General features: G+C 34.0%; 2 protein-coding genes and 1 long non-coding RNA gene across 5 annotated transcripts; 1 reads left to right on the top strand and 2 right to left on the bottom strand.

Moving 5' to 3' along the window:
- Positions 1 to 15,045: 15,045 nt before the first annotated feature.
- On the bottom strand, positions 15,046 to 71,416 carry LOC126744590 (meiosis-specific with OB domain-containing protein). Of its 2 annotated transcripts, none has more exons than XM_050452090.1 (7): positions 71,030 to 71,416; positions 52,267 to 52,491; positions 52,051 to 52,207; positions 51,770 to 51,990; positions 15,594 to 15,756; positions 15,351 to 15,537; positions 15,046 to 15,301 (listed from the first exon to the last, which is right to left on the bottom strand). In XM_050452090.1, the coding sequence occupies exons 1-7, from the start codon at positions 71,316 to 71,318 to the stop codon at positions 15,119 to 15,121; spliced, it is 1,425 nt and encodes a 474-aa protein (XP_050308047.1). In that variant the 5' UTR covers positions 71,319 to 71,416; the 3' UTR covers positions 15,046 to 15,118. The 2 variants fall into 2 exon arrangements, with proteins under 2 accessions (XP_050308047.1, XP_050308048.1); XM_050452091.1 differs by lacking the exon at positions 71,030 to 71,416 and adding an exon at positions 60,661 to 60,762.
- LOC126744593 (uncharacterized) lies at positions 36,816 to 39,492 on the bottom strand. The gene is made up of 3 exons (XM_050452096.1): positions 39,265 to 39,492; positions 37,724 to 38,944; positions 36,816 to 37,668 (listed from the first exon to the last, which is right to left on the bottom strand). The coding sequence occupies exons 2-3, from the start codon at positions 38,255 to 38,257 to the stop codon at positions 37,210 to 37,212; spliced, it is 993 nt and encodes a 330-aa protein (XP_050308053.1). The 5' UTR covers positions 38,258 to 38,944; positions 39,265 to 39,492; the 3' UTR covers positions 36,816 to 37,209.
- On the top strand, positions 47,131 to 50,840 carry LOC126744599 (uncharacterized). Of its 2 annotated transcripts, none has more exons than XR_007663244.1 (3): positions 47,131 to 47,242; positions 50,413 to 50,568; positions 50,663 to 50,840. It is a non-coding gene; the product is annotated as an uncharacterized LOC126744599 (long non-coding RNA). The 2 variants fall into 2 exon arrangements; XR_007663245.1 differs by having other exon boundaries at positions 47,149 to 47,242; positions 50,398 to 50,568.
- Positions 71,417 to 122,611: the final 51,195 nt, after the last annotated feature.

Raw genomic sequence — 122,611 nt, 5'->3', positions numbered from 1 at the left:
TTTGCTTTTGTTCTTGTCTGTAAATTGAATCCAGCATCTGTCGACATACTTTCCAAAGTAGATTTAATGGCAACAACATTTCCTGAAAAAATACGTATTGACTTATATTTTGAGGTCCAACGAGTTTCCGACAAAAGAGGAATATTTGTTACCCTACTTCTTCTTTTTGGACTCTCGCGAAAAAAATTAATTATTTCTTTAATAGTGCCAATTGTATTTTGTATCTGTTGAACGCTGTCAAGATCATTAACCACAAGGTTAAGTTTATGGGCACTACAATGGTAATATGTCGCCCTAGGGTATTCATCCTTTATAAGTTTTTGTACCCCGTTGTCCTTACCGGCCATCGTGGAGCATCCGTCAAACCCAAGACCTACAAGCTTATTTAAATTAACACCATATTTTTTTAGAAAATTTATTATACTACTAGCTATGGTTTTGGCATCCATAGCGGTCAATTTTTCAAAACCGAGAAATTCCTCCCGAATATTGTTTTCGACATCGACCAATCTTACTCCTAGTGATAGCTGTTCATGCCCGGAAATATCTGCAGTTTCATCAGCTAATATAGAAATTGCTTCGGAGTTATTTACCTCTGAAATAATTCTTTGCCGAATAATATCTCCAGATATTTCAATTAAATTTTTGGCATTTTGTTGATATTAGTATACGAGGAAAGACATTTTATATTTTTCACACTTGTCCCTTCATCCTCTAAGATTGAGACAGTTACTTATTTTAAATGGAATAATGTGCTTATTTTTGTGTTTGCAAAAACACAAAATTGATCGCTCTATTAGCTACGGAATTATGACTATGAAGTATGTAGAGGAGAAGGTGCCTAAAAAGAACTTACACAATTAAAATGCTAAGCAAACGTTTAATTATCAAAGACATTTTTACAAAAATAAACTTCGACAAAAAAAATACAAAATGTGTTCCTAAGAAAAGGTGGTGCAATTATGGATTACCTTAAATACCTAACACAAAAACTACCTTTTGTAGGTAGGGGGGAGAATAATTACTCTTAAATCGCACTATGCCATTTATTATCTCCAATTAAAGGTCTTTTTAAGTAGGAATTCATCCGAAAATACGATCTGAGGATACGATAAAAAAATAAAATTAAAAACTAATTTTCGCAAAATGCATTAAAATAAAAACAACAAATACAATCTATTTTGAACATTATTTCTTACGTGTTGAAATACTGTTCTTGGAATAGATGCAAATTTTTTTTTATAATTCGTTGTCGAAGATTGTATTTTATTTCGGGTTGTATTTTAAACAGCAGTTTTCAAGTCAGCCCAGAGAAAAAAAATCGAGGGGTGTTAGATCTGGTGATCTTGGCGTCCATTCTATTGAACCTCGTCCACTGATCTGGAAATGTCTTGTTTAAATATTGTCTCACCGGAAAATAATAGTGAGATGTATTAGATCTTCGTTTGGGTTCCTATTTCCATTGATGTTAATTAGTTTATATTATTTGTTTAAGTCTGCCCTTTATTTCCAAATTAAATATCGAGATTAGTAAAGCATTTTTTAGGAAGAGACGCATTTATTTTTTTTTAAATCTTTTTCTTAGTATTTTTTTTTTGTCTGAATTGCAGCACCTCATACCAATTTTCAATGACATAATAACGATTGCCGTTAACAGATAAATGCGTTACTGCAATAGACTCCTTGTTGGTTCATGCAGGGTGAGTTTTTAAAGTGTTGCGAGATGTCAAAAACGGCTGCAATTGTTTTTTTTTGGCATTTTGTTGATATTAGTATACGAGGAAAGACATTTTATATTTTTCACACTTGTCCCTTCATCCTCTAAGATTGAGACAGTTACTTTCTTAATTTAAATGGAGTAATGTGCCTATTTTTGTGTTTGCAAAAACACCAAATTAATCGCTCTATTAGCTACGGAATTATGACTATGAAGTATGTAGAGGACAAGGTGCCTAAAGAGAACTTACACAATTAAAATGCAAAGCAAATGTTTCATTATCAAAAAAATAATAAAAATGTAAAAATAAAAATGAACTGGACCGTTTCTAAAAAAAATGCCCGAACCCGTCGATTTTAATATTTGCTTTAGGGTTTTCTACATGGAAATTAAATATACAGGGTGACTCAAAAAAAGATATGACATCATCAATGTTTTTAAAATGGAAACCAGCATTTTTTTACAAAGAATATAGTACAAATGAATAGTGGTTACATAAGCAATTTTGAACGAAAAATGATGATAAAATGTTTAATTAAAGAAAAACCGATCTAAATTAAATGTTCGAACTGAGCACCGTTAACAACCTGACAATAACCAAGGCGATTTATAAAGCCTTTTTGAACATTGTCAATGACATCTCCAGTAATATTTTTAATTTCCTGCTGTATTTGTTTTTTAAATCTTCGAAACTCGCTGGTTTAGTGACATACACTTTACTTTTTAAGTATCCCCGTAAAAAGTAATCGAGGGGAGTTCAATCTGACGATCTGGGTGGCCATTCAGTGAACCCTCGTCTACCTATCCAACGATTTGGAAAAACTTCGTCTAGATATTTGCGAACGGGTAAAGCATAGCGTGGCGGAGCTCCATCTTGCTGAAAAAAAGATCACGTTGGTGCATGTCGGGTTGTTCCAAATCCGGATACAGTTATCAAAGCGGGGATAAGATCATTTTGAAGAAAGTCCAAATACCTCTTACCAGTGAGAGTGTCATCAAAAGAGTAAGGCTTCAAAACTCTTCCTTCCACTATATCGCATCACATATTGACTTTTTGAGGATGTTGTGTGAACCAATGAGGGTTTTTGTTTGCCCAAAATCGACAATTCTGTCTGTTGACGTGGTCGTTTAGAGTAAACGTTGCTTCGTCAGAAAATATTCGTCTTACAAAATTATTGTTTCTGGTGAATAGCACTATTATCATTTTATGCGGATTAATGGATAATTTCTCCCTCTCGCTCTATTTTAGGATGATGTTCAGCACTTATTGTAGTGCTGTGGAGATTGATTTCTCATTTTTTCCTTTTAACAGGATCGTTCGCTCTGTAAGGTGGTCGTTATTCTTCTGTCACTTTGATCTAGTTGCTCTTCTTGCTGCTGTCGATTCATAGAGTGAACATGGCAGTGAAGTGAATTAAGTTAAAAAAATGTTTAAAATTATCTATTTGTTTGATCAATACACAATCTTGCTTGGATTCGCCAATCCAAGACTCATGACTCAAAATACATGTGCGCTATAGGAAATTGTAACTGGTATAGTAGCAAGCATTTTCAATAATAAGGAAGATACTTTCTTCTTTAAATTCAAAGTGGTGCACGATTTAAAAAATTAGTACAATGATCAAATTCGCAATTAAAGGACTAGAACTACAAATACATTTTAAAAAACTTCCGAATACTTGGTTTCACTGATTCCAAATTATTAAAAACATAAATATTAAAATTGCGCTGAAGGTAATGTGATTAAATCTACTGATTACCTCTAATAATTCAAATTAAAACTCTAGCTATACATATTAAGGTAAAAAGGATTGTATTTAGGGGAGAGAATGAAATCAAAGATGAATTAAAGGATTTTATTTTAAAAGAAGAGTTTTCAATTTAAATACAGTAAAACCTCTTTATTCGCGGAACGAATCAGTACGTCGGTACATATATATTGATAAAAAGGATTAAAATAGGTATTTATAACGGAATATCCTTTGTAAACGCATCGTCAAATGGGCTAATAAAAAAGTAAAATTGACCTTATTACAACTATACCCAGCGTTTCTGAGAATACAAATACAATGTAAACATATTTTTTAGGGCGGTCTCGCTATAAGATTCGCTTCGCTTGTTTTAATGATTCATTTTTCCATTATAGTTATTCCATTTATTACAAAAATTGTGCCCGAGTAACAGGTGTCTTCCTAATTTATAATGTCGACGAAATAAATTGAAAAACGAGTTTTAACGCGAAAAAATCTGTGCTACCGCTTAAAGTGAAAATAGAAATGCTTTATCGTTTACGCCTTGGAGAGTCGTTTGCATCGATATCATGCTCATTCAATGTCAACGAATCAACTGTACGATCGATAAGAAAATCCGAAGATAAAATAAGGTCGTCGGTAGCTTCAACTTTACTGTCAGCGAAAGTTGTTCGTGATCCAGCAATAAAAAAAATAGAAGTGGCGTTATCATTATGGATTGAAGACCGCAACCAAAAAAGGATGCCTCTGAGTGGTCCAATAATCCGGGAGAAGGCAAAGCATCTTTACGCCCATTTTAAAGAACCTGATGGTAGAAGTGGTGGTGAATGTATAGATGGAGGATTTCAAGGATCGAAAGGTTGGTTTAATAAATTTAAGGTGAGACAATCATTACATAGCATTAAAATCGTTGGAGAAGCTGCATCTTCAGACACTGCTGCAGCAGAAGGATATCCAGAAGAATTTGCAAAGCTAGTAGCTGATAAAGGATACAAACCTGAACAAGTATTTAATGCAGACGAAACTGCACTATTTTGGAAGAGAATGCCAAACAAAACATTTATTTTTAAAAGCGAAAAGTGCTGCTATGTTCTAAAGCATCTGGTGATTGTCTCATTAAACCACTAATGCTGTACAGATCGTTAAATCCTCGTGCTTTAAAAAATCAAAACAAGAACGACCTGTCACTATTTTGGCGTGCTAATAAGAAAGCATGGGTTACAAGCGCTATTTTTTGTGATTGGTTTCGAAATTGTTTTGTTTCTGAAGTTGAAACTTATTTAAAAAAAAAAATTAGACTTTAAAGCAGTTCTAGTTTTGGACAATGCACCAGGTCATCCTCGCTAACTTGAAACTATGAATCCGTATATATAAGTGACATTTTTACCTCCCAATACGACGGCTTTGCTTTAACTTTGATCAAGGAATAATCCAGGCCTTTAAGCTCCATTACATTAGACAAACCTTCAAAATCATATTGGATAATATGGAATATGATAGGAAGGCATTATGATAGGAATGAATATGAAGGCATTGTAAACATAAAGGAATCATTGGAAGAACTGAAGCCATACAAATTGAAATCATGCTGGAAAAAATTGTGGCCTGCTCTGACTGCAGAAAATGACGAAGACTCTGTGCAAATTCAAACTTTGACTACAAACATCTAAAATTGCGAATGAAATAGGACGAGATGGGTTCGAACAGATAGAATCAAGTGACATTCAGACGTTGCTTAAATCGCAAGATGACGATTTGACTGAAACGGATTTGGAGAAAATGTTAAATTCACAGCCTTTTGAAGAAGATTCAACAAGCACTGGAAACGTGACATTAAATTTTAAAAATCTTAATGAAATGAACTTGATTTGGTGATTTTTTTATGAAAATTGATCCATTTATGGAATAAAGTCTTATTTTTAAGAGGCAAATTGCTAATGCCACTGCTGAATATCAGTATGAATTGAAGGAGCTTTTAAAAAATGCTAAGCAAGAAAAAATTACAAAATTCTTTAAGCCATTGCCTAAGCCTGAAGGTAATAATTCATCAATATGGTCAAAAACTTCAATTAAATTCATTTTTTATATATGTCTGTATGGTTTGTTATTTTGTCACCTAGGAACGTATACCGTATAATCTCATATAAATTACCATTCCATATTCACGGTTTCCTTATTCGCGGCATATTTACTATACCCCGCGAATAAAGAGCTTTTACTGTATAAAAACAGGGTTTCACTAGCTCAAAGGTTTAAAAAACAACTTACTTTCGAACTAGTTTGTTCGTTGATACAAATATAATCAGGTGATTAGATTTTACTTTCACAACTTCCAAAAGATCCAAGCCCCTTCTGACAAATATGCAGCATCTGTCCGCTTCAGGTTCAAACTTATGTCCAGCTTCAATAATATGATTAGCAAACAAAGAAGAAATATTGGTAATAAGCTTATTTAAGTTGTTTTCTATTAACTTAGTATGTTCTTTTACACGCGTTTCTATTCTATTTCAGGATGAGAATATTTTAGCCCTGTAGGCTGTAAGTGACAGGAATCTTGTCTTTGCTATTGATAAAGAGTTTAAGGTTCCAAAACATTTAATTTTTGGTTAATAGGATGGTCGGAGCAAAAGTGAATTACACTATCAGTTGTAACTTCGATTTTAAGTAAATTGGTATTTAACCTTTTTATCAACGAACCCAGAAAGGGTATTGAACCTTTTTTTTTTTTATATGTAAACGTAATAGAGCTGTGAAGTAGCTTTAGTAATTTAAAAAAAAGGCACTTTGAGATCTTCTTGTCAAGAAAGACAAATAAAGCTTCTGTAAGGAACGGAGACAGACTCGAACACAGACCTCTGAGCATAAAACTTTTCGTTAATTTCGAAGGACTTTTGTCTTAAAACAATATCTATTAAGGAGCAAATTTCTAAAATAATATGGGTAAACAAATTAATATTTTAAAAGAGTAATTCACGGATATGGGACAAACAATCTTCAGGATATCTCTATCCGAAACAAGCCATTCTTTATGTGAAGTTAGAGCTCTGACAGGACAATTCCCCTTATGTGTTTTGGGAAAGCAATAGAGTAATGCAGTTGCTAAGTTTATAGGAATGAACTTATACGACTGTACAGAAAACTGTTCAAATGTTAACTCACAAGTTTTAAAAATATGTTTAGAATGATAGACCTATCTATAAGTTGAGTTGTTGAATTGAGAAGTTCGTTAAACTTAGTCTTAAATTTAAAACTTCTTCATCATTTTTCAGGTTCGAGAATTAAAATTCATGTAGAACATAATAGATTAGTAGAAAACAACTTAAATAGGTTTATTACTAATACTTATAAATTTCTCCTTTCGCTGATCACGTAAGCTGATATAAGTTTGAGCCTGAAGGGGTTGGGGTTGGATCCTTTGGAAGTTCTGGAAATTAATAAGGAAATAAAATCACCTGATTATGTTTGAATCATGGAAAAACTATTTTTGAAGGTGGTAGACAATGGTACAGTGAAAACATCTTGTCGGACTTGCATTGTCTTATTTATTTATTGTAACACGACGTTTCGGTTGGTAAGTATCTCCAACCGTTATCAAGTGTAAACTGACAGCAAACTACTATTCTATAGGCTTATATACTAGATGTGTGCAGCGATGTGGAAGGGGAGGGAAGGGAGGGAAAGTCATCCGTGAAAAAGAGTTGGAGGGGGGGAAGGACACGCGTCTCTCTAGATCCTACACTGTCCTGAGAGTAGAGGCTTCCAGATGTTGGGTATATCGACGCTTGGCTGGCTGAAGATCCTCTGATTCTGTGAAATGAAAGCTGCCTCTACGAACTTCCTCTTCCGCCAGTGCTGTTCCTTGTGCAGAATCTTGGCTTCTGACCAATGGATATTGTGTCCATTATGCCACGCGTGCTCTGCTATCCCGGATTTGGAAACCTCTCCTCTTTGGGTCCAGCTGCGATGTTCCTTCGCCCTGATTTCTAGGGGGCGCTTCGTTTCACCTATGTATGAGTCACCGCACTCACATGGGATCCGGTAGACGCAATTTTTGGTATCCACCATGCCATCTGGTTTGGTCTTTGAAACCACGCTTCTGATAGTGGTGCTAGATCTAAAGGCAGTTCTAATATTGTACTTGCTGGCAATGCGTCGGATTTGTTCCGATGTACCCCTAATGTAAGGTATGGGTAGAAGTCTGGTTGTCGTGGTGGCCTCGTCTCTGATTTGATTTGGACGCGTCCTTTGGATGGTCCTACTTATTAGCTTCTTTGGATATCCATTCTGTTGTAGGTCTTTGTAGATGGTATCCACTTCAGTCTTGAGATCCTCGTCGTTTCTACAGATGGTTCGAGCTCTATTGTAGAGGGATCTTATGATGCCTACTTTGGTGGTTGCAGGATGGTTGGATTCATAGTGCAGATACTGGCCCGTGTGTGTTGGTTTTCTATAAACAGAAGTTCGTAGATTTCCGCCGACCTTTTTAACGAGAACATCTAGAAAAGGTAGAGCTGAGTCCTTTTCTGTCTCCATCGTGAACTTGATTGTTGGTCTGAAACTGTTGAGGTGAAGCAGAAACTCCTGAAGTGCTTTTTCCTATTTGTCCCAGATGATGAAGGTGTCGTCCACATATCGAAGCCAGAGCTTCGGTTTGCACCGGGAGGCATCTATTGCATGTTCCTCAAACCATTCCATGAAGATGTTTGCTATTACTGGGGAAAGAGATGAACCCATCGGAAGTCCTTCGTCTTGGGCGTAGAATCTATCTTTGACCTGAAAGTAAGAATTACGAAGACAGATCTCCAAAAGTTCCATCACCCCGTCCAGAGGCAGTGTGGTCCGAGTTGAGAAAGCTGCATCCTTACTTAGTTTGTCTCGGATGATGTTAAGAGACTCTCCTATGGGTACATTGGTGTAGAGACTTTCACATCAAAACTCACCAATCTGTCATTGGTCTCGACTTCGATCCCTCCAAGAAGGTCTACAAAGTGGGCAGAGTTTCGCACGAAAGACGCTGCATTTCCCTGGATCGGTCTAATGATCTCCAAAAGGAATTTCGAGAGTTCTGATGTCGGCGAATTTCTAGAGCTCGTGATGGGCCGCAGAGGCATTTGCTCCTTATGAATCTTGAGTAGTCCGTATAGGTGTGGAGGTTTGCTATAATGTGGTGTCAGCCTAAAGCGTACCGCATCCGACAATGTTGAGGCGTACTTTTTAAGTGCTCTGTAAATTCGACCTTCTATGGTTGTCGTCGGATCCTTAGATAGTAGCCTGTATTCGCCTTTGTTCAAAACTTCCTCAACCTTGTTTTCGTAGGTTTCCAGGTCCATAATCACAGTTGCATTGCCCTTATCTGCAGGAAGAATTTTGATGTTCTTTTCACTTCTGAGGTTCCTGAGAGCTGTCTCCTCTTCTTTGCTGATGTTCTGTAAAGGTTTCTGTTTTTTAAGTGAGTCTAGAGCAACCCTTACCTCGTGTCGAAATTCATCGGCCTCAGGACGTGGTAGGTGGATTGATTCTACTGAGGACACTATGTCTATAAAGGATGGTTTTGAGGATATAGCGAAGTTTAGTCCTCTGTTTAACACCTTCTGTTCAGCATCGGTAAGGGTTCTTTTTGACACATTAATGATGGTGGCGAGGAGGTTAGAGGTTGGTGCTGGTTGAGTCCTGTTGGTTCGTCTGGATTTAAGGTTTTGGAGTTTTGAAAGGTGGCTTGCTCTTAGCTTTTCTCTTAGTTTTTGGCAAGTGAAGTCTATTTTGTCAAAGATTGGTTGATAGTCTTCCTCCAATGTAACTTCTTTGATTTCTTCGAATCGCTGAATGCATTCGATTTCTATTTTTGCTTTCTTCCAACGGTGGTAGCTAAGTTGAGATCGCAGCAGCTCCATACTAGCACGTTCAAGAATACGTTCTGATCTTCTACCTGGTATAGCGGTTTTGAGACGTAGACCAGTAGGAATGACATTGGCGTCTCTTGTCTCTCGCAGGAAGCTGATGTGTTCCTCCTCCTTGGTCATCTTTATCTTGGTTTTCTCAAAGCCTCTAAATAGGTTGCTGGTTCCGGGTCCGTACCGGTTATCCAATCTGTTTTTGAAGGTGGTAGACAATGGTACAGTGAAAACATCTTGTCGGACTTGCATTGTCTTATTTATTTATTGTAACACGACGTTTCGGTTGGTAAGTATCTCCAACCGTTATCAAGTGTAAACTGACAGCAAACTACTATTCTATAGGCTTATATACTAGATGTGTGCAGCGATGTGGAAGGGGAGGGAAGAGAGGGAAAGTCATCCGTGAAAAAGAGTTGGAAGGAGGGAAGGACTCTGCGGCCCATCACGAGCTCTAGAAATTCGCCGACATCAGAACTCTCGAAATTCCTTTTGGAGATCATTAGACCGATCCAGGGAAATGCAGCGTCTTTCGTGCGAAACTCTGCCCACTTTGTAGACCTTCTTGGAGGGATCGAAGTCGAGACCAATGACAGATTGGTGAGTTTTGATGTCGAAAGTCTCTACACCAATGTACCTATAGGAGAGTCTCTTAACATCATCCGAGACAAACTAAGCAAGGATGCAGCTTTCTCAACTCGGACCACACTGCCTCTGGACGGGGTGATGGAACTTTTGGAGATCTGTCTTCGTAATTCTTACTTTCAGGTCAAGGATAGATTCTACGCCCAAGACGAAGGACTTCCGATGGGTTCATCTCTTTCCCCAGTAATAGCAAACATCTTCATGGAATGGTTTGAGGAACATGCAATAGATGCCTCCCGGTGCAAACCGAAGCTCTGGCTTCGATATGTGGACGACACCTTCATCATCTGGGACAAAGAGGAAAAAGCACTTCAGGAGTTTCTGCTTCACCTCAACAGTTTCAGACCAACAATCAAGTTCACGATGGAGACAGAAAAGGACTTAGCTCTACCTTTTCTAGATGTTCTCGTTAAAAAGGTCGGCGGAAATCTACGAACTTCTGTTTATAGAAAACCAACACACACGGGCCAGTATCTGCACTATGAATCCAACCATCCTGCAACCACCAAAGTAGGCATCATAAGATCCCTCTACAATAGAGCTCGAACCATCTGTAGAAACGACGAGGATCTCAAGACTGAAGTGGATACCATCTACAAAGACCTACAACAGAATGGATATCCAAAGAAGCTAATAAGTAGGACCATCCAAAGGACGCGTCCAAATCAAATCAGAGACGAGGCCACCACGACAACCAGACTTCTACCCATACCTTACATTAGGGGTACATCGGAACAAATCCGACGCATTGCCAGCAAGTACAATATTAGAACTGCCTTTAGATCTAGCACCACTATCAGAAGCGTGGTTTCAAAGACCAAACCAGATGGCATGGTGGATACCAAAAATTGCGTCTACCGGATCCCATGTGAGTGCGGTGACTCATACATAGGTGAAACGAAGCGCCCCCTAGAAATCAGGGCGAAGGAACATCGCAGCTGGACCCAAAGAGGAGAGGTTTCCAAATCCGGGATAGCAGAGCACGCGTGGCATAATGGACACAATATCCATTGGTCAGAAGCCAAGATTCTGCACAAGGAACAGCACTGGCGGAAGAGGAAGTTCGTAGAGGCAGCTTTCATTTCACAGAATCAGAGGATCTTCAGCCAGCCAAGCGTCGATATACCCAACATCTGGAAGCCTCTACTCTCAGGACAGTGTAGGATCTAGAGAGACGCGTGTCCTTCCCCCCTCCAACTCTTTTTCACGGATGACTTTCCCTCCCTTCCCTCCCCTTCCACATCGCTGCACACATCTAGTATATAAGCCTATAGAATAGTAGTTTGCTGTCAGTTTACACTTGATAACGGTTGGAGATACTTACCAACCGAAACGTCGTGTTACAATAAATAAATAAGACAATGCAAGTCCGACAAGATGTTTTCATGGAAAAACTAGTTTTCCTTTAAAATATAATATTTTAATTTATGTATCATTTAATCTAATCAGTTGACACTCGTTCTAGTTTCGCTGCTTGACCAATCTCTCTGCAAGAACCTTTTACCTTAATATGTATAAGATTTGCTAGTTTTAATATGAATTATTAGAGGTCATCATCTGCGCGATTTTAATATTTATGTTTCTGATTCACAGTCAGTGAAACTGTTCTTTAACTTTGAATTTGACTAACTTTCTGTACTGACTTTTGTGTCCTATTTTGAATGTAATTAGAAATTAACACATAGTGAACATGCTCCTTCCAAGTAAAATTTTCATCAATACGCCAAATGAATTCATGAATATGCCCAAATATGTTAAACATATTCTTTTTTCTATTTGTGTTGTAAATCAATTAATATACCAGTACAGTGCCTTGCGTAACACCATAGCCTAGCCTTAAATTTTCATTTATTTCTCCCAAAATTCTATTGCTTTGAGTTCTTTTTAGATAAGATAGTGTAGAATTAGGTATTCCTCTAAATCCCGCAATCGACAGTCTCCTTAACAGTGTTTAGTGGTCCATATAATCATAAGCCTCTTTAAGGTCCAGAAAGATACCAGTAGCTTTTTTTCTTAATCCAGATCCCTCAGGATTGTCTCCGTGATTCTACAAAGTGCCTCTTCAGTGTTAAAGTTCGCCCTGAAAGCATATTGATTTTTAATATTATAGGGAATTGTAATTTTAGAGAGAAAGCGGAAAAAGGTGTATAAATATATCTTTCCGAGAGTTTAGGTTCTTATTGAAAATGAATAACAACTTACATTTACAATAAATTTATTCCCAATAGGCTGCATTTCTATAATTTGTATATATATATATATATACAGGGTGATTTGTAAGAATGGGCAATCTCTGAACTGGAGATACTACACACCAAAATATGGCGATTGAGCATAACAAGTCTTATACAAATATTGCAGGTTTACGAGATACAGGGTGTTTAAAATTGGAATTTTAATTTGAAATTTCTCAATATTTTTGTGATTTTAAGCAGTATCATCTTGAAAATTGGCGACTTTATGTGTTTTGATATGAAAATTACGAATTTTGTGTTGAATTTAGCATTATTTATAGAGGGCGGTAGTTACACCCTATTACTTAGGTAATTTTTGCCTACTCAGTTATGGCTAAAACGACTAGAAAATCTAAAAGGCAGTTCAATTTTGAATAAAAAAGGTACTCTTGTTTATTTTATGTAACTCTATCAGATTTTAAGTTATTTGCGTTTTAAACATTCAGCGTAAAAAATCCTAAACCACCGTTATTACAATGGCTTAACAGGCATTTATTCTTTTAAATTTCTATTCTTTTAAATTACTATGCTGGATAACAATAGTAAAGACAACAAATAATAATCAGTAACAATATTAAAAGAAAATTTTAAAGTAAATGCTCAAAATGCCCGCCTTCCACTTCAATACATTTTGTAAGGCGTTTCCTTAAAAATCTTTAAATATTAATTAATATTTGTCGATTATTTTTGATAATATTAGCAACTACTTGAATTTTCTGTCGTAATTCTTCGATGGAATGAACTGTATCTTTGTAAATAATGAGAAGTCTAGAGGATCTGGAAGAAGTCTGGACTTTTAGGAGGCCAAACAAATTCACTGCCACGCCCAATCCACCGGTGAGGAAAATGTTCATTTAAGCATCGCCGTACTGGCAGAGAAAAATTTGGCGGTGCCCCGTCTTGCATAAACCACATGTTCCGCCTTATTGTTAGTGGTACATCTTCTAGTAGTGGGTTTAACTCCTATTCAAGGAAGTTTAAATAGAGGGGCTCGTTCAGATTAGGAGGGAGTTCAAAAGGACCAATAAAAAAACCAGATATCACACCACACCAAATATTTACCTTGAATTCATGCTGAAAATGTCGTTCCTTTAGAGTATGTGGATTTTCGGAGTCCCACAAATGATTGTCTTTCCAATTAAAAACACCTCGTCTAGCAAACGTCGCCTCATCGCTGAAAAGGACGTCATTAAGAAATTCTTGATGTTCGGATTGTTTATCTAGCATAAAATGAGCAAACTGTAGGCGAACTGGTAAATCTTGAGGTAGCAAATTTTGGAGAGGAGTATAGTAACATGGACGGAGATTCTCTTTCTTTAAAATTCGTCGAAAGACGATTGGCTTATTCCTGTTGCCGTACGAGTACTGAGATCTGGATTTTCCAAAATACGAGCTAAAACCTCTTCTTCATCACCGACGTTGATATCACGCATTTCACTGTTGGAGTATTCATTATGACGTGACATTTTCTTATTTTTTATTACAAAATGTAAATATAAAGGGTGTCGTGTGCAATAACAATTTCTGCACTTGGTTGGTTTGCTTGCAGATCGTCGATTTTGTCAGCAAGGTAAGTGAAAGGCCTTCTGTAGTGTGTATCGCTGGCTGGTCTAAATAGGTAGAGGAAGCAGAAATATTTTGTGTATCTTTCGGTTGCTATTGTGAACCACATAAGATCAAACCCTGGGGATTCCAAAGCTTCTTCCTGCTGGCAAGATATACAGCTTCTAATGAAGACAGCAAGTCCGAAGATGTACCTAAATCGCATGTGGAGGTCGCAGGATACAACATTTCGAGACTTTCGCTTCTGCTAGAGCTAAAATGTAAGATCTATTTCTGTGCAAATGTTGGTGCACGGAGTTTATGTTGGTGTTCAGACCTCGTATATTACGTAGATCCACTCTTAAGTTTTACGCCTGATGGATCCCCCAGATCAGTCGTCACCCGGAGATCTAAATGGAAGGCTATTTTAACTCCGGACCATACCTACCACAACTAAACTTTTACAATTCCTGGCGATGTTGATGACAATATAGTATGAGATATCATCAATCGGCCTACATTATGCATTAAAAAAGGTCTTAATAATTTGCGAATTATCACTAAACGATTCTTAAGGTGATTCGCAACCTAATGATTGATTCCGAAAGGTCGTTGCGGCAGCTTGATTTAAAAAATAAACAATAAACCCAGCAATTATTGAGCTCAACATTTTAATGTTAAAACGATATTGTACCAAACTGTTTAATATTGGTGATTAGGTAACTGTTGAAGACACTCAACTGGCGGAGGAAAGTTAAAGTCAAGTTAAAAACGTGCGAAATATTCTTCCAAACCAAAGATATGTATTTATACGTACAAGCAAGGGTAAAGGACGTTGTACAACACTAGCCACTCACGAAGAGCTGATTCGATGACTTTCCATAGCAGAATAAACAAAATTAAATGTTAATTCTTTTGATTGTAAATTTATTTAGCAACCAGGAGGCTCCAAGAACAAGAAAAAATTATAATTTTTCTTTCAAATTTAAGACATGAGCGAGACGGACGCTTATGGCAGGAAAGTACCATACTAGCTTAGTCTTCGCAAGGTGCATGATCGGCAGTATATACATTTGTTACACTGGATAATAACAAATTACTTATGATATGAGAATGAATGGTTTTATTTAGGCTTAAATTTCTTCTTACGTTTACATGTACAATGACTCCTGAATCACCCTAAAAAATTTATTAAAAACACTTTTTTTTTTGGTTTTACAAAACCTATCTTTATTTTTTTAAATACATTTATTAATAAGGAAAAATCAACCACTACTACACTTTATTTAACAACAATAAGCAAATGTACTACAATATTCAATAAACTTATTAAATATATTAATATACTGGAACTTTAGTGGCCATTTCATGGGGATCTGCATGTTCGATTTCTAAAATTGAAAATACCGGATTTTCACCGACAACGAAAACAATCGCTAGGCGTATCTTGCATTGTTCCAGTAAATATTTCCATTTTAAGTGTCCTTTTTCGTCATCAGTCAATGCCGAGAAGTCTTTTGCCTGGTTAAAAGTATGTTTTCACAAATTTCATAACAGAAAAAATACTTACCGAACATTCTAACGCTTGTTCCGCAACGTTTCCTCTAAGGCGACAATTGGCCAAAGTGCCGGAATGATCAGTAATTGAAACTTTAATATCAAACGTTATTTCAGGTTCCACAGACACATTGTCAAATACAACCGGACACTCGGCATTTTCGCATTTGAAGCCCTTTAGGCGCATTTTGCAGTGACCACTAAAAAAATTACGTTTATCACATGTAAAATAAAAGTTGCATGATCTAAATCTCACCATTTGACAGAAAGTGTATCAGAAAGACCATCCAAATCTAACTCGGTCACAGTTCCAAAAATGACAGCAATAAATGAGGTGTTTGCACTTTGTATGTTTTCGCAACAAGTATTGACGCGCTCATAAAGCTGCCTTATGTTAAGTATTTCATCTACTGCAGTTGCTGCAAAAGTAAATAATTTAGATAGTCTAATATCACTATTTTAAATCGATTTTTCCTCCCGAAAATTTGAAATAAAACCGATTTTAAGTAAATACTTATATCGGTGCTAAGCTATTTCTGTTGGAATCGTTTTTTTTACTAGTCGAGTAAAATTTGATGACTAAAATTAAGAATAACGTTTAACTGGGTAAGTTTTTTCTGGTAATAATTCGCTGTTAGTTGGTCACACACTTATAAATCTGGGAACTTATATTTAGTGCATGTAAGTTTTTTTTCATTATTGGATCTAATTTTTAATACTTTAGAAATGCCTATTCTTTTTAAGGGAGGCAAATAAACATTATTGACCAAGTAATTTATAAAATCTCCAGGACTTCAGAAAGTTCAGAAACAATCAAAGAGGTGCCAAGTGAACTATTTACTATATTATGTTATTTGATTAATCTGTGCTTTCATATTGGATAATTGTCCGATATTTTAGTTGATATATTAAGTCGGCTGGGGTAAACCATCAATATTTAAGGCCAATTATTAACATTAATATCAAATATATGAAAAACTTTCGAAAAAATAAACAAATGCATGGTGAAATTTTTTAACTTGGGTAAAAGAATTTTTACCTAAGTTAGAAATGGAGAATCTACTATCAATCACCTTTTTCACATATGTTGAGTCTTTATTGACCTAGCAAAGGCATTTGACACGGACTGTCATAAATCGGAAATTGAATTTCGATTTAATAAGTTAACCTTAAATTAGTCTAAGCTAAGTTTGTCTCTTTTTCATCTTATTTAAATGGTCTACTTGAACATCCAATTCTGACAACTGAAAATGTTTCAATTTTTAGATCGGAAAATGTTAAGTATCTTGGAATTATTATTGATCAGCATTTACATCAGGATAAGCAAATAGCTTATATTATGTTAAAGCCCATATACCTAATGGGTCAATTTTTATTTCTGAATAATTTTTAACCTTTGAAAAACCTACTGTGCCCCAGTTCAATTTCAACTTGACTACAAATTAGCTGGTTACGGTACCCTTAGGAAATGCTGCCTCCTCTTAGATAAGTACCATACAAAAATGGATCCTAAAAATTATTTTTAACAAGCATAAGACTTTTTCGATAGATTTGCTTTATAAGGAAACTAAAATTGTCGACATAAGGACCTTTGTCGGATTTTTTAAGGGGAGCAATGCTAATAAGTATAGAGAAACTACATCATGTTGGTCATGAACAAAATACTAGATATGAGAGGGATTGCATGGTTGTCGCTTTAACTAGACGGAAAATAGGACACAAATCCCTAAAGTAATTGGTTCGTGGCGCTTCTTATTCAGGTTTTTTTTTCGGTGAGTGACGGGTCACAATGCAGCAAACGAGCACTCCTGGAGCAGCCACTGAGAAATGTATTCGCTGTCCTTTTGCATTTGCACGCAAGGGATTTGAGGTATTTTTATTTTAGAAAGTTCATCTTTCAGGTTTTTAGGTAGGGGAACACGGGGCACGTTGAAACACGGGGCACCTTGAAACATTGTTCTCATTTTAAATTTTCGCGGCTAAAAGAGAATCTGTTACTGTCAGTGGCGCTTCGATCGCTACCAGCTCTCGTCATCTTTATTTCCTTAAAACCGCAGTAGTAGTTCGGACGCTGTCGAGAGAAGTGTATTTCTTGGTGCTAAAACAAAATTTTAACGTAGGAGCATATTTTTTGATTTTAACGTAAGTAATTGCAATTTTTTACTTAGTTGGGTAGCTTAATTCGAAACGTTTATATTTTTTATTTACTTTTATGTATTTTCCTTTTTCTAATCCTTTTGTATTTTTTTATTTTGGCATAAAATAAACAATATGGACGTTTGGGGTTCAATGAAACATTACTCGACGGGGCTCTTTGAAACGTTTCAAGGTGCCCCATAACATTTAAATTATTTTTCTTTTTCTACGAATATTTTTCTATTTTATTCCAGTATGGTTCGAAATCGTCAAAGAAAAACCAATAAAGATTCGTTTCTTGAGAATGACATGAAAGCTGCAGTCGAGCTAGTTTGTCAAGGTCACTCCATCAGACGGGCAGCAGAACTAAAAAAACGTTAACTTCGTAACATTATCCAGGTATGTGAAAAAGAAAAAAAACAATGAGAGTGATACAAATTTAAAGTTTGTTCCGAACTACAATGTTAGACAAGTGTTTAATGTGGAACAAGAAAATAAACTAAAGGAATATTTGCTAATGTGTTCCAAAATGTTTTATGGTCTCCCAGTAACTGAATGCAAGAAGGTGGCTTATGAAATGGCCGTGATAAATAAAATAAAACATCCAAAATCATGGGACGTTAACAAATCAGCAGGACAAGATTGGTTTTATGGGCTTTTAAAAAGAAATCCATCGCTTAGTCAACGAACGCCTGAGGGATGTAGCTTGTCCCGGGCTACATCTTTCACAAAAGTAAATGTAGATGCATTTTTTGATAATTTGCTAAAGGTTTACGCAAATCCTCACTTTGCAGATGGAACACGAGTATTTAATCTGGATGAAACAGGTACATGCACAGTTCAAAAACCCCAAAAAATAATTGCCGAAAAAGGATCCAAGCAAGTTAGTAAGTGCACTATTTTACATTTTTTACACCATACAAAAAGTAGCATGCAATCGCCCACTTTAATTTTATGCGACAATCACGAGAGTCATTTGTTAGAGGCACTTAATTTGTGCAAACAAAATGGAGTGACTATGTTAACTTTTCCCCCACATTCCACCAATAAATTGCAACCGTTAGACGTGGGTGTGTTTAAGCCATTTAAAACATATTACAATGCTGCAATAGATACTTGGATGATGCAGCATCCTGGCCAAACAGCAACTATCTACAATGTTGCTGGCTTTGTAAAAATTGCTCACGAGAGAGGAATGACTGCATCAAACATCACCGCGGCCTTTAAGAAAACAGGAATTTACCCATACGATAGACATGTTTTTACCGATGCCGATTATTTATGTAATTATGTTACCGACCGACCAATGGTCGAATTACCAACTACTTCTAGTCAAGAAAAAGAGCATTATTCTTCGCCAAGTAATACTCCTGCTAAAAAAACAAACAACTCAGCAATGGAAATCGAAGCATCTGCCAATAATACCTCAAGCTTCAATAACTACTTTAAAAACCCCAGTACTTCTACTTGCAACAGTAATAACGGAGATATTTTATGTGGACCTGAAGATTTTAGGGGATTTCCCAAGGCAGGCAATAGAAAAAACAACAGAAAGGCCCGAGCAAAAGGAAAAAGTATGATTGCAACCAGTACCCCGGAAATGACCGCACTTGGCAATAAAATTGCGGTATCAGCATCCAAGAAAGAAACTGCCAAAAGAAAAATAACGAATTTTGACAAAGATGCTAGAAAGAAATTTAAAAAAATCGAAGAGGAGCACTCATCATCTGAAGAAGAAGATGTAGTCTACACTGAGACTGATGACGACTTAGACGACGATGAAGGCCTTTTCATCGTGACTGAAGATCATTTCGTAAATGTGGATAGGTCACCTCTGCCAAATGATTATGTACTGGTGGAATTTAAATTAAACCGACACAATAATAAGTTCTACGTTGGAATTGTTACAAAAGGAAAAGATACAAATGGAGATTACGAGATAATTTTTTTTAGAAAAAAAGGATATGACAAATTTGTAGAGTCATCAGTTCCAGACGTATCACTAGTCGCTGAAAATAGCATTAAGATGGTTTTAGGGAACCCAGTTTTTGCAGGATGAACCCAACGCCAAAAACAATATATTTCTTTCGGAATCGACTTTACCAATATAAATATTGGCTAATGATTATATTCAACGTTTTAATTATTTCGCTCTTTGGCTGCACTTATATTCCATTTTTTTTACTGAAATAAAATTCTAAAAATATTTAGGTCTTTTATTGGGAATACTTCTAAAGCGATTTCATTGTTATATAGTACTCTAGGTATGTTGCATTGTGCCCCTATATTTGTTCCATTGTGCCCCAGTGGTGGGGCACAATGAAACATTTTTTTCCTAAATTTCAATAGTTTGTTGGACAAAATAGGTAGTTATAAGGCTCTTGATACTTCTATACATGTACTCCTAGTACCGAAGGACATTTTTTAAAACACATTTAAACCTAATAGACTTATATCGAAAAAGAGAAACAATTAAAATTAAATTTGTGTTTCATGGTACCCCGTGTTCCCCTACAACGCCAACGCTTGAGATATTCAGTGGAACAGTGTCAACCCTGTCCTATATTTAACGATTGTGTTGCATCGTTCTATTTGTTAGTATCTCCTTGTCGCAGTATATTTTAAAGTTAGGATTTTCTTCTACAGGGTTCGGTTTCAACTGATAGTACGGCGTATCTCCGTTTCGCATTTGGCACGCTGTTAGGGAGTTCTAGGTATCCAGTTTTTGCTATTTGGTCATGTCTTTTAATGTATTTTGTTTCTTTAGTCTACTGCACCTAATGTTGTTATATAATCTAAGGTTTCGGGTTTTTCACCACATTTTCTATATTTGTCATTTTGTACGTTTTCTTTTAATATGTACTTACTATGCCGACCTCGGTAGCACCGTGGGCAAGGTGTTCACGGTGCGATCGTGTGGTCTCAGGTTCGAATCCTGGCATGGGCATGGTTGTTTGTGTTTGTCTTATAAAAACAAAAAGCACTTGTGGTTCGGAACCCACATTAAACTGTAAGTCCACAATAAAACAACAAAATTGGGCGGCCGTCGAAATACGACGCGAGTCCATTGTAATTGAGAAAAAAAAATGTACTTACTATAGTTTTTCGCTTTGACAACTTGGTCTTGTATGGCAATTAGGGCTCATTCAGTGTCCGAATTTAAATACCCCCGGGCTGCCGTACAAAGCATAAAAATGGATACCAATGATGTAAAAAACTCAATTTGGACAAAAATGTTAGTTAACAACATTTTATGCTTTGGACGGCAATGTGTCAGCCATCTGAGTGAAGCTTGTCTATAGACGCATCATCCAGACTCTATAAAACCTACAGTGCAGTTCTTTAGATCTTCAGTTATTCAGAGATTCCTGTATATTTGAAGCGTAGAATTCCTCAGTTCTATTTTTTAATTAAGTGGTATTAGTTTATGGGCTGTACGTATGATTGTCCCATGGAGAGTTAGGTTTCAAGCTTTTAAAGTTAGTTTAGGTCTGCGTGGTCTATTTTGTGCTTTTGAAATATACAAAGGTATTTATTTGTATGGTTTTTCATGTATACATTGCAACTACATTTGAGGTGTGATTTCCAAGAGTACGATATCTTGTAGTGTTCCCGTAGGTACCACCTCTGTTTTGATATGCTCTTCTAGCTTGGGTCCACTAACCAAATATTAAAAGAATGTTTAGTCTTCAAAGAAAGGCTTTAAGAACGATTACAAAAATTCGTTATAGAGCAAACTGCAGACAATCTTTTATTAACCTAAATGTCTTAACGATCCCCTGCCTTTACATATTTCACTGCCTATATGCTATGTAAAAAATAACTTCTAAAGTTAAGTCAGAGATTTCCATGAGCATTTTACTAGAAAAAGAAAAAAATACTTATACACCGAATTTCACAGAATTGATAAAATTAAAACCGCCATAAGTTTCTATGCTCCAAAATATTTTAACTTGCTGCCGCCTTCCATAAAATTGCTAAATATAAATGAATTTAAATCTGTTATTAAGGAGTATCTGATTAAAAAATGTTTTTATTCACCAGATGAGTTCTTCAGCAACAATTTCTCAGACATGGTGTAATTTTATTTCTTTTGCAAACTTAAATTGTGTATCTACTTATTTCTTTATCTATCTATGTGTATATTTATTGATTTTTCCTGTGTGTACCATTTCATTGACGTGTGTAAACATTTTTTGTATGTATATGTCGGAATAAACTCACTTTCACATATTATGATTTATTTCTATTAAATAAATTCACAAGAAAGAACAAATTAAATTTAATAAACAAATCCGTAATGAGCAGAACGAATTCACAAGCCCATTCTCCGAACGCCTCGACCGTACCAACTAAACTAAACTCGTCGTGTTCTTCTCTTAGGTCAAAAATACCGGGCTTGTGACTACGTTTGCATAAAAAGGGATTTATGCATTACTCATTCAAAATTCTTAAACTTTTTATAACTAGATGCGTTAAATTAACAAAACAAAGCAAATAATATAATTCTACCGACATATATAATACTAATAAAATCTATTTTAAATTTTAATATAAACCTATTCTATTCTATTCTATACATAGTTAGTGTAGTGAAATGGTATTATGAAAGTTTCAGACTGTCTGATATTTCGAGAAGGAATTCTAAGTTTAAAAAGTGTCAATAACTGAGAACAATCTATAGCAGCATTTATTACTCTATGTACCAAACATAAATCTAGTAGAATTCTTCTTGCCTCTAGTGTGAGCAAATTTAGACTATCCATCACCCATTGATAGTTATATTTGCCCCTGTGATATCCACTATACTAAATACAGCAATTCCCAAAAATGTATTTGGAACTTTTTTTAGCTGCTCAATATAATAATTGTAAGACAGAAATCAAACAACCAGTAATTTTGGTAATTCTGTCATTGGTTACATACAGTACGATAGGTGATCATATCACTTCTATTCCCAGATTTAAAAATAGGTTTTAAAAAGAATTTTTTTCCTGGGGCGCGAAAACCTTAGTTCAAGTGGTTTTAGATGAAATAATAATAATAAATAATAACCATATTGGTCTTGTAATAATTGTACACATGCATTGTATAAAAAATTTGCTAGGATTCAGAACATATTATCTTATTCTTAAAGGAAGCAATACCATCATAATATTTCATATTCATCCGCTATCGACAAAGATACAGTACTCAAAATAATTGAATTAAAAAAAAAGGCATAATATAAATTAATACTAATTACTATTCAGGATTCATTCAGTTCATAAAACTATCATTACTAGGTCTCTAACTGTAAAGATCATGGCAGTTGTTTTGATCTCATTTAAGTGAAGCCCATTCACTGAATCAAAGCTTGACCCTCTCCTGCAACCTCTAAGACTCTCGGGTTTGATATTTAATAAATTATTCACATCAGGCCCTTGTAGGACACCAATGTCAGTCGTACTCTTTGCAGATGTAGCACCACCTGGGTTCTGCCAGTCAATAAGTAAGTATTTATATCTTTAAAATATATACTCACTGAGGAAACGCTAGAGAAGTGTCTTCCCTACTGTAGTAGGTTTACAAAAAGGGATTTTCTGTTCACATTTCTCAAGTCGCAAAATTCAGTTATGGGAAAACGCCTAAACTCAGAAGTCATAAAGGAACATCTCAATAGTATGCAGCACACTTAATGTTATCATAACTGGACCAACTCCTTACGCCGAACTCCATGTTAATAACTGTGCTCATTTTGTGGACTAGTTTTAGTGTTGTGCCTATTAAAATCTGTCAAAATATCCTAGCCAGTCTTGATTTTGGTCTGTCCTGTTAATTGTGTTCGATATTAGATTCGATATTGCCGCCTTGGAAGATTCCCCTTCTAATCGGAATTGCCTTGGCTTATTTAGATTCTTCTTCATTGCTCAAGGTACGTAGACCACTGTTGCATTATAATTCCAATAATTTGATCAGAAGTTGGTTTACCTGCTGCATTTTCAGGGGCCGTATTTTTGAAACCATTCGACGTTGATTCGCATACGAAATTAGAGGATTTCGCACGAAAAATCGATATTCGTATTTTCGACCGCTTCGTATGCGAACTTTTTCGCATGCGGTGTCTCGAATGGGTATATACCATTCGAATTTCAAAGTTCGTGTGCGATTCTGCCACTTGTCTTGTTTTGATTTTAAACTAGCTTTGTATTTGTTTTAAATTTGTGAGTTGGTTAAGTATTTTCGTAGTGTTTTTTTGTTATTTATTGAAAAAAAAATTATAATCAAATGGCAAGATTAAACAATCTTGTGCAAAGAAACGTCGTCGAAAGGAATAGGATGTACTCTTCATTTCTTGACCCAGTATTGAAATGTATTCAGATGCTCAATTTAATAAATTATATAGATTAAGCAAGACTATTACGATAGAATTGATGTGCTCCAGAGACTGTAATCTGTCCGCTACTTTTATCCACAAGGCTTGTGCAGTTTTACCCGAAAAATTTTGGGTGAATTTGCCCGACTTTAATTCCGGGTGCTCTTCCATAAATGAAATTAGTTCTTTCTTTTGCTCACTCGACACAAAACCGCAATATTTTTTATTATTTGAATTCATTTAAAAAAAAAAAGTCAATTTGCAAAAACCCAAGAAACGCATGAAAAAACCTCAAAATTCCCTAATGTTTTTAGAGTTAAATTTTAGGTTAGGTTAAAAATCCATCCCGGTTGACACGGCCTCCAATAGCACTCGACTTTGCTACGTTGCCACTACATTTCATGTTCGCATGCGAATGAAATTTCGAATGCTGTTCAAAAATGCACTTTTTAATTCGTGTGCGAATTTTGCCGCTCGACTTTATTCGCATTCGAAGATTTTCGCATGGTTTCAAAAATACGGCCACAGGACATGTATAAGTCACGAATGAGGTACGGAGTCAAAAGTGTTTTATAGTAAATATACGTCATGTGGACGTCTCTCTGTGATTTTCTATTTTTCTTACAGGATCTCAATCGATATGTGTATACGTCTAATTGTTGCTTTGCTGTATCGAGGTGATCTAAGATTAAGTGTTCATGTTTGCTGGCTGCTGTTACTTTTAGCACTTCAGTCAATTATTTATAAGGTATATTTTCTTCTTCGCAATTTCCTTGTTTTGCTTTCTATGTGTAAGTGTTGCATGACTGTAACTCTCTTGCGCGTCTTTTCTATTTTTCTCCAAGCTGTAGGCTTCGGGTAGCTTCGTAGTCTTTGGGTGACCCTGAAATTCCGGTTTACCTCTTGCTGCACAATATATATTTAGTTGGATATCGGCGTTAGGAGCAAGTCGCTTTAATTAGATTGTTTATTCCTTCACCTAGTATGTTAATATTGGAGCTGTACTGTACTTTCGGTAGAGACGGCCGTGCACATAGGTCTGTTCCACGGTATTCTATAGCAGTCTTTTAAATCGCTCCTCTAGACCTCCATCAGCGTCCGTCAGATCCTGCTCATCATTTGTAAGTATCTGATGTCCGTTACCTACGTTATGTTCGTGATTCACCTTCCTCTTGTAATGGCATGTCCAATCGTTTAATCTCATGTCTTACTTCCTCTTTTAGTTCATTCAATACTGGGATGAACAGAAAATTCCTTCTGATTATCGCTCTTTCTTAGTCCGATATGGCTAGACACCATTGCCTATTTATCTACTTCTTGTCCCTCTATAATAAGAAATCAGATGTTTCCACTCATAGGAAGGAGGTTATGGTAAAAGCGCTTTCGATTGTTGTTTGGCTTTCACTGCAGCAGGCCAAAAGTGAATTTGGTCTGGTTAACTAGTTCACCATTTTTTTTTCACCGGTTTTCGTTAGGATTAAGGTCTTGTTTATTACCTGCATTGTTGGTGGGTAAAATGGCGTAAGGTCCGTTCAAATCCCCGATTTCGCTACTGTCGGTGTTGATTTCCAAATCGGCCTCAGACAGAGGCGTCGAGCTGTTGTTTTCCTCTTGTCCTCCGATAGAAACGGCAACAGAGCTCAGGCTCATTTGCTGAACGTTTTGCGTTGCCGTCATTGTCGTCGCCTCGTTGTGTTCCATGATTTTTGTTGTTTACCCCGTTTTCTTCGCCCTCAGGGGTCACCACCGGGTCGGTGTCTCATAGGGAAAAAGCGCCCAAGAGCCTCCAGGAGCTCCGCCCTACAATCGCCCGCCAACTTTTCCTGGTTTTTCTCTACTTTCGCTAAGGAAAATCGCGACGTTTTCGAAAATGTTAGTCTCTAGGCCACTACTTCTTTCGCTTCTCCCTCGCCGCTTTTCCTTATTCGACACCACATCGTTCTTTCCTCAAGAATATTTTCATTTGCTGACGACACCTCCGTCTTATGACATTAGCTGTCACACACGTTGACAATATGTCGTTACCATGGTTGAGCTGCTGGAAGTCCTGCTTCAACCCTTTCCACAATCGCCATATTGAAAGTGAAAACTGCCACGCCCCTTTTTGGTGACAAGTTGTCAATGCTAGATGCGTAATTTTTGGGAACCTCTCTCCCTTTAACACTTCTCCTGTCAATTTCTGATTGAAGATGACGCACATCAACCATTTTCAAATCTGTCATTAATACAATTCTCAATTTTTCTTGTTCAGGCAGATGATTCAGGTGGAGATATGATGATAAAAATTCTTCTAGCATTTGTCTTTGATAAACTGTGCAGTCCGTCTGCAAATTTGTAGTAATATATTACATTCGGCCTGTTTGTCAATTTCGCCTGGGCCAGTCAATAGTTGTGCAGAAGGTCGAAACGCAGAAGCTCGTTGATTTTCTTGGTTATTATTGTCTCTTATATTTCTTTTAATATCTCTTAAGTTCGGCTGTAGAGGTTCTTCCCGAGACCTTCGCCGTTTTGTTACGGTTGGGTTGCTCCCTGCCACGCCCTCCACCAACATTGGACGTGCCCTGGAGATCACCAGGAATCATTTGCTTCGTAAGTTCAAACTACGTCTCATTTTATAACGAAAATGGTTGCAAAAAATTGGTAAAAATGATTTTCACAAAATTTGAAAAAAGAAGTAAATAGAAATTAAATAGAAATTAGCTCGTCTACTATCACGCAAGAATACAAGTACAATTCAAAACCCTATATGACATTTTATAGAATTTCAGACGAATCAGCTGCCAGACATTTTTTATTCTATAGCGTAAGTTTTCTAGTATTTAAAGTTCTTACTCTGGTACCAGGATAACACTCACAAACGGTCATATCAATTTTAACTTATAAAAAAAAATATTTACAGGTGATCATGGCCAAGAGTTTAATATTTAGAGGGCTCAGAAGTCAATTAGTGCAAGACAGAGTTTGTTATTACAGATCTGTCTTAAAAATCAAAGTTTCTAGTAAATCAAACGCCTTATCATCTACGCTCATGCTTCATAATAAAGCTAGTAGATGGAATCAAAATGTCTGATTTCTTTTTTCTTTCCTTCCAATTTTTTAATGTTAAGGTCTCTAGTATTTACTAAATAGTACATGGGGTACCTGCTCATAAAGACATTTGAAAACATTTGCTCCCTACTTATGTATTAATACAGGATGTTCCCTTTCAAATGGTCAAAAATGCTATATACAGAGTATATACAGGAGCGATAAAGAAGAAGTTTAAGATAGGACACCGATGGTCGGAAGAGCGTCAAAATACAGGGTGTTGACATTTTTTTCAAAAGTCGATTTTGGCATTTTTTTCAAAAGTTGAAGGAAACTTTTAGGTTTTAAATGATAGGTAGTGAGGCAATTTTTTGAGGAATTGCAAGTAATTTGGCTTGTTCAGGGACGGACTTGCAGCACATGCACGTTAAATTTTTTATAAAAGGTACTCCACGGTTAAAAAAAAAATCCAATATTTTGTTTATTTCTAACAAAACACAGCCCTTGCATTTTTGCATTTTTTTTAAAATTTACAAAACACCCTGTATTTTGGAAACTGGGTACTTCCGACCATTGATGTTCAATCTCAAACTACTTTTTTATGGCTCTTACATATACTGTAGCAATTTCGACCATTTGAAAGGAGACACCCTATATATTAATTAATATATATTTAGTGTATATGTGTATATCGAGTGGAGAAAGCAGTTGAAAGCAAGATTTATCAAGTAAACAATATTTTTATTTACGTAATGGCTTAAACTTTATTCTGTATTCTTGTGTGAAAATATCTGAACGGCTGCAATTCTATAGGGTACATTGTTCAACCAAGAAAATGCTATGCTAAGTTATACAAATATTGTACTTAATTTGTTAGGTGAAACTATAAATAAGTAAAACTTGATTTGGCCTTTGAATGCAATTAAAAAATATTCTAGTCAGAAAGTTTAAGTCATCTGGACGCGTTAACTTATCATTGCAGTTTTAATAATCACCTTAGAATAATAATTTTGCTTTGCTATAACTGCAATCAATCAATCAATCAATCAATGCTTTATTATCATAAAATTTAAAATTTTGTCGACAAAGCTATTATTTAAATAAATCATACAAACAAAATATATACAAAGACAAAACAAAAAATACAAATACATAAAAATAAAAAATACAACAAAACATACAAAAAACTTAACAATTTTATAAATTGTTTGAGGTCACATTTCCTTAAAATCTATAAAATATATATACATACATTCACTTGTATACAAAGTCGGCAAAAAAAGCAGTTTTTTACAAAAACATTATTAGCAAACTACTAATTTGTTTACATAATATACGAATATTATTTATGTACATTATCATAACAACATAAACAAATTTACCAGTGTTTAGGAAGCGCGTGCTTAAAATTACATAACATTAATTATTAAAAAAAGTCGTTTACTGTGTATAAGGCTCTCTCCAGCAAGTATGATTTCAGAGCTTTCCGAAATTTGGAAAAAGTTGTTATTGATTTGATTTCAAAGGGAGATGATTGTGCATTTTTTTTGCATTGTAAAGTGTGGATCTGAACTAGTTCTGATCGTGGGGTTGGTAGATAAAGATCGTACTCTGCGTTTCTAAGAGAATAATTGTGAGATGGCCTTTCTGACATATCTGATAAGTGCTTGCGGATTAGGCAGACGGCTTCAAATATAAATAAGGAAGGAAGAGTTAGTATTTAAATTTTTTTTAAATATTCCTGGCAGTGAGTTCTGTAATTTAGTCTTAATGAATAGCGTATAGCTCTCTTTTGTAGCTTAAATATGCGTTCAAATTGAGTCGCACCACACGTACCCCAAAACGGAAGGGCATATCGGAGGTGCGACTCAAACAGGGAATAATAAACTGTTATAGCCGTTGCCAAACTTAGCTCCCTGGATACTGATCTCAGAGCAAAACATGCAGAACTTAATTTTTTGGATAAGGAATCTATGTGGATATCCCATTTTAAAGAGTTGTCTACCATCAGTCCCAAGAACTTTACGGAATCAACGACCTCCATTCTGTTGTTATTAATTACAAAAGGTTGCAACGCACCGCTAAATGATAATACTCTAGTTTTTGAGACGTTAAGGCACAAGAGATTTGAATCGCACCACGATTTAATGGTGACTAGGTCACGAGATATGGTTCTACGAAGAGCCACCATATTTAAGTTGCTCCAAGAAAAACTAGTATCGTCCGCAAAGAGACAAATTTTACCATTTATGTCCAGATTAGCATTATCATTTATAAATAGAAGAAACAAAATAGGGCCTAGAACTGAGCCCTGAGGTACCCCGCATTCTATTGGCTTGCACGAAGACGTCATCGAATCAACCCTAACAAACTGATTCCTGTTATTCAGGTATGACATGAACCACTCGAGAGGTGTTCCTCTAATTCCATAGTGCTGCAATTTATTAATTACGATATTATGGTTTACACAATCGAAAGCTTTAGAGAAATCACAGAAAATTGTTGCTGTAGAGAGATGGCTGTATAGGCTGGAGTATATATTATTAAAGAGGAACAACATAGCGTCATTGGTGCACTTGTTACTCAAGAATCCGAACTGATGCGGAGTTATAATTTTATATTTAAGCAAAAAGGATAAAAGTCGTTTATTTACCAGTCTTTCAATAATCTTCGATAATGTTGGGAGAAGTGCAATTGGGCGGTAGTTCGAACATTGATCCTTCTCCCCTTTATGTAAAGGAATAATAATTACCGTCTTAAGGCAGCTTGGAAAGATTCCAAGACATAAGAGACATATTAATCAAGTTGGTAAGATGGTTTAAAGTGATATCCGGGAGATTTGAAAACATTTTGAGCGTTAGACCATCAGCCCCAGATGAAGATTTGTTTTTAATGTCTTTTATTGTGCTGCGTAGTTCTTCTAATGCTATGGGTGTAAGAAAGAAATTATGTAAATTCTCATTAGCGAGATATGAGAGAGGATCGTGGGAAGGAGTTACGGTATTCATGAGATTTTTGGCTACATTTATAAAGTAGTTGCTTAAGTTATCCGGTGAAGTGGGGATTGTGATAGATGGAGAAGCCTTATCCCTTAATTCATTAACAATAGACCAAGTCTCCTTACCAACATTTGCAGAAATCCTTTTATTGTAATAAAGGTCCTTGGCTGCGTTTATTGTTTTATGGTAAATTTTTTTGTACAACCTTTCGTAATCGTGGAAGAACACACTGTCTGAGAATTTTTTTAAGTGTGATAAGGAGCGTATATTTTTAGAAGACAAGCGTAAGCCTTTAGTAGACCATGGTTTTTTTTGTTTAATTTTCATGGGTCTAAGAGGAAATGAGTTGGATGCCAAATCAGACAGTGACTTTATAAATCGAGAAAACTCAGTGTTAACATCATTAGATAGGAAGTCCCAGTCCGTTCTTAGACATAGATTTTTGAAATTTAGGAAATTTTTTTCCCAAAGATACGGCACATTTTGCGCGGGACTCTTTTATTTTTGTGATTTAGAGAAAATTTAGTTAACACTGCTTCATGATCGGAGAAACCTGAGTTAAAGACAGTTGAATCAACGAGTTCCGGATCAAAGGTTGATACGACGTAGTCAATGATACTAGAGCTAGTTTTGGTTATTCTGGTTGGGGAGTTAATATGCATAACCATCCCAAATGAATCAAATATGGACTGAAGGGATTCCTTAGCAGCACACACACTGGAGAAGTCAATATTAAGATCGCCACACAAAATTAATTTGCTTATTAAGGGGAGGGATTCTAGCAAGCTTAATAATTTTTGGCAGAAAATTTGCACGTCCGCGTCAGGTGTTTTGTAAATATAAACTATATAAAGGTCAAAGGTATTATGATAGACGACTGCTAAAGCACGTTTCAGATCCAGAAATGACTGCTCCTTCTTTCGGAGTCATTGAATCAAAATTGGATAAAAAAGAATCAATTTAAAGTAATGAAACATATAACCGGAAAAATGTATCTCGACAAACATGAAGGCAGCCTTAAAATAGGAAAATCAATCCAGAAGGTCAAAAATTAGTTGCACATGAAATAACTTCAGAATTCCGGGAATAAACCGAAATCTATTTTTAATAAAGAAACTCTACAAGATGATTTTCCTTTTAATGAGTTTTATATTGCAAAACTTCGTGAAAGGCAAGACGACCTAATTTATGCAATATTGTTCAGGAACCCCTCTACCCAAATTGCAGACTCATTTTACAAGTTAAACTTCAAAAGTTGTTCAATATGATACCGGCGAGTAACGATTCTGATCATAGACTGATTTTTAATTGTGAAAAGTTTTTTTTAAATAAAGGAAAAGGGAAAAATCATTTCACTCTTTATTAAACCGTTTTATTTTAAAGTTTATCAGTATTTTATGTTTCAATAAAAATAGTTATTATTATCTTTCCCGAAATTTTTATTTTATTACAAGTTTTAAAAAAACTCGATTTTCTCATTTTCTGTATTTAGTCACTTATACTTATTAGCTCCTGAACCCTCCATTTATTAAAATGCCAGGTTTTATCTTCAGGTCCCTAAAAGAGTTCATCCATAGACATTGCGCTGTTGTGAAATCTACTTTAGAGTAATCCTCCTAGTTTTGAATCTTACACAACATAAAACTCATATGAATACGGCTAAGTGCATTGAAAAGAAAGATAAAGCCTAATATTATTTATTAACTCTCTCTTCATTATAATATTGCATCTTTGAATACTGAGTATGGTTAGCGATACGCCCCAAGAATATTGTTGTTAAGTTTTTGTCTAAGATCCATAGAGATAAGTTTTATTATGAATTTTCTCGTAAGTAAATTTGATAGATTAACGACCATCCAATCGGGAACATTAGTTCTCTACATCATCTAACTCGGCAGGCGACAAGGATAAAGAACTGTAAGTTTGTATGGGTTCAAAATGGTAATACATTTTTACGAAAAACTAAAAATTCTAAAATAATACATGTAGTATCTCCAATGCTCATGGCCTTGGAAAACTCAAGGGGTACTTTCCTATCTCAAATAATAATTTGGCAATTTTTTCCTGCCTTTATTTGTTTAAATGGCTCGTAATGTGATCTATCAAAATACACATTAAACTACAACAGCATAATACATATAGGAATAAATTAAATGCCTTAATAAAAAAAATAAATACTACGAAATACGAAACGGAAATATGAAATTAGCAATAAAACAAATGCATTTAGAGATGAGATTTTGGACTAAGCTATTAGTAGGCTAACTAGAAATTCAAAAATTGCAAATGTGGGAAATAATTTAATGAGTAAAACAACAATAAATAATGCTGGTAATTTTAGGTCAACGGCAATTTCTAAATCCAGGTTTTTGACATCGGTTTTAAGTAGTGGAGTACAAACAACAACATGTATTAAAAAAATTAAAGAACAATAAATCTCCAGGACACGATAATATAAAAAGTGAGTTAATCAAAAAAATGGCACCGATGTAGTAATTACCGATGACACGATGGCGGCACCAACATCCAAACTATATGTAAATCTTGATAATAAGCTGAAAACGTTAGACGTATTTATAGATCTTGCTAAAACGTTCGATATAGCTGACCATAATATTTTAATGGAGAAACTACAAAATATTGGCATATGAGGAATTGCATTTACTACTTAAGAACTACCTGTCAAAAAGAGCATAATACGTTAAGATAAATGATGCTATTAGTGAAGTGAAAGAACTGATTTACGATGTACCGCAAGATACAGTTCCCTGCTTTTCTGTATTTATATTACTGATTTGACAAAAATAGCGTGAGAGGAAGCAATTTTAGCTTTTGCTGATGACACAGCTATTTAATATGAATCTGATTGAAGGAACATGTCAAAAATTAAAATATTCAAAGAGATTGAAAAAGAATGTTTGCCTAGTTTGACAATAATCTATTAACAGTTAATTGTGATAAGACTAAGTACCTATCGTTTTTTTTTAAATTTAATATACATCTTCCTAACTACAAACTCATAAATATATAGTTAAATAGCTTAAATATAAATATATTTGTTACAGATCGTTTTAATTTCTTTAGAAATGATTGTAGATTCTAATTTAAAATGGGATGTTCAAATGGAACATCTAGTTCAAAAATTAAGAGGTCTAATATTCAAATTTTAAATTCTAGGTCTAATATTAACTTTTTCATAGGGACAGTATTGATATCTCCTATACTATAAAAGATACGAGAGCGGTTAAATTAGAAAAAAGTTGCGGCATTTTATTCTGATTAAAAAAGTGTATTTAGATTTTTTATGCGACGTTTCGTTTTTTAGATATTATCATCAACTTTTTTTTTTAAATACGGACCTGGATTTTTTATTTTATATTTAAAAACAATTTTTATTTTCCTTTTCAACAATGTATAACTTAAATGTCAGTTTTTAAGCTTTTTTCTTTAATACGGACCTGATTAGTATTTACAAAATTAAAATACCTTTTGAATGCATATTTGCCTATTTATCTTCAATATCAAACATAAAATTTTAAAACTACAGTGCCCTTTTTTTTGTGGGTAAGAAAAAGAAATTCGAAAATTTGGTATGGTTCTTTTAATTTACGAGTACTTGCTTTAGATTTAGAAGGGGAACAATAAATGTGTAAATAAAATAGAATTTTACACTTTTAATAAGAAATATTTTATTTACTTTACAAACAAATGACAAACGTGTATTAACCAAAAAAATAACAAAACAATACGATTTAACTGAAGAAACAACATTCTCTTTACATACATTAGGCAAGAAAAGCTGCTGTTTTTCTTGCTTATAAAGCAGTTTTTTAGTTCTGAGAACAAATTAAGCAGTTTTTTACAAATAACATTTACACTATTTACAAAAAAATTTTGAAGTGACCCCCATTATGTTCAATGCATTTTACGGTCCTTAATTCTAAATTCTCTATTGAGCGGGTTAAGTATTCGGGCTTTAAATCTCTAAATGCAGCAGTGACCCGATGTGTTAACACCTCCATATTATTTATTTCACTGTTATTGACTTTATTTTTTAAAAATCCCCATAAGAAGTAATGCAGAGGATTAAGGCATGGGGAACGAGGAGGCCACCTTACAGGACCGTAGTATTACCCAGCAATTAGGGAAATTTGTGTCGAGAAAATCTTGGGCAACAGCGGAATTGTGAGCGGCACAGCCATCCTGCATAAACCACCGAATACTTCTTAATGTTTCTAATGGAATTTCATCCATAACTTCTCGTTTTCCATCAATAATTTTGGGACCTATTAGCCTATTATCAATGATTCCGCACCACATATTAAGACTAAATCGATTTTTAGGCTTAGTTTCTTCTACTAAATGTGGGTTGTTTTGCGCATAGAAATGCTTATTTTTTCGGTTAAACATGTCACTATTAGTGAATGTAGTTTCGTCGGTCCATAAAATGGTCGTAGAGAACATCGGGTCTGCATTTAACATCTCTTGATACCAACGGCAGAAAACAAGCCTGCGTTCTGAATCACCTGGATGCAGTTTCTGAACGGGTTGGAACTTGTAGTCATGATACCTATTTCTTTAAATTCCTATTTTTTTCTGTTTCTTTAAAATTTTTCCGACCACTGAAGGATGTATCCCACAACAGAACCTATAATTCTTAATGAAGACTCCGGATAAAGATGAATTTGAGCTAAAACATTAACATCGTTGTGTGTACTCTTGGCACGGTATTTTCCGCGTTTTTTTGATACACATCCAAATTCGGTGAAGTTTCTTGAAACCAAATAAAAAGTTTTTCGCGCTGGAGCAGTTCTGTTTGGATATAATCTACCATATTCCCTTACTGCATTATCAACCTTTCGATAACATCTTATAAAAACATCGTACATGTCCTTTTTTTAACTATCACTATACCGTACCATTTTACAACTTGTATTTATTTTGTTAATATTGAACTAGGAAATTGCTAAGGAAACAACCAAAGCTTTTAAACTAATTTAAGAAACTAACTTACGGCAAAACGTTAAAATATCAAAGTAATATTTTAATAATTTTGTTGTAATTAATAATAATAATTGTTGTCGTAGCTACGACATATTTTTGTTTTCATGGCCTACCTAAATAAGTCACAGCCGTAATAAATCTGACATTGTTATAAAGTTTGAACCATTCGGCAAGCACGGTTCCATTTTCATTAAAGGTGGCTCTCCATGCAGCTTTGAAAATAGATTTTCGTTATCGAATATTAATATCGAACAAATCACATATCGTAATTTTTTTCCTAACCACATAAAAAAATATCAGCCGCAATTGATGTTAGTGAATAATATTAGCAGCTAACCCAACTCAACCCAAATCTGCCGTATTTTAATTTTGTAAATACAAATCAGGTCCGTATTAAAGAAAAAAGCTTGAAAACTGCTATTTTTATACCGAAACGTCGAGACAGACATTTAAGTTATACATTGTTGAAAAGGAAAATAAAAATTCTTTTTAAATATAAAATAAAAAATCCAGGTCTGTATTTAAAAAAAAAAGTTGATGATGATATCTAAAAAATGAAACGTCGCATAAAAAATCTAAATACACTTTTTTAATCAGAATAAAATGCCGCAACTTTTTTCTAATTTAACCGCCCTCGAATCTTTTATAGTATAGGAGATAGCAATACTGTCCCTATGAAAAAGGAGACACCCTGTATGCAAGGAAAATACTCACTCTGTTGTCATCAAAAATAAAAATATGACAGACTATGATCTCGTGAATCACAGAGATAACACACGAAATAACCGAAGTAACTTATTAATTAAAACAAATCGGGCATATAAAGCTATATATCAAAAATATTTTAACCATAGAGGACCTAGACTTTAACACCATTCCGGAAGAACTAAAAGAATGGAATAAGTATTTAGAAAAGAAGTTCATAAATGGGTCTTGAAAAGTAGAGAAATTTGCAATTGGATTAGATTTATGAATATATCGTCCTGAATGATCTGTATTTTGCTGTGAGTGTGCGAATCAAATCTGTATTATACTTATTATGCGGTTTTCTTTACATTAATACATAAGAAATATATTTACTGTTGTCTCGGAGGATTATAAATATGTATTTTGGAAAATAATAATTTTTACCATAAAAGCTGAAATGTATGCAATTTTAATGAAATTTTCATCATCTTCTAAATGGGTATCCGTTATATACTTGCTCCAGGTGACAGCCTGAGCCATATACTTGCCAATGCCATTTTAAAGAATATTGATCAAAAGATATTGTACGCAAAATTAGTTTGCACTTAGAGTTAAGCTCAAAATCGGTAATAATTATTGTAATATTGCATATTGTCTGTCTATCTATGTGTAAAGTGGTAAACATTGGTAAAGTACTAAAATCTAATTTTCGAACTTCCAATGTCTTTGTTTTAAATTTAGCACTGCTGCTTCTTGCGCAAAATCTTTGCTTATGCCCAATGTATGTTGTGACCATTGGACCAAGCGTGTTCTACTATTCCTGACCTGAAAACCTCTCCTGGTCGGGTCCCCTTGCGACGTCCATTTATATTTTGACTTCCAGTGGTCACTTTGTCTCACCTATGTTAACATCTCCACATTCATGGAGGATTTAGTATACTGCCCTCCATAAGCTAATGGGCGTATCTGCAAAAAGTGTTTTGAGATAATGAAGGTTTTGTATTTTTTAACGTGCCACCTATTAAGATAAACTTCACTAAAATGAAAGATATGGAGTTTATAGTAATTTTTTTTTTTAAATCAGTGGCATTAATAAAAATTGCAACTTGTTTTTAGATGTTGAGTTATGGCAGTTACGCCTATCCTTAGTATCGTTTTACCATTTGCTGATTAAATTAAAAGATGTCTGAACTATGAAATTTAATACATATAAAATAATGCTTGAATATTTTTATCAACTTATAAAAAGTGATTAAGTAATAAAAATACATTCGTTAAAATACAGTTTTATTGCCTCAAATTCAAAAAAATCTTACAAGATTCCAAATGATTCAACAAAAAAACTCATATGTCTTCGTCTTCTTCTACCAGTTCAGGTCCAAGTTTAGTCAAAATAGAACTTTTTTTTTCAGCTGGTATGCCCCTGTTTGTATTTCTAGGCAAAATCTCTGGAAATCCTTTTTTTTGCACTTTGGCGTTTAGAAAATTTAACTCGACAAAATCGTCACAAAAGCTATATTTGTAAGTCAAAGTAAACTCCCCTCGTGAAAACTGGATGTGCACCATTTTATTTAGGTATGGTCGACTTGGTTTAATATTTTTAATTTTATATTGAGAGCTGTGGTCTAAGCAATTGTAGAAATTATTATGTTGCATATTTATTACTAAAACTTTACCACGGTTTGCATTTTGTACACAGTCTTCAAAATCAGGAAAATCATAAACTTTTCATGGGACATCTCAACCTGGTGGTGGAATGAATCCGCCGACATGAAAGTGTGACCGGGCTCAAAATATTTAATTTCCAGTTTTTTAAGGCTAATTTCATCTGAATTTACTATGCTGACAAAAAATGATAAAAGTGCCCAATTTTTATTTTGTGCTGAGCAATTATCAAGCCACAGAATTATATGTTTGTCATCCCTATGTCGTAAAAAAAATGAATAAAATGTGCTAATGATATCACTTTTTGAGCGTCCGGCTACACCTTCATGCCAAATAACTGCTATGGGCTTCCTGTTCTTTTGTTTAGTCCCCACTGGTACAAAAGATTCATTGAATGCTATGATTCTCCCCATAAATATTACTTCCTTCAAGGATTCATATCTTGGAAGCATGATTACCTAAAATACAAAAGTTAACTTAATTAACAAATTTTTTAGATATCAAACTTTATACCTTTTGCAAATCAGCAGAATATATGGCTGTTCCACTAGTACCATTCTTATCATTTTCGTAACATTTTCGTGACTCTGTAGCGTTTTTCTTATGAATCGTATATTCTTTGCAAACAGAACAATTAGGTTCAGGTTCATCCCTCTTATGTTGTGAGTCTTTTTCATGCAAGAAATACTTCTCACAAATAAAACATTCTTCGTGTCCCAACTTCAGAAAAGATATATTCATTGATTGTAGTGTTTTTCTATATAACTCGTAGGAACATACAATATTTAGTTCTTTTATTTTAAAATTATTGTACATCATCCGAATATTGAGATCTGTAGGTAAATATTTTCGGTTGGGAGCATGCACCCTGCGATAGTGTGATATGGAAGGCTCAAAGGAATTAATATGATTTATTATGGACGTTCTGTCTATTTTGTTTGTAGCTGAATGACTGCCACGACGATCCGAAGTTGCTTGCAAAGAACCATTAGGAGTAATTTTAAGCACAGTACGTAAACATTTATCCACTTTGTTGTTGAAACCCATAGTGGCTAAAAAGAAAGTTTTGCAAACTTCTTGGTTAATACCCCCATCATCTGGACAAACATAAGTCACAGTAAAGTTTCTGCGTGAATTTAAACCAGCAGTACGTCTTTTTACAGGTACTTTTTTTTGTTTTAGAGTACATATAGTTTTTTCGTTCTTGTGGTGTCATTGCCCAAAACTCTTGGTTAATTTGTACTCGCCTTTCATCTGAAATTTTACTAATACATTTTTTTTTGCATATTGCAGAACAAGGTTGTTTGACGCGATGCTTATTTTTTTAATTTTCCAATTTAAGAAGATTCCTTTCTCTAAGTGGGATCTTATATTTTCTTCCCTTTCCTTTTGTCCCGCGTGTCGTAAAATGTTCATCGACGTGAGTTAGTAGCTTTTCCATGATAAATTTTACTGATTCCTCAATCGTCTCATTACCATCATCTTTCTCTGCAAAAATTTTATTTGTTGGGCTTTCCAACATATTTTCGTCCGATTCACTTGATTCCATATCTGAACTAGAAACATGATAATCCGGATCATTTGCCTCAGTCTCACTACGATTTGTTTTTGAGCAACTTGCTAAAGATCGATAAACTTCCCTTTGCTCTTTAAGCTGTTTGTTTAATTCGGTTGTTAAAGCCAAAATTTTTTTTGTTCTGGAACTTGGTTCGTTCATCTTAATAAATAATATACCTACAACCAAAAATGTATTTTAAGAAACAAGGCAGATGCATCTCCAAGCATTATAATTTAATTCCATTCGATTAAATGTTATTATTATTATTATTATTATTATTATTATAATAATTATTATTATACTAATAATAATAATTCTGCCATTATAAAAAAAAATATTACAATCGATTTAAAATAAAAAAAAAACTACCGACGGCACTGGGCACAACTTTAAAATCATAAAATTACATTTATATTTTTGTACTACAATAAATACTAAAATCCCTCTTAGAAAAAGAAACTGAATTATTTCCAGCAATAAAGAATATTCCACTTACCAGTATATTATTTGTATCGAGTAATAACATATTATAATCCAATAATACTTTGCATCAGCCAAGAACCAACTCAATTAACGCCACCAAAATGATTTGACTGTGACAGACGTAAACAACAGCCTTACTGACAGCCGTTAATAGTAACACATTTAATACTTTATAGTATCAGAGGCGGAGCATTTATGCCACATTTAAAGTATTTGCATTTTCGTAACTACAAAAGGGTTGCTAAATGCTACGCTAAAAGGGCGAATGTGACAAAATGCATGTAGATATGCCCTTTTAGCGTAAAAATTGTTGGACCATTTGGCATAGTAGTATGTGTGTGTATTGCAGATAGCTAATATTTTATTAGGATTTTTAAGTTAGATGGACAGCAGATACGCCTTTTAGCATTACAAATAAGGTGATATATATTATGGGCTATCCAACAAGCCTTTAACCCAATTTTCGATAAAATGTCAGATACGCCCTTTACGTTAAGCAGGGCAGTATACGCAGTTCTTGGTATCTAATAGACATTCTGGTTTGGTGTTTATTACCAAACCTCGTATAGTTGTCTTCGAAGTTAAGGCAGTTTTGATGATGAATTATCTGGCAATTCTCCTGATTTTCTCCGAAGTTCCTTTGGTGTACGGAATCGTTAAAAATCCTATAGTTTCCAGTTGCTTTGGTAAAGTTTTTTATTTCCCTGCTGAGGTCAACATAGTTGTTGCATATTCTAGCTTCCCTACTGTAAAGGGTTTTAACGATTCCCATCTTAGTTGATCCAGGATGATCGGAGTTGTTGAAGGTAATGTCCTGTCTATGTTGATTTGCGATAGACTGATGTGTTTTTACAAGAACACTAAGAAGAGCAGTGCTGACTCAGTTTTCAACTCAATCATGAACTTAATACTTGGCCTAATGTTATTAATGTGCTGCAGAAACTTTGCTAGCTCTGTTTTTGTCCCAAATAATTAATGTATCATCGACATACCGAAACCACACGTTGGGTTTGGATTAAGCTGTCCGTATAGCGTGCTTTTCGGACCACTCGATATATTGTCTATCACTAGGAGATACTTCGTTCTGGGCATAAAACTTAAACTGAAAATAGGTACGATGACAAACTTCCAAAAGGTCCATCACTCCCTCCAGAGGAAGTTCAGTGCATTCTGCAAGTGTTGCATGTTTACTTTATTATTTGGAGATACTTTGGAGAAACCGAAGCAAAACGTGGTGCTAAATTTAAAATGAAGACAATGGAAGTTCGAAAATAAGACTTTACTACTTGACCAGTGTCTACCACATTCAAAAACAGATATTTAGCTTATTTCATAGCCCCTTTTTTTATAGATCACATTACAATAAACAAAAAAGACAGGAAAAAAATTGCCATATCTCGAGAACCGTTCGTCGTATGACTTAATGGTAAAAAAAAATTATTATGTAAATCGGTTATGAAGAATCGCTGGAAAATACTTTGAAGTTCTACAAATGACCACCAGGGGGCGTAACTGCCATCTTAAATTTTAACATTGCATTTTCATTGCAAAATGTAATAACTATAAATTTTTTTCCACATTTTTAAAGAGAACCAAAAATCAGTTATTTCAGAAAAAAAATGGTGGTGGCCGGTCAATTTTTTTTGCAATAATTTCCTAACGGTTTGACCGATTTTAACGAATTCGGTAGCGTTGAAAAAAGCATTCCTTGAGCAATAATAATCGATCAAAATATAGTTAATTTATTTGAACCCTTCTCCGCCAGGGGGCTAGTTTTGACATTATGAAGCAGTGTTTTGTTGCTGCTCCGCTGCTGGATCACCAAATTGTGTTGTGTCTTTGCTGCTGGGAACAGCAAGGGTTATTTGTGGACTGTATTTTTTATAGCTGAATTAAACAAATAAGTCCATCGTGAACCACTTCTTTATTTAATAAATGCACTTAATGTGTAAAGAAACTGGAGGGCTTATTTCACGGCGTTAGTTAGTAGTTGACAACAACGTGACTTTTTCGCTGTCAAAACGATTCAGGTGTTTTAATTAAAGTAAACCTTAACATGCCCCTCACCTTGAAAGAATGAAAATACTTTCAATGAAAACTAGAGGAATACAAATCACTAAACATAAAAAACATGACTTATCCTAAGTAAAAAATGAAAATACGCAGGTTAGTTGAAATAGATTAAGTAAAAATTAAAATGAACTTAATAATTATTAATAACAGACTTACTAAATTAGAACTATTCTAAACAATGTCAACTTTGCTAAATGTCAATTGTCACTAATTGGAAGCGGACACAGTTTGGTAACAGTGCATCTAATGTTACCCGATATAGTTTTCACGGATACAATGTGCACAACATCATCATTCCCTGGATTGAGGGTATTAACGCGACCTAATTTCCACTTAAACGGTGGCAAGTGATTGTCTTTGATAAGAACCATAGACCCTAATTGAATGTTCGGTTGATTCTTCTTCCATTTAAGTCTAGTTTGCAAATTACAAATATACTCTTTGGTCCAGCGCGACCAGAATTGTTGTCTTAGAAGTTCTAATTGCTCAAAATTAGATAATCTATTGATAGTAGTATTCTGTAAATCAGGGTGAATAACAGATTGAAGTGATCGCCCAATTAAAAATGTGCTGGGGTGAGCACTTGCAAATCATTTGGATCTGTCGAGAGTGGCGTTAAAGGTCGTGAATATAGAATAGCTTCTATCTGGGTAATTACTGTGTAAAGACCTTCGAAAGTCAATATTGTGTTAAATAAAATCCTTTATTATATATAATAATTGCATGCGCCTACAAAATTAGTACCATTGTCAGAATAAACATTCAATGGTTTACCACGTCTTGCAATAAATCTCTGAAAAGCTTCAAAAAAGGGCCACGTGCTTAACTCAGTGACCAGCTCCAAATGGATCGCTTTTGTTGTTAAACAAATGAAAAGTGCTAAATAACATTTGCTCATCTTGCAACCACGTCCATTTCGATCCTTTATTTGAAATGGTCCAGCATAGTCAATGCCAACATCAGAGAACGGAATTCGAGGACTGACTCGGGAACTTGGAAGATTACCCATGATAGGGTTAGGTGAAGTGGGATTGAAACGAAAACAAATGAGGCACTCTTTGATAATTCGCTTTGCTAAATTCTTACCAGATATAGGCCAGTAATTATCTCTGATGTGTGCAAGCAATAATTGAGAGCCGCAATGTATAAGCACTTTGTGTTCATGCTGAAGAATCAACTTGGTTAGGTGATGCTTGGGACATAACACTCCTGGATGTTTCTTATGAAATGAGTACGATGAGTTCTTTAGTCTTCCACCAACTCGGATAAATTCCTTCTTTAATAAAAGGAGTGAGACTGAGTAGCCTACTTTTATTTGATACTACCCCAAATTTTAACAGTTGTCGATAGTCATCAAAAAATGACTCACGCTGTGATAGTTTGACTAACAGGTCTTTAGCATTGCGAAGTTCAGATATTGTCAAATGGCTAAAATGCCTATCGAATTTTTTAATTCGGCAATTCAAAATGAACCTAAGGCAGAATGCCATAATTCGAGTAATACGAGTGAAAGTTGAAAATTTGTGAAAAGGAAATAAATTTCGATTTTCGATTTCCACAAATATTTGGGTTGTTTTGCGAAGATCTGGCAATTCTGTAACAGCTATTGGTTTGTGCATGTGAATATCTAAGGGGCAATTGATAGGTGGCTCACGAAGCCACAATGGACCATGAAACGACATGTCTGAATTAATAATATCGTTGGGTAGCATTCCTCTTGATAGAATGTCTGCAGGGTTCTGATCCGTAGAGACATATCTTCATGAGTCAATTGGAGTAATTTGTTGTATAGTGGAAACGCGATTTCCCACAAAAACCTGTAGAGTGTTGGGTGAACATCTTAACCACGCAAGGGCTACAGTCGAGTCACACCAAAAATAGACTTCACTGAATTGTAAAGTTAAAGAAGATTTGATCTTGATATACAATTGTGCCAAAAGTAAAGTGCCACATAATTCCAATCTTGGAATGCTTAAAGATTTGAGTGGCGCTAAGAAGTTCGACATGAACTTTATTATATTCGTCCACAGTTCGAACATAGATACATGCTCCATATGCACTATTTGATGCATCCGAAAATCCATGGAGTTGAACAGTGACTGGATTTTTTACTGAAATACATCTTGAAATTTATAATTTATTTAAATTAAACAGTTGCGATCTGAAATGTAACCACTTCTTGGCTATGTCAACTGGAACTGGTTCGTCCCATGAAAGTTTTAGTGTCCATAAAATCTGTAGAAGTATTTTCGCTTTAATGACAACTGGACTTAAGAGACCAAGGGGATCAAAAATCTTTGCCACTTCGGACAAAATAAGTCGTTTTGAGAATTGCCCTCTTTGAACTTTTGAGGGGATATCGATATGAAATGAAAGGTTATCTGTTTCACAAGACCAAAACATGCCCAAGGTTTTGTTTGTTTCTGAAGACCCGAAGAAATGATCAGGAGTACAACTTCCATGTGCAATGTTTGATAAAAGATCTTTGCTGTTGGACTTCCATTTTCGTAAGTCAAAATATGCTGACTTTAAAATTGAGGAAATTTCGAGACATAACTGAGTTGCATCTTCCACTGAGTCAGCTCCTGCGAGCAAATCATCAACGTAGAAATTCTTACTTATGATTTTTGACTCCTGAGGGTGTGATGAGATGTGATCTAATGCTAACTGCTTAAGACACCGTGTGGCTAAGAAATGGGCGCTAGCCGTACCATATGTGACAGTGTTTAAAGCGAAAACCTTTAGATCATCCTTTGAATCGCTTCGCCATAAAATTAATTGTAAAGGGCGAAATTCTCGCTTTACCTGTAATGGCCTATACATCTTGCAAACATCTGCTGAAAAAACGATTTGATGCTGTCGAGATCTTAAGATTATAGAAACTAAATCGTCCTGAACTACTGGCCCAACCATTTGAATTGAATTGTATGATAAACCAGTAGTGCTTGGAAACGAACTATTGAAGACGACTCTGCTTGGTAGTTTGACTTTTCTCACGTAGCACGCCGTGATGGGGAGAAAAATAACAAATTTGATCATTAGAAGGTATAAATGGTGACATATGATTTAAACTTTGATACTCGGACATAAATTCCTGATACATTTGCTTCAACTTCGGATTTTTATGTAATTTTCTTTCTAAGGATAAAAATTGTTGTGTTGCTTGAACCTTTGTATCTCCCAAGACTTCTAAAGACTTCTTTAGCGGAATCCCTACAATGAATCTGCCATCTGAATCTCTCTCAACATTTTCGATGAAATGTTTCTCTGCTAAGAGTTCTTCTTCTGAAAGGATTGGCGATGAGATTGATACCTCTTCAATTTCCCAAAACTTTTGCAACTGATTTTGAATATCTAAGGTTTTTGAAAAATGACAAAGGGTATTCTTTGATGAGTTAGGAATGCCTATGGGACCTGACACCAACCAACCCAATTTGCTATTCTGCAGAATAGGCTTATTGGGGCCTAAAGTAATGCGTTCCGCAGAAATAATATCCCAAAATAATTGAGCTCCAATAAGTAAGTCAACGTGATTGGGCTCAAAAAATGCTGGATCAGCTAAATGATAGTTAGTTGGAATATCTAGACATTCTGGATTGAAATATGTGTTAGGTAAATCACCTGTGATTTCTGGAATGACTAAACAATCTAATGAAACATTGAAGTTGTTATAACAAGACTTGAATTTGACTCGACATGATTTGTTAATATTAGACACTGAATGCTTAATTCCTAGGATTGAGGAATTAATTTTGTATTGTGTTATGCCTAATTTATTCACAAAATCTTGGGATACAAAATTAGACATTGAAGCATTGTGTAGGAGGGCTCTGCATGAATGCCCTTTACCATGAATATCGAAAACTTGCACCACTGCTGTGGCTAGTAAGATTTGACTCTTAGTTGAATTATATAAGGCAACTTGACCTTGAGTAGTTTCTTTACTTGAAACAAGGTGGCCATCTTCAACTGGAATTAAAGGTTGCCGTTTATGAAGCAATGAATTATGCCGTTGTTTACAATGTCTACAATGACCATACCGACATTTATCTAGTTTGTGGCCACTGCGCGAACAATGAACACATAATTTTTGTGATTTAATTGTAGACCATCTCTGATCTACTGAAAGAGCAGTAAATTTAGGACAATGATAGATTGCATGCTGTTGTTTACAATAAAAACAACATAAGTTAGAACTCTGATAAATTGACGGTTGATTGACAATGAAGGTTTTGCGTGGTTTACCCTTATGCATTGCTACCTTATCTAAGAAATCTGCAGGAAATCATAATTCTGCCAAAGAGGGCAGTTCTTCAGCGAAGCCTGATTGTTCCCATTCCCGGATTGACTCAACATCTAGCTTACTGGTTACTAAATATATGATTAATGGATCCCAAGAGTTCGTTATAACACCTAAATTGTTAGCATTGTGAGCGCATATTTTTTGAAATAATGTCTAGTACATTGCGAAATAAATTGGCAGAATCCGGTCTTATATCATAAATATTGAATAAGGATTTAATGTGATTATGCACTATTAATCTTTTGTTTTCAAATCTTTGACAAAGAATGTCCCATGCTAAATCATAGTTTTCATTTGTGATGTTAATAGCCTGAATTGATTGTGCTGCCGCACCCTCTAGTGTAGCCTTTAAATATTGAAATTTCTCGATTGGCTCAAGGCAATTATTTTTGTGAACTAGAGAAGTGTACAAATCCCTGAATTCTAGCCACTTATCATATTGGCCAGAAAACTAAGGCAATTCAATGACAGGCAATTTTGTGTTTTGGCTTTTAACAGAGACCTGACGTTGTAAGGATGTAATATAGGGTGGTAAAGAATGAATGGATTCATCGTGTATAACTTGTTGATCACTTGAAGCTGTTTTAATTAAAAGAAATCGTTTAATATCAGCAATTGTTTTAAAATATAAAGTTTCAAAATCATTTAGGTCCTGTTCAGTGAAATTATCAGGATCTAAACCTTCGAGTTCAAAATGAATCTCTGAAAACTCTGTGAGCAATTTTGTTTCTATTTCTTTCAACCTCAATTCAATTTGAAGAATTGTTGATGGATTAGCACTTTCCTTTGAAGAATTAAAATAGTTTAATAAACGTGATAATTTTGAATTAATCATAACCCTCTTTCTTACTAGATTTTGAATTCGGGGTAGTGTTTCATCTTCATCTAACTCGTTTTTACCCTTTGCTCCTTTTCTTGGTGCCATTATGAAAAACTCGACAAGGTTTGTTTTAGTTTAAAAATGTGTTCAATTTCCCAAAGAAATATAAGAGGTGTGAAAAATGAGCAGCCCTTGAGGATCCAAATGAATTACAAAAGTATGTATTTTTGTACTCTGACACAAATTTGCTAATTTGACAGAATTGCACTATTAGAACTTCTTTACAAATTCTAATTGTATATGCTAAGATTTAGCCTATATGCGATAAGATAAATATAATGTAAATATGAGTGTAGCTGATTGAAACTATGTACACTAAATTCTAAAATAACACTTCAGCTCCGTGTCTTTGCTGCTGGGAACAGCAAGGGTTATTTGTGGACTGTATTTTTTATAGCTGAATTAAACAAACAAGTCCATCGTGAACCACTTCTTTATTTAAGAAATGCACTTAATGTGTAAAGAAAGTGGAGGGCTTATTTGACGGCGTTAGTTAGTAGTTGACAACAACGTGACTTTTTCGCTGTCAAAACGATTCGGGTGTTTTAATTAAAGTAAACCTTAACAAGCAGAATTCTAAAAATATTAAATGGAATGATATGACTTTTTCTTTATGAAAAAGTAGTCTAACTATTTTCTAATTTCTAGTTCTAACTATTAACATCCAAAAAAGCCAGTGAAAACCGTTTTTCAAAATCTCTGATCAAAGTGGTAATTACAATTAATGATTAAAGGGTAAGAAAATACACGTTATTCTTTGCCAGTTTAATTTGTAATTATTAATAAATAATTTATTTCTTACACATTTTATGGTGGACAAAAAAATAAGAATATTTTTGAAAAATTGCCATAAAAAATTATAATTACAATGTACCGCAAAACAAACGACAGCATTAGATAAGCGAGTCAGTACTTGGCAGAATAACCTTTATTCTTATGGACGGCTGCGCATTTTCGTAGCATCGAATCGATCAACTTTTGGCATGTTTCAACTGGGATGGAATGTCAAGCTTCCTGAACTTCCTTCCATAAATTTTGCTTATTTGTTGTTTTTTTACAAGCTACTCGGTTTTTCAGCTTCTTCCAAAGGTTTTCAATAGGGTTAAGGTCAGGCGATTGGGATGGCCATTCCAGAACCGAAACCCTATTTTGTGTAAACCATTGTTTAACAATCTCTGCCGTATGTTTAGGGTCGTTATCTTGTTGATACACCCATCCACAAGATATCCAAATAAATTTCTTTTGTTATGGTCTCTTTAATCCAAAATATGGGTCCTACCCCATTGTAGGAAAAACAGCCCCACAGTTTGATATTTCTACCTCTGTGTTTAACTGTGCCTATTGTGTTCCTAGGATTATATTCTTCATTCTTCCTCCTTCTAACGAATAATCTTCCATCTGAGCCGAATAAGTTGATCTTCGTCTCATCACTAAAAAGAATGTTGCACCAATTTCTTCAAAAATTTTCATTAAAATTATTCTTAATAAATGCCAGTCTTTGTTTTATATTCTTTTTGCTTAGAAATGGGACTTTTCTGGCCACTAGACCATATAATTTTTGGTCTTGCAAACGTCTTCTTGTCGTCCTGGTGCTAATAGTTAGGCTTAAGTTTCGTTTTATAGAGGTAGATATGGAAAAAGGTTGATTACTGACTTCGCGTACAATAAGCTTATTAGTCTTCCATGTGGTTTTTCTTGGACGGCCTCGATTTGTGTTTTTAAAACTCTGGAGATTTCACAAGGTGATCTTTTAAGCACATTTGCAATAAATGCCTAGGATTTATTTTGACTCTTCAATTGCAAAATTAGACGCCTTTCTTCGGGGCTACAATGCTTGCGCGACCCATATTTACCAATGCGATGCAATAATCTTGTTGAAACTGAGTTGTATTTATTAAAACTATCACAAGTGTAAAACATATTTTATTTTTATCATTTTATTATATTATATATTTTTTATTTTATATTTTAATATATGTATTCTCATTTAAAACAAAACTCTTTTAATGATCTATAATATTTCTATCTCAATTTAATTAATTCCATAATCAATTAATAACTTGATATATTTAAAATAACGTATATTGCTAGAGATCTCTAATATTCATTGAGTTAAGGGGACACCCAAAAATATTAATTGGCGGGTCAGTCAGAAAGCAATGTTTGAGAGAAATGTGTCTAAGTTGGTGTGTTGGAAAAAGAGTTGTGTTTACTGGTTAAACCAGGCTGCTAAATTTAATAGTGGTGAATATGTGAGAAATAGTTGATCTTGAGTAGATATGTGGCCATTATGAGAAGTTTGTACAGATCTGTTTTTATTTTGCGCATCTTGAAGATGCCCGCACAAGTAGGTGTGAAAGCCTCTGTTCAATTAGGAACGAATGCGCAATTCCTCGAGTGCTGTCTGGTAAGACTGGGGGCCTTACCTGGGGCTCGATTGACACGAATAAACAGAAGGATATAGTAGAAATATATCCTTTGTCTAATTCGTTGAGATGCTTACTGTTTAGCGGCAGTGGAGCGTCTGGGGAAGTCCTTACTATTCTAGGTGACACTAGCTAGTCGTCAAATAAAGGAAGATAACATCTTTGACATATGTATATATTGAAATGTGACATTGTGTAAATTGATGTTGACTAAGATGATGCAAGGGAACGGAAGTTCCCCGGTGAGTATGTTTTATTATTGCCAAAAGTTGACAGAACAGTAAATATTATTTTTTTAATTATTTTTATGCGATGTTCGAGTTTATGTCTAACAATATGAGAAGGATGACTGTTGAGTGAATTTGCATTGTAGAGACCCATTGGCTAAGAACAACTCTGACAGGTAATAAACCACATTTTAAAGCGTATTTTACACAAGCAAATCTTTTATCTGAATAAACGAAAACCAACTAGTTAAAACAAAGAAATACTCTTAATTTTTTGTCCACAAGATTTTTAAACAATAATGAAAAAAACTTGCTTTTAAAAGATAAGGCATTCTTAGTTTATTTATAAATTTTGTCAAGTAAACAGATTAAATTCCGGAAGAAAATGCGTAGTAAATTCCAACATATAGCGAAGCTAAGTCAGTTTGATTTGAAATTTGATATGCACTTTTATTTTTTTGGCCACAACTGTATATGATCAGAACATTCATGTTGCTCCAAAGGTATTAAACGCATCCTGAACTTATCATAGGTATAATCGAGGGTATATTATAGTTAGTTTACTGAATTCGTTTTATGATATGGACTGTGGCTCTAAGAAGAACCGTTTTTTAATAGCTTATAAAAGGAAAAAGAAAGTGAACTAATGGCGATCCAAGTGTTCAAAATGGTAATAAAGTAAATTAATAAGTTGAAAGACAGCAGTCTCAATTTCAGTTCTTGGGATGTTCCAGATGGCATTCCTAATTCTTACAATCATTTCGTTGCGGAAAGTTGACCTTGATTTTAGTTAATATGTTTTTGTTAAGATTATTGATATAAGTGAGCTATTTTTACGCCAAGTTTTAATGGGTTTTTTAAGATCAGATCGATCAAAGAATAGAGATGATTTTCTGAGGTTATGTTTTACTAACTTTTTTGTCATTGGTGTGATTTTATTGAAAATTTGTGTTTAGGGTTTATTTAAGATACAATTAATGAATTTTGACATAACCATATTTTTTGAGGTTATGTGTCTAGTAAATGTTGTCAATTGTTATCCTTGCTATTGAGCTGATTTTGATTATAACTCGTCTTTAAGGTAAATTTAAGATACAATTTAGGCATTTTTATCTAATTTTGATTTTAAAGTTGTATTTTGATTGAATTTGGATAAAGTATACCTATTTGGACTTTTAGACTTCTAATAGTAGTTTTTAGTAGGAAAGACCTTCTTCTTATTACATTACATTTACAGTTTTAAAAATTCTAGTCAGCAGGAAAAAGATCCTTTAAAATTAAACCAGTCCAGGAGCTGCTAGAGGATGATCCTGATCGTAGATTACAATTTTTGGGGAACCATGATAAAGTTGGTTGATAATGGTCAAATACTTTTAGACTTTTAAATACTTTTACTATTAATGCAGAGGTACGTAAGTAGATGCTAATCCGATTTTAAAGCTTAAGCCAAAATCATATCATGTGCTCTTTGCAAATATCTATCGCATAGCTTTTCTTTTTAGGTAAGCCGGCAAAATTATCGTTACTATGTCGATACAAAATCGAAACAAATCCAAAATACGTGGTAGGGCATCATACACAACATCAAGCAAAAACTATGTGTAAGCTGGAATCATTGCAGAGCGAATTATTGGCCCGATATTTTTTGATAACAACTTAACTGGTGATAAATATATTGAATTTAACAAAATACATTAGTACCAGAATTCACACGACTATTTTTTTCTACCAAAAATGCAAATTTTGATGAAAGAATCTACTTTTAACAAGACGGTGCACCTCTTCATTATGCTGCTACTATACGATAATTTCTTAATAATTTTTTCTGCAATAGATGGATTGGACGTAGAGAAACCGAATATCCAGCAAGGTCACCTGACCTTTCTCCATTAGATTTTTTTGGGATTACCTTAAAAATAAAGTCTATGCTACCAGACAGAAATATTGAAGAACTAAAACAGAGGATCAGAAACGAAATTAAATTGATAACTTTCTCAAGATAAATAAAATATAAGATTATACGCATTTAACGTCATAATATTTCGTTTTTAATTAACTTAAGTCTAAGTTTTTTTTTAATTTAAAGTCAGCAAAAAACAGTTTTACAACAGCTTTCCATTAAGTGGCATCATCCCATTAAAAAAAATTGTAGAGACTGTTTAAGATTTTATATCTTATGCCAACAAGTGGCAAACAAATAAATAAATAAATCTATAAAAAAATATATCAATACCTGTATATTGAATAAGACGTAATTTAATATTTTGTATAAGATAGAAGTCCATCTGCAAAATTTCAACAGAATTCTTATCTAAAATTAATTTTCATGTGCCAACTAAACAGACTGAATCAAACCAGCTATTTTTAGTAAAATTTCATAGAACAAATTATGCATATAATAGTCCTTTATCAATATTTGGTAGAGAAGCTATTAAGTTACCACTTTATATTGATCGTTTGCTTTAGATTTTAATACTTTTGCGATAGAAATATTATACATATGCTTCTATCTAATTTATGACTTTTGATCTTTTTATCAGACCATAGTTTCACGAGTATATTTATAGTTTTTTTGTAACGAATAACTGTTATCAATAAATTAAACTTACAGCTAGGCATGGCAGCGACCAACTGCTCAACAATGTCATAAGTTTCAACTGTAGTAGACTGTGCAAACTCGTAGAGCTCTTTTCCTTCCCTCGTAGCTGGATCTACGGTTACCACAGTTCTACCTGACGTGTTTCCAACAAAGGCATTGTCAAATTGTGACCAAGAAATTTTTAGATCGGTCATGAAAAGAACTGTAGATTTTGGAGTCCAAAAATTCGATCTTTAAATTGAAATAATAACTGTTAAAAAGGGAATTCTTTTAGGATTTCTATTACTTTACCTGTTAATAATATCAGGTTCCCACAAGGTAACTTTTAGATTTAAAGACGTGTGATCGAAAACTTCAATTTGACGGACCTGCATCATAACGTCGCTATTTTTGCATTTTATACTTCTAATTTCTTTAAGGCCTTTTAAAGCACCTAATACATCAGCATCTAAAATGGCGAACGAAAAAAAGCTTTTATACAATTTAAATATAGAAATATTTTCTCACATTCAATGGAGGCGCCTCTGGTGTGAATATCGTGTAGTGGCACATACATGGCCGTTGGTTTCGTGGGGACATGCAGCAAAGATTGATAAGGATCCGGATTTGGATGTAGGGTAATGGCAGATTTTTCACTTAGAGTTAATTTATACGGCGAAGTAACCATTGGTTGAAAGAGCTCTGATCGATCGTTGGACTGTCTGAGTTCTATATGTGGATTTATAACCTCAACTAGAAAAGCAACAAAAAAATTAGTTAATAGGAACAAAGTTAATAGTTAAACAAGCAAGTTAAATCTATAATAGTCAGTGGGTACTGAGTTAATTTATGTCTCCTGAAAAACTATTGAAAATATAAGAAACAGCTACGCATCCCTCTAATTTGGAAATGAAGGATAATTTTCTTTTTAAAATGTAATGCAAAACTTAAAATTTACTTTTTTTAACACTCAGTTTGAAGTGTAATCGTAAATTTTGGTAAACAGAACTAATTCTTCCAGCCATGCGTGTAAGAAAGAAGCTGAATTGAAAATTTTGAATTATTTTTAAATAAAACTTTTTTTTCTTTAACAATATCTATCCAGCGTCAATAACAACGATTGTAGGATTAGTTAATAGTACCAAATGTAAAATACGTTGACTGAGGATTAGTGCCAACAAAATAAAATTAGATCCACATTATGCAGCCATATATCTACATACATCTAATTAAATACCCTTACAATTTATTTGATTGGTTTTACTTTCGTTAAATGAATATGAATACATTTTCTTTGTATTTCACTAATTTTTACTGCAGGATTAATTGAAGTTATAGGTGGTTATATTGTAGCAGTTACCGTTCGTTTAGGTGTAAATTAAAATATTTAATGCACAAAAATAGTCAACTTATTTATTACATACGTTCACACTACTAGAAACGTTTATTCACACCATATTTTTTTCGATTTAAAATCGCCAATTTTCGGACTTGAAATGGCCTGCTGGCAGACGCTCCTTTTATATTACACTGGTAAATAGCCATTTTGGTGCAAGTGTCTGGGTATGTTTTCTTTAAAAATTGGGGTATGGTGAATCCGAAAATCATGTCCATTTTTGCATATCAGATCAAGTTTTCAATATATTGCGAAAAAATAAAAAAAATTGTAGGTAATATTTTTGTAAATTTCGCAATTAAAGATACATCGAATCGAGTCTCTATATAACCAGTAAATAATAAAGAAATTTTTAGGGTGTTTTCTACATGCAATGAGATAATGTTAAGCGTTATTAAGAACATTGTTTTTTTTTTATAAAATATAAAATTTCCATAAAAATGCGTTTTATTAGATAAGTACCTTTACTCTAATGAAGTTCGTTAAAAAAATGCATGAAGAGTTCATAAACGGAAACATTGTTTATAATTTAAAGCATAATCTATTAATAATAAATATTTATCATGTAAATATTTTTTGACGTAAATTATTGTGGATCTAAACTGCATAACTTATTAACAAGTAATGTTAGAAGTTGTACCAAAAAAAAATTGAGATTGCCATGCAAAAATGTATCCTTTGGATTTAGAAAGCGCACTCACCATTTTGAAGGGTTTTTTGTTTGATCATTTGTTCATATAATTTTATGGTTGGTTGTATTGTTTTTCGTCTGGTTTAGTATTACCTACTGAGGTGATATAATGTAATATACACAGTGCGGCTGTTAATTGTCCTCCCCTCTTTTATCTTTTGAATGCGTTTATATAAAAATTGTAAATTTGGCACACATCATTAGCAACCTAAATACTACTTTTTGGTCCCTCAGTTTGTCCATTTTGCAAAACTTCAAAATGGGGCGGGACGCCATTTTGAAAAATAAAATTAAATAGAAAGGGGAGTCATCCGATACATCGTTTGAAAACTCCCACTGAATGCTTTATGGTCCTAGAATATTAAACTAACTAAGTTCTTTTACCCATAGCAAAATGACAGCCTTTCAAAATCTTATTTTTCGATTTTTTTATTTCCATTTAAAAAAATTACACTCGACACAACGATCAACCCTTAATAACTTACTTAAAAAAAAAAAAAAAAAAAAAAAAAAAAAAAAAGTCAAAGTAGATATACAGGGAGACGATTAATTATGCATTTACTGAAGTTCTGTCAATCACCTCCCCACCTCCAGCTAACCTCACTTTAATATGTCAAATGGGAACCCCCATCGTGTGATACATCATAGTAAGCAGCGTAAAATTCTCTATTCAACGGTACCAAAAAAAATGAAATCGGTAAATGTGTAAGCAAATAGTTAGCGAAAATGTCTAGAAATAATGAATATTTTATTTACGCCAAACTTTGGTATGTCAAATGGCTACCCCATGGTGTAATATATTATTTTAAAGGGCATTCATTATGCTATCAATGGTTGCAAAAAAAAAATAAAATTGATTTACCAAGAAGCAATTAAAGTGTAAATCGGTAGGGTAGAAAAACAAATTTAATTAGTTTAACAAATTTATTTTATTAAATGTTCAAAATGCGCGCCGCTATTAGCAAGACAATAAGAAAGCCTATTTTTAAACTCCTTACGAACATTGGCAAGGGTCTGCCCGCTAATTTCTCTGCATTCTTGAAATATTCTATTTTTTAAATTCTCAATACTCTCAGGTGGGGTTTTATAAACTTTGCTTTTTAAGTAGCCCCAAAGAAAACAGTCTAGTGGGGTTAGGTCCGGTTTTTTTTTTTTTTTTTTTTTTAAGAAAGTTATTAAGTGTGGATCGTTTTGAAATGAAAGCACTGTATATTAGATGTATATATGTATACGTTTTTAATTACTTAGGTATATTTTTCTCACTGTTACTCTTTCTTATATTTGTAATTGATAATATTTTTAGTATACCAGCTGACACAGGAAAAAGCGAACACTTAATAACTTTTTTACTTTTCAAGATAAAGAAATGAAATTATGTATATGGATAGAATAGTCATAAGAGCATCTTTTGATATATTCTGTTATTTTTTATATATGAACTTTTTTATTTTAAATGGGAGAATTGCTATAGTGTTAGGTATTTTGATAGAAAATATTAGGCTGAGAATAATACCGCATTTGCTACTTTTTGTTTTATACTCAGAAAAAATATTTTTTTTTTTTAATTTTGAAATAAGGTGCCATAAATGCATTGAAAATTTTAATTTTTAATCAAGTAGTTACGAAAAAAATAATATTCATTAAGTTTTATTACTTAAATCAGTTTTTCAGAAATACCGTAAGTAAATATTTCATCTATTAGTAAACATAAGAATTTCTTCAAATGACTGCAGCAAATTTATTCGAATGACAAATAATAATTGAACTTGACAAGATGTCATGCATTATATTAATTGAGAAATAATTCAAGAAAGCGTTAAACCTCCCAGTCAAGAAATCAAAGCCTTCTATGTTATTTTTATTGATTTAATGCGTATATTTATATGACTTAATTTTTTCTTCTTATGGGCTTATTTATTCACCGATTAAAAAAAAAATTAAACAAAATTATTGGGAAAAAACGTTATTTGAAAAGTGGTTGTTCCCAACAAGAGAGGTCGCCGGCCATATCTGAGTAACTAACTAATCATCGCACAGCGTAGGTATCATATATGATACCTGAGGATTTAATTTTTTTTTCGGCGCGCTGAAGCAATTAGCCGCCAGTTCCCGATGGTATCATAAATGATACATAGCCAAATATGCGCACACATTTTTATTTCGCCGACGCACGCTGTAGTGGTGAGGTTAGGTTAGTGTACATTTGCAAGTGCACGTTGCATCATTATGCTTTTTGACCAACATAAGAGTAAGTAATATTGTTCTTGCTTTTTTATTGTTATATATTGACGGCAGGTAGCACATAGAACATGTGTAATAAAAAAATTCTCTCTTAGTAATCTAATCGTGCCGCAAATGGTAGACTTAGTAAAGGTATCACCAGTGATATCTTGGGTCTCTAAGACTACAAAAATAAATTAATTGCTAGGAATTTGTGTGTTAAATATAAAATCATATTTTGGGTTTTTTTAATTATTTGCCTTGTTGACCATCATTATTTCGTCACTCGTCTATGAAATAATTTTTAGGGGCCTTAACCAGCTTCGAGCTAGAAGAATTAGTTCTTAATCTGGACCTAGACCAATCAGATATCGGCGATTTATCGTCGGAGAGTGGGGATGAAGTAGATGTGGACTTTTATCTCTATGAAGGAAAAGGATCATCTGACGAATCATCGCTATTTAAAACACCAGAAAAACTAGACGTAGGTGGCAGAATGGTGCTGAAGCTGACCGAAACTTTGGCGATAGGAGTATCAGTGTATACCGTTATTTTACTTCAATATCTTTGATTGATGTTCTTTTGTCAGGACAAATAACTTTGGCTGGTACAATAATGGGTTCTAGAATTCCCAAAAACGCAATTCCGCAAACTGATAATCAATTTAAAAAATTGGGTCGTGGATCACTCAAGAGAGAAGATGGAAAAATTATTCTGACTAAATGGTTTGATTCGAAACCAGTGCATTTTGCTTCCTCCTGCTCTGGTATTGAACCCCTGGGTAGTAGTAAAGGGTGGTCAAAGACCGAAAATAAATACATTAGAATTAATCAACCCGCAATAGTTGCCGATTACAATGAGAATATGGGAGGCGTCGATTTATTAGATAGGGTCATTGGAAAGTATGCAATGCGTCGACGTACCAAAAAGTGGACAGTACGTACAATTTCTCATTTTTTGGATTTTGCCGAAGCTGCGTCTTGGCTGGAATACCGACAAAATGCTATTGCAGAAGGCTTGCGGAGAAAAGAAATCTTAGATTACCTTGACTTCAAATTATCAATTGCCAAAACTCTCGTTTACACATTACACATATTCCTCAAGCAGATTGCGAGCAAAGTGATTCTGATGAAGAGCAGATAACGCCCCGAAAACAAAGGAAAATTCAGCCTAGATATTCCAGATAGAAGAGAGAGGAAGCAGGAAAACACTCATCTACCAGTATTTACCAAACACGACCAGAAATCCAGATCAAATGTCGATATCCAAAATGTGACGTATATCTTTGCTGCTCCATTGAGCGAAACTGTTTTGCTCTTTTCACCAATAAAGTTTTTTTTTTACTTTTTTTGTATTTATTTAAACCCAAGGTATCAAATATGATACCTTACTTTTTACAGTAAAAAACAAAAAAAAATATTTTTTTTATATTTTGTTGTTTTTTGGGCCCAACACTTTACAAAAAAGTACGTGTTTTAAAAAGATATGTTTTCATTTCACCTTGGGTCTGAGGAGGTTAAGGAAAAACAATTGTGATAAAAGCGGCAAAGAGAAATTGCTGGAAATTATATCGTACGATGACCGCTAGGGTGCATAATACAACATTGAAGTAGAAAAAATTGGTTTTATTGGAATATTCAATTTAAGTAAATCCTAGAGAAGAATGATGCCATTTTAAAATCTGTCAAATAATAGGTGAGGGAAGGGTTGAATATTTATATCTAAAATTCTTCATAACTTGGGATTGGTCCTAACGAATTTTAACAAGCTTACTTTTGTTTTAAAGGATAATTATTGGGCTTTTATGTGGTATATTTACTTAGCCGTTTTAGTTGTTTTGTTGACAGCTAGAGGGCGCACAGTGCTTCGAGTATATAGGACCTTGGGACAAAAATCAGTTACTTCTATTGGGCTAAGCGCAACGCTCCGAAACTTATGCAACTTTGTACCAATAAAAGGCCCTTTCATTAAAAGAATTTAGAGAATTTAATATCTAATGTTACAGAGAAATATGCGACCAATACATTAAGAGCTGGACAAATAAAAATGTTGCTTTTTAGTCTTTTTATAAAAAAATTACAGTAACTTGCCGATTTACCCCTATGAAAATTAAATTATTTACTTAACTTTTAATAACAACAATACAATTACATAACAAATTTAAAGTACACGATATCTATAACTTCCATAAGTGTAAAAGTTGATTTCTTTTCGTAATCTTTAGTATGCTGGTATTTCTTACGAGAGAAATTTAGTCAAAAAAAAGACACTATACATATAATGTAACAAATTTTTCTTTAAAGGAAATACGGCAAAAAATATTATAGATACAAACAATAAACGTAAAAAGGTGGAAAAAATAACTCCTAAATTTAGCAAAAAATAAACAGTACTAATACTAAGTATGAAAATGCTTATAAGTATGACAAGTTTTATGTGAAAATTAATCTAATCAAAACTAAAATTTTGTATTTTAACTAAAACTGAAAACTATAACAAAAAAATCTTAACTTAAAAAAGATATGGAAAATATGTACACATATTATGTATAGGTTTAAGGAAAATTATTCTGAATCAGAATTATCCTTAAAATCACTGCTGACAGAATCTTCTAAATTTATGTCTAAATCATCAATTAATGACCTTTCCTTTTAAAAGTAGCCTTTTTAATAAATCCATATTACATTTTGTTCTAGAATACTTGCGCGTGTGAAATAATCGATATTTTCTTGCCTCTTTATGTCTCGCTTCTAAAGCATCCTCGGAAAGTTGTCCTATAGGTAAAGAAAATGAATCAAGTATTTCAGATCCGTGTACCAGAACCTTATTCAAGCTACTTGGCATGTAATACCAATTATATAAATCTAAATATAATTGTTTAGTCTCATCTAAAAGTTTCTCAACCTCTAGTACCTGAATGTGACAGCCACTAGAAAGAGTTCCAAGAATAGTCGAAAAATTTATTATAAGACGCTTGTCTATTTCTGTTATTTCAGAGCTTAAGTCTGGAATGTAAAAAAAGCGTCTAGCTGTATTGCCATCGTTGCTTGACCCGTATCCTTGCTTTGGTTTGTCCACAATCAGGCCCATTTTTGATTTAAAATCTGACTGTATTTTCTTTTTGTTGTTTTCCACTATTTTCTGCTCCTTTAACTTGCCAAGATCTTATTTGCAATCGATAACTAATGTGAAGTAAGCCCTCTAAAAATCTTATCCAGCAGTGTAATGTGGACAAACCAAAGCTGTAGTTTTCTACTTTTGAAGGACGATTGGTATTTGGCAAATTCATTTCTTTCGGATCCACAGATGATGCATCTGGATATTGCGTTTGTGTCAGAGAGAATATTTGCTACACTACCATCTATCATAGTGAACAACATTTTAAATGATACTATACAAGTAGTTCCGTTTTGAAATTTTTTTGAGGTCATTAATTTTATTTTTAATTTCTTGTTCTTCATTGCGCACTAGCTCTTTTTTCTCTTTTTGAAATATCAATTTAAAAGGTCGACAGAAAAGTGTAGATGATGAACGAGAATTAACCCATATATCTTTTTTACTTTGTACATCACGTAGTCGTAAGGGAACGAAAGCCTCTAAAAACCTATATTCATCTGTCAAAGATTTATCGGAAAACCATATTTGCATATCAGCTCCACTTTTCTATTGTCCTATATATTTGCTATTTTAATAATGCTTTGAGCTGTTGAATATAATATATCTTGTAAATTAACTTCTGCTGAAATTTCGGTGGCGCAAATTTTAAAGGGTAACAAAGCATTTTGACATTGTCTCAAGGTATATAAACTTGGAAAAATATGTACTCCCGTTTTATTAACTACCGCGCGCAATAAATTGTATTTTCTTTCTGATAAGTCAAGATCTAAATAGAGAGCTAGTGCCTGATAGGAAGTAAGAGATGTATGTTCTGCCAGCAGTGATTTTTTTAGCGCTCCGAAGTTTCGTCCGCTTTGAAGACTCTGTAAATGGTTTTAGCGGCCTACCACGAATACGGGATGGACCAGCGACTTCTAAGTTTAAATTGACTTTTCTTCCGCCTATTAAATATTCTGGTAATGGTAACTCAGTTTGTAACCAAATTTTTTTTTCCATAAATCTGACACGATTTCGCGATTCTATACTCCATTTTTTATTAAAATGTAGGCAAATAATTCTGCTTTGCTTAGTGAAGTGAGTTTCAACTTGAGGCGAGGGATTGCTCAAATTTAAAAGGGAATGGATTTTTTCATAAATAAATAGTTTTGGATTTTGATTCTGATGTTCTAGCCATGTCTCAAAAAGATCCGCTTTCTGATAAATCAATCTGTTAAATCAAAAGATCCGCTTATTGATTTAACATCCTCTGAAAAAAAAATATTTCAAGCTTCGTCGCAGACTGACGCAGATAAACTATATACGAAATGATAATATATAAATGTATTAACAATAAAATGTAAAAACTACAAATGGTTTTAAGAGGCTTTTTTTATATGCCTTTTTAAAGTTTCAAATTTAAAGAGAAATATAAAATAATTGCGCAAACTAATTTACATTTATTATGGTTAAATGATAAACGACTTTTAAATTTTTTAATACATGATAATAAAGTACATACCTTGTTGTACACTGTCCATGTTTAAAAAAGATTTCAATTTTTAACTGCTTGTCTTGAAACACCAACAAAGTATACTCAAGTTTTAATAACAAAAAGGTACTGGTCAACACACGAGATTTTATTATTTTTGGCGCAAATATTTATAAACAAAAAATGCTATTTGCGATAATATTTTTGTGGAATAGTGGCTATTTGTTTGTGGTCTTAAAGATAAGGTATTTAAATACTTCTGAAAAACAAGTCACTTTTTCGATTTTTGTCCATTGGTCGAAGCACTGTGGGGCGGTTTGTTTTAATTTGTATTTTTTTAGCGATTTTCTGGCAAATATCAAATACAATGAGCATGAAAAAACATCGAAACTTGCGCACACTGCAACTTGATATCTTATTTTATTCCGAAATTATAAATTAAAATATTTTTGAACATCATCTTGTACAAATCTGTCGCCGCGCTGGCATTATTGCGTCACATAGTCAATAGTAAGCTTTGGAAATAAATGGATTTGATAAATATTTTCGAGACCATAATAAAACGTTTATGATCGATGTCAAATGTAACGTCAAAGACAGTTTTTAAAATCATTTAAGTTTTTAAAAATTCAAAACGACATAGCTTTTGATATGCTAGCAGTGTATTTTGAGTTAATGCAAAATGCAGGCATTGCAGCCCGTATTTATGCCCAAAGATATCCTGACAGAAGACACTTAGCGGAGTAAAATAACGGGTTAAAATGTTTTAATTTTTTTTTCCGGCTTAGAACCAGATGAAACCTTTACCAAATCATTAGTTTGGTTATTGCACATACGAAATGGATAATTACGACTTTTTTTAATGGTACCGAGTTTTTTAAAATCAGAATTAAAAAAAAATGGTTTAATTCAAAAATGTTACCATTATAGATTAAACTGCCAATACCTCCGAAACTAATTCATATAGCCAAATTTTCTTTTTTTTGCTTAAAGGGCATATATAAGCGCTAACAACTGCAATAAAATAATTGCAGAAAACTTCTATTCTTGTTAATAAAAAACATGAAAATTATAAAATTTATATTGTTGGTATTGAATTTTTCGGCAAGCGATAAACTTTTTTATTATGATGAATTTTGCCATACATGCTACGAATGAAATGTAGAAAAAAACATAAGAAAGTTTTTAAAAAAAGCTACAGGTTTCTATCCGAAATAGTTTTTGAAATATGAATTTTTAAAGTAACGCGTAGGTGGAAATTGCCGCGCTCTATACCGTTGCCACAGCATAAAGAAACCAGCAGTCTCACTCCGCTCGAAAATGTAAGCGAACTAATAGCATCCTTAGCCATGCCGCAGCCATGTTCTCCGGATGCCGAGCTCACTGTTTATCGAACTGTGTTCATAGGTGTATCGCCTAGTTCAGCGCCGTACTTAGTGACTATTTTAATAACATTTTTACAAAGCGTAGCGTTTTTTATAAAAACTTTTGTATTAAAAGAGGGGTATGTCAAAAATTATTAATGGAGCAAAATAATTGACTTTGCCAAAGTTTTTAATAGCTGCAAATTTGGCTGTATGGCTTAAATAACATAATTAAGCATCAATTAAAGTTGCAGCAATGTAATTTTTTTTTTTTTGGATTTTTAAGGACATTATTTATATTTCTGCCATTTTAACAGTGTTGCCATATTTAAAAGAGTTGCGAAAATTGTATACTTTTACTTTAGTTGGTACTTAATAATATAACAAAAATTCGCAGATGTTAGAATTGTTTTGAATTGTTGCCAACTATTTGTCTTTATTTATTGGCCTAAGAGTTTCTATTTGTTTTGATATATTACTTTATTTGTATAATTAGTTATCCTTAAACTACTATGTAGTCAGGTGTTAATCTAAAAGCGTTACTATACAGGGTGTTAATTAAGTATGTACCATAAATTATTTAACAGGCGATTGTTTGAGTAATTTTAAGACAAAAAGTTCATATGAACATAGTTCCGCAAGTTCTCTGGCGGTGTTATTTATAACATTAAGGAGCTAATTTACCCCTAACATGATTAAATTTATTAGGTCCAGTGTAATCTCGAACAAGACCTGAAGAAATATTTGTGGCAAAAAAATTGGGGCACCTCAATTTTGAGCCATTTTTAATATGTTATTTGATTTACTCAAATACAAATACAACTTTTTCGTATCTCGCTTATTTTTCGAGAAAAAAAAAGTCCACTTAATTGCATGTCCCTGGATCACACAAGGAATTTGGGGAAAAGTTTCATTTGGAATTTATTATTAACTAAGCAAGATACGAAAAAAATTCAAGAGACAGAAAAGTTTTATTTGTATAATCCACAGAACATAATAAAAATTGCACAAAAGTCAGTGGCATATATTTTAGTTGTTAAATTTTAACACCCTGTATATTGAGAACGAAGAATTTCTGGACATATGTTTATATGAACTTTTTGTTTTAAAATTACTCAAAGAATGGTCTCTTAAATTTATGGTACATACCTAATTAACTTCCTGCACGTATTATTTATATTAAAAAATCAATATTTGTACTATGTAGGTATTTTTATTTTACAAGATAATAACATCTAAAAAAATGTTTAAGTCCGGCTCTAGCCAAGGCAAAAGCCGCGTGGACCGTAGCGAGTGTCAGCGGCATCCCTACTATAAGCAAAAATGCCTCGCCTGCGTTAGTACACATGCACCGAACTCGCTTATTCAAGCCAATGTATTTTTATTGAAGTGCGACTGCTGGTTTCTTTATGCTGTGCCGTTGCCGACCGAACGTACTTCCAACTGCCGCCATTTATTAACCATCTACGAATAATTTATAAATCGAAGTTGGTGAATAATAATAACTTTGAAGATTTTTAAGTAAACTTAAAAAAATTATTTATTTGAATATTTTAATTAAACGAACTTTAATTTTTTATAGTCATCATCATTTTGTGATTCCAATGAATCTGGTGTGTCTATATCTCTATGTCTTTGTTGCCACAAAATTTACAGTTACATTCGTTATAACACTTCAAGCCCTGGGATACACATATACACTTTTAAGTGTTGCAGTTTCCATCGGAACATCGAAGAACTAAAATTTTCCGTAGTTCCTTTGGGACGGGATCCTGTGTCGCAAATATTGGAGTCCATATATTAGACTCTATATCATTCGTCCATCCATATTTTCTTAGGTCTTCAAAATTCATATATGGTATGTGACTGTTATACCAAATTTTTAGTTGATATATTATGCACCTAAAATAAGAAAAGCCATAAGCGTCCAAATTTTCTTTTTTTGTTATTATCTAAACTGTAATCTGTAAAATATGATTTTTTTTCATACCTATAGAAATAAAGACAAAATGTAAGTATAAACCTACCTTTTTAAATGCTGTTTGAATGCATCGTCAGTTGGTGGCAGTTCCACGGCACATTTATTTGCAATTATAGTTAAATGCAATCGTAGTGCATTTAGGGTAGAAATATCATTGTCCTTGTTTCTATATAGAAGTAAAATAAATTGTGTACTCGGTTTAACTGCTTCTGTATCCGATACAAATGGCAGATCATATAGTTTAGCCTATCGATATTTTTTATTAGTAGATCAAAGGCTGTTTTTTTACCAATTTTGAAAAACGAACTAGTTGTGTCGCATCCCGTGAGGCAATGAACTGCCAAAATGTTTCTTAAAACTGCTTTTCCCAATTTTTAAACTACATCCTGAATTGCTAAGAAGCGTTGATTTTTTGAATGCCCTAATTCCATAAGTAATTTACAGCCCTTTATTTGTTTTGTAATAATGAAATGGTGTAAAAGTAAAAGTAATACGTCGGTATCCACAGATTTGACAAGAATAGAATTACTATGCTCTCGCTCTGCCAGGACGTGAAGAATAATTCGAGTATCTTCTTATTCCTGATTACTTTTGTATTCTTCCCAAATTTGTGGCTCTTTATCGGTGGTTATAAAATAGACATTTTCGGAATTTTCAGATCCTCCTGCTACTATTAAAGTTTCATTCTTATTTAGAGATTTTGCTGCAAATTCCAAAAGAAAACTTACAGTAAAAACTAATAAGGCCTTCTTATTGTTGGATGATTTGAGAAAATCATTAAAAATTGGAACTTTTCGAGACCCAAAACTTTTGTATTCTGTTGTATTAGATGAATCACCACGTCTGAATCTCTCAGCAGATTTTAATGAATTACATGTGTAAGTGTCAAAAATAACTGTTATTCTCTTGTGTTTCCGTCCGCAACTTCGCATTCGATTTAAGAATATTTGTGCTAAACCGTTAAAAGTCAAAGAGGAAGTTGGTTTCAATTCTTGGATTATAACCATACCATCAATAATATATGATTCTACACTATTTGGAGAAACTATTGTATCTGCAATTGGCTCTAATCTCTTGCATAATTCAGACTTGGCAGTTTTTCACATCGAACCATCTTCATAAAACATTGACGAAGGACAACGCAATAAAAACGTGTTTTAACGCACAAAAATCAAGAGCGATATGACAGCTTTAGGGGTTATGATATGATTAGTCACGCGTCTCCCGCGAACGTCGGCGAATGTTCTGGCCGTCGCTAATCTAGCACAACTTTGCGGGTGGATTTCTCGCAATCTAGCTAATATATCCGATTGCAGTTACTTTTAAAAACTTCGTAACAGTTTTGTCTACCTTTTATTCGCAGATTGTATGGAAAAATTTTTTCAAATAAAAGTTTCTCGCTTGCTCAAAAATTCATTGCAGAAAATATAATTTTAATGATTTTTAAATGTTATATTAATAAAAAGAAACGTTTTTTATTCGTTTTAAACGTTATGTATTCTCATTAAAACAAAAAAAAGATCTTTTGAATATGTTAAAAAGTTCCAAAGATATTAAAAGGTTAAAAAGCACTTTTTTTAAATTCCTGCCTTTTGCAATATTCTCCATTTTATAAAACTCGGTACCACTAAAAAAAGTCGTAAATGTCCATTTCGTATGTACACTGTGTCCCATTTTGGATGAGACTGCAGGGTATCTCTGTCATTTTTTAAGATAGAGCTTTGCGGTTTTCGCGACCCTGTATCACTTTTTTGTAAAACTTTTAAAGCCACAAACAGAAATATTCTAACTACTTTTGTTCCTGAAATACAGGGTGAAAACGAAAATGTTCACTTTTGGAGATGTTATTATTTCTCAGGCCCTGTATAAGATATAGAATAAAAATGAAAACTGCTTATAATAGATATTTTTACATAAAAGTCAGTGGCGTATTTAATTTTTTTTTCTAATGCACTGTTTTTAAGATTGGGCACAAACTTGGTATTTTTTAAATGGAACACCCTGTATATTTTAACGTCAAATTTTTGCATTTTTTTTTCTGAATACATTGATGTATCACAACCTATTCTTTAGTAAATTTTAGCTTCAAAAATCAGAAAAATCCATATTTATTTTTGTTTTTAATAGTAGGCCATGAATTCTTACACACATGCATTTAATTATTACTTTTTTAAAACGCCATGTGATTTAAACCTGTTTATTTAACTATATTTTAAACATTAACTTAAAATATTAATATAAACATAAAAATGTTAAAAACAAAAAAAAATATATCGAACCAGGTTTAACATTAAAAACTAATTAGTAATTACAAGAATCAAATTAGAAAATTAATTACAAAAACCAAAAAAAAAACAACAAATATAAATTTAATAAAACTGTTCAAACTGCTGTCCATTTTGTCTTATACAAAAACCACATACAGTCTGTATTCGTCTTAAGGCATTTAAAATTATAAAGGGTTGCCTTTGTAAGTTTATGAATGCTTCTTCAGTTGTCGCTCGGAGTTCATTTATATTATTATGCCGATTTGCATAAATTTTATTTTTTAAGTACGACCATACAAAAAAGTCCAAAACACTTAAGTCCGGTGACCTCGGGGGCCATCTGATTGGCCCGTGTGTGCCAATCCAACGTCTATCAAAATGGGCACTTAAATATTCTCTAACTACCCTTGAATTATGAGCGGGCGCTCCATCTTGCTGGAAATATATTTGATGTCGCTGGGCTAAAGGTATGTCCTCCAGCAACTCTGGCAAATTATTTTGCAATATATTTAGATATCGTTGGGCAGTTAAGCTACCCTCAAAAATTGTATATACAATTTTAGTGCCCAATACAAAACAGGAAACACTAAAACCAAATCGGCCTTGTTGCTGTCGTTCAAAAGTAACATGTTGGTTTTCTTGATACCAATGTCTGGTATTTTGCCTATTAAATATGCCACTACTGCTTATATGGGATTCGTCAGACCATATTACCTTTTTTACAAAATCCGGATCTTCATTAGTTTTGCTTAAAAACCAATTAGAAAATTCCAGTCGTTTAAACGGATCGTCACGATGCAATTCTTGAATAATATTTATCTTATACGGTTCAAATTTATGCTTTTTTAAAATTTTTTGCACTTTTGTTTTGGAAACTCCTATCTCTTCCTCTATCTTTCTACAGGAAATTTGGGGTCTTGCTTCCACACACGCTAAAACATTAATTTCGCCAGCTTCATTTCTATCAACATGGGGTTGCCTAGGTTTTGAATAGCAGCCATAATTTAAAAGATTAGATTTTAACCGGAATACCGTAGCCCGAGATGGCTGACGTCTTTCTGGAAACCTAATAAGATCTTTTTTATTTTTCGAATTTTGTAACAAAATAAAATAAGCTAGAGCTTCACCGATTTAAATATAATTGCTGCCCCGCTTCGACATTTTCGTTAGAAAGGTTTAAACATTTTATAATATCATACTTTTCAAAATTTTGGAATTCCATATTTTCAACCTCAGCCATCATTATTGATTGTATTGATTTGTTTGTGACTTAGTTTCCATGAATGCAATAAACAAAACATTTTTTTATGCATGTGTCAAAGAATTCATGGCCTACTATTAAAAAAATAAACATAAATATGGATTTTTCTAATTCTTTGAGCTAAAATTTATCAAAGATTAGGTTGTGATACATCAATGTATTCAGAAAAAAAAAATGCAAAAATTTGACGTTAAAATATACAGGGTGTTCCATTTAAAAAATACCAAGTTTGTGCCCAATCTTAAAAACAGTGCATTGGGAAAAAAATTAAATACGCCACTGACTTTTATGTAAAAATATCTATTATAAGCAATTTTCATTTTTATTTTATCTTATACAGGGCCTGAGAAATAATAACATCTCCAAAGGTGAACATTTTCGTTTTCGCCCTGTATTTCAGGAACAAAAGTAGTTAGAATATTTCTGTTTGTGGCTTTAAAAGTTTTACAAAAAAATGATACAGGGTCGCGAAAACCGCAAAGCTCTATCTTAAAAAATGACAAAGATACCCTGCAGTCTCATCCAAAATGGGACACAGTGTACAATAACCTAATTAATGATTTGGTAAAGGTTTCATCTGGTTCTAAGCCGATTTTATTTTTTTTTAAAAGGGAGCTACTTTTATTGTCTTTTTTACTCCGCTAAATATAATCATAGAGTCTTTACCGGTTTAGCTACCAGGCTAAGAAATATTGAAATTATTCGAGGCAATATTCATCGAAGGCGAAGGCGAGGGCGCATAGAGGCAAACGTTATAAATATTTCGGCATATATTGAAATAAACCCTCACATAAGCATCCGAAATATTTCTAGGGAATTGGGAATATCCCTCGGTACAGTAGAAAATATTCTGAAAGAGCACAGGTACCTATTTTTATTTGTTACAACACTAATAAGCATCCTAACATCTTATATTGATTGTTTTTTACTTAGACTTCATCCATATCACGTGGTTCTGCACCAGGGGCTTCTCGAAAAAGACTTTGACAACAGACTCAATTTCTGTCATTGGCTGTTGAACATGGTTAGAGAAGATACCTGATTTATCTCGAAGATATTATGGACGGACGAGGCATCATTTAGCAGTGATGGTGTAATCCTGCATAATCTGCATTATTGGGCAGAAGAAAATCCCTGTTGGATCCGCGAGACTCAACACCAAGCCAAATGGACTGTAAATGTGTGGTGCGGCATTATTGGTGGAAAAATTATTGGTCCTCTCTTTTTCAATCAAACACTTTCTAGTAATGTGTATTTAAATTTTTTGCAAAATGATATCCCGGGGTTACTGGAAGATCTTGATTTTGAATCAAGCAAATAATTTTCCAACATAATGGTTGCCCTGCATATTTTGCAGTTCAAGTTCGTCAATACTTAAATAGGCGGATTGGAACAGGAAGTATATTTCGTTGGCCTGCTCGATCCCCAGATCTGACTTCTAGATTTGTATCTGTGGGGAAGGATTAAAGATTTAGTTTTTGCCACCCCACCCAAAACACAGAACGACATGCAGGACCGAATACGCAATGCAATAAATTCCTTACCCACAGCAGAAATCCAGACAGCGGTTCTGTCAACGACACAACGACTTCGACTGTGTATTGAAAATGAAGGAAAACAGTTTGAGCATCTAGGACACCATTAAAAATATAAAACAATTTATTTATTACAAAAATTTGAGTTCTGGAGTTTTATTTTTATTGTTCAAAAACAGTTTAATTAATAATTTCGGAATAAAATAAGATACCGAGTTGCGGTTTGCGCCAGTTTTTATGTTTTTTCATTCTCTTTTAGCCTAAATGAAAAAAGTTACATCGTTGTATTTAATATTTGCCAGAAAATCGCTGAAAAAGTCTAAAATAACACAAACCGCCCTCTAGCGCTCAACAAAACAACTAAGTCGGATAAGTAATTATAGCACATAAAAACTATTCTTGAAAAAGCCATCCCGTTAAAATTGGTTAGGCCAATCAAGTTATCAACAATCTTAGATATTAATATTCAACCCCTCCCCCACCTATTATTTGACAAACTAAAAAAAAAAGTTTGAAATAAAAAATGTTTAAAATATATCATATTTCAAAATGGCATCATTCTTCTCTAGGATTCACTTTGAATATTTTCAATAAAACCAATTTTTTTCTATTTCAATGTTGTATTACGCCCTTTTTACGTATAACTTGTAAATAATTTCGAACGATTTCTCTTTGCCGCTTTTATTAGAAATATTTTTTCTCTATGCTGTGGGCTGACTAATTGACTTGTCTAAATCTTGTACACCCGGAACAAGATTTAGATCATAAAATGCAATGAAAACTATTTTTCCGTGAGCATTTGATTAAAAAGTAAAACTTTCAACGCATTTATGGCACCCTATTTTAAAATTTAAAAAGTTGATTCTTTCTTTAAGTATAAAACAAAAAGTCGCAAATGCAGTCATTGTTCTCAGAATATTATTTTATATACCAAGTGTCTCATTTAAATTAAGAATGTTAGTGTCACTTCCGGTTAAACAGTAAATAACAGAAAACAACCGGATATGTCAAAAGATGCTCTTATAGCAATTCCATCAATATGCCAAATTTTATTCGTTTATCTTGCAGAGTAAAATAGTTATTAGGTGTTCCCTTTTTCCTGTGTCACCCTGTATATCTAAAAGTAAATAACACGATTCACGATTTGATATTGCACATTCATAAAGATGTTTCACATCAGGTGCTTGATTGCATCAATATTGTGTTAAATATTGTATTTTGTACTAATCATTTTTTGTGAGGCTGTAATTAGTGTAATTCTATCTTTTGTTTGAAGAAATAAATGAAATAAAAAATTAATTCTCTCAGGTTACAAACTCCTCTACAAACTTTAGTTTGTAGAGGTTTGTAACCTAACTGTTCCCTCCACTTCACCGAAACCCTGGGAGACTTGGCAACAGTGAATTGAAACACGCATTATAAACGTTTTAATTATAAAGTTAACTGTAAACCTTGGAAGTGTTATTTAATTATAACATGAATAAATACTAACCATAAATCAATTTAGTTATTCATTGTTAATATCTGAAGAAAGAAATATTAAAATCCCTTAGGAATTGGAGATACGGCCTTTATATCGACTAAATAACAGCGGTCGCGGACTATATTATTATATAAGTTGCTAGCAAACGACATATGCTGCGTTCTCGATTTGGTCGGTGGCAACCGATTCCCTACATTCGAAATTTTTAAATGGCTTCTAATACGCATCAAATTACGCAACTTTGTCCTAATTAACTAACCGATTCTTACGATTTTTTTTAGATGATTGTATTTGTTAGTTTTCGAGTTACCCTGTATTTATATTTATAACACTAAAATAAAATTAATTTTTTTTCTCCGCCCGTCGGCAAGTTTTTATTTGTCTTTAATACTATTAAAATATTTTATGTTTTAAGAAAAAACTTAATCCTGTATTATGATTTAATCATAAATAACATAATCGCTATAAAGGCATTATAGCAATTATACAGACTATTATTATAACTTACCCACATTTCCCGTAGAAAATTTATCGTTTGCTTGAAGAATCGCCTCAGGAGGGCCCCAATAGCTTACATTAATGTAATGCTGTAAAGAATCTCTGATTGTGAAATTCCATACGGCCCTGTAATTATTCATATGGCCTTTTCCCTCCTGCCCCTGGCATTCAAATATTTTCGGTCTAGTTTTGGCGATTATTATACCCACGATAAGAGCGTTCGATTGAGACGGCTGCAGATTTTGTAATTCTACTTTTTGCAGGCTCACGAAATTACTTGTTGCCACTAAGTCACTCATTTTGTTCAGGAATTATATAAACCACTGCGCTACGAACACGAAACGTTTCAAAATTGAAAAAGCGCGGTGGCCATGTTCGTTATACTCGTCTGTCAACAAAAACAAATGCCTTCTGTCAAAATTTCATATAGTCCACAGCCTCCTGGACGAAAGGAGAGTCTAGCTAGGGGTCGAGAACTATCGATAGTGCTATCGATATTTATCGATAGTTTGTGGACTATCGAATACTATCGATGTTTTTCATAAACTATCGATAATATTCGATAGTTCTAGCCTGTCGAGGTCGAGCAGTATCAAATTCAAACACACAGTTTAGAACTAGAACCAGACCTAGACATCAGTGTTGCTAGATGTACGATAATTATCGATTTCGTATGATAAAACCAATGCTTGTACGATGTACGATAGTACTTATGCGATAATGCCACTTTGTACGGTAATTTTGACTAAATTTTATTTTTTTTTTAATTAAAAAAAATAATTAAACCCTACTTCATACAATAGTAATATTTTGTTACCAATAATATTTTATTTAGTCATTAACATACTATAGTATTAAGTAGGAATTTATAAGTGTTCTGTGCATTAATAAGTATTTGTGGTTGCCTATCTAATGGATGGCACATATTACGAAATACAGTGCGAACGTAAAGGTTGGAATAAATTCATTTAAAATTCAGGGGTATGTTCAAAAAAAAAAACGCTCGGACATGTCGATTTTTATTTTTAACTGCGGGTTTTCTTACTATAATTTTATGTATACAGGGTGGCCCAAAAATAAGTTACGGTCATCAACGTAATTTTTTTAAATGTAAACACCTATTTTTTATTTTAGATTTAGGTTCTACATCAAATTCTAAGTACATTTCATGTACCATGTCCTATACCTAAATACGACCGTTGACGATTGAACACAATAAAAGGCTATTTTTGGAAGAGTTATTTATATCAAGCAACCTATCAGTTATTGTTTGGTTATTTACATTTGTGGTTGGTGTTTTTGATTGTATACTCTTAACTTGTCACAATTTGTTGACATCAAATAATTTTGAGTGAATTTAGTTTGATTTAGATGCCTAAGCAAACTTTTGCTTGTGTTAAGTTTATCAAAAGATAAAATTAAAATTTCAAAAAATGGCACGTCTTAGTGAGCGAGAGCGAATAGAGATTTTGATGATGATTGGTTATGAAAACAGGATGCGCACTCAGATGGAAGTCTGTGAAATTTATCATGCCAAGTATCCTGATAGGCCACGTATATCCACCACGTAAGTACTGTCAGTAAAATAGAATAGAAATATCGGGATTTGGGTCATGTCAGGGATAATTATACGAAAGGTCGGTCAAGTATATCAGAAGAGAAGCAACTAAATGTTTTGCTGGCAGTTGAAAAAGATTGCCATAAAACGACTCGCAATATTGCGTTAGAAAATCAGATATCCCAGACACCGTCGTTAAGTATTTAGGTATAAATAAATGGCACCCTTACAAAGTTCAATTGGTTCATGAACTAAATGAAGATGACCCAAATAGGCGTTTAGAATTTTGTGAGAGACCCATGGACTTGTGCCATGCTAATCCACAATTTTCAAAAAAAAATTGTATTTTCTGATGAGGCAACGTTTTGTCTTCATGGTAGTGTAAACCGGCAAAACTGCCGATATTGGGCTACTGAAAATCCGCACTGGATGATGGAGTGCCACAGCCAAGTCCCTCAAAAAGTAAATGCTTGGGCGGGGGTGATTGAAAACAGAGTTATAGGGCCCTTTTTCTTTGAAGGATACTTGAATGGTGAGAGGTATTTAGAGTTTTTAGAAAATGACTTGGTTCCATGCCTTGCCACTTTATACCCCGATCTACAAGATAGAGCTCCAGCCCATTACACTCGTCCCGTGCGCCAGTACCTGGATACCCTTTTCCCTGGACGTTGGATTGGTCGGAGGGGTGCAATTGAATGGCCGGCCAGATCGCCGGATCTGACTCCTTTAGATTTTTTTTGTGGGGGTATCTTAAGTCCAAAGTTTATGTTAATCGGCCAAACAACATTGAATACTTCAAAATTAGAATAACGGAAGAAATAAGATTGATAGAACCTTCTGTTATCGATAACGTTTTACAAGAATTTCAGCATCGACTGGGATATTGCCAAGAGGTTCGTGGCAGCCATGTTCAACACTTAATAAATTAATTAAAATATTTTTATGTATTCTTGCTTGATATAAATAACTCTTCCAAAAATAGCCTTTTATTGTGTTCAATCGTCAACGGTCGAGTTTAGGTATAGGACATGGTACATGAAATGTACTTAGAATTTGATGTAGAACCTAAATCTAAAATAAAAAATAGGTGTTTACATTTAAAAAAATTACGTTGATGACCGTAACTTATTTTTGGGCCACCCTGTATACATAAAATTATAGTAAGAAAACCCGCAGTTAAAAATAAAAATCGACATGTCCGAGCGTTTTTTTTTTGAACATACCCCTGAATTTTAAATGAATTTATTCCAACCTTTACGTTCGCACTGTATATGAACGGCTATGGGCGGCGCGGCGCCGTACAGAACTAGAGCACCGAACATAAACTAGAATAGAAGGATCACTCTAAGCGCCGCCCAAAATGTTGCCTGTCTCACTCGCTTTCTGATGCTACTCTTTTTTGCTGCCCGGTGGCGACTGCGTTATACAGGGGTGTCTTCAATATTAGAACTATAATAGCGTTGTGAGGAAATTTTGTACTTTAAAAATGCCGGCGATATGTTGCGTAGATGGCTGCAGGAGTAAAAGGGAATATACATTTTTTTTTAAATAAAAATGGATTAGTTCACAGAAAAAAATACACGCTTTTCTTCAGTATTTCTTAAATATCTCGGAAAATTGAGATCTTACAAAAAAAAAATCTAATAAACAAAAGTTGGTTTAAAAATAAAAGATTGGCTTTATAGGCTCTATTAAGCCAATATGGCTCTATAGGCGCCGAGATACAACTGTGTGAACATAACCCCTTTTTTTAGATAACAAAATATAATGACGTAAAATAATAACTTGAAATAATTTTAAAAAATCACGTTTCTTAGACAAATATCTAGCACGTTTTTTCAAGTATGTACTATCAAAAACTTTAAAAATAAACTTGATTGTAAGTCATTAGCATAAAAATTAAAAAAGTTAGGAATAAAATAAAAATAATTGCAGTTTTAAAAAAATTTATCATAAAAAAATTATGTATTTATTTCAAAAATTAAAGCGTAGATTTCTACAATGGACTATATATAGGTACCAATAATATGTTCAAAAAGTATCAGCGATTTAGAGTACATATTTTTTTAAATCGTGATTTTAATCTAAAAAAATGCAAAATTTTTGGTAATATTCTGTTATTAGTGGTGGTTTTTAATAGTGAAAGCTATCCGATTTATTATTAGTTGCATTGCAATCATTTGAATGATATAAATTTTAGCCACTTATACCGTCTAACCATACTAAAACTGCATTTTTTTCGTCATTAAGGGTGGTTTTTATGGGTTTAAGTTTCAAAATATTGATGTGTACTATAATCCCCAATGTAAAACTATATTTATTTTGCATATTTGTATGAATTCTAGGTTGTAAAACACCTATTTTCGTTTTATTTTAATTTTAGTGGTTTGTTCTTTCATCCCCTATTTTAAAAGCAAATAATTAGGCATTTAATAAGTTTTTTTTTATTTAACTTTTCCTTTTTATATTTCACTGTTACCGAGTTCCATATGCTGAGTGTTGTTATCACATTATTATGTAAATTTAATTAAATATTTAAAAAATGGCTATATTAACGAAGTTATTATTAATTAAGTGTATGTAATATTAGGTAGGTAGTTTCTTGGTCAGTTGAGAAAAGAGCATGAAAGGAACATAAAGCTAAGATTTAATTGTGTACATTCTAATAAACTTAATTTTAAAGCTATCTACCAAGTGTTTTTCTTACAGTTATTTGTTCAAAAGAGATACTTAATAATATTCTTTCAATTTCATTTTAACAATAATACAAAGTGCCTTTAATTCCAAAAATTCCATATATGTATTACACGCTGCCCGCCGCGATTTACGAAAATATTCCTTATTAAAAATGTTTCAAACACCCCCCGTATCGTAAAGGATTGCCGCCGAAACTAAATAATGATTTACGACCGCGTCAAAAAAGTCGGCACTGTTTAGAAGTCCCTACTTCAAACGGCCGCAAGAGAGTGAACCTACTGTCTTGTTCTTTATATTGTGACTAGAGTATATCGAATCGCGTATCGGGGATTCCCCGTTCTTATTTTTCGTCGTAAATCTAAATTACTTACTTACAGCTTACAGTTTACCTGCATCTTTCACACGTGATTATTGTAATTATGAGCGGTGTTGATTTTGTGTTTGTCGTTGATTTTATCTAAAACTAGTGTAAAAACTAGACTGAAAAAAAATAAGAAGTAACCATGTCTGATTCCGAATCTGAACGTGAAAGTAGGTAGTACTCCTGCACAGAAAACAGATCAAGTATTTTCCTCTTTGTGTTCTGTGAACTCCTGAATATAAAAAGTTGAAACGCGGCGAATGTTCTCAAAAGTTTAAGCACCGAAAATAAAAATACCGAGTGGAGTGGGAACAAGATTCGAGGTTTAAAGGTTGGCTTATTAAAAGTAATGGTAAATTGTTATCAATAATTAAGTTTTTCCCTTTACCTCATATATTTAAATAGCACTTTCAGATAAAAAGGCTAGATGTCGTCCTTGTAATTTAGAGCTTACTGCAGAACTAACCGTTATTAAAAATCATGCTAAATTATCAAAGCATGTTCAGAACGTAAAAGCTTTTCCAAAGACGACAATAACCTCTTTGTTTAATAAACCTGAGAGTTCTTTGCAAACTCAGAGCAAAGTGGCCGAAATTAAAATAACAGAATTTTTGACAGAGCACAATATCTCTTTTAATTCAGCTGATCATTTAACAAATCTAATTAAAAATTGTTTTCCTGAAAATTGCCCAGGGAATGTCACTAGGAAGATTTAAAGCAACTCAAGTTTCTAAAAATGTTATTGGTGCCTGTGCCGAACAAGAAATAATCTCTTATTTAAAGGGCTCCAAATTCAGTCTGATTATTGATGAATCTACTGACATTTCAGTAAAAACTTTATGTATATGCGTAAGATTTTTCCATCCTAAAATCTGTAAAGTTGATACTCTTTTCTGGAAACTTTTGCAAATTTTCTCTGGTGATGAACCTGAGAAAGCGGATAAAGGTGCTACTAGCCAGAGGCTATATGAGGAAATAATAACACTCCTATCGCAAAATGGTATTCTTCTTTAAAATATGATTGGTTTTGCATCGGACGGCTGTAATACCATGTTTGGTAGTAAAAACTCCATGGCAAGCAAATTAGCTAACGATATCCCGGGATTAATGCTTCAGAAATGTGTATGCCATTCTTTGCATTTATGCGCAAGTGAAGCGTGAATTAACTCACTAGCTCGAAGATTTTCCTTTTTAAAAAATTTATTTTACAAATAATATTACATTAGAGCTTAAACTACTTCTAACGTATTCAACTGACTGACTAAACAATGGGTAAACAAAGAATATATAAACATGCAATATGATATGCTGAGCTAAGGGCTTTCCATAGAGGTAACTCCTCCCTTGTTAGACAGAACTACCACTTCAAAAGGGTAGTTGAATTGGAGGGCTGGAACTGATGGCTTCTTCTTCTTTCTTCTTTAGGCAATAAATCTTGGTTCTGTAGATAAATAATAAATATGTACAAAAAATAGCAATTAGTACATATATGAACACGGTCCATAGGCTTGGTGTTCTGGAAAACTCTGGATACGATGAATAATCAGGAATGGATTCGATCCGGTTTCGAAAACTTTGTAGTTCATCCAGCTTGATATCTTGTAAATGAAGACTCAAGTTAAGGATGGGCACTTCTGTAGAAACAGACTGGAAATCGGGAAATATTATTGGTTGTTTGTCCACGTCGATTACTTTTTGGAAATTAGTGATCGATAGGTGAGCGACTTTGAAGTTGCATCTGCTGGGTAGGTTTAACAGAAAGCTTCCAGATAGTCTTCGAACTTCCTTCTGTTGGTGACAACTCAACTGCACCATTTCTTCTTGAGGGAGTACAACGATCCAATCAAATGATTGATCCAGTTGATTGACTATTGATTTTGTGAGACTAATATCAACTTGTGGGCATAAGGTGGAGTTGATAATTTTTGGGGTTTCAAGTAAGCCTACTGCGCAAGAATTCTGGACTCCGAGATCTTTCAGGTCATCTTTATCGCAAAGGAAGGTTCCAGGTTTAACTTCTTTGCATGGGTCCTCTCGATGAATGTAGTGCCATTGATTTTTTATTAAATATTTACTTCGCGGTATTACAACCCTAAACAGACTCTGATGCCTTATCGGTAAAGAATAAAGATGATAATATTCAAATAAGTTAGGACTAATTATAGGGATTCGAAGCAAATATACAATTCTATTGTTAAGAATAAAGCTATCTACATTTATGATCTTTTCAAAATTAAATATTTCTTCAAAAGTAACTTGCAAGGGCATACTTGAAGTTCCTACGATTTTTTCAAGGTTTTTTAATTCGGTTAAGAGATCTTTCATATTTACAATGCTGGGATGCATTAATCCAAGCCTAGAAAAAGTTAAAGAGTTTTCAACATCTTGCAACACTGCATCAATTATTTCATATAAGTTTATTATTTGATTTAAGATGTCTTTTATGAAAAGCTCATATTCATGTCGTGTTATAGCATTTTCTACAAGTTGATTTATATGTTGAATTTTGATCGCAAGAAGGTTTTCGTTATCGCTTATCTTATTAATTGTAGCATTAAATTTTTTTATAATGCTTGTTGAAAGAGAGTTTTGGTTTAATAAGTTAGAAGCCAATTTATTTTGATTTTGTTGCAGTTCTTTAATAAGTTTATCATAATACTCGCCATCGCTAGCATCTAAATTGCCTGTAATTGCCTTAAAAATAGATCCAGCTACGTTTATTATGCCTCTTTTAAATCGTTTAGAATTCGGGATTAATTCTCTTATTTTATTTTCTACTCTTAACTTAATTAATTGTAGAATTTTTAAATAATTACTTGTATTATTATAGTAATCTTTATGAGTCATTAAAGCACTTGTTACATTTATCGTTTGATTATTTAATTTATTTATTTCGTCAAGGATGGGGTTAAGGTCGTAGTAATGTATTAAAGTGTGGGTGTATTTTGTAACTTGAGCTGTTCCTAATCTGTACGGTAAAATTCCTGGGTTATCTGCTACCTGCGTTATCGTAATTCGGTTGTCATTTGCGAGCACGATCGTCGCAGAGCTGAAAGAGAATAATTGTGCTTTAATCAAAGCTGTAAAGTTTTTTTAGTGGGCGTCTTAAATTGCTCATATGTATTTTACCGTGATTTTCGGTCGTTATTGTTTTGCGGTTTTCATTTACTGTTTCAATATTACAGGGTTTTGTAAATTTATCTGATAATTTTTGCCTTTGATGTTTTTTTATATACACACTTTGATTAGGCTGAAATAGCTCGGGCCCATCGCGTTTTTCATTAATTTTACTAATTAATGTTTCCTTATTTTCAACAAGTCTTTTATTTAGATTTTCGTATAAAAGACGAGATTTTTCTTTATGGGAATTTACATAATCCGTTAAAAGAATTTGATCCAATCTTATATCAAAAGGATCACAAGGAGAAATGTGTCCACTTATCACTTCTATGGGTTTAAATTTCGTTACTGAGTGAATGGAATGATTATATGCTAGTAAGGCATAAATCATTTTTTTAATTATAGGGGTATTTTTAAATTCTTGATTATTAAATAAACGTATATGCTCAGATAAAGTTGAGTGAAGTCTTTCAATAACTCCATTTGACTGAGGATGGTTAGGTGAACAGAAATGTAATTTAATTTTATGTAAATTAAGAAGTTCTGTAAAAATAGTGTTTTTGAACTCAGTACCGTTGTCAACTATTATTTGCTTAGGTACACCGTGGTGACAGAAAAATATTAATAACTTGTCCACAATTTCTGTTGCAGCTAAAGAATTAAGGGGGTACGCTTGAGCGTATTTTGAGAAGCTATCAATTATTGTTAAGAATTTAACTTGTTCTAATGTGTAGGTGTCTAGGTGTATTATTTCGAAGGGTTTCGATGCTGTTGGCGTTACATTCATTTGCATAGTGACCGGGTTTCGTTCGTATTTGCTTCTTTGGCAAATTTCGCAATTATTTATATATGTTTGGATTGTATTTTTTAAATTTGGCCAATAATAGCGTTCTTTAATTTTCTGTAGGGTTTCATCGATACCACGATGATTGGTCTTAGATTCATGATAATTTTTTATTATCTCGGGTATGTCGCGTTTATCGGTTACATCGATTAATTTTTTTAAACATCGTCGAAGTTTGAGAGAAGGCCATTTAAAAGTTTTTCGAATAACTTCAGAAAACTTTTCATAAACTTCTGGTTTTTCAAAATAAATGTGATATTGTTTATCAGCTATAACATATTCTTTTATTAAATTTAAAATATCATTTTCAAAATTATTTTCGGAAATTTGAGCAGTAATTCTGCGTTTTTTCTCAAATAAAATTGAAATTTTTGGTTTGGCTGGTGAATGTAAAACAGTTGAAATAAAAATTTGATTCGCACCATAATTGACTGGGATATCATGGATTGGTATTCCCACAATAGGGTCTTCACTTTGATTCGTATGAACGGTCATGTCGTCATCATCAGGTGGTTGTTTATCAGCTGTTGGAGTTGTGACTGGGTCAATGACTTGATGCGTGACGTCATCATCTGGTTGAACCATGGTGGAAATTTGATCTAAATCTTCTTGTTCTCGTGAAGGTCCTTGTCCTTCCTGTAATTCTCTATTAAACTGTTCGATATAATCTTTAAGATCAAAACTGTTTGTTTCTTTAGTATGTATCTCTATTCTTGAAAGGGCGTCCGCATTTGTGTTAAGTTTACCCTTTTTGTAAATTACATTATAGTCATATTCATCAAGTTTAATGCGCCATCGCATTAATTTGGAACTAGGGTCTTTTAACGAAAATAACCACTGTAAGGGCTTATGATCAGTGATTAAATTAATTTTCCTTCCAAAGATATAAGGGCGGAAATATTTCGTTGCCCATACTAAGGCCAAAAGCTCCTTCTCTGTTGTCGAATAATTTCTTTCCGAATCATTGAGAGTTCTTGATGCATACGCTATTGGTAAATCATGCCCTATTGGTCCTTGTGATAGCACTGCTCCAAGGGCTACATTACTAGCATCCGTAGTGAGATTAAATGTTTTTGTAAAATCTGGATACTGTAAGATAGGTTCATTTACCAAAAGATTTTTACATAAATGAAAACATTCTACAAATTCTTGGGTGTGTTCGATGTTCGCACCTTTCTTTAAACATTTAGTTAGTGGTTTTGTTATACGGGCAAAGTCCTTAATAAATCTTCTGTAATAGCCCAATAATCCCAGAAATCCTTTGATTTCTTTTGTCGACTTCGGTATTGGATATTTCTTAATTGCTTGAATTTTGTCCGGGTTTGGTTTGACACCGTCTGCTGTTACAACGTGTCCAAGATAGGCGACTTCCTTTCGTAAAAATTCGGACTTATCTAATTGTATTTTGAAGTTAGATTCTCGAAGTCTTTGAAATACACATCTTAATCGTTCTAGGTGTTCTTGTAACGACGTGGAAAATACAATAATGTCGTCTATATAGACAAGACATTTTTCATTCTGGATACCTTTTAAAATATTGTCCATTACACGCTGGAACGTCGCTGGCGCGTTCTTCAAGCCAAAAGGCATACGCAAAAATTCGTAATGTCCCTGCTCTGTATTGAATGCTGTTTTTTCGATGTCATCTTCATGCATCTGGATCTGGTGAAATCCACTTGCCAGGTCTAATGTGGTAAAATAATGACACTTGCCAAGTTTGTCCAATAGATCGGTTATATCAGGCAACGGGTATTTGTCACCTAAAGTTTTAGCATTTAGTCCTCTAAAGTCGATAACGACTCGCCATTTTTGAGTGCCCGATGCATCTTGCTTTTTGGGGACAACCCAAATTGGTGAACTCCATGGAGAGTTACTTGGTCGAATAATTTTTTGTTGCAACATTTTATCGATTTGTTTTGCAACTTCGGCTTTGTGTACTTGAGGATAACGGTATGATTTGGTATAAACTGGTATTTCATCTGATGTCCGAATTCTATGTTTAATTTTATTCGTGAATGTTAAGGGGTCATTTTCATTATAAAATATGTCACTATATTCTTTAATTAAATTTAATATTTTAGTTTTTTCTTCTTGTGGTTGTGGAAGTTTGTGGTAGTAATAAAACTAATAATCTTCAGATAGTGAAACGGTTTATTAACTAAATGATAAAATAATCGTTAGAACAAAGAAAATCTCCACATAGAGAGGAAGTAGTAATGTTCTAAGGCTAAGTTCACACTAATTTTGATTGCAACATCACACCCCCACTCAATCAAAATTTTCTAGCCCCATAAAAAAAAAAAAACATTTAACAAAGCATACACTTTCTTAACTTTTCAAAAACTGCTTTGTTCAAAGGCTTTGTTAAGATATCTGCTATTTGATCACTGCTAGGAATATACCTTATTTCTAAGAAACCCTCTTTGATTTTGTCTTTAACAAAATGGTATTTAATATCCAAGTGCTTAATTCTTTTAAGCTGCTCATGAGAATTACAGGATCGTATAGCAGACTGATTATCCTCATAGACAATTACTTTTAATTCTTTAACAAATCTTAACTCAATAAGTAAGTATCTAAGCCAACAAACTTCACTGGTACATGCACTTAGAGCTATAATCTCTGCTTCAGCAGTTGAGATGGCCACAGTACTCTGCTTTCTTGAATTCCAAGAGACAACATTCCCATAAACATAAATGAGAAAACCACTAGTTGACTTTCTATCTGTAGTGTCGCCACCCCAATCTGCATCTGCATAAGCTGTAATAATATCTTGACAAGTATTTTTAAACACAAGCTTCAAATGTAAAGTCCCTTTTATATATCTTAGAACCCTCTTAAGTGAAGTTAACAAGTTACCAGTAGCACAATTTTGATACCTGGATAGTAAGCTAATACTAGAACACAAGTCTGGCCTAGTACCCAACATTGCATACATTATACATCCTATAATTTGTCTGCACTTATTTTCTATTTCATAACTTTCTGACCTATCACATTTTAAACTCTCATAATTAAAGTTATTGTCCATAGGGGTACTAACAGGCTTAGACTCTAACATACCAAATTTGGCTAAAACATTTTCCAAATATTGTCGTTGGCTAAGTACAATCGTTTTATTCTTTAAATCCTGTTCAACAGAAATACCAAGAAAATAACTAAGCCAACCCAGGTCTTTCATCTTAAAATTTAAGTCTAAATTCATCTTTAAATTTTTAATTTCCTTTTCAGATGATCCAGATATCAAAATATCATCGACAAAAATTATGACATAAATTGTAACATTATTACAAATTTTCACATACAAACAGTTGTCATATTTGTTTTTATAAAACCCTTCATTTTTCATGAAATTATCAAACTTCTGATACCAACATAATGGCGCCTTTTTTAACCCATATATTGCCTTATTTAATTTGCAAACCATATTTTCCATGTTACAACCCTTAGGCAAAAACATATACAAATCTTCTTTTAGGTCGCCATGCAAAAAAGCGTTACAAACATCCATTTGATATACAACCCAATTTTTCTGCACACACAAAGACAATATTATCCTAACAGTGGTTAACCTAACTACTGGACTATAAACATCCTCGAGAATATTTTGTTTAAACCCCCTGGCAACTAAACGACACTTAAACTTATTAATATTGCCATCCTTGTCTTTTTTTATTTTGAAAACCCATTTGCTATCAATGATTTCACCTTTTTTAGGCTTCTCGACCAACTGCCAAGTGTTGTTTTCTTTCAAGGCACTCAATTCCTCATCAATAGCTGCTTTCCACATGCTAGCATATTTACTATTCATTGCCTCTTCATAGCTAATTGGTTCCTCGTCCAAACTGAAAAAACTTAAGTCATAGTCATGGTGTAGGTTTTTGGGTACCTTTAAGACTCTAGAAGGTCTTAATCTTTGATCTCTATCTCTCACTGGGTTCATCTCTATATCTTGGTCTGGATTGTCTTCATCTTCTGAACTAAATGTTGGCTCCTCAGGATCCTCTGGTGGTTGTATATCTGGTGGCTCCTCTACCAAAATGTCAGTTTTTTGTTCAACAGTGCTTTCTGCAAGTTCTGGGTAATTCTCTAGACTAAGGGAGACAACATTTTCTACTAGATTTTCTGATACATCAAAAGTAATTTCCCTCTCAATAGCCACTGTATTGCTTTCCCTATAATAAACCCTGTACCCTTTAACATTGTTTGAGTAGCCAACAAACATTCCACATTTACTTTTCATGTCTAACTTTCTTCTCTTTTCCTGAGGTATGTAAGCCCACACTTTACTACCAAAAATACCCTTTATCATACTTAAATCAAAAGATCTTTTAAAAAGTAACTCATAGGGTGTTTTTCCGTCAACCGAACTCATACCAGTCCTATTTAATAAAAACACAGCAGTATTTGCTGCCTCAGCCCAAAAAGATTTAGATAGCTTACATTCTGCTAACATGGCCCTAACAGACTCTATTATGGTCCTAAATTCCCTTTCTGCCCTACTGTTCTGTTGAGGGGTATAAGGAACAGTCAACTCATGTTTTATGCCTTTCTTTTTAAACAACCCATTCAAAGCAGAATTCAAAAATTCCCTACCATTATCACTCCGGACAATCTTAACCTTTTTGTTACTCTGATTCTCAAAATATACAAGAAAATCCTTGAAGATTTCATACACATCAGATTTATTTTTCAAAAAATAAACAAATCTATAACCACTATAGTCATCTTTCAATAAAAACAGATAGAGAGAATTGTTTAATGAGGGCTCCTCCATTGGCCCACACAGATCTATGTGTATTAAATCTCCTGGCTCGGTAGCTCTATTATTATTTACCCTAAAAGGTTCTCTACAATATTTTGCTTGCACACAAGAACTACAAAAATTCTCAGATGGTTTTACCTCAATACCATTAGAATTTAAAACATTACTTACATAGCGAAAGTTTTGATGCCCCAATGCTTTATGCCACCATTTAATGTCCCTCTGGTTGTTAACAAAATAACAATTTTCATTATTAATACCTAACTTCGGACATTGCTCTGTGTGTTCAGAAAAACTGGGCAGCTTAAATACCATTTTAAAAAGTTTACCTGACCTAATGGCTACCCCTACAGTAATACTGTTTTCAGTAACAAATTTTGCCTCTTTGGCATCAGAAATTAAAGATAAACCTCTATCTAGAGCTTTCCCTTGTGAAAACAAATTAACTTTAAGTTTGGGTACATAAAGAACATCACACAATGTCACAGAGTGAAAATTGTTACCATTATAAGCATTGATACAAATTTTACCTTGTCCTTCCGCTAGTAGAGTTGTCCCATCACCAATTTTTATATACCTGGCAGCCTCAAGTTTTGCATAACTACAAAACAACTCCATGTCCTTGCACATATGCTGTGATGCGCCACTGTCCATGAACCATTCGACATCTACTTGGGATTGTACCATACTGGACACTGTAATGAGGGCGTAGTTCCCATTTCCTCTTGATGACCCCTCGGATGACCCATTTCTGTCTCTGTTATCCTTATTTTTCTTGGCAAAACAGTCCTTGATTAAGTGTCCCCTTCTTTTGCAGTAGCTGCACTCTACATTCCTGCATTCCCGCTTGAAATGACCAGGCTTTCCACAAGAAAAACATTTTTTCATGTTTTTGTTTACATTTTTGTCACCATTTGACACTTGACGCTGATGTGGGTTTGACCTCTGTGCAAGAGATTGACATGAAAAAAGTGCAACAGACTCCTCTTCATGTTTTTCGAGCCTCTCTTCTTCAATTAACAAACGAGCAGTCAAATTGTTCAAGGTTTGATTCTCCAGGGCAACACTTTCCCAGGCAGACCTAAAATGGCGAAACTTCTCGGGCAGAGACATAATAATTTTGGTCATTACCATTTTCTCTGGTATGTCCTCCCCCATCTGTATCAGCTTAGCCCTGATATTGCTAATTTTACTCACAAAGCCATTCACATTCTCATTTTGAAACCTTGCATTATAGAATTGCTCATTTAAAAGGTGTGCACTAACCTCAGATTTTCTCTCGAAAATGCTCTCCAATTTATCCCACATATTCTTGGCTGTTTCACACTGCATGACATGAGAAATTATATTATCCTCCATCCTAGTGACAAGCGATTCTTGGGCGCGTGCATCTTTGACTTTCCACTTCGCAATTTTCTCATTATCCTCGGTAGGCCTCTGTTCAATTCCAACAGTAATGTCATACAGACCTTTTGCCATCAGTACTACCTTGATCTGGAACCGCCAAACATTCCAGTTTGTGCCATTTAATTTCATAACAGTGGTGGCCTCCATTTTCTTTGTCTTCAGTTTTCACTATGGTTTGGAACACACACAAAATCCTTCAGATTACTACCACAATATAATGCCTGGGCCCATAACCTGTGGTTGTGGAAGTTTGTGGTAGTAATAAAACTAATAATCTTCAGATAGTGAAACGGTTTATTAACTAAATGATAAAATAATCGTTAGAACAAAGAAAATCTCCACATAGAGAGGAAGTAGTAATGTTCTAAGGCTAAGTTCACACTAATTTTGATTGCAACATCACACTTCTAAATTCATATGATCAGTTCGAAATTTAGAAAAATTTAATTTGCGTTGGTGTGAATAAACGCTTTCGTCATAATTATTTAAAGAGATTGTTGGTCTTTCAAGGTCTTCTTTGTTAAATTTTTCTACCTCTATCTCATGCGAAAAGTCTAAAGTTACGGGTTCGTTGGTGTTATTTAATATAGTGGTTAAAGCAAAGCCTTTTCTTGCGACTGATAAGCATTCCGGGATCTCGCAGTTATGAAACTTCTGATGAGGTATTATAATTTCGCCATTTTTTACAGACGTTTTAATTTTTATAACTTGCTCGACTCGCGGTGCAATTGTTATGCAGTTTAATTCATTTTTAGTTTCTTGAAATTTTAATTTAATTTTTGCATAAGGTGTTATTAAATAACCTTTGTCAAAATCGAGTTTTGCTTGTAATAATTTAAGGTTGTCAAGTCCTATTAAACCATGAAAAATTTTATGAAACTTAAAAAGATAAAATTTCAAATTTTTTTGTTCAGGCAAATTAAAAATTGTTGAAGCAGGAATTAAAGAACTAAATTGATGTGCAGATTTTTGAAAAACAGTTGACACAAAAAAGGGGTCGTGAAAAATTTTATCAGCATACAATTTTTCTGCAATGTCAGGGTCAATAAACGATTTTGTTGAACCTGAATCAATTAAAATTTTTATTTTGGTTTCTGGAAACTCTATATAAGAAAGTTCGCTAGAGTTTGAGAAATTAAAGGAAATTAATTGAGGTTCATGTGTCACATTTTGGTGTTCGTTTGAGAAGTTTCCTGAAAATTTTCATTTTCATAAGGTTCCTCAATTATACCTTCGTTACTTTGTTCAGAACCATATTGAGCAAAAGAGTTTTCGGTATTATCGTAGTCACAATAATTATAGGATACATTTGTACAATTCTGTTCTTGAGGGTAATAATATTGTTGTGGATAATATTGAGAATGTGTTGAATTATCAATATTATTTTCAGTTTCCGTATTATATAATTCTTCAAAAACAAATTTTGGAGGATTATAATTATTGGATGTATTTGGGGTATTTGTTAATGGTTTAAATTTTGAGGATTCTATTCCAGACATAGGGGTTGCTGGTGGTAAATGTTTTATTTGGTTTGGCCTAAATACATTTGTTGGTGGTTTAGTTTTGCCAAATACTTGTGAGTTTGTGAAAAACTTTTGAGGTGGTCTATTAGGGTTTGGCCTAATAGGCACTGGTTGAGAGGGAAAAGTTGGTCGAAAATTATCTCTAAATGGTTGAGAATAAAAATTATTATGGTATTGTCTATTTTGATTTGTGTTATTTTGATAATGTTGATTAGGTACGTTATGCCTTATGTTATTTTGATTTTTTGGCATATTTAACAAATGTTTTGCGTTATTTTCTTGCAAGTAATGAATATTATGCTCTTGAGTGACAAACTGTAGAGCTTGCATAAGATTTTCAGGTCTCATGCATCTAATTGTTGTACCTAGTGGTTCTTTTAAACCTGATAAGAAAGTTTTTAAAGCAAGGTCGTTATAAAGAGATCTTTTTAAAATTTTTGCAACATCTGTGGTTTCATGTAAATCTACATATGAACACAACAAATTCAAAATATGTAAAATACGATCGTAATATTGACTTGGCTTTTCGTGATTCAATTGTTTCATCATAACCAAATCCCTGTTTAAACAAACTTCGTCCCTTTGATCCGCAAAATTTCTTCTTAGGGTCTCTTTTAACTCATCCCATGTACTAACATTTTGGATATTTATGACTAACTTAGCTTGCCCTGTTAACTTACTTATTAAAGAATTTAAAATATATACATTTTGAAAATTAGCAGCATTTATTCTATCATAAAAACTATCAATAAGTGATTGGCATGTTGTTAAATAACGATTTAAATCATTTGGATTTCCGTCAAAAACGGGAATGCAATTTAAGTATTCCGGTTTAAATTGTGCCATTTCTAAATTATTTGTAATTATGGAATTAAAATTATTATTAGAATTACTACTACTTGATTCTAAATTAGATTCTAAATTAGATGCTTCCGTAATTTGGGAAACAGAGTCAGCTGAGGGTTTTATTCTTAATTTGTTAAAAACATCAATTATGTCTTCGACGTCAGACATAAAGAAAATGCAAATATTTAAATATCAATGCATTAAAAATTAAATCAATAGCACTTACATTAGTAGAAGTCCAATCTTCGGCATAACTCTAAGGGTGAGGCTCTGGTTAGGCAATGTAGTCCCTTCCAATTCCTTATCCTTGCGAAGACAGGCAATGTACGTCCTATCCCCCGATGTTTAGTCGAACAATATGTAATACACAGTTCTACGATAGATTGGGATCTTTTGATTTTCGAAAAAATCCACTCTGCGTTTCACAAAAAGTCAACTTCACAACAATGTTCTTTCCGGTTAATTCGTTAAAACGAAAAAAATCGATCGGCGATTCGATTGATTTCCAGAAATCCGACCCGACTGCGCCAATTAACTCACTAGCTCGAAGATTTTCCTTTTTAAAAAATTTATTTTACAAATAATATTACATTAGAGCTTAAACTACTTCTAACGTATTCAACTGACTGACTAAACAATGGGTAAACAAAGAATATATAAACATGCAATATGATATGCTGAGCTAAGGGCTTTCCATAGAGGTAACTCGTGTAAAAATTTACCCCGAATGTGTGAAGACTTGGCCAGAAATATTTACGGTTTTTTTAAAAACAGCGCTAAGCGACAGGCAATGTTCAAAGAATTTCAAGACTTTTGTAATACTGAACCACACAAGATACCAGCCCAAACTCGTTGGTTGTCATTACTGCAGGTGATTAAGCGGATCCTAGAACAGTGGGAACCTTTAAAATTGTTTTTCACTTCAAATTACCTGGAACATCGCCTTAAATCCAGCGAGGAAATAAATATTGCTCTTAATAAATTCGAGATAAAAATATTTTATATTTTTTTGGAATGGGTTCTACCTAAATTTGTCGACCTTAATAAATATTTTCAGAGCGAAAAAGTGGTAATTTTAAAGTTACACAGTAAGATGGTTATGTGTTACAAAGATTTTTTATCAGCTTTTATGGAACAAAACTATATCAATAAAACAGACATTGGTAAAATTGACCCAACTGATGATGCACATTTCCTTCGAATAACAAATATGTATTTGGGTATTGGGGTTCTTCAGAATATAGATTCTTTAGAGGAACCTGCTAAAATTGATTTTCTTTAACGCTGTCGTAATTTTTTAATTACTGCTTGTCTAGAAATAAAAAAACGGTATAATTTCGAAGATCCTGTGCTAAGTAAGTTGCCCATCTTAACTTTAGATAGTATCAAAAAGGGCAATGAGACCACACTTTTACCGCTGATGAAATCTTTACCTCAAATTTGTGAACTTCAAAACACACATCAACTACAAAAAATTGATGACCAGTGGAGAAAATTACAAATTTACGAAGATCTACCAGAATCCACGGAAGTTGATGAGTTTTTTTATAAACTAAGTCAGGTAAAAGACTTTAGTGGAGAATTCATATTCCCCGATTTGTCCAAGTTTGCACTAAATGTGCTGTCACTACCGCATTCAAGCCTTCAATACCGCATTCAATATCTTCCCAGAAAGTTCATCTAGAACAAAACTGTTTTAGATTTAATCCTAGTGAAAAAATGTTGAGAAGTATGACGTCAGCCACACTTTATCAGAATAAAGCTGCGACAAAAGAGAAAGAAACTAACGCAGAATCTGAAGACGATGACATAATTTTTTATTTATATTTTAATTCAAATTTTGTAATATTTAGGAAATAAATACATTTAAGAATATTTTCAGAATTTTTTCCCCTTAAACTTTCGACTTCAAAGCTAATTAATTAAACTTTCGAAGGTATAAATATCGACGTTCAGTACGATAATGTACGATAATTTTAATCAGGCTGTGCGATTATTCTCTTTATGACATCTAGCAACACTGCTAGACATTAGTACCACATCAAATGGGCTGACTAATTGCCCTATAGAGTAGGGAGCAGAAGACGAAAAAAAAGGAGAATAACGAAAAAAAGAAGAAGAGTAAGCTATAACCTAACCTTAACCCTACTTTATTCTGTCATTTTATGTTATGATGCATGCATTTGCATTGCTTTTTGCTTTTTTTATAATTTATTTTATAGGTTATTTTTTGGCATTTAATGATGTATGAAAGAAAAACGTAATAAAATAAGAAAAAATTTATAAAACACAATAAAACAAGGAAAAACTGCAAAAAGGATTTTAGGAGGATATACGTGGTCGTGGTGTTCAGTATTTTTGGGTGTCATTTTCAAAAAACGATTTAGTATAATAAGAATACATTTTTCTTGGATATTTCTAACAATGGAAAGATTCTTGACAAACAAAAGTAAGGGTATAATTATTTTTGTGTTTAGTATAAATGTATTGAGTTAGAACAAATTTACTGTTATTTTAAGGTAAAAATCAGAATAATGCCGAACCCGGACCGAGTACCTCAAGAGAAAGATCTGAATCTGAAGATTCCCAACACGAAGAGGAAGGTGAAGCGTCTGTTATTAGTACAAATGCTTCTAGAGAAAAAAACAAGCAACTTAAACAAAAAGAAAGCGTGTGTCCGCTGTATGGGACTATTTTAAAAGGTCTGGCGATCGAAAATTAGCAAAGTGTATAACTGATTCCAAGCGGTCTATCGGTAATTACCGTTCCTAAATGGTATTAACCAAACACGTCCAAGCGGTTATAGAGTCCATAAAATGAGAGAATATGCCGGTGACGTCAGACTTCGCGCATCTAAGCTGGCTATCGTTAAGCGTAGAAGCGTACAATTCTAGCAGATGTGAAAGAGAGAGATGCATGTATTCACGGTCAAGTAAACCTAATCAGGGAAATATGGGGCCTCCCCTTTATTGATTTTTTGGTTTAAAGTGGGTTTGTGCGCATTTTACGTCACCGGCATATTCTCTCATTTTATGGACTCTAGTTATAACCGCTTGAGATACATGACGTCATCAATTAGCCCTTTATACGTCATCAATTTGGAACAGTAATTACCCACGTCCGGAGCTGTTTTCTAAACGTCAAATGTCAAACATATTGACATAAGTGCGGGAAAAACTAAAAAAAACAACAAATTATTTCCTTTTTAAAAATGACAACATTTATTATGGGTAATAAGTTTTCTTTTTTGATATTTATGTTTAAGAACTAATTACATATAATATTACTGGCGTCTGGGGTATTATTTAAAAACAAACAAAATTATGATAGTGACAGCTGACAAATTACGAAGTTACTTCAACCAAACACGTCCAAGCGGACACGATTGGTTATGTCATAAAGGGACTGTTCAAGGGAAACCAAGGGCTTAACCGCGGTTAAAACCGATAGATCGCTTGGAATCGGTTTATGACATGTGGAAAAGAATACAAAACAAGTCGCAACACAAGCAACATGCGAGATCACTTAGATAGACATCATCCAATACATAAGGGAAATATACAGCAGTCAGCATCAGATGAACCTGTAGAAACTACAGCAATTATTGTCTCTGAAGGGTCATTTTCTAACACGTCTAGTGCTCGTTCTAGTGCTCGATCAACAACAAGATCAATTAGCCCCTTTTTTAAGAGAGCCCACCAATATGATTTGAATTCAAGGTATAAAAAGAAACTTGACAGAGCCCTTATTAAAATGGTGGCTCTCAACTTTCAGCCTTTTAATATACCGTAGAATGGGGCTATTCTGGAAATCAGGGGTAATTTGAGAATTCATCCGAAAAATGTTAAAAGCGGCAACAACGCCCACAGAGTGAATAACAATACGCAAACGCCGCGCAAGGCCATTAGTACACATGCAACAGCGTACTCGAGCGCAGATCGACGAAAAGTAGCTGTTTTATTTTGGCGCGTAAAAATATTAGGAAAAACACGTGTTTTTTGGTGAAAGAACGGTAAGTGGTTAACTTTACTCTGTAAATCTAAACCGATTAATTGTATGATATTGGCACTTAATCCAAATAAAAGTATGGAGTTTTAGGAAGGTATTGGTAACATAAACATTTTAGGACTCTTTTGTTTTTTTTTATTCAGTATTTTCTGGAGTGGGGTAATTTGAGAAGTGACTGGGGGCTATTTGAGAAGGCATGGGGGCTATTTGAAAATTGTTAGAAATTGCTTTCAAATGAAATTGGCTTTTTTAGAATGGTATGAGATAATGGTGCGCACTTATAAAAAAACATTTAGCCATGTCAGAAATGACAAAAATTACGTGCCATATAGGCATTACTCGAGAAAGCCTTAGCCAGAGCAATAGAAGAAGTAAAAAAAGGGCGGTTAACTTTGGCTAAGGCCTCCGAGCATTTCAAAGTGCCCATCGCCACCATAAGCAGACGTGCTAGGGGGACCAATATATTTGAAAAACCGGGAAGACCTTCAATATTTTCCAAGGAAGAAGAGGAACAGTTTGTGAAATACCTAAATATTGTGGCAGCTTGGGGATTTCCCTTTGACATATTGGATCTAAGACTTTTTGCAAAGAATTACCTGGATAAAAAAGGTGTACAGGAGGTTCGTTTGAAGGATAACTTTCCTGGTAGAGATTGGGCATTAGCTTTTCTTAAACGACACGAAAAGCTCATATCAAACCGTCTATCATCCAATATTTCAACTAAAAGAGCTTCACTTTCACCAGAAGTTATCGATAATTTTTTTGATAATGCCCGAGATACTTTATTAGCGGTAAATCCTAGTTTAATGATAAATTATGATGAAACAAACCTTACCGACAACCCAGGCACTAAGAAATATATTTATAAAAGAGGATCAAGGTACCCAGAAAGAGTGATAAATTCGACAAAAACAGCCATAAGCTTAATGTATGCTGGTACTGCTGATGGCCAGATATTACCAGTTTATGTAGTGTATAAAGGTGAGCATCTTTGGGACTCATGGACTGAGGGAGGCCCTAAAGGTGCCAGATATAATAGGTCTAAAAGCGGGTGCTTCGATTCCGCTTGTTTTCGAAATTGGTTTTTTACTGTGGTAGTTCCATTTTTTAAAAATAAACCTGGAAAAAAGGTGAGTAGGTATAACAGAGAGGTTTAAGTCATTTTACCCATATTTAATTTTCATTTTAGGCTCTCATTGGGGACAACTTATCTTCTCACTTTTCCGAAGACGTCCTTAAAACGTGCGAGAAAATGGATATTGCATTTATTTGTTTGCCAAGCAATGCGACCCATGTCATGCAGCCATTAGACGTCGCATTTTATTCTCCACTTAAGAAATATTGGCGCGAAATTCTGACAACGTGGAAGAAAGGCCAAGGGCGGAAAATGACTACACTCTCAAAAGATGTATTCCCTAGATTGCTTGCACAGCTCCATAACAAGATTGAAGAGAATGGCAAAGGAAGGCAAAATTTAATCTCCGGATTTGCCAAAACTGGATTGCACCCTCTAAATCCTGCGCAACCAAAGGAAAGATTACCTGCATCGTCCACCACAGGTACAGATTCTAATATTTTAGATTCAAGCATTTCAAGCTCAGTTTTGGATGTCCTAAAAGAAATGCGTATGGGTAGTTGTACTGTAGAAGCAGGAAAAAGTATTTCTACATCTGATTTGTACCCGTCTACTAGTAGAAATGTTTCTGAAATAAGTTCATGCGAATCATCAGATGATGAAGAAGACCAGCTACAAAATATTGACGATGAAGACCTTCCCTGTTTTAATTTGAAAAAACCTGATAAAGAAATCCAACCAGAAGAACATGATGATGAAAATCAGCAAGAAATAAGTGACGATGATGACCATCCTCTTATAAACTTTAGTAATCTTAAGGTCAATGATTGGGTAGTTGTTCGATACACGGCAACAATTTCAAGCCAATGTTATATAGGACAAATAAAATCCGTTACCCTGCTAAACGCGGAACGGGTTTTCAAAACATCGTTTTTAAAAAAATCCTCCAAAACGGAAAGATTTTTATCTCCTCCTAAGTTAGATGAAGACGAGGTAACAACCGAAATGATTATCATGATACTTAGCCCTCCTAAGATTGAAGGTTCAGGGACCAGGCAATTTTTTACCTTTTCGGATAATCTTTCAGAACTAAACATAAAATAAACATATAGTTACCACTGTTTGTAACCTTCAAGAAACCTTTGTTACCTTCAAACCAGAGTTATTTTTAAGTTGTTTTTTTTTTTGTTTGATCATTTTTTAGAGTTATCTACTTTATGTTTTTTTGTTTACATATTTTAATTGTAATTTGCAATGTTGCAAGAAATATTTTTTGTTTTGTATATTTTTTTTATATGTTAACATGTTTTTTATTTTTTTAAAAATGTTTTTTTGTTTTCCAAATATCCCCTTCAGTGGATAAATGATGATTTAGGCAATTTTAAGCCATATTCTCAAAAAGCCCCACCCTATGGGGCAATTTGAGAAGGCCCTAAAAAAATTTTTTTACGGCTCCCAGAAGAGGAAGCCGTTAGTCAAATATAAGAAATAGATACCTCTATCATAGGTCTTTCCAACTCCATTACAAAATTGATCAAGCTTACTTTTGTCTTATAGATATCGCTCAAAAACCTCAAAAAAATTCTCAAATAGCCCCATTCCACGGTAGTGAATGACATTGGCTTCAAAAAATTTGTCAACCTGTTAGACCCAAGGTATGTACTTCCTAGTTCATTTACTTTAAGTGGCAAAATGTTGAATGAATTTTATTTGGAAATGTACCAGAAGGTAAAAGCAGAATTAGAAAAGATTGAATATGTTGCTATAACTTGCGATTCCTAAACCTCCACAGCAACAGAGTCATACTTGACTGTGACATGTCATTATATTAATACATATTATGAACTAAAAATAGCTATTCTTTCCACCAAACCTCTAACAGGTGGAATAAATCGTACGGCCGAAAATATAGCCCAAACCCTAATCGAAATATTCGAAGAATGGAACATTGAAAATAAAGTTACGTGCATTGTCACAGATAATGCGGCTAATATGATTAAATCATGTGAGCTACTAAAAAAAAAGCATTTACCATGCTATGCACATACTCTTAATTTGGCAGTCCAAGAAAATTTTGTCGTTATCCAACCAGTAATTAAAAATGTAAAGATGTAGTTACATTTTTTAAGAGTAGCACCATTGCTATGGATATGTTTAAAAAAGAACAAAATATTGATGCAAACAACGAAGGTCATAAAGAATATAAATTGATACAAGAAGTGACTACTAGATGGAATAGTACATACTACATGCTTGAAAGGATCTTGAAAACAAATGATGCAATTGGCAGAGCCATACTAAAATTAAAAAAGGCACCTGTACCTCTTTCTGTTGATGAGATCACTCTTATACAAGATTGTGTTAAAATTCTAAAATGTTTTGAGGAAGCTACCAGAAAAGTATCAGGTAAAATTATTCATTTAGGAATTGTGCATGTGGTTTTAAAGTACGTATTTTAATTTTTTAGGTAATAATGTAACAGTGTTCCTGATAATTCCTTTCCATTGACATTAGGAATTTATAATTATTTAACAACGATTCATACAGAACTTGTGACGAAGGAGGAAAAAACATTTTGCAATAGATTAATTGAATAAGTAAAAAAGAGGCTGTTTCCATATGAAACTAGGATGAATACGAAATTGGCGACATTACTTGACTCCAGGTTTATTTATTTACTTATTTTATTTATCCACTGGCAAAGCCCAATTACAATTTAGGTAGTGTTATAAATTAACAAATCAAAATATAAAAATACTAAATAAACAATATAACTAGATTTAAAAGAGATAACTATTCCCTTACTTTAGGTTTAAAAAAGAAGCTTTTCGAAGTAAAGATAATGTAGCATCGGCAACTTCATTACTGGAAAATTAAATGTATGCTATAATGAGAAAAAGGGAAGAGATTAACAGGTCTGTTACTGACCAAACTCAGCCAACCATTCCAACACCTAGTGCATCCTCGGCCTCGCTTTTTGCGTTCTTGGAAACGAGAATAGCTGAGAAATCAAAATCGGTAACATCAGATATCATAATCACAAAACGACAGTATTTAGAAAGGCCCAATTCAAGTGAGGAAACTAACTAAACTAAGTTAGTAAATATAATATAAAAGCCTAACATCTGCTTTTATTAATTTTATTGTATTTTTTAGATAAGTGGCAAGGAGTTACCCCCTATGGACGAGTGCGCCATTAAATATCTATGCGTTCCAGCGACATCGGTAGAAAGCGAGAGGAGCTTTAGTGCTGCGGGGCAAGTTATATCCGATAGAAGATCTAGACTAAAACCAGCCAATGTAAACAAACTAGTATTATTGCATAAAAACAACAGTTTGTAGATGTTAGAAAATAAATATTTTTTAAAAAAGTGTAACTTTTTTAACGTAAAATTTTATTAAACTTGGAATAACTATCGAAATACTATCGATAACTATCGATATTTAATACCTTAACAATCGATAGCCACTACTATCGATAGTTCTCGACCTCTATCTAGCACAGAACAGAAATAGCAGTCTATGTTATAGTGTTGGGCGATATATCGATAGCCGCGATATTTCACCAGTGAATAAAAAATCACTGGCGCTATCGGTAATCTACTTCTTGCAAATAGTATGCTTAGAAGGAAAGTTATTTGCGGTTGACAGCTGACAAATAAAAAAAATCGAAACCGGATTGTATAAACAAACAAAAACTACTATAATCACAGAACACAAATATATAGAGAAGTGGTGGTTGCATACAAACTGATCGAAATTCTTCTGACAAAACTGCTGGCGTCCTCTCGCTTGGCAACGGAAACTAATGTAAATAACTTGATAGTTTCACGTAACTAATTGGACCAATCAAAATGGTAGAATGGCCAAATTAGGGCGGGAAAATTCAAATTTCATTTAATAAGAAATCTCATGTTATTACACTCCTGGACAAAATTATCGCACCACTTGATTTTCAGAGATTTTTTTTTTTAAGAAAGATAAAAAAAATTAATAAATAAACATTCTTAACTATGCATTATTTATTTCCCAAAAAAATTATATTCTATTTAACAAAACGAGATTTAAGTAACTAAATTCAATACAAGAAAAAAACATCAATTTTCACTAACTTCAATTTTGATACAAAAATAAAAAAATAGACCCAAGAAAAACAATAATGAATTCTCAATATCGTGTATTGCCACCTCTAGCTGCAATGACCGCTTGAAGTCTTCGCGGCATTCCTCGTATCAAATTTTGAAAACTTTCCTGCGGAATGTTTTCCCACTCCTCACGAGCAGCATGTTCCAATTCAGCTAATATTCGGGGAGGAGGATTTCTTTGCCAAATGCGCCGTTTTAACATGTCCCAGGCATGTTCTATAGGATTCAAGTCGGGACTACGGGGCGGCCAGTCTAAAGTGGTAATTCCCACATCATTAATGTATTCAATAACATATACAGCCACGTGAGGGCGAGCATTATCATGCATAAGTAAGAAATCCGCTCCTATGAATGGCGCAAATGGAACTATATGTTCTTCAAGGACCTCCAACATATACCTACGTGCATTAAGAGCTGGTCTAGGTATGGGCACTAACTCCGTACAAACTAATCCATCCAAACAAAACTCCACCAAATGGCTCCCTTGGAGATATGCATGCTTGGGCAAATCGTTCACCCTCTCTTCTCCAGACTCTAGAACGGCCGTCTGGTGATCGCAATGCAATTCTCGTCTCGTCTGTAAACAAAACGCGCCTCCAGTCATTTATATTCCATCCCGAGTATTGTCTTGCAAATCTTAAACGACTAACACGGTGTTGTCTGGTGAGGAGTGGTCCAGTTGCGGGTCTTCTGTTATTTAGATTCGCTTCATGGAGGCGTCTTCTAACTGTACGATCTGAAATATTGACATGGCGTACTTCCCTAATCAAATCATTTAAGCTACGGCTGGTAGATGTTCTGTTTCTTAGAACATTGAGGCGCAAGAAATTGTCATCTCTTTGAGAAGTAACTCTATGTCGTCCTTGTCCTGGTCTTCTTGTGTGGGTTCCAGTCTCCCGAAACCGCTGCACAGCTCGTATAACTGTTGTGTGATGCACGCCTAAAATGCCAGCCACATAACGGTAACTTCGACCTTCTCCAACTAAAGTTACTGCTTGGATGAGTTAGATTCATTTCCAGTTCATTTTCAGTTAGATGACGTGCCGCTCTCTCCATACTCAATAAAAAGGACGGTTTATGTTTCACAACAGTTGTTTTAAATTATCAACTTAAAACGTACGAAGTACTACTAAAACTGTTCGCTTTAGGTACATATGTAACGAAAAATGCAAAATAAGGAATTTAAATGTTCAGATAAATTTGACCTTGAATACCAAAATAGAGCATAAACATAGTTCTTGTCCAGTTCTGCTTTTTGTATGAGAAAAGATATATAACTGTTTTAATTGATATTTATTTTTATTTACATTTTCTTGACAAAATAATCAGTGGTGCGATAATTTTGTCCAGGAGTTTATTTAATCGCAATATCGATAGCAAACACCTAATCATAAAGGTTACTTTTTGATTAGATGTCAGCATCAGATATTGATCAGGCTAAAATAAAATTCTTTAGCTTTATTTCACATACATATCTAAATGAGTTAAGGCCCCCCTAGACGCTCAATTATATTGCACAATATTGGGGTTTGCCCAATATTATTGTGCGTCTGAAGACAATATTGTCTTAACCGCGCAAGTATTGAAAAAAGATTGAACGTGTTTGAAATTAATTGCGCAATATTGCATCATTTGTGCGTGTAGGGAGAAGATTGCAAAAAAATTGGACCCATTATATTTCAAGGATCTTTGACTGGAAATAGGTATTTGCGGTTTCTAGAAAATGAGATTGAAGCTTTATTAGAAGAAATACCTTTAAGAGAATATACCAATATTATATGGCATCAAGATGGCGCCCCGCCTCATAACTTTAGGCCAGTAAGGATTTTTTTAAATAATCGTTTTATTCAGTGGATTGGAACCCATGGTACCATTAACTGGCCACCAAACAGCCCTGATTTGACTCCTCTAGATAGTTTTTTATGGGGGTATCTTAAAAATGAAGTTTATAAGGAAAGAAGTGAAAATTTGGAGGAATTAAGGGAAAAAATTCAAAGAAGTATAAACTCCTTAAATGAAGAACACCCTGAATATATTTCAAATGCTCTGTTAAAACTGGACAAAGATTATAGAAACTGCGTTGAAAATAATGGCGGCCATATACAACATTTGTAAATATTTAAAGAAACAAGGCTCAAAGGTTTTTTTTTTTCAAAAAACCAAATTTTTTTAAAAATGATGAATTAAATTTTATATTTTTATAACATTTTATATATTTTTGAAATTAGAAAAAAAATGTCTTTCATTTAAAGTAAAAATATACAAGGGGTTCCATTTAAAAAAAAATTAACTTTGTGTTTTTTATTAACTTTGCGATACCCCTGTATTATATTTTATAACATTTCCTGGTGATTTAAGGTAAACCCTATAACTTTTATATCAAACTTTTTTTTCCACCTCGTATAGTAACCGAGCCAGGCTCTGTCTAAATATAAAAGACAACCCTGTACAATTACTACAATTATTTATTTTGGTCAGTTGATTTGAGTTAACGGCACCATGGCGAAGCGTAATGAAGACCGTGAACTTATCATTGAGTTTTTGCAACTATATCGTGAATATCCAGCTTTATGGAAAATAAAAAGTACAAAATACAGTGATAGAAACCTAAAAAATAATGCATATAAAGTACTAGTTGAAAAATATAAAGAAGGTGACCCAGAAGCGGACAAAGAAATTGTAAAAAAGAAGACAAACAGTTTAAGAACTAATTACAGAAAAGAGCATAAAAAGGTAAAAGCATCCTACAGATCTGGAACTAGCACTGATGATATTTATGTACCTTCTTTATGGTACTTCAAGGAATTAAATTTTTTGCAAGACCAAGAAATCCCTGTGAAGGGATGTTCTACAATAACATCCCAAAATGAGAAGGAAGGAAATTTGGACATGAATGAGCAAAATACATCAGAGGCAGAGGTAAGTGAAAGACGAAGTCCTATTTATTTATTTATTACATATTACATATCAATTTTAAACAACATTGTCCTGCCAAGAGACTTTCCCTTCGTTATTGAAGTAATCACAGATTTGTCTCACATTTTTTGCAGAAATTGATGCGTTTCGTCCTTGTAAGGGCTATAGGGAACAGGGCCGAGCCTAGGGTATTTGCCGTCCGGGTGCAAGAGCTAATTTTGCCGCCTCTTCTGCAGTGATTTTTATAAAAAGTGTTTTAAAAAATGCTTTTACCAAAGTACAACGTTTAAAAAAAAGGGTGTAATAAAAAAATCATATTGAATTAAATTCCAAACACACATATATTAATCAATATATCAATATTATCTATACAAAAAATATACATAAAAGCATATATATTATTTACTTATATAAGTATTTCTATATTAATATGTAATTACATCGATATAAACACCTAAAGAAAATATATTTTACTTACATACTAATTTAAAAAAATAAAAAAAAGTAATTAGAACCCTGGTTTAAATGCTAACATTTACTTTTCTCGCCTTTTTATATGCAAATTCCCTAATTAGGTCGGTAACATCTAAATTAGAAACAATGTCTTCCTCAATACTTATTATTGATAAATTTGATAGTCTTGATTGGCTCATTTTGGATCTTAAGTAGTTTTTTTATTAATTTTAGTTTGGAAAATGAGCGTTCTCCATGAGCCTCAGTGACTGGCATTGTTAAAAATATTCTTAAAGCTACGAATAAATTTGGAAATATGCCTTTCAAATCGTTAGCAACCAGATATATTAATATTTCTTTGGCCGAGAAAATATTTCTCATCATTAATGTAAATTGATAATATGTCGATTTCATTATAGAGGTCCAATCCATTTATGTCCATATTTTTTTGTTTCAGGGTCAGTTAATTTAGCTTTTAAATTCTTACAATAGGTCATTATTTCGGGTTTGGAAAATGCTTTCAAATTGTTTAAAAAACCAAATAATTCAATATGTTTTTGTAAATCGTGAAATCTCTCATCCCATTTTGAAGTTGAAATATCGAGAATATTAAAAAAAAAATTTCAAAATTTATTTCTGGAGATTGGATTGGCTCATCCTTGTGTTCATAATCAAAAAACGTTTTTTTTTTCCTTGGTCTTATTAAGTGAATGGCTGGAAAGGAAATTTCGGCATCTACTTCCTCCGCAATTTTCTTAGATTCATTTATCATGTCTAAAAACCCGTTTTCCGATCTTATTTGTGTCAAAAATAATTTGATTTCTTTTAGCATCTGTACAGCTTCTGGTAAAATAACATTAGACTTTTGCAGTGTTTTGCTTACTATATTAATTTTTGCCAAAATGTTGTACCAAATAACTAACGAACAAATAAAATTAAATGATTTTATTTTATTTATTAGGGACATTGCAATATTCTATGTTTCATTATCTCTGCTTTCATCATTAAGAAACAAAACAGAGCATCATACACTTTTTCTAACTCAAATCTAAACTCAAGAGTTTAGATTTGCTTTTAAGAGAGCATTCTATCTGTAAGTTGAAGCCGAAAAAAAGAAATATATTTTCTGAATAATGCCAAAAAAATTAGTTACTTCTAGAGAGCTTTTTGCTGCATCATTAACTACTAAATTTAAACTATGGGCGGCACAGGGTACAAAAAAGGCTCTAGGATTAATATTTCAATTTTTTTTTTGTAGGCCATTGTGTCTGCTCCGTTGTCATAGCCCTGACCTCTCATATCGGCAATATCAATATCCAGTTCTTTTAAATAATTTAATAAAAAATCTGTTAACCCCTGACCAGTAGTGTTTGTAACTTGAATGTTCTCGAATTTCTATACTTTTAGAACAATCATCAATAAAAACGAATCTAACAATAATGGTAATTTGTTCTTGGTGACTAACGTCAGGTGTACAGTCAAGAATGATTGAGAAATATTTGCATAATTTTAAACATTCAACAATACACTTTTTTACTTTTTCTCCTATTAAAAAAATCAATTCATTTTGTATTTTATCTCCCAAATAATGCGGTATTTTGTTCCCATCCTTTTGGACTCTATCAATATGTTCGGCCATTACAGAATCAAATTTTGCAATCGTCTCAATTAATTTCAGAAAATTACCGTTACCCTTATCAAAATAGATTTTGACTATTACCCCTAAACGCTAAATTTTGTCCAGCTAAAAACTGGATAACAGATATTATTCTCTCTAAAATCGAAATCCACAGTTAGACCTTTTTCTATTAATGTTTTTAATTCAAGCCATTTCCTAACACTTTCAAAATGCCCCTTACTGGTTTCGTGTCTTTCTAAAGTCCGAGATAAATGTCGCCAGTCAGTATAGCCATTCCCCTCATTAAAACTATTATCAGAAACTTTAAATAATTTACAAGAAAAACAGTACACTGAATCTTTAGATTTTGGGTAAATAAGCCAGGTTCTAGGAACTTTTTCATTGTTAGATAAATTTTTTTCAAAGTAAGCAGCGCTAAAACATCTATTTAAATTATTAATGGGATAATAAATATTTTTAATTTAAACAGGTCCTATTCCTAAAATCAATAATCTAATATTATCCGTTAATATTTCGGGCCAATATGCTGGATCTTTAAATCGTTCTTCATTTACCTGAATAGTTTCAATGTTCTCAGTTTGCGTATTTGCTGGCGTATTCGTCGAGTGATCATCTTGTTTCAGTTCATCTCCTGATGGTTGTTGATCTCCATCATTTGGTTGTTCTACATCGGCATCGGCTTCAGTTGACGTCAAAGGTTGAACATCCGGCCTTTGGCTTGTTGAAGGTTGAGGTTGTGCCGGTTGCATTTTCATATGTTACCGACGGAAAAAAGCGCTCGGGTCGCCGAATACCTATCTGTAAGTTGCCGACGTATTTTTGTGTACGTCTGTGACATAAATGAGATGATCCATATGAGTTAAAGGCTATTAATATCCTATGTCAATCTACAAAACTAGAACTATACAAAGTTGCCACTGGAGTGGAACCTCCCCTAGATATCTTTTTACCTCTATTATCATCCAATGCTACTTCAGAATTTGAAACAATTTCACAAACATCTAATCCAAATATAGATACTACTAATGTGAATGAACAAAATAGCTCCACCAAAGCAAAAGATAATGACTACTGTATTGCATTATCTGCAGAATCATATTCTAACGAAGAAATTGTTGACTTACAACAGAAATGGAGTACTTTTAATGATGAAATATTAAACACATTAAAAGAAAATCCTATGACATTTGTTCCAGCAGTGCAATCATTTATATCCAATAAGGACAAATATGCAAAAAGTGAGAACTTGCTTGTATCCGGTCTATTTAGAGTATATCTACATATCAAAATTATACCACTTTGAAAACCCATAAGCATGTTAGGAAAATGAAAGGCAAGAAAATACCAGTGCAGCCAACAGCTGTCGGTAGGAGAAAGTCAAGGGTAAAATGTATTTTTTTTTAATATCTTTTTAAAACATTTTTGTAAAATATTTTATTATTTATAGATAAGCGGCAAGAGAAGACTTACATCTGGAACTTCAAGCAATCATCAGAAAAAAGCTCCCCACAACTTAAGTAAATGCGTGGAATAAAATATAGGATTAGGAGATAACAAGCGCAAAAAATAAATTTTATATACTCTATACATTGTATAATTTTGTAATTCCATTTCTGGCTTATTATAATTTACATTATATGTAAATATATATACCTAATAATGTACGTCGTTGTCATTGTCAATAAAAGTTTCCAAAAAGTACATACCTAAAAAAATATAAAAGTAGGTATCTATAAGTTAGTATATTCGTTAATCTTTCAGTCGTTCCTCAACTTAATTACCGCAAAACAAACTGTTTTTTTATTCTTTCCATGTTAATATGCTTTATCAGTTGGGCTATTTTATTCTGTCTATGTTACAGACGAAAACTAGGAATACATCGGCAACTTAATGAGACGTATTCGGCAAACTGAACGCCTGTTTATGTCGGTAACATATGAAAATGCGTGCCGGTTGTGGGTTCGTTAATGACGCAAAAAACTTTTTTAACGAACCTGCTAACCGCCTGTCATCTTCCTCCTTTTCTAGCTTCCTTTTTCGGTATTGGGAACCAGAAAGCCTCTTTCGACCATCAGCCATCTAAATCAACAAATATTTTTTTTAGAATTGGCACAAAAATCAGACATTACTTTTTTCAATGAAAAATTGCTTAAGGCATGAAGTTCTAAATATTTGGAAGATATTAATAACATATTTTAAACTTACCGTTAACAACACAAACACAATTTTTATATAAAATGTATTAAAAATAAACACTAATCGACAAGTCGCTTTAAAACTCGCAAATTAAAATAAATTCAAAACAAAAGGGTGGGCATTTCTAAACATTACACCCGTGCTTATTTCTGCAGCTCCAAAATTCATATTATTTATTACCCAAAAGTATTGAAATTCCGCAAGAAATAAATTTCGAGGAATTACTATTGGTGGTACTTTACGCGGCTCTTTTAATTACGCCGCCCTTATAACATCATCAGCACCCACCATAATTGCGGTGCTATTGTTTTAATTACCTGGTCCTGGTACCTATTTATTGATCTATATAGATTAATATTATTATAGCAACGATTCGGGGCTCGGTTTCAGTAAACATTGTATTCTGTTGGCGCCTTAATTATAAGTTTTAAATTTTATAAATTTTTGTTATTCATAATTTTTTTTTCATTACTTGGCGCTCTTTTATTTTATTTTTCGGATATTTTGCCGCCCCAAATGAGTGCCGCCCGGGTGCGGCGCACCCGTTGCACTCCCGGTACGGCTCGGCCCTGGTAGGGAATATAACTGGGTTTGTTCTATATTAATATTTGTACTGTGGTCGGAATTATTGCTTTTTGACATATCTGTATACTGGCATTTCATTTTGCGTCTCAGAAAGTTGTGAAGATAGCAGCAAGCTAAAACTTCTTCAGAATTTTTTGGAATCTGAAACTATAGAAATAATCATATTAGTAAAATTGCATTTAATTTGAAGGAGCTGTAGCATAAAGCAACAAAAGTATTTAAATATTATCTGTGAAAATAGCAGACTGTTTTTTTCTCCCTTTACTATCAATTATTTTAGTTTTATAAAAATGTTGTATTTTTGTTTTAGGAGGAAGATGTAAATATTAACCAGAGGCCAAAACCAGCTATAGAGCGACCGCCAGCAAAAAGACAATCGATGGCCTCTCAAAAACATTTACTAAATTTGGCATGTGAGTGTTTACAATGCTCAGATGAATATGAAAACATTGGAATAACGTGGGGGAATAAATTAAAAAACATGAATTCGGAGCAACAAATTTATGCAAAAAAAGCGATCAAAGATATTTTGTATGAAGGACAGTTAGGTACTTTACATAAAAACTACTTAGCCAGGGTGGACTAACCTCAAAAATTTTAAGTGCAATAGTGGGTCGAGGTATACCTTGTTTGAAAGGCCTTGCGATTCTCTTTACGACAATACCTAGTTTAAAAGATTTTACAGCGGATCTTAGACTATTGACTATTTTAACATTTAATATAGTTTTTTGGAAAATAATCGCAATTCTTTGTCAAAATACTAATTTATAACAAACATACATAAACATTAGTCCAACAAATGCTAAAAATGGCCTCCGTTAACCTTGTTTGGGTGGTAATCTTGGTTGGGTCGCATAGATTTTATTCTTTAGGTGACTCCACAGAAAAAATCTAGAGGTGAAAGATCAGGCGACTACGCGGGCCATTAAACAGAGCCTCTCCGTCCAATCCAGCGACCAAGATAGTTCTCATTTAAATAATTACGGACAGCTATTGCGTGATGAGAAGGCACACCATCCTGCTGAAACACCACCCGGCGACGTACTAATTGTTGTTGTCATTTCCAATAATCTTCATTATTACTGGATCGATAGCTTCTTGTAATAACCTGAGGTTCATATCCCTATCAAGATTACCGGGTATAAAAAATGGTCCAATAATATGATCGCCATAAATGCCACACCAAACGTTTAATTTTTGGGGATGTTGAGTATGTGCTTCGTGTGTAGATGTGGTTCGACCAATAACGGCAATTAAGACGGTTTACAGTGCCGATTAACAAAAACAAACATTCATCTGAGAAACAAATGTTAAACACATAATTGGGATTATTTAATGCTCTTTTACTAGTTATTTCACAGAACTCCAAGCGCCTCATCGTTTTCATTTATTTCATGTACCAGCTTTATTTTATAGGCGTGGAAATCATGAATTTTTAGAATCCCTTGCATACTTCCTCGATTAATACCAGATACAGAAGCTTACTGTCGAGTGCTTAGTGTAGGAGTCATATAAACATGTTCTAAAACCGCAACCTCTACAGCTACGTTTTTTATACCGGTTTCTCAATATTCCTTTTTTAGTAGCCACCGATCTTGTTTCCCAAAATTTTGTAATTAGTTCTATGACATGCTTCTTTGCATGTTTCTGTGTTCTTCACGTTCATTGAAAAGTTCCGCTCTGACCTTGTTGAACTGACCTCTAGTGACACTAATATTTATTGTTTATTTGTATTCTTGACATTCTTATTTTTTCCTCCTAAATGTCGATTTGAACAAAATCTGTATTATTGCATGGAGGTTAACGGGGGCCATTTTCTACATGGATATTTTATTCTAAATATGTTTCCACCTGGTAATCTAAATTGACGTATCCGACCGTTTTCTTTACGAGCTCTTCTTGGCCTTCGATTCATTTTGTGTAGTCACCCTGTATAATATTTAGCTGTTCGTCCGGAGTTGCTTTGTACATTTTATATTAGGCAAATTAAATTTTTTAATATTCTAAATATTGAAATAAATATATATGAATGAATTGATAAATGGCATGACTTAAGCTAAAAAAGTCGTTTTAAAAAAACAACGGGATGAGGGGCACAAAAATATTCAGCGTAAACTTGTCCAGTTTTATTAAAAAAAAGTGAAAATAATGGCTTGTCTATTTAAAATATATACTATATATATACAATGTGTCAAATTGAACATTTTTAATGTAAGTATCTTTAAAACTAAAAAAGTTAAAAAAGCGCAATTTGATACAAATTTTATACAGGTAGGGGAACTACAACCACCATATTTTGGTTATGGGGTGAGTCACCGCTTAGGCTCGATACACCTTAACCAGAAAATTTTAAATGGGACCACCCCTTAAATTAAATGTCTTTTGGAGTAGTATTCACCTGCACAAGAGTTTTTTCTAAATTTTATACAGTGTCAAAGAAAGGTATTATTTAATTAGATGCTTATAATGCATTCCATTTTGGGCTAAACAAAAGTATAATTTGGCTAAAATTATACTTTTGTTTATCCCAAAATAGAAAATATAATTTTCCAAAAAAATATATTTTTTTATCACAGGCTTTACCGCAAGTCGATCTTTCTGTAAATCGAAAGTATCATTTCTAAAAGAAGAAGTGGTCAGTTAGTTAAGCGCCCTGAAAATGTGAACTTCTAAAAATAAAATGTGCGCTTTTAATTATTTGTTACTTTATAAGATTTTTATTATTTTTTTGGATTGGGTGGGATTGCTCAGTGCCAAACGGGGTAATACTGAACGGCAGTGTTGCCAGATGATTGGGTGAGAATTATGGTACATTCTGGCCGAAATTAAGGAATTTTGTACAAAATTATGGTACAATCATACAATTCCGTCAGTACACAACCTTTTCCTATGTATGACGTCACGTCACAGTCGCGCCGTCGCCAAACTTATAAAATGTGTTACATTTTGTTGATAATGGATTATGAATTTAATCAAATTTCCTATTCTGATCATTTCTTTTAATTAAAAGAACGATTTCTAGTAGAAATAAAATCCTTTTTTAACAAAGATAGTAATTTATTGAAAAATAAACAAAACATTGCACTCAAAATCTAAATTAAAAATAGATAAACATTAACATACATACATATACAAATTTGTATATTGTAATATTTGTATTTGTAATTTTAACCAACCCTCAAATGACTTATCTAATTCCCAATCCTTTCGATAGCTTTGGGGTCTATTTGCTCGTCTATTTTTATTTCCAAACTTAACTTGTTTATAATAAGTTTCGTTCACTATTTTCATCTTCGGATTCAGAATCAGAAATATTTATATGTTTTCGTTTTAAGCCGGAGTTGGAGGTCATAATCTTATAATAATTATTGAAGCTTTATTCTTTAGTTCTATTTCACCCCCAACCCCCAACAGCCAAAAGCAAACAAAAATAATAACAAAACAACTTAACCCCAAATAATAAAACCAAATGACAGACTGGTGGTCACTATGTAGTTTTGTGTTTGGTGGGATTTTTCATGTACATTTCATATCATGTGCATTTTACTGCGAAATTGTTCATATCATATTAATATAAAAAATAATCATAGAAATTTATAAAATTCAAAAAAAAAACAAAATTATGGTACAACTATGGTACATTTCTGATTATGGTACAAATTATGGAGCAAGCAAAAAATTTTGCAAAATTATGGTACAATTCCATAATTATGGTATGTCTGGCAACACTGCTGAACGGCATTTGAGCGGGTCCGCTGGGCAGCAACGTGTTACACACCGGTCTGGCAAGACTGCGGGGTAACCCCTGACAAAAATGGGGGTATGTGAGCCATGCAGCATCCTTCACGTGGTAACCCTGTTGAAACTAAGTTCCGCGCAGAGAACACAAATATATGGTTCCGCGGCTCTAGACTGGATGTTGACAATCTCCCCAGTGGCGGCGCTTGAGACTGTCGGGCTTAGAACGTACTCTACTTCTACTATGCTTGGGTGTGATTCTGCCTTTTCTACTTTCTGCTATCCGCTTTCGGTCAATTCAACCTCAGTTCTATATTTCCCTTCTTTAACTCTGCGCTATCTTCTTCTTTCCTCTCCCGGAATGGGGCTTCTGGGGCATTGGGCTTAAGACAAGGTGGAAGGTATCATGCCGAAATCTGCATGGCACCTGATCCTTTAAATTAGGGGTTCCGAACGATGCCTACGGAAAACCGGGCGAAATTCCGTAGTATTCAATGCGGGAGAGACAATCCACCAACTTTCCTTAGCTTCTCGTGCGACTCTGCGAACTCTGCCATGAAAGTAGACCCGGTGGTAACGGCCGAGAGTGAGAGAGAGAACCTTTCCACTCGGACGCCTGCGGTTGGGGACCAAAGAGGAGTAGCAAGACGCCCCCTGGAAGTTCACAATGCCGGGAGTCATTGACGCCTTTTCGCCCGGGAGAGGGTGGTGAGCGTGGCGCCTCTGGGGCATGTGAGAACTCCAGAGATGCTCCGACCACCTTCAGGAAGAAACTTAACGGGGCGCAACGCAAACGCCTAGTTAAGCTTAGGGTCAAAGGCAAGGACTATGAAAATGCCCTTGCCATCGTCCTTAAAAGGAGCAAGGAGCATTCTGGGGTTGCGAGGGGAGGGGGAGGAAACCAACCTCCTCCTAGTACTTTAAAGCCTGCATCACGCTTTAAAGTACTACAAGCCAATCTGCAGCATGCTAGGGCTGCAAGCACTGTTCTGACAAAAATCTTTGATGAGGCGAAAATCGATATCACCCTTATACAAGAACCATGGAACTCCAATAAAGGTCGAGTCTGTGGACTGAGTATAATAACTGGTAAAGTAATCGAACCACCCTGAGTGACAAAACTATAAAGAATTATGATTAGCTAAACTATTGTAACAGCATATCATGAAAACTGTCCTCTGAAGGTAAAGGGAGATAATCGCGGTAGACGTTGGTGCAACAACAATCTTAACAAAATACGCTCTGAAGTACTCAAACTCTTCAACAGTGCCAAAACCAGTAACAACTGGGAGCCATATGGTAGAGCGTTAACCGACTACAATAAAGCTAAGATGTATTACTGGGGAAGGTTCAGCGAGGACATCAATGAAACGCCTCGCACTGCAAGTATCTACAAAGTGCTCTCAAGGGAACGTGAACAAGAGCTGGGGTCGATAAAAAGCCCTGATGGCACTTTAATACAAACCAGACGAGAGATGTTTGAAGTCCTTATACAAACATACTTCCCGGGGTTCGAATTGCTTCATCAGAATGAGAAAACGCTGGGCCAGGAACTCCGGCGACCATCCAAAGAAAACTGGCTTTTAACCAAAAACATAATTTCGCCTAGTGCGGTTAAAGGTGCTATTAAATCATTTCAGCTCTATAAATCACCAGGAGGGGACGGAGTCTATCCAGAACTTCTTCAAGTTGGGCTGGACTTCCTTTTACCCCACCTGTTAGCATTATTTAGAGCCAGTCTAGGGGGTACTTAGCTCGCAACAATCTTGTAACGAGCATCAGTAACTCGCTGAAACAAAAGGAAGTGGCAGCGGCGGCCTTCCTAGACATAGCAACAACGCACTGCCACGCTCACTCTAGGAATCGACGGCAGCCCTTTTCTCTGCAACTGGATCAAAGCCTTGCTAAGTGAATAATGACCACCTAATAGGGCGAACTGTGCACTTCAGGGCCGCGCGAAGTTGCCCACAGGAAGGGGTACTATTACCCCTCCTGTGGTCGCTACTCATTGATGTTGGCCATCATTCGACTGTGGGAGGTCGAAGTCCAAGCTTACGTAGGTGATCTGAAATTCCGTTAAAACGAAAAAACGAGAAAGCAATCTCAACAACACTACATCATTCTAAAATGGTGTGAGAGGAAGGATATAAGCTCAAACCGCCAATCCTGAAAAGACCATCCAACGAAAGTGAATGGTGGAAGTGAAACCATCCAATTTGCAACGGAGGCGAAATATCTTGGGATAATCTTACATCCGAGTATATTTAGACGGCTCCAAAACTAATTTTGAAGTAGGAGCTGGAATATACTGCACTACACCAAGGACAGAGAAATCTATCTTCCTTGAGAAATACGCATCAATTTTTCAGGCGGAAGTATATGCCATTGAAATCTGTGCAAGAATGCTCAACCAAATGCAACTTGAAAACAGAACCATCAAAATCTACAGTGACAGTCAGGCGGCTCTAAAATCGCCTACCTGTACATCTAGAGCAATATGGAGCTGCAAAAACGAGCACATACTGCTTGGGGAAGGCAACAAAATAACCCTATCATGGATTCCGAGATATGCTGGGCCTACACGAAATGAGGCGGCTGACTAGATACCCATAAAAGGAGTAGAATCCAATCTGATAGGTACAGTACCAGCATTAGGCATTTCCTACAATATGGAAAAACACATAATCTCAAACCTGGTGGACAATAAGGCAAAGCGCTACTGGGAGGGATTACCAGGACACAACCATGCAAAGGATTATAACAGATACCATAAGGGAAATTAACAGGAAACATCTAAAAGCCCTAATGGAAATGTATACCAGCCACTGCATATACATGGAGGAAGACGAGACTGCAGAGCACACCCTAAGCAGATGGCCGGTACTAGAGGGAATCAGGCAGGCCACTTTCGGCAGTGCCTTACCTAAGATGGAAGATGTTAAGAATACTTCTCCCAGTCAAATAATTATCGAACTCTTAAAGAGGGCGCACTTGATTAGGGAAGTACAAACACATAGGAATGAGCCCCAATAAACCTAGGGTCGCAGGTGGTGCCCACTCACAACAAACCTAACACTAACTTTTTTAATTTTAAGTGTTGCTGTTTGTTTGTCTAAATGTTATAACCATCATTTATGTTATGTTAATAATAATAATAATAATATCAGGTAGTAAATATTACATATTAAATATATTCTTTAAGCAATACTGATAAAAATGCCAGTAAACCTTGAAATTGATCCTCTTAGATATACAACCATATACGTACATTACCTAATGTCACTTAGCATGTTGTGAAAGAAAACGTTTCATTTTATTGACATTTTTATGAGATATTATAATTCAGCGAAGAGTTCTTGCTATAGGAAAAGGTGGGGCGCGACCGCAAGAGGGGTGCCGCGGCAAGGGAGGTAGGTGGAACCGAACTGAAAGCGGAATATCAATAGTATGATCGCAATTGCGACGCCGAAGCCGAAATATTTCCAGGAGTTTTGAGAAGAGAAGGAGAAAATGTCGCAATAGCACGAGCGGTTCGTCGGTTCAATTTCACCGGGAGTCGAACTGCTGCGGCTGCTGCTGGAATGGCCGCAATTTCTTTGGAGAACCGTATAAAGCGTGTTTGAGTCTTTGATTGCTTTGAAAGTTATATAGCTATGTATGTAATGCATGTTAAAGTTTAAGTAATATTATAAGTATTTATGAATCTGTTAGCTTTATGAGGCTTATACTGAATATAAAGTCGGGTATGTTTAGAAAAATGTATATGAATTTCTAACATCCTCTTGGAAATAAAAAAAAATGCTTCAGGATGGGAAAACATTTCTATTAAGGTTTTTGTGAGTTTGCCTAGATGTACACTTACTGCATTGGCTGACTGCATTAATGGCTCTATATTACTGGGTGACTTTCCCGATTTACTGAAGAAGGTTGTTGATGTTCCCATTTTTACGAAGGGTGAAGATATTGCGGCCAATTACAGGCCAATATCGTTACAACCATCATTATCCAAAATTACGGAAAAGCTACTAAGAAATAGAATGGTTAAATTCTTAGAAGCAAAGGGAGTTTTAAATGAATCTCAGTTTGGTTTTCAGTCGGGCAAAAACACAAATGATGCCATTTTTCACATGCTGGAAAAACTTTTCCTGTGACTTAATAATGTTGAGGGTGTAGCAGTGGTTTTTTACGATTTGGCAAAGGCCTTTGACTGTGTCTCACATGAAATTCTACTACAAAAATTGGAATTTTATGGATTTTGAGGTTTGATACTAAATTGGATAAAGTATTTTTTATTTAATAGATGGCAAAGGGTGCGTTTTGGTGGAATTGAATCAAAGTAGTTGGGTGTTACTGTGGGTGTGCCTTAGGGTTCTGTGCTTGGTCCGCTCTTATTCCTAATATATATAAATGATCTACCATTGGTACTACAACATGGACGGTGGTGGGTGATGGACACATCATTTGCTGATGACACCACACTTCTTTGGAGTGGCACAGATTCACTTGCCCTCAGAATTGTGATAAACCAGGATTTGGCAGATGTTAAAACATGGTGTGATGTTAACCGTTTGTCTTTTAAGACAAATATCTTAAATTTCAAGTGTAGTTTAGATGATGTGCATTTGGGTCCACAGCATGTTAATGTCACAAATTGTAATAAAATTTTAGGGTTGTTTATTGATGATAAACTAAAGTTTGATAAACACATTGAGAAGCTTTGCACGAAATTGGTATCTGGCTGTTTTGCGATTAGAACAATTAAGTGCGAACTAAATAGGAGTATTGCTAGAAAAGCTTACTTTGCCTTGATTGATTCTCACCTGGCTTATGGGGTTTGCTTCTGGGGCAACTCATCTCTTTCTTTATTTACTTCTGTGTTCATTTTACAGAAGCGTGCAGTTCGATATCTGTGCGGGCTTAATTTAAGGGACTCATGTGGGCTTTATTTTATAAAGGAAAATATATTGACTCTTCCTTCAATTTTTATTCTTGAGACTGCTTGCTTAATGTATAAGAAATATTACTCAGTATTTAACTCTGTTAACTTAAATAATACCAGGTCATCTTTTAACATAAATTTACCAATACCTACTTCTAGTTTGACACAAAATTCAATTTTTGACAAGAGCAAAAAAAATTTAATCATCTTCCCCAGTCATTACGGAAGATTCAACATATAAACGTTTTAATATACACTGTGTGATGTAGTATATTGTTTGAGTTTGTAATGTAGATACTGTTTAGGCAATAATAATGGACATATTTTAGATTTTGATTTCTTACTTGTACATTTGTGTTGTGCTATTTATTATTTATTTATTTTGATGTTGCACTAATATGTTTTAGATTAATGATTGATTGTCTCCTTTGTAGATTGTTTTCAAAAAGAAATATATATATATATATGTATTTTTTTACCACAGCTTTGTTAATAACACCTTAGTGTTTTAGACGAATAAAGCTTTATTTGATTTTGATTTGATAATGCAGTTGACTATTTTTGTACATTTAGTGTTTTAATTCACACCTAAATGAGCGGTAAAAATGCGAGAATATATAGAGGCTTAAAATATATATTATTCTCTTTTACTCGCCATATTTTCATAGCCGAACGGCTTTATAACTTTTCGATAAAATAACGCAAGAAAAGAAACAAAAACATAAAGAACAGACCAAGTGGAGCGAGGAGGGCCATAGCCAGGTTTAGCAGGTCGTGCCGAATGCGGCCAGTGACAGCGACTGGCTCGGCATTGATTTATTGTTAGTATTTATGCCTCGCGTAAAAAAGCTTTTCTCGCCAGTCTCAGCCCAAGATTGATGCTTTCCATTTGCGATCGTTGTGCGTTACAGCCGGAGCTTTCGAGCTGGTAACTTGCCTCATTTTAAGCAATAGCACAACCGTATAGATGAAAATATGCAAATACAGGGTGATTCATTAAGAATGGGCAATCTTTGAACTGGGGATACTACACACCAAAATATAGCTATTGAGCTTAACAAGTTTTATACAAATGTTACAGGTTTACGAGATATAGGGTATTTAAAGTAGGAATTTTAATTTGAAATTTCTTAATAATTTTGTGATTTTAAGCAGTATCTGAACGTTTACGTATCGATTGCAATATGCAAGATTTCCCATGCTGCTTCATAACTGTCATCTGTTATTGGTAAATGTTAAACTATTTTGGCAGCTTCTCCACGAAGATGGGCCTTAAAGTAATTGTATTTTTTCCACGTTGGTGATTGTTTCGTTTTCATGAACTAATCGCAAGAACATATCATGAAATGAAGTCCATTGCTCATATCCTCCATTGAACATGGGTAAGGATATGGATGGTAATTGTATCCTTTGCCTACTGATGGCTGGTATAGGCTGTTCCATCAACGTGGTAGGTGTGTTTAACCTGATCCTGTTTATTTTTTCCATGGCTGTGTTATATTTTTTACGACTTTCTTAGAACCAGTTTTCGGTGAAGTATTGATCAGTGTGTAGTGCTTCATTGATCATTATTTTCTCATTCAGCTCTTTGATAGCTTCCCATTTGCCCTTGAGGTCTTCCTGCATTTGTGTACAGCCGAGTCCCGTAATATCTCCCATCGTTTCATCATTTATTGCCTCGATGGTTTCTATAAAATATTCAATTTTATGATGCTGCTTCTTTAGTCTAAGAAGCTGTTCTTTTTCGGGTTCACCGAATTGCCATTCTGTTAATATTTTTCTGTAAGCTTCGTATTTTACTTTTATTTGATCTTTATAATTTGTTGTAAAATATGGGATTGTTGTATTTTCAAAGCTAAGCATTTTGTGTGATTTCTGATGATTGTTTTCCATATATCATCAAGCTTTTCTAATCGATCAGTAACGTTTTTGGCGGTCTTTCTTAATGCGCTGTCTTTTTTGAAGTTTGATGCTGCTTGAACAATGCTTTTTCCTAATTCTTCTTGAGCAAGGGCATGTTTGTTCATCTCCTCAATCGCTGTCGTCATATTGCAGCCGATTTCCAGTACTTAATACCACCGAAATTTGGGCTGTTATCGTTTTGATGAGAGCCTTTATTGCTTGCCACTAGTTAATAGTAATGCGTTCAATTTAAGCAGAAATCAGTGACTATACTCGCTAGCGTTAACTGGCTTGAATATGTTCACTTGATTCCGATACAATCTTTTTTTGCCAGCGTTAACGGGCATAGAAATAACCATAGAAATTGTATTAATCTTCCTCGCCAGCGTTAACTGGACAACTAGAAAGATATGTAATCCTCCGTTAACTAATGATCAACAATTTACTCCCGCTCGATATCAGTACCCTAATCTTCGCCAAATAATTTTTTATACCTGGCCTCTAGTCTTCTTATGAATGCTGCTGATTCTTCGGTTTTTGTGACCTCCCGTTTTGTTTTCGGTGTCACTAACTGCGGGTTCGCCGTACGTGGACTATCTGTCACGGCGGCACCTTCCCGTTGAAATTGGTTGGTCTTCGTGAATTCAAATGATTGTTCAATTGTCACTGGTAGACCGGATTTGTGTAGTTGGACGTTTATGGAGTCTGAACAGATTCAAATCAATTGCTTCCGCTTTTCCTCACGCTCCTTCTGTCTTTGATTCTTGTTCAGTTTTCTCCTGGCCATAGATTCCTCTTATCCACTGCTATCTTCTCGAATGTATTTCTTGATGTTACCCTACTCAGTTCAGGCAAACAATACACCCTGGTTAGCTGGATTTTTTGCTCGAAGGACCAATGTTAATACTGGTGTCTTGCACCTTGATTGATTTGTTGCTAGTACGTCACTGGCAGCATGGTGACGAGTACTGCGGGTTGTCTTATTGTTGATGGCGTGGTTTTGCAGGATGTTAAATAAGACACAATGTGATCGTTAATGCTAATTTTATTAATTTCACCTAGCGTATTTATAGTAAATGCAATAGTCGATTCATCACTTTTAATTTACAATGGGTGACTTGGTTTTAGTAATAAATGTAGGTCAGGCGTAATAATGCAATAATGCTGACTGGAAGGTTCATTGATATTAATTTAGGTATTTTATATACTATGCGAAACAATATGTACAATATAAGATTTTAATAAAATTAAAACTAATGGCGGTTAGACATTTAGAAGATGTACCTCCTTGATCCTTTGTAACAAATAGCAATAACTTTCTTCACTTTGTTTTTATAGATTAAAGTTGTAAAATTGAACTTTAGTTTTCCTCAACCCAACAACTTTTTTTCAAGTAGACTTGTGTCAGCACTTATCAGTTTTTCATGTAAAGAAATTATATGACAATTTTACTGTCACTAAGTAAGAGTGTATTATTATTTGATGTCAAAATATGCCCGATCCAAAGCTAAAATCGACATGCCGAGAGATGTATTTAAGAAAAAAACGCCCTCTTTATTAAATTTATGCGTTAATAAATGACAACCCTATATATACCCTGGCCACACCTACAACTTCTATCGCTCTGAATTCGTCTCAAATATCAAAGTAATATTAAATATGAAGTAGTCAAATAATTTTTTTTTTAATAATAATACGTTTATTTCCAAAATTATAAAATTTAAATGCAAAATACTTATTCTACTTTACGTACAAGTACAAGGAAGAAATAAAAGATTTGTACCGAAGCTGCTCTATTTAGAAGCTTGTTGGTACTTTTTCTTTAAGGTTATATGTTATCCAATTTGGGTTTAAAGGTCAATATCGTGTTTTTCTTGTCAAGTCCGAGAAAATATTCAATCAATGGTATTTCAATACATCACTCATAATTTATTTGTATCTTTCCATATTCAATTATTCTTATTGCCGGTTTTAAAATAACATTAAAAATAAGGACAACCACATCTTGCACAACACATACAATAAGAATCTATGGTAGCTTTGTTTTAAAAAATTGCATTTTTTATTAAATTTAATGCAAAGAGAATAAAGAGTGCTACTTGTGTAAATAAGTAAGAGTGCATAGATCAAAAATTCAACAAAATGTGTGCAATTAACACCAGTTTTATTTGGAAGCAACGATATTTTAAAGGAATCAATAGTGGATTAAACTCTTTTTATAAAAAACGTCTATTTGCCCCAAATCTTTTTCTATTTTTTTATTAATTCATTTTAGCCTACCTGCCATCTATCTACCCAGTGGCGTACTAACGGGGGGGGATAAGGGGGATATATCCCCCCAAGGCAATAGAAAAAATATAAAATAAAAAAAAAATTAAAAAATCAAAAAACTAAAATTAAAACAAAAAATTAGATTATTCTCTACATGTTCTTTTTTTTTAAATAAAAAATTATGCAATTAAAAAAAACACAAATTTTCCTTGCTTGCATCAGCTGCAAGAAGACGGACGCGTTAAGAATTTTCCGTCTCCGATTGCGATTGCGTAATATGTGGCAGTGGCTGTGGGTGCCTTCACTGCCTTCGTTCGCGCGATGCGGGCACATGGCTTAATTTTGTTGTTTAAAACGCAGAGTGTGCGCTCTCGTATCTTGCGCAACACGTGACACGTGAAAGCAAAAAAATGAAGCAAGGAAACCTATTAAGTTTTTTTAAAAGAAAAAATAACGTGGATGATGAAGAGGAGGCCGCTACATTAGGATTGGATTCATCTATCAATGTGAACAAACATTTTAAAGGTAATTCTGAATCTGCCTTATCTTCGAAAGTAAATCATCCGCACCCGTAGGATATTGCAAATTTTCTGAATTCTGGTTCCGTATCAGATAAAATAAAAATAATTGAAACACTTTGGATCCCGGCACCATCATACACTTTCCCTTTAATAGATAGATTTAAAGACAAAAAGTTCAAACTGAGATTCCAACACAAGTGGCTCACAGAATTTATTTGGCTTTGTTATTCCGCAAAAGAACAGGGCGCTTTTTGTAAATTTTGCGTATTTTTTGCTATTACTGGAGGTGTCGGAGGGCAAATATTAGGTGCATTAGTGAATGTAAAAATGGACAATTGGAAAAAGGCAAAAGAGGTACGTGAGTATTAACGCATTATACAGAGGGTCGCGTCGCTTAAATAATATTTTATAATATCATTAGTTGTCAAATAATTTATACCAGTCGAACATACATTATGTATAATAAGATAATAATACAGTACTTTTTTGTTTACAGATATTTGTTGCCCATGAGTCTGCAAGATATCACAAAGATTGTATATGTGCCTACGAAAATTTGGAGAAAATACAAAAAGGGGTTCAAGAAGAAGTTATAGATTTACTGGATGAAAAAAGAAAAGAACAAGCAAAGCAAAATCGGAATAAAATTCGGCCGATTATAAAAGCAATTATATTATGTGGTCGTCAAGAAATGTCGTTAAGAGGACACAGAGATTCGGGAGCCTAAGAAATAGACGATAGCTCAAAAAATTAAGGGAATTTTCGGAAAATATTAAAATACAGAGCAAAGGGAGACACACAGCTACGGGAAACTCTGAAAACGTCAAAAAATAGAGAAACTTACATTAGCCCGAGAATCCAAAATGAAATTATTAGCAGTGTAAATGTCATAATGCTAAAACAACTTGTTTGCAGAATAAACAAGGCAGAGGCGTTTGCTATTCTTGCCGACGAAACAACAGATATTTCTACAGTCGAACCAGTTAGCATATGAGTAAGATACGTGAGTGATAATAACAACATAAATGAAGATTTCTTACAGTTTATTCCAGCTGATAGTTTAACAGGTGAAAATTTATCAAACACAATCTTAAATAGCCTGAAAAATTTTGGCGTGGATATAAACTACCTGGTGGGGCAAGGGTACGACAAAGATTGCCAAAAGGCTATTTATATACATTGTGCTGCACATTCATTAAATCTGGCCATTTCCAAAGCATGTGAGGTTCAACAAATAATAAATTGTCTTAGAGTTATTGAAAAACTATATCCTTTTTGTAATACTCCAAAGCGCAAAAATGTGCTTTTAAGTAAAATCGAAGAATCAAATGAACATCCATCGGCAAAAATCCTAAAGAGATTATGAGCAACTCGATGAATATCCAAATATGAAGCAGTGCAAGACTTCATGGAACTTTATAAATACTTCGTTGAAAGCTTGGAAGATATATCTGCTTGGAGGGATTCTGGGGATGCACCAGTTTTGCGTAATAGTCTTTTTGATTCCGACTTTTTAATAGCCCTCCAAGTAGTTAACCAGATCTTTAGTTTTGGTTTGCCACTTTGTCGGGTTCTGCAAAAAGTGGACATTGATTTAAAAGAGGCTGTAATGGTGACTGAAAATGTAATTTTATGCTAAGGAAGCTGCGACTAGATGCTGACAAACAATTTGAAGGGCTTTTTAACAAAGCAGTGGTAAATTTTGTATCCTTTTTTTTAATTTGAGATTATTTCACTTTTGTATTTATTTTTTAGGAAGTGGCGTCGAGTGTGGGCGCCGAAATTAAAGTAAAACGAATAACGCACAAACAAAAAAATCGAGCAAATCCCAATATCAATCCAAATGCCGAAAATTACGCGGTCGACTATTTTAGAACTACTATGTATTTGCCATTCTTGGAGTTTTTCATTAACCAGCTGGAAGAAAGATTTACGTCTCATAAAGAAATTTTCCAGGGATTTATCTGCCTATTAGCACCTTCATCTATTGGAGAATCAACTGATTCAAGCAATAAGTTTAATAATTTGCTTGATTTATACTTACCCGATGTTCCAAAAATTATCACAAAATCTGAAATAAAACTGTGGCATGAGTATTTAAACAATTTCCCAGAAATAAAAAACAAACGCCAAGCATTAGCTTGTTTGGAAGTTTGTAGTCAGCATGCCTATCCCAATGTACACAAACTTCTAAAAATTTTTTGTACATTGCCAGTGTCAACTTCGACGCCAGAACGTACATTTTCCACGTTAAAACGGATAAAAACGTATTTGAGGAATACTACCACCCAAACGCGGCTTAATGGATTGGCCATGCTATCAATTCATCGAGAAGAAGTAATATCTGTTGATAAAATTATTGATGATCTCGCTCTAAAGCCACGGCGTTTAGATTTTGTTTCGTAATTTCAAATTTAACGTAAAATAAATAAATGATTTTTATTCGTTTTTTATATCCCCCCCCCAAGCCCAAGCTCTGGGTACGCCACTGTATCCTACTGCATTAGTTTCTTAAAATTCATTAGGTACTAATCAACTATTGAACCTAAAACATCAGAACCAAGGCTGTACAAATAATTAACGTTTTACATTTTCACATCAATATTGATTATTTTAAATTTCCAAATCTCACTAAAGGCGTAGCTTTATCGGGTTTCTGCGCATTTGAAGGACAAATAGCAATCAATCGTAGAAACTCGGAATCTTACAAAAAAAAGTTTCCGTATCCGCCCTGAGCCAAACGAAGCCGCGCGCAATAAGATCCACAGCAATACGAGAAACTCGAATGCAACGAATCCGATTGGGCCTTTCCGAGTTTCTCGTATTGTCATTGGCCCCCTGCCCGAAAACGACACTCCAATCGTACAAAAGTCAAAATTACGGCTGCTCCTGGAAATCCAACCGAATCCTATTTCGTTTCCAGCATTCCCACGAATTTCGTGTGATTCGGCGTCGGCATCTTCCAAAATCAATAAAACAAAAGGCAGGCCGCGTATTTGTCTTTTAAATTCCCTTTTCGGTGAATTTTTGCGCTCGGCAATAAATATAGTCTGAGGGGGTGAATGGATTTCATGTATTTTTCTATAAAATTCGTTTAAATACGAAAATAGCTATAGAATAAGATTGATAGTTAACTATAGAGTAAATTCATTTAAAAAACAAGCATTGATTATTAACAAGAAATATATCCCTTATAATTTTTTCTAAAATCCAATATATTCTAACTATAAGTTATCATAGAATTCGTCCTTAAGATTATGGACGGTTGCAGGTGTTACTCCTATATACAATATACTCCCTCCGTATTATACAATAATACATTATTGAATTTTATTCAGAGAATCTGTAATATTTTTATAAACGACACTGGAATTGGCCAGCTGAGTTAGCTTTTTGGATAACTCACATTCAAATATTATATAGTAATTTAAACTTTGTAATAATAAGGCTGGGTTATGTAATGGGGCTGATAATGTTCTGTTGAGCGTGAATCCACATTGATACGTAATTACGGATCCGTTGGGACCACGTGATTGCTATTAGCCAATAAGAGACCCGAAAGGTTTCACGTATACCTACGTGAAGAAAACACAGATAGAAGTTGGTTATTTCGAACTTCATTCCGTATTTTTGGTCCGTTGTACTATTTGTTTTTTATTGTTATTACACCAAGGTTTCCTAGTATATATGGAGGAGAATCAGGGTTTTACCTTCGAGCTTTGTGCTAATGAGGACAATATTTTAAATTTAGTGGCCTCTATGTGATAGGTTGAAGCAATTATTGTGGGAGGTCAAAACTGTAAACACCAAAAACTGAAGTAAAAATATAACGTCATTTTACCGATACGCTTGTCTTTAGTGGATGGGATAAAAGTCACGGATAGGATTGACAGCCTCACGTACCGTAATTACGTACAAAGAGAGACATAATCATAATCATCAACTAAAATTCAAATGAATTGTAAGTATTAATGTCATTGGTAAGGAGAGAAATGTTCTCTATTATGTGTATATGTTTTTTAAACGAAAAATTTGGTAGAGATGGAAAAAAGGTGGATATAATTAATACAAAATTGTTGTGTT

The sequence above is a fragment of the Anthonomus grandis genome, chromosome 14 (assembly GCF_022605725.1).
Source record: "Anthonomus grandis grandis chromosome 14, icAntGran1.3, whole genome shotgun sequence".
NCBI classification, from domain to species: domain Eukaryota; kingdom Metazoa; phylum Arthropoda; class Insecta; order Coleoptera; family Curculionidae; genus Anthonomus; species Anthonomus grandis.
The sequence above is the reverse complement of the archived record's forward strand: the minus strand, read 5'-3'. Positions and strand labels throughout refer to the sequence as shown.

Coding starts and splice junctions, on each gene's coding strand:
- LOC126744593 (XM_050452096.1), bottom strand. CDS start 38,257: ATGGGTTTCAACAACAAAGTGGATAAATGTTTACGTACTGTGCTTAAA. Junction 37,669..37,723: donor ATTCTGCTGATTTGCAAAAG/GTATAAAGTTTG, acceptor TTTGTATTTTAG/GTAATCATGCTTCCAAGATA.
- LOC126744590 (XM_050452090.1), bottom strand. CDS start 71,318: ATGAGTGACTTAGTGGCAACAAGTAATTTCGTGAGCCTGCAAAAAGTA. Junction 52,492..71,029: donor ATTTTCTACGGGAAATGTGG/GTAAGTTATAAT, acceptor TTGCTTTTCTAG/TTGAGGTTATAAATCCACAT. Junction 52,208..52,266: donor CAGAGGCGCCTCCATTGAAT/GTGAGAAAATAT, acceptor TCGCCATTTTAG/ATGCTGATGTATTAGGTGCT.